Source organism: Barbus barbus (assembly GCF_936440315.1).
Source record: "Barbus barbus genome assembly, chromosome: 12".
NCBI classification, from domain to species: Eukaryota; Metazoa; Chordata; class Actinopteri; order Cypriniformes; family Cyprinidae; genus Barbus; species Barbus barbus.
The window spans coordinates 14,502,046-14,646,224 of NC_136740.1; the positions used below are offsets into that span (position 1 = coordinate 14,502,046).

The window sequence follows — 144,179 nt, forward strand, 5'->3', positions numbered from 1 at the left end:
CTGCGGCGTGGCTCCCAGTGCAAGCAGAAGACGAGGGCCATCCGTGTCATTGTAGCCCTGGTACTGGCCTTCTTCATCCATTGGACACCCTATAACATCACCCTTATCGTTGAAATCACACAAATCAATGAGACCATCAATCCCAGTAGCCAAACTTTCTGTGAAAGTGCCACAGCATTAGATGTAGCTCTCACAGTTACATCCACATTGGCCTACTTACACTGCTGTGTCAACCCAGTGCTTTATGTTGGCCTGGTGTCACGGAAGAGCTTTCTGCGGTCAGAGTCAGTGGACACCTCACACACGTCTGCTTTCTGAAACATCATATACAGTGGCATGCGAAAGTTTGGGAACCTCTTGCCGAATTTTTGAAAGTGTTAAAGGTGCCATAGAATGCATTGATACAGTATTTTAAATTGTTCTCTGATATCTACACAGAAGGTATGTGGCTTAGGTAAGGGCAAAAAATCTCCAGAAACGATTTTACATGTCCATTTACAACCCTAGGATTTCTCCCTAGAATGAAATGGTCTGTTATTGGCTTATTTGGCAGGGTCATGAATAATAATGAGCTCTGCTCTGATTGGCTGTTTCACAGTGCTGCTCAATGTTGAGCTCTGCTCTGATTGGCTGTTTCACAGTACGGCTCATCAGCAAGAAGGAAGCACAGGGAGGAAAATATATATTTAAATACTTTCTCTCGCAGTTATATCGTCGGGTAATTATGCTGTACATAAAACGCGGGCATCAGGGAGCCGTTATTAATATGCGAGGCATTGAAACTGCTTTTGAACGATCCATCGATCGCGTTATATTTTCACTTTCAAGAGACGCGATCACACAAACTATGTTTATATTATGGAGCAACAGTACTTACCACACATTTCACAAGATCAGATGCTTGTCAGTGGTGCTCAGGATCTGTAAGTCATTCGCCATCATCCTCATCTCTCCTTACTGAGAGTGAAATCTTATGTACTGTAACAGGCTACTGCTAGCAAGGAGCTAACCATGTCCCTTTAGTGGCTCGCATTATTTGCTTTCTGTGCCTTTCTGAATACAGACACCAACCTATCCCTGCACTTCACACCCCCTGCACGGCCTGGAACATAACATGTATTTTGTTATTTTCGCTGTTGTCCGCGTTTGTTTATTTACAATACCTGCAGAGCTTCTGATGGTTCGGCCGGCTTAGAAGAAGGGCGGGTTTATGCAAATGTTGGGGGCGTAGTGATCCCGACTGTTGCGTCACAGTCGGTGTTATGTTCTGATTCGCCTGTTTTTCAGTGGTCTTTTTTAATCACGAGATTTACATATGAAGGAGGAAACTATGGTGTTTGAGGCTCACTGTATGTCATTTCCATGTACAGAACTGTTATTATTTAAATTAAGTTTTTCATTCTATGGCACCTTTAATAATTTTAACAAAATAAGAGAGATCATACAAAATGCATGTTATTTTTTATTTAGTAATGTCCTGAGTAAGATATTTTACATAAAAGATGTTTAGTCCACAAGACAAAAAACAAAAAAAAATTGCTGAAATTATTAAAATAACCCCATTCAAAAGTTTGGACCCTTGTTTCTTAATACTGTGTGTGGTTACCTGGATGATCTGCGACTGCTTTTTTGTTTTGTGATGTTTGTTCACGAGTCCCTTGTTTCTTCTGAACCGTTAAACTGAGCACTGTTAAAGGGATAGTTCACCCAAAAATGAAAATTAGCCAAAGATTTACTCACCCTCAGGGCACCCTAGGCATGTCTGACATTCCCGTTTCAGACGAACACATTCGGAGTTATATTCCACATTGTCCTGTCTGTTCCAATCTGTATAATTACAGTGAATGGTGTCCCCGTTTCTGAATCCGAAAAAAAGTACATTTTGTACTTTATGTACTTTTTTGTACAAAAAAGTACATAAAGTACAAAAAGGTTCAAAATACTCTATATCCTGCAGATTCTTCAGTTTTCCAGCATCTTTTGCATATTTGAACCGGGTGTGTCTCACTCGTCCTTAAAACTGAAGCTGCGGGCTCATTGATCGCCCCCTGGTTGCTGGCTGCAGTACAGGTCATAAACCCCGCCCTCTACATGTAAACGAATGGGACTTCAGTGAAAATAAAAAAATAAATTACACTTCCAATACAATTTTCCGAAATATGGTTTTGGTCATTTAAGGTAGCTGTTATCACGCTGATATATGTTTAATTGTTCATTTTTGTGATAAGTTTGATTCTAGCTAGTAAATTGATGCTATAAAAATGGGGCGTGTCGTTATGGTTGATTGGGTCTGAGGGAGTTTGATTCTGCGGCTCCACCCCACGACCTTACTGCGCAGACTCTGGCTCCAAATGACGTCATTTACTCAAGATGGCAGCGGCCATACTGAGATGTATTCGCTTCACTTTTCTATAGTGGAAGGAAGCGGAGATGCGTCGTCCATCTTTTTTTACAGTCTTTGATTTGAACTCTTGACTTTTTGGGTGAAAACTTTTTGAATTTGAAGATCAAAGTAAATTGTACTTAATTTGTCTTCCGGGAAACAGGCAAATATCTTCTGTTGCTTCCGAAGGGCAGTACTAAATGAAAAAAAATATATGAAAATAATATCTATAATAGTATGAATTGTTTTAATAAGTTATGACATTTGTTTGTTATGTTATGTTTATTGTTCGGTCAGTTAAGCAAGAACGCAGTACATCTCAATTCTCACAAGGGTGCGTTCTGTGTTCTCGTGTCCTTCTGAGTTCTTTCTTCAAAGGAGGAAGCCTTGCAAGACTGGTCTCCAGGAGAAGTCTGTTCTCTGCGTTCTTCAAACTAAGAAACATGCTGCGTCCCAATTCGCTTACTATCTGTCCTAAATAGTATTCGAAATACAATTAGTATGTCTCAAATCATAGTATGTTTAAAAAAGTATGCCAAAGATTCCCAGATGGTCTACTATTTCCAGTTAGAATTCGAAGTGCAGATCGATGCACAATAACGGCTACAATGGCTGTACTGGATGTGCATTCGAACGTCCGTGAAAGCCTAGGTTGGGTGTGCGTGCAGCATGGGGTCAGAAAAATGGCGCGGCTAATAGACCGGCATATTGTGTCAAGGTCTTTGACACCACAGGGCTGGGAACAGTACCATTCTAAACTTGTTTTAGCTAATGGCGATTGTCTGCCTGATCCCGAGCTCCTAACAGAATGGGTAGACAACGTTAGCAAGTGGCCAGATATTCACTGGCCCGCCATATATTGCTATCTGGTGGACAAGCCAAATGTTTACACACATGAAAAACTAAGAGCCTACAAATCGCTAGATGCCTGTAATTACGTAGTCTGTGGGCATGTCCATACGGTTTTATATAGTGATATAGGCAATGACTTTTGTTTGTCAAAAGTGGAGGTTTTACCGAGCCAGCGCCAAGGGAAAAACACCTCTATGTACCAAGCCTGGGTTGTGATCAACAAGCGGGAAGGCTACATCCATACTGCAAATTGCACCTGCATGGCAGGGTAAGTATTTATCATTGGAGACGGATGCACTGTAGACTGATTTCCTTGACTTGATGGGTTTATTTCCCTAGAAAACCCTGTTGCACTAATACATTCCATATACACATCAGTGCGTGATGAGGTCAAAGAAAAAAAAGAAAAAAAAATACTCGAACATGTCATTAAGACACATAACACACGGTTAGAACAGGCATGCGTAGCAACACGTACATAGTAGACTACTTTTAATTTTTGGTATGAAGTGAGCACTACAAACACGAGCCTCTTTGATCGTAGCATTGTCCTAGCTTGCAGCCACAGATGTCGTCTATTTTTTTTTTTAAACAGATGAGATCCTGCAGGAATCCTGAAAAACTTGACTCCAGAACTGGTGCGATTTTCACAGTCCACGATGCAACGAGTAGGCATTTTTTTCTTGACGAGAAATTACCTGGTTAACACACAATTCAATGGGATGGAATGAACATTCTCACCCCGACATGCGCACTGTGAAGGGGTCTATAGAGTGGGGGAACTATGACGTCACTTTGTAGGCGGAACGGCTGTTAGCATGAAACTGGTTCCCTCGACAAAAAGCCAATAGGATTTTCACAAAATAATATAACTTTGACGAATTTTGAAGCCTAAATAAAAGCGCCAGAATTTAAAAGCTAAACGAACCAGAGCCGTTGAGAAACAGAGTTGCGACACTCCCATAGGCTTCCATAGGAATTTAGGAATGCGGAAGTAAAACGTGTCATGGAGCAGCCAATAGTTCCAAACAACCAACAACCATTCATTTCAGTGCTTCTCAAGCACACTCGCCATAAAGTTGAGGAAATTACAATTTGTTTTTGCCATTTTAACGCGTTAGTTTACCTCTCGGAAATCTGACCAGTAGTTGTATTTTATGAAACGCGTTATAGTTAATGTTTATTTTTAGACAATAGGCAGTATATGCCATATTTGCAGTTAACGTGAGAAACACCTTAATAGCGATCATAACCAGATGCTAGTTGTTTTCCTTCAGGGAGAGAAAGATTACATAAAGATGTAAGTTGAATTAACCCCATTAATTTCAGTATCTTTGGAGCATCACTGGTAAGTTGATGAAATAACTGCTTTTTAAAATATTTTAACGCCTTAGCTGACCTATTCTTGAATGGTAATTAATAGTGGTATTTTCATGCCATCAGGTTTAATAATGTTTATCGTTAGATAATAGCTAGTTGTCACGGTGCACACAGCAGGGAGGACCAAGGAACACGCATACTTTTGCTGTGATTGAGGGTAAAAGAGTGACCGCTAAAGATGTAGCCAACACTTAACATGTTGGCAATGCTTATTCAACAAGCAACTGTTTCTTCTAAATGATTAGCTTGAATAAGTGTAAGAATTTCTTCTAAATGATTAGCTTGATAAGTGTAATTGTTTTATAGTTTTATTTTATTTATTTTTTATGATTTAATATATTTGTTTCTTTATTTTTATACTTATATTATTATTTATTTTTATTATATTTATTTTTTTATTTTTAATTATTTGCTTTTACTTTGGGCTCTTAAATCTTTACTCCAAAGCTGAATTTTAAGCGTAGTCTTTGTTATTCTCTGAACTTAAATCTGAACACCTTATTCCCGGTTGAGCTGTTGTTGTGGTTGTTGCTCTTTTCGGAGGATAGTGATTCGACTCTTTTGGTTCACTCAAACTTTGTTCTTTTCTTTTCTTGTTTCTTTTCTATATTGTACGTGGTTCATGTCATTGTTTTAAATATCCTTTAATGCCAGGGGCCTCAGGGATAGTGTCAAACGAAAAGCTCTTTTTTTGTTTGCTAAAAAACACAAATCAGACTTCTGTTTTCTTCAGGAATGTCATTCGCCTATTGACGATTATAATGGTGGAAATCTCAGTGGGGTAATGATATTTGGAGTTCACATGGCACCGAACACTCAGCTGGTGTAATCATTTTGAGAAACAAATTTGGTGGGGATATATTAGGGTCAGAATCGAATAGTTTACGTCATTTTCATTTATTAGTAATTTCACTTAACCAACAAACTGTAATTATGGGTACAATAATTCTTTGGATAATGGATTTTTTTTTTTACAAATTAGATGAGAAGCTTACATATTGGTCTAATAAATTTCCTAATGCATTTTTCATTCTAGGAGGAGACTTTAATGTGTCATTTAATAATTTTTTGGACAGATATCCACCAAAAAGGACCGCTTGTTCTTGTCCTGCACTATTAGACCTAATAGATAAATTTGAATTGGTGGACATTTGGAGAGAGAGATTCCCTAACAATTTAGAGTTTACTTGGGCCAATAAAAGTGGTTCAAGACAATCTCGTATTGATTATTGGCTCATATCAAAATGTATGTCAAATTTTGATCTGAATGTCGACATTCAATGTACCCCATTGACCGACCACAAAACTATCTTTATTAATAGATTATGTAACAGGCCAATGCAGAGATTCTTTGTGGAAACTTAACAGTTCACTGTTAGAATTACCAGATGTAAAGGATAAAATTAAATAATTAATTGCTAGCTATTGGAAAACAGCCATTCTTTTGGTACCAATTGGGAGCTTTTTAAGTTTGAGACGGGTGTTTATTTAAGAAAAGTTGGTTCATCATTCAAAATTAGCTTGGTCCCTCAATTTTAAACACAATTTTACACCTCACTCGTATCTAATCTGGAATAACATGAATCTACTGTATAAACATAAATCTCTTTTTTAAAAAATTGGTTTGAAAATGGTATTATTTTTGTCTCAACTTTTCAATCAAAATGGTTCAATCTGTAATTACTCTGAGTTTTTAGCTAAGCATGGAATTCCTCTTAGTCCGAAAGAGTTTGCAATTGTTGCTGATGCAGTGCCACATGAGTTCTCATGCTTTTTAGAGGTCTTTCTTTTCCAATCTCATGTCACTCTGTGGATCTTTGTAAAACATTTGTTGGAAAACAGTGCCTTTCAACATTTTGTGGAAAAACAAATTATTCAAAGCTCTGGTTTTATGTAAAAACTGGAAGGAGTCTTTAATACACATATTTTAGAAGTTGTAATTCTGTATGAGTAAGTATATCTATATTTTTTAATTTAGCCAACAAGACTAGTGCTGGCTAGGTGTCACCATGATTGTGACCCAGTGTCGGCTCAGTTTCAGTAACCAGTGTCAGACCAGTGTTTCACTTCTCGTCAGCGTGTTTTATTTCTCGTCGGTGTGATTGTGGCCCAATGCCAGTGGTCTCGACTCAGTTTTAGTACCCAGACTCAGGCCAGTACTGGCTAAGTGTTTCATTTCTCGTCAGTGTGATTGTGGCCCAATGCCGGTGGTGTCGGCCCAGTTTTAGTACCCAGACTCGGGCCAGTACTGGCTAAGTGTTTCAATTCTTGCCAGCGTGATTGTGTCCCAATGCCGGCAGTTTTGGCAGCCGGACTCGGGCCAGTGTATTTGGGCCGATTCTGGGGCATCATTCATCTCATGTCCATGCCGAGTCTGGCAACCGCAGCCGGGCCGAGTTATTTCTTCCAGCTTGCCGGATCTGGGCCATTATCGGGCCACACCATTTTGGCTACTTGGGAGATGAATTGTTGTCATTATTTTTGTTTTCTTTGCGTACAAAAAGTATTCTAGTCGCTTCATAAAATTCAGATTGAACCACTGAAAGCAGATGGACTATTTCAAAGATGTCTTTCAGACTTATCTGGGCTTTGACAGTGTTATTTACTTGGCAGTCAATGGGACAGTCACAAGCCTCCTGGTTTTCATCCAAAATATCTCTGAAAATTGTGTTCTGAAGACGAACAAAGCTTTTATGGGTTTGGAATGACATGGGGGTAAGTGATTAATGACAAACTTTTCATTTTGGGGTGGAGTAACCCTTTGAGCTTCCTTTGTTGTTGCTTTTACTTGTTTTGCTATGGACTGAGTTAAATTGCAATTATTTTCTGCTAGCTTATTTAACAGAAGCAGGGCTGCAGTTTCCAAAATCATCGTAAGCCTAAGTACATAATAGACCCATTGCCACCAATGTAGCTACGATCAACTTAGGCTTACAATGCTTTTGGGAAACTCAGCCCAGTTCTATTCTGTGATCCCTGTGATCTGACTAAGCAAACTTTAGTGTTAAACGCCAGTAGTGTGATTTATTTTAAAACATTTACATTTTATTTGGTCAGAACAAAAGTGGTAGATATGTTACTTACTTGTTAAGATGACATTCTGTCGGATATATGCCTGGGTAGGACATATGGGGATGTATAATGACAGATCCGCTCTTATGTGGTGATCATAGATTCATCAGAATCTGAACAAATCAGTCAGTTTTAATGAATCGGTTGAATGAATGATTATATAATTCACTTATTAAAGGGGTCATCGTATGCCCATTTTTCTCAAGTTGAAATGATTCTTTAGGGTCTTAATGAAAAGCCTATAACATACTTTGGTTAAAATATCTCAATGGTTGTGTCAGGGCTGGCCCAGGCTCTGTAGGTGCCCTAGGTGAGATTTTAGATTTCCGCCCCCCACCCCCCACTAAAAAAATTCAGAAAATGCAGATTTTTCTAAACTTTACTATAATATAATATACTGATAAGTATTAGCATAAATAAGTAGTAAATAAATTGTGATAATAAATAAATACGCCTTGTTGGTATTTTATGAGTGAATTTGTTAAAACATTGAAGAGACCAGACATGAGTTATAGCCTGCTCCCAAACAGAGAAATGCAACCCACAGCTATGTCTACAGTGAAAAGTAGCCTACTTATTACAACAAAGAAAAATATGAGCAATATGAAATGCCTAAAATAGTCTAACAGACAACAAAGGCAACAAAATAAAGACTACATTTTGTAATTTATTTGTATATGTTAGCTAGATAGCTAGCTAGTTAGTCTAATCCTACATCAGTACTTCTGCAGCGATGTTGGAGGAGCAAATGAGATGGGAGTTTTTCGACATACCCTGTCATTAACTGGAAAAAACAGAGTTCACGCAGAGCTAGACAAGAGGAGCATTTGAGGTTAAAAAGTACAGAAATTGTTATTTTTTTTAGAAAATAGCCAATCGTTATTCTAGAAAAGACCCTTCTTCCTCAGCTGGGATCTTTTAGAGCCCTTTGAAGCTGCATTTAAACTGCATTTTGGAAGTTCAAACTCGGGGGCACCATAGAAGTCCATTATATGGAGAGAAATCTCAAAATGTTTTCCTCAAAAAAATAATTTCTTTACGACTGAAGAAAGACATTGTTCTAAATTTTTGTTCTAGAAGTGAACTCTTTTAAGAGCACATAAATGGCAAAACTATTTTAACTGTGTGCGCCATGCCTAATTAATGCATTAAGATGATGTATTATAATTACGTCATGACACATAAAGTATTTAAATTATTCCAACATGACATGCCAAATTTTATGATTTTTCATTGATGTCAATTTTATTTTATTCTAGCATTATTTTAATCAGTTCGATCATAGATCAGTACTAAAATTATATTAACCGTCAGAAATTATTTTGCTTAATATATGGGTGTAGGAGCGCACGATGGTCACAAGAGGGCGTACTTCCGACCAAAAAAAAAACATGTGGCGCCCCACAGTCATTTTGCGCTTTTTTGCATTTAGGTTGATCGGGGGGCGTCTTCACCTTTAAAAACAAAGGTAATCCTCTGCATCTTCAGCGGCTCAGATGTCGGGAGTAAATGACGACTGCTATGTTCATGATTACATCCAACAACAAAGCTTAAAAACATTCTTGTCTACACATGCTCTAGGGTCGAAACAATGGCGAACTGATGACAGCTCACTCAGAGCGGGTTTATGCTGAAACGCTAGTGTCAATTAACAATCATGGGAGTGGCCTGGGTACGTGTGATGTCACACAGCCATGAATCTGCTTGATTAGAGAAAGGGGTTTGGATTTTTCAGGATTTAAAAAAAGAAACCACTGGGTGGATTTTTATTATTATAGGGTGGTTGTGTACACACACACTGCCAAGACACATTTCAGTTCAAACAAGTAAAAGTTAATTTCAAAAGGGAATGACCCCTTCAAGGGGATTGGATACCGCTGTATAGTGTTAGTGTAATTAAAAGCTGTTCAACATTATGCATCTTTACATTTTTTTTAACGAATAATTTCGAGAGGGGTGCCCTTTTTCACTTGAGCACCTGTCTCCTAAAATGTCTGTGCATGGCGATTCAGTAGTAGCCATTCAATTTGTTACCTCTTTTGTAGCCACGATTTAACTAAATTAAAATTAAGAAATAAATTTGTAGTCTACAACGTCCCCAAAATTTACCTTAAACTAGTGAACCAATTAGTAAAAAGAAGCCACGATGCTCCTCCATACTTGATACTTTGGACCCTCTTCAGTTTGCCTATCGCCCAAATAGATCCACTGATGATGCCATCTCTCACATCCTCCACTCTTCCCTCACACACTTGGACAGAAACAATGGGAATTATGTAAGGCTTCTATTCATTGACTATAGCTCAACTTTCAACACTATAGTCCCCATCAAGCTGGCATCTAAACTCACAGACCTCGGCCTAAACTCCTCACTCTGTGACTGGATTCAAGACTTCCTCACCGGCAGACCTCAAGTGGTGAAAGTTGGCCAGTTCACCTCAAACTTCATCACCCTGAACGTAGGAGCCCCACAGGGATGTGTCCTGAGTCCCCTGCTCTACTCTCTCTACACGCATGACTGCGTGTCCTCTCACAGCTCCACATCTATTATCAAATTCGCTGATGATACTGTGGTTCTGGGCCTCATCTCCAACAACGATGAGACCGAATACTTGGACGAGGTAGAGAGACTCACAGCATGGTGCCAGGACAACTGTCTCTCTCTGAACGTGAGCAAAACTAAAGAGCTGATCATGGACTTTAGGAAGAGACAGCAGCGGCCCTACACTCCTCTTATGATCAGTGGGACCCCTGTGGAGAGGGTGAGTAGCTTCAAGTACCTCGGTGTAAACATCTCCGAGAACCTGACTTGGACTACACACATCCAAACACAGGTTAAGAAAGCCAGGCAAAGACTGTACCATCTGCGACAGCTGAGGAAATTCAGGGTCTCACCAGCAATCCTGAAAACTTTCTATTCAGGGACCATAGAAAGTGTATTGACTCAGTGCATCTCAGTGTGGTATGGAAACAGCTCCAATCAGGACTGCAAAGCACTACAGAGAGTTGTGCGCTTAGCTGAGCGCATCTCAGGGTCTGCTCTCCCCTCTCTGCAGGACATCTATACCTCAAACGCTGCAAAAGTAGAGCTGTTAAAATCATCAAGGACTCAAATCACCCTGGTCATCACTTTGCTTCCATCTGATAAGTGCTTCCGTAGCCTGATGGCAAAAACTGAGAGACTTAGGAGGAGCTTCTTCCCCCAGGCCATCAGGCTCCTAAACTCTAAGTCTTATATCATCATAACATCATAACATCACTTGACTCCATGTTAATATCAATATATCAATAAGCTATTCATAATTTTTTCTACCTCATATTGCTGCTATTTAAATACCCTGCACAACTTTTTTTCACATTCTTTTGCACATTCCTCTTATTACTATTTATGTCAACAACATACTGACCTGCACATTTATATTTATAAATTTTTTTTATCTCTTATTTTATTCTTTTTTTTTTTCTCTACTTTTCTTTTTCTTAATATTTGTATTCTATACAATTGCACTGTCCTTGGAGCGGACCTGAATTACATTTCACTGCTGGTTATACTCTGTATAATTGTGTATGTGACGAATAAAAATCTTGAATCTTGAAATCAAACCTGAGGCTCAGGCTCACAATGGGACGATGAAATGACTGCTGTTTATATATTTGAATTTATTAAGGGAAAGCCCCTTGAGATGTTTCATCTCATTTTCAAGGGGGATCCAAAATATTCTGGTAATGATGATTGACAGGACTGAATGTTTAGGCTCCTCCCAAACCAACTTGACCCAGTTCTCAAAAGCTGACAAACCAGTCTCATGTCAAAGACATGTCAAAACAAGTTTGTGTAGACACATATTGTAAGAATTAAACGAGTTATTCTAGTGCTCTCAACCATCATCTACTAGGGGTACTACAGCACACACGTATGTTTGATACTTTTTTGATACTTGACCAGCTAAAAAAAGAAGAACTACAAAAACACATTTCAAATCACTGGATGCAAATCATGAGTAAAGAGCACTGACTAGAAAAAAAATAGAAAAGAAATGCCTATGACATTTGTGACCCTAGACCACAAAACCAGTCATAAGTGTAATTTTCTATACAACATCTGAAAGCTGAATAAATAAGCTTTCCAGTGAGGTATGGTTTGTTATGATAGGACAATATTTATCCGAGATACACTGCTCCGGGTGTGTGTTCACGGTGTGTGTGTTCACTGCTGTGTGTGTGCACGTTGGATGGGTTAAATGCAGAGCACGAATTCCGAGTATGGGTCACCATACTTGGCAGTGTCACTTCACTTCGCTTCACTTCACAACTATTTGAAAATATGGAATCTGAGTGTGCAAAAAAATCTAAATACTGAGAAAATCTCCTTTAAAGTTGTCAAAATTAAGTTCTTAGAAATGCATATTACTAATCAAAAATGACGTTTTGATATATGTATGGTAGGAAATCAACAAAATATCTTAATGGAACATGATCTTTACTTAATATCCTAATGATTTTTGCCATAAAAGAAAAATCGATCATTTTGACCCATACAATGTATTTTTGGCTATTGCTACAAATATACCCCAATGACTTAAGACTGGCTTTGTGGTCCAGTGTCACATTTCACAAAAAAGCTGTCATTCGCAGTAACACAAACACACAACAGGACAGGAAATGAACAAAAATGCAATTTCCTCATACTGAAACTAGTGTTAATATATAGCTGAAATTCTGACAATCCAACTACATCTACTCTCATTTTGTTTATTTTCCTTACTATAATAATGACTCATGGAAATGACTGATGGAATATTGATGATATTATTGTCGCATGACAATGCAATCCTGCTGTCCTTTTCACATTAATGCTCACCACATGTTCGGTTTCAGAAGAGGAACCGAGGCGTCACATGTGGTTATTTTTGTGTGCGTGGCATCAGAACGCATTACAATACAAAGAACTTTCTAAGAAACCTATCTGTTCAAAATGGACTGTCATCGAAAATGGATCACGAGTATTAAAATGTGTAAAGATATGTAAAAAAACTACTTAACGATCAGTTTCTCTCACTACTACACAACTACACACAGGCCCTTCTGTTGTTCAGGATGATGACGTCCTGAAAGTATTTCAGTACAGTACAAAGACTAGAGCATATACAATGGCCCCATTTTTTCTCTCTGTACACCATGTGTTGTCTTCCGTCCATGGGGATACTCCACTAATGACATTACCAAAAAATGTATGTCTGAAAATCCCAACAGCGGTCTTTCCCAATTACCAATTAACCCTGTACAGGAAGAAAGTACTTCCTCCAAAAGGGTTCAGAAGAATACTTGGTTATGCAACATGGGAAAAGAATCTTTTATGACCCCATCTCACAGAAAACTACACAAAATTATGTCAAATCATTATTTTCTCAGCATTATTTGATGAGCAATGAAGTCCTTTTCAATATATTTTCTCTTTAATAATCATTAATATTTATTGATTCATCAACATTAAAATAGCACTGTGTTCCTTTATAAACTTCTTACCACTTATTTAAGTAACAGTATACACCCTTCCAGAGACCACTGACTTGAAGAGATCTCAAAAAAACAAAAAACATGTAAGAAACGGCTAAGCAAGTGACACGACTTCCTGTCATTGGAGCCGAAATTCTAAAATAAAATCGTATTCATCAGCAGATTTGCTGATGCTACTGATTAAATTTTGGCACAAATTTTAAAACTATTTCTCCCACCTACAACAGATTTAGTAGATATGAATAAATTTATGGTACAAACATAAATGTGACAGACAATGTTTAAATGATTGTAAAATGTGACATTTCATATTTCATTTGTCAAATTTAAATGGCACAATTAAAAATATACATACTGTAATTATATATATGCACACATGTACAAAAGTTTTGAATGATGAAATTAAGATTTCATACAATAGTTATTCAAATTTGACCAAAAAAATAAAGAAAAGAGAAAAAAAAATAGAAGAAAATGTTAATTATCCATTGACAATGATTTTGTAATTGAGTGGGAATGAAGACATCTGTTGATCAATCAAGCAAGTTGTCACAGTGTACACACGAGGGAGGAACAAGGTACACGCATAGGAGGAGGTAAACTCAAATCACAAACTTTACTGATGAAGGCAGGACAGGGCCAGGCAGCCATCAAACACCAGGGAGTAACGAGTAGACCAGACGAAATGGCACTACACAGACAGGACTTAAATACAAGGCTAATTAACTCAAACACACCTGGAACAGAATAAACTACTAATCACATAACAAGGACAGGAAACAAACCAAATAAGGGCACAAGAGGCCGGAACACATGACACACACGACAGAGGACTGACACAAGTAGGCACAGAACCGGCAAATGGCCAAATATTGGCTGATAATTTCAGTTCATTACTAAGAGCATTGTTCTAGCACATGATTCCAAAACCATTTACACAGCACAACAAAAATAAATAAATATAACATTTGACCAAATAAAATTAAATAATTCCAAATATGATGAAAATAAACAGATTTAAAGTGCAAATGAGTTGGCTAGCATTTCATGTCCTTCTTTCATTTAATGTCCATCTTTTTCATTTCATCCTTTATCATCCATTATGAGAGTTTTCCAGAATACATGTACAGAAATCACCCATCATTGGGTTATTCCATACTTAGAGATATCTATTAAATGCTCACATGCTAAATGAAGAATGCATAACATACATTTTAGGAATTATGATACACAGAACATCCATCAGTGAATGTGTTATGATCCATGCTTTCATATATCATGATCTTGGGTTTTTGTTGTTTGTTTAATGTCATTCATAGGCTGAAGTGAATCTTGTTCCTCCTGGACAGAAGTATTACCATTTACTCCACTAGAGTCCCAAAGCGAAACCTCATTATTCTCCATTTTACAAGCACTGAGCTTTATCACAGTCAGTACGCGAGACCGGAACTCTTTGGAGAGACAGAGATAAATAGCAGGATTAGTAACGCAATGGAGAAGCCCAAAAACTGCTGTTATTTTGCTAGCTGTCCACTGCCTCCCTTCGCAGTCTTCTTCCACTGCTGGAGAGTCGCCATCCATTGACAGAAAAGTGTTCACAATGAAGGTAATGCTGTAGGGTATCCAGCAGATAAAGAAAACCAGTATGAGGGCTGCAATGATAGCTGTGCTTTGGCCCTTCTTCTTTTGCTGGCACTTTGAGTTGTGCCGTAACTTCAGCAGGACGATGGAACAGCAGAACAGCAGCACAAGTACCAGTAAAACAAAAAGATGTGGAAGACGAGAGGCAAGACGCTGGGAATCAGGCGAGTAATAGTGAATACATTCCTGTTTGCTTACACTTAGAAAGATCCAATCAGGGATGGACAGGAACAGGCAGAGGACACAGATGATCAAGCAGCAACAGTAAACCACCACAGGCTTTTTACAAGAAAACAGCTGTACTCCACGGACGATGGACAGATAGCAGTCAACACTGAGGCAGGCCAACGTGAAGATACCACAGTAGAAATTAATCTGAAGAGATAATGAAAAGGAATTAGTTATTATTACAATGCTACTATAATAGACTGTTAATGACAAATTAGAATGTGCAAAAATAGTTTTTTAAAGGTAGTTTAAAAAACATGTCATGTCCTGTAAATGTATCTATGTTGGCTTCATATGGCTTTAAAATCTTTATTTCTTATAATAATAATAATAATAATAAAACATTGACTCAAAAAATGTAATGTGCAGCATCCATAAAATATAAAGTAATAACCTATTTCTTAATTTATTTAAAAATCTAATATATATAAAAGGTAAAATACGTTTTGCCAATATTTTGAATATCTTATAATATTAAATATCTTACAGTATAAGATTTTTTAAAGAAAAATTCAAATAATTTATTTCTAAGTATCATTAATGTATACATTTTTAGGGGAGTCACACACCACATTACATTTTAAAACATGAACTAACCTTGTCTTTTAATATAAAGGTCAAATTATCTGATATTTTAGTCTTATTGTCCTTGATACACAGGCATGAGGGTCTGCAGTGGTCCTCACTATGACATCATTTCTTGACAATTTTGTTTTCTGCATGTTAGTTGCACCAAGTGACTTGGATTCAACAGACAACATTTAATAAATAGTGATAATAATAATAAAATAATTTTGTACATTGTGAAAAAAATACTTTGAAATATTAAGGGTTTTTTCTTCACTATGATATTAGGACAGCTGTATCACCATGATATTTACTTTGTGTCCCCCCAAAATATATTAAAATGAATTTCAATTCAAACAAGCTCATCATAGGAGATGTGTATTCAAGTCATTCATTTTTATTTATATATACTTTGGATTAAATACATTGATCTGGACAAAAAAAAGTCTCATGTCATTTGTCTAGGTGTGGATGTCCAAAATATGACCATATAATAGAAACCCGTTTCTTTAATGGATGCCACCAGAAGATCCAAAATAAGTCATTCCACATTTTGCCAGTTTGATTTCAGAGTGTATTTAACTTTTAGCCATACCTGATGGTTGAAAACGTGTGTACAATCAAAATGCCATTGACATCTATGAACTTATCAAACCGATACATTAACAAGCCAACAATAACTCACCTCGAACAGAGCTCCAGACAGTTTGCAGAGCTCTGTGCCCATGATCCATCCTTTAACCGCATCTACAGCCCAGAGAGGCAGTGTGAGCAGCAGCAGGCTGTCTGTTACACTCAGAAGAAGGATGAAGATGTCCATCACTCTCAGGTTCAGCGTCTTGAGCCACAGTATTGCCAGCACCAGTCCGTTTCCCAGCAGCCCACATAAGAAGCCCACAGAGTAAAGCAGGGGCATGAAGACCGCCAAAGTGCCGGAGACTGTGCTGGACGGACACAGCTCCTTGTACTCGTAATCATCATAGTCGAAGGTATTGTTATCCTCAAACAGTCCGTGCAGGTCCACCTGCATGTTTGACTAAAATAAAAACAATCCAAGGGTCAATGAGAAACTGTAGATTAATATCTGACTGCTCCTCGTGAACTGACTTGTCAACAGCGGCGAGCGTTTTTTATGTGCAAAGAGTCACATGCTGGGTTTTCACATGATGTCGCAACAATATAAATGGAAAGTAAAACTATGGGTGGGACAGCTGACTACTGTAGATAAAACCGAGGAGGTGAATACGCGCGCGCAATAGGCTACAATACAAAACTAAACTGCTTTAACACTTCACTACTGCTTGAGTTTGCTAATGTACACAGATATGTGGGTTTGTTTTCAAGTTTGCAAACCCTTTTAGCTGCTCTTGAACTGTTCATTTCGAAAGCTATGAATTTCAAAAACTGGGTTTGTTTGGTTAGTGAGTAGATCCAGTTCAATATATCTGTACAACAAAGGTACCTTGACAGCACGACAGAATAAGTTAGATGAAACCGACTATAATCATGAAACTTTAAATATGTGCATCTGTAAGGCTAAGAAAACACTTACAGGTGTTGTCATGTTCCTGGTCTTCTTTGTTTCTTTGTCTTCTTTTAAGCAGTCCGCATTTTCTGTAGTTTACGTAACCCGTCTATTGGGACTTGAGAGTATGTTTGTTCACTGCAATACATTTGGTTACCGTGCACGCGCAGAGTGAAAGACAAGGAGTAGGTAACGATGATCCTGCCCTTGTTAAATGTCTTCGTCCTTACCCATTACTTCATCCGGGTAGCTCTCTAGTTCCTCCCTACCTACCACCCCGTGCACTCTTGCCCCAGCTGGTTATATCTATAAATACCTTACACACCAACAAACTTGGTAACGTAACCTGCTCATCCGCGATGATTTCAACAGATGTACTGCGCTCTCTAGTGCTTGATAGTCTAAAATGCAGCTGAATTTAAAATTCTCCACAACACACACACACACACACACGTTAGCGTCTCTCTGCTAGCGTAATGGTTTTTATACTGTACAAACAAACTGTACTTTCTATCGCCCTACACCTAAACCTACCCCTCACAGGAAACTGCATTTTTAGATTTTCCAAAAACTTCATTCTGTATGATTTACAAGCTTGTTTCCTCATGGGGATCTAAAAAATGTTCCCACAAGGTCAAAATTTACTGGTATTACTATATTTGTGGGGACATTTGTCTCTCACACGCACACACACATGTTGGTTTTTGTGGTTTATGGGGACTCTCCATAGGCGTAATGGTTTTTATACTGAACAAACTGTGTGTGCTATTGCCCTACACCAACCCTACACCTAAACTTAGCCCTCACAGGAGACTTTGTGCATTTTTAGATTTCCAAAAAAACACCATTTAGTATGTTTTTTTTAAGCCTTTTGAATTACGGGGACATAGGCAGTGTCCTCATAAACCACCTTCATATTGTAAGACCTCTGTCATACCCATGTCATTAAACAAATGTGTGTCCTCATAAACCACATAAACATGCACACACACACACACACACACACACACACACACAGACAGAGGGAGAGAATTGTTTTATTGGGGTGGTTGAGGTGCTATATAGCACCGCTACCGTATGAAGAACCTGTTAAGCCCAGTACGGTTCTTCAGCGGTTGTTTGGGGTGGTTAAGGTGCTGTAGCACTACTGCCGTACAAGATCCCTTTAAGCCTCTGAATAACTTTAGCCATTGTAGTAAATTCATGTGAGAGCGAAGTAACATGTCTAAAATCTAAAGAGGAGACTAGGGCTCCTCTTATATAGTTCTACATAGCACCATTTGACAAAGGTGCTGAATAGCCAATTAACCACTTTTAGTGCAATTTAGCACCATTTGTTTTTGTTTAGAGTGTAGTTGCTTAGTTGCAAAAATGTGACTAGTATTGCTGAGTTTTTTTTGTTTGTTTGTTTGTTTTCCCCCAGTTGTAGGCTACATTAGGAACACTTGATAATTATTGTTGGATCAGGGTCTAAATAAATAAATAAAATATAAAATAATAATAAAAAAAGACAAATAAATAAAAGTCTAAATGAATTTAAGCATTCTAAGCAATTTTTTTAAGCATGACATCTCTCACAGCAGTTCTTTCCTAACACTTCAGCCATCTACTGGCCATTATTGTCATTATATCATTTCGACCTAACAAGAAGTCATGGTATTTTTATTTTTTTCCACTAGATGGCAGCGATCTTACACAAATAGCTACATATATTCTCATATTTTCTTTGTTTCATCTTAAGTTTAGATTTATTTACTGTCGTAAAGATGCATAGACCTTCTCTGAGTCGACTGAGGTGATTTCATGATAGTTATTGCTCTTTAAAATTTCTGTAAGTAATGATTTGCTTCATAAAATCTTGTTAGAGTAGCTATATTAGCTATATTATTATTTTTGGTGGTTCATAAAAAAAATCTCTTTACCAGCTGTGAAATCTACATATTCAGAGGTCAGGCTCAGCAGATGTTAGGTGTGGTGCTTATGCGGGTCATAAAAGTTTCAGTCTGACTCACATTTCCTGACCCCCAGACTAAAATGCTTTCAGCTAAAAGAGCATGCTGTGAAGTTGCAAGTACACTTTTTATATTATTAATGTTACCAACTCTAATGTCAAAATTTCACTGCAGAAAAGATCGGAATTAAAAAAAATGTATGTATTTATTTTTTTTGAAAACTGTAGCATTAATAAATATGAACACTTCCAAAATGCTTTCTGAAAGAAAACTGTTTATTTCTTACAAAAGTATTTTTAGAGAGGTATTTTTTATAGAGATGAACAAAGGTGATTATACCGTTGGGTTTCCTTTGTGGCTGTCACTCTCAAAATAAAATAGATCTTCATGTAATTTTAATACAGAGGAAAATAGAAATGAAACAAGAAATTGAAAAAAGTAATTTCAGTAGAAACAAAAAAAAAGCGATTACACCTTTTGCTCTGGGTTTCCTTTGTGGCTGTCAAGTGTCACATCCTCCATAGTCTAAGGAAAAAGTGACTCACACAAATCTATACTGCAAGTTTAATGGAATCTACACTTTTATCAGAGGTGGCAACACAGAACTAACAAAAATAACAATAGAAACGTTTTACAAAAATTACATTAGGAGGAAGCATCCTGTCATGTTCACATCTATTATGTACTCTATTTGATGTGTTATACATTATATTATGTCATCTACTTAAAATATCAAACAACAGATTAATAAAATGATAAAGAAAACTCAATTTGATGTTACAGCGTTATTTATGAAGAGTATTTATTTAAAAAAAGAAAAGTAAAGGAAGTGGATGTGGAGTCGGTTTTCAGTTCCTGTTTGTGACACCAGACCAGATTCAACAGAATCCATTGTCACGATTACAGCTGCCACAAAGGGAGAATTGTTGATGGGAAAAAAAATTCTATAGCATTTTTCTGAAATCTTTTTTTTTTTTTTTTTTTTTTTGTCTCAGCATGTATTGTTTGGAGAATATAAACGATATAAAAAAATATGAATATCTAGCTATATAGAGCCTATAGCAAAAATTCAGCAAATTCTCATTTGTCTAAAGATTTCCAAATTTTTGAATATTCTCATTCATATATAAAAACATGCAGGTAGATCTTTAATAATAACAACAGAAAATTGATGACAAAGTCTCCTCCTCCAACAGAACAGATGTTAAAACTATATCAGAAAATGCCTTATTTCAAAAAAGTTAACATGAAAAAGGTTTTAATATCTCTCAGACAACACAAGCTGAAATTGTGATTTCTTCCCAATTCCAGATAAAAACAACCGTCACTTCTATTCTTGCACTCTTGTTCATGTCATTTGCACTCTTTTCAGGCCATGACAGAGAAGTACGAGGTATTCTCACTCTCCACCGAGCTGAATGATCCAGTAGGTCTGCGGGTTGATCTCCGACCGTTTGCCCATCCTGCTAATGCGAGGCACCCCTGGGGTCCTAAAGCAGCCTTGCACATCTGGGTGAGCTCACGACGGAACTTTACCCCCACAAGGCCGTAGAGTAGTGGATTTAAAGCGCAATGCGCCAACCCCAGGCTTTCTGTCACGAAAGTGCCAAGATCTAGCACCTTGTTGAGCGTGCAGGTTTTGACAATGACCCCAAGCATCTGCAAGCTGTCGGTCATCCGCAAGGCATTATAAGGTGCCCAACTGACTACAAACACAATGACCAATGAGATGATGAGCCTCAGCGAGCGCCGTTTCTGCCTACGCGTGGCGTGGCAGAGTGCTTTGAAAATGCGAAGGTAGCAGTACAGCATGACCAGTAGGGGAAGTATGAATCCAAGAATCATGCTAACCAGCTGCATGCCGATCTGCCATTGCTGGCTGTTCTCTTCGGAAAAATCTATATGGCACATCAACCGATTTATGCCATATACATTCACCACTTTGCGGTAGTACACGTCCACCATTGCCATTCCCAGGCAGACACCCCAGATGATGGCACAGGCCAGCTGAGCGTGGCAGGTCTTGCGTCTCCAGCTGATATTGATGGCATGTACAATAGCCAGGTACCGGTCAAAGCTGATGCAGGCCAGGAACAGCACCCCACAATAGACATTCAGCGAGAACAACGCTCCAGCTATTTTACACATGAATACACCGAAAACCCACTCGTGGATCCACTCGACGGCAAAAAATGGCAAAGTTATAGCCAGTAGGAGGTCAGAGATGGCCAAATGGAGCAGGAAAGTGTCTGTCAGTGAGAAGGAGCAGGGGCTGTGTCGAGACTGCCGATAGCGGCGGATCACGCACAGAACCAGGATATTACCAACTAGTGCCAAGATAAAGACTAGGATGTAAGCCACGGGGGCAAAGCGACCAAGAATGTCCCATGTTTCCCTCAGACTGCAGGGGGCAGCAGCAGTGTCATCCTGATGTCCATTGTTATCATAGTAAGGAGTGTTTGAGTAGTCATAATCTGCGTACTGGAACAGAGCAAAAGACAATATTCTATTAAATCAGATTGTTAACCTTTTTGTTTGTTTTTCTCAGTACTGTCTTCTTAACACTCACCTCTGAGACATCTATAGCTGCTGTGGTGTGCTTCATGATGAGCTTCAGAGATGTGAGACATACAAGTAAATCTGTGGGCAAGAGATGCACTCGTCTCTCACGTTGTCTTGTCTATATGTCTCTCCTCTCTTACAGAAAAATAGAGGGAAAGAGAGCGAGAAGTCAGACCACAGAAACTGAATCCTACTTGTACAACCACTGCAAAGAGGAACTGGAGACTTCGTCCAGGGAAATAAAACTTGATAAATTTAGACAAAAACATGTTTTTGAAATCCCAATTTTCTGAGAGCAGACATATTCAAAAAGTTTCTCGAAAACACCTTTGCAACACCAAGCATAGTTGGTTGTCACAGATCTGAAAGTGTGTGAAATTAGATCTTATACTTTTTGTGTCATTTATAAAGGGTTCTTGGGACAAAAGTGGAAATAGTAAAGTACAACTAGAGGGAAGTGAAAGTGCTAGGAATTAGCATTGCATAAGTTTGGCATATACAATCAAACATATAATAATAATAATAATAATAATAATAAATAGTTTCACCATTATCTGCCATTTCCATATATTTTAACTATTTTAATGGATGTGGTGCTGTTGCTAGTAAAATCATTGAGAGAAGACAATGAATATTATTACTTGCAGTAACTTTAAATTGAATGTAAAATAGAGAGAATATTCACATTTGTTGTAATTAATTTCAAAACCAATATATTTTCACACTGCAGGGAAACTATTTAAAGTCTAGTTAATTATAATTACACATATTTCAAATATTTTAAAAAAAAGTCTATAGTCTAAAGAATCTATTTTTTAAGGAAGTATCACTGTTGTATAAAGGACTAACATTAAATATTAGAGTACAGTAGAAGCAAACATCAAAGTATTGTACCTGATCTCTGTGCTGTCTCTGCAGGGGTTGACTGGCCTAGAAGAGATGATGGTTTGATTATAACTTTGTTCAGGAAACACGTTTATCTTAGTGCTTCCTGACTTTTTTTTCTCTCTTCCCTTTTTGCTCTCTCCACAAAACATACTCTTACTGGAAATATTTTCAACATCATATTTTTTTCAACATTTTTTTAAAAGGTGCTTGTAAAACTGAAGAGAAGCAAATTGATCAAAATATCTTCTTTTTTACTGCTCAAGTCTGTTTGATCTCATTTTTAATCTAATGATATTCTGATTCATCTTCCCTGTTGATAGACAGGAAGCCGATAACCTCAGTCTGTTCTAAATAATTTAGCGATACATGATGATCTGTTGTTTAGACTATTTACTTTTATGCAGATGATTTCTGACCAAAATATGCAAGTAAGACCATTATATTTGTGAGGGTTATCTCAACAAAAGGTTGACACATAAGTCTAGTCTAGCACTTGGGTGTAATTTGGTTAATTTATTTACATTTGCAGTATTTTTGATTTGGTTTTAAAGTAACAACAATAATAATCTGGTTTCAGAAGATTTTAATTTACATCAAACCACTGGAGCCATTGTCTTGTGGCAACATTCAGACATTTAATGCAGCTGTCACTTTGAGTCCCAGCTCAATGTGCTGTTCTCGCTCACTCTCCTCCCTGTTTTTTCATGTCTCATCTATCCTGTTCTATGCAATATAAGGCCAAAAATATAACTTGGAAAAAATATATATAAATAAAAAAAAACCTGTAAAAGGTACTGTGACGTACATAATGCTTTGGCCCTATAAAATATGACAGCCTTTTTTTTTTCTAAAGCATTCTGGTTAATCTGTTTTATAACATGCTAAAAATCCTCTGCAGGTTTTTCACACCCAGAAATCACATTCAAATGGTTGAATATGGATTTTGATGAGGCCATTGTCACATTACAATTATTGTTCATCCATTTGACTTTCTAGGTTGAGCATGAATGCACTGTAACATAATATTGTATAAGAAAATGACACCTCATAACTAAACGGTTGTGTTTACTTGTTTACTGAGTGCATATACACTTCTTTAATTTTCAAAGAACAGCTCTGATGTGTGTTGACACATTCTCAGAAGTGTAACCACATCCTATCTGGCCTCACTAATTAAATTCAAAAGAATCGCACAGCCAGATTTGACTAGATTTAAAAGTGTCATGAACTGTCTGTTTTTTAAATTTTGTTCTGTTCTCTGAGGTCCACTTATAATGTTAAGATTTTTTTTACATCAAAAATCATAATTTAGAAGTAATATATTTTCTGTCCTGTTTTTAACCCCCCTCATCGGAAAGATGATTGTATACTCAGAAGTAAATGCCTACTGCTATGATTGGTTAACACTTGTGTTTGACAGCTACATTCCTCATAGATGAACCCTATACTGTGGTTTAGGCTAAAACTGCATACAGCGGGTAAAATAAGTATTGAACACATCACCATTTTTCTCAGTAAATATATTTCTAAAGGTGCTATTGACATGAAATTTTCACCAGATGTCGATAACAACCTAAGTAATCCATACATACAAAGAAAACAAAACACATAAGTTCAGAAATTAAGTTATGTGTAATAAAATGGAATGACAGGGAAAAAGTATTGAACACATGAAGAAAGGGAGGTGTAAAAAGGCATTCTTATCTGTGGAAGAAAGGGCCAAAATCACACCTGAGCAATGTATGCGACTAGTTTCTCCACAGGAGGCGTCTTGAAGCTGTTATTACCAACAAAGGCTTTTGTACCGTCACAGATCGACCAGGCTCCCACGCCAGTCAATTTGAGCCTCATCACCCAGCACTATAAAGCCACACACCTCACTGCACTCAAATGTCCGGTCTCGTTCTTACGAAGTGGACTCCTATGCTATCTCAGCGACTTACCTGCTACTTACCTTGTTGTCATCCTACCTCCTGTGTTCTCTCCAGAGTCGTGTTCCTCTGTCTCCTGGATCCGGATTCTTCCAAAGATCTCCTGCCAGCCTATCCAAGTCTCACAGTGAGGTGTGTGGTTCACCCAGCGTCCACGAGTTCCTGTCAAGACAATTCAGTCCAGTTATCGACTCTCCAACAAACTGATATCTGCACGTAATACTTACCATCTCATCATCTGCGTTTACTCTGCTGTCAATAAATCCCATTGCATTGAACTAATCCTGTGTGAAGTCTGCTTCCTTAACATGCACAAAGTATTAAATAAATTTCAGTAGTTCAATACTTTTCCCTGTGTCATTCCATATTATTACACATAACTTAATTTCTGAAATTATTTATTTTGTTTTCTTTGTATGTATGGATTACTTGGGTTGTTACCGACATCTGGTGAAAATTAGTCAACAGCACCTTAAGAAATATATTTACTGAGAAAATGGTGACGTGTTCAATACTTACTTTACCCGCTGTAAATATCAAACGATCTGTTTAACAGACAAATAGTGACCACGTAATAAAATCAGTTATATAGCTGTTTTTAGACTAACGAGAATGTTTGAGTTCTGCAATTTACAGGATGTTTAGTACAAAGACCTCGTATATGTGACCCTGGACCACAAAACCAGTCATAAGTGACAATTTTTTAAAATTGAGATTTATACATCATCTGAAAGCTGAATAAATAAGCTATCCATTGATGAATGGGTTTTTAGGATAGGACAATATTCGGCTGAGATACAATTATTTGAAAATCTGGAATCGGAGGGCGCAAAAAATAAATAAATAAATAAAATAAAATATTGAAAAAAAATCGCCTTTAAAGTTGTCCAAATGAAGTTCTTAGCAATGCATAATACTGATCAAAAATTAAGTTTTGATATTTTATGGAAGAACATTTACAAAATATCTTCATGGAACATGATCTTTAGGCCTACTTGATGATTTTTGGCATAAAAGAAAAATCAGTAATTTTGTCCCATACAATGTATCGTTGGCTATCGCTACAAATATACCCCAGCTACTTAAGACTGGATTTGTGGTCCAGGGTCATATATGTGAAAAGATCAAGGGAATTTTGTTTTCTCAGTTCATGAAACATTTATAAATATAGTATTTTAACTCCAAAGTGAGAATTATTTATTGAGCAATGACTGTATGGTACAACAATATTCTCTATAGTGCTTGATTCTTATTCATGTTCAGTTTGATTTTTTGCAAATTGTGGTTTAGATTCAGTTACAAGTTCCCAACAACTGTATATAGATCAACGTGTAAAACCAGAGCAGTGTTTTTGTGTCTCAAAATATATACAGACATTAATTTGAGCAAGTCCACTTGTAGATATTTATTCACAAATCTATTCATAACAATGTGTCTCCTGGATTGTGGTAATGACATGTAGCTTGTCTCTTTAGACAGATGACTAACTTCTTATATACAGTTTATTAATAGACAGTTTTAAGTTGATAACTTTGGCTTGCTTAATATTATTCATTAGCTTTATTGATGACTGATAAACCACCACAGGACAGCAGTATTCTCTTTTTGTATGTTTTAACTGTATGTACAACTGTATGTTCTAGTACAGCTGTAACCTGAAGAAGATTAACATTATTTATCACCGCAAGGAGTAGATGGACATTTGCTCTATATTTCAACTTACCCATGAAAATATGTCAATTTATTTAGTCAAGTGACCCTCTTTTTACATATAGTCCAATTTAAATCCTTTATCCTTTATTATTGAATTTTTTATTTTGTTAATGTCATTATTTCTGCATCACAGATTAAATAAAGTTAAAATACAGAAATGTCCACACAGCTCTACATTTCAACAGTTGTTCATGCAACTGCACTCAGAGCTTCTTGTTTCTAATGCTAACGAAACAAGGGTTTCAGATACGTTACTTGAACCATATCCACGTTTGAAACTGTGGAGTGCGATTTTGACAATACAGTTCTGCAACATATTATCTTCAGGCATTGTGAAATGTGGCCTGCACACGTCTGTGTGTGGCTACAGGGACCAGAATAAGGAACTGACTGTAGAACTTACACAATAGACTTGAAAAATTCATTTAAAAATATGTTACGTAAAACAAAATCACACAGCTCAGTATGCATGTTTAATATTTTTCTTTTCACATATAGGACTAAATATGGTGCTTTGAATACAAAAATACAGCCGAGTATCTATTTTTATTTAAAATGATAGACCTTAATAAGTACTTTTAAAGACGAAAATGTCTTCTTTTCACATTTCATAGTATTTTATAACTGTCGAGATTTCATATTCTAATGTGACTTTGGGTGTTTTAAAGAGATAATTTACTCAAGGGGCTGGACGCTGGTTACTGTATGTGTACAAACTGACCTCACAAACGCACATAAAATGGTGAAGAATGATTAAGTGTTACAGCAGTGCAAAACATCGGATAAGAAAACCAGAGACATGCCCTGATGTGTAAACAATGAAGTCAAACAGCTCAACAGATTCGCTGCACTATTATGAAACCGTAAGCCATCTTTAAACCTCAGCTGCTTTTAGATGTCTGAAGATGTGGCAAATCTGTTTTAATAACGTTAAAACTTTAATTATCAGCATACTATTCATGCAGATTCTAACTGATTTAAGAAATTTTAAAGAAAATACACCAAGACTTAGCCAACGAAAACACTTTCACACTTTGATTTTGGTTTACCATTCTCAGATTTCAACCAGAACATGGTCAGACATGTGGCTTTGACTGTAGGGACCAGTGTTAAGTGTTCTTTCCTAGAAACCTGTCTACAAATCGTGCAAACAATAGTCACATTTCAGTATCTCTGAGCTTCCCTTTTCTGTTACTCTATTTATTTTTAATATGATTCTTGTGGCCAGTTGCATTTAAAGTGTTGCTTTCGAAAGGCCTGCGAATCAAAGTCTGAAAGTTACAGCCTTTTTTTTTCGATTTCTGATGTTTTGCTCAAAAACGGGTTAACAGGGTGGTATTTTTGGTGCAGTTCAGGGGTTAACAGTGACTTTTTCAACCAGGTATGCTGAAACATCCTACTCTCTACATCAAGACTCAATGCATTATAGCTTAGGACTCAAAGACAGACTAAAATCAGAGAAAAATAGAAACACCATGTCAGGTGTAAAATACATTTTCATATATTATTTGTAAATGAAATTCATTCTCAGAAACAAAATTGTTTTTCTGCTCGGATGAGCAAATCAAGTAATTTTCTTGTGCGTAAAATCGGTCATATATACCAACAAACTAATCAAAACATAGCACAATAACAACAATTCATAGCAACAGAGTGTAGACACCAAAGCAATTGTGGCAATCTGCATGCCAGAATCATATTGCAGACAACTACTATTTAGCAACTGAATAATTTGCAGAGATTTCAATTATGAGACAAGTCGAAATTACCAAATAAAAATAATAATTATAACAGTAATAATTATGAGATAAAAAGCAAAGTTTGTCATAATTATGATTTTGACTTAATTATGACTTTTTAACTAATAATTCGGTTCTCTGTTTCATATTGTTTTGCATGTGTTGTAATTATGATTTACCAAAGCATGATTATTTTTCTTATGTTGAAGAAATGGGCTTCTATATATTTCTAACATCACTGCTGCATCTGTTAAAAAGGCAAGTGCTCATGTAGGTAACACAAAGTAATTTTCTAAATGTTTTAAAAGTTGTAGATAATGGAAGGGTCATAATGGAAGGGTGTGGAGACCTAAAATAGAGCAAAACTCCTCGCCCCCAAAGCAAACATTTCAACCTTTAGTTTACAGGTCACATAAACTACTCACCACTAGTAAAGTTTCCACTCCCCTTCGTCAAGCTTGAGGTGAATTCCAACTTCACTGAGACCTATCAGATATTGAACATCATTCCCGAGGACGTGAGACATAACAGGAAACCTCTCCAAAGAAACAGGTGAGAGAGAGAAGATCTCATTTTAACCATTCTTTCTAGAGCAGAAATTACATTTATGTTTTGTCCTAATTAATACTTATTTAACCATTTAAAATATCTCTCTTTAATATAACAGCCATCAAATGAAAAATTTGTTTTTATATTCAAAGCAAGACAATGTTACTGTATATTTAGCAACAATCTATAAGAGTAAGGTAATTGTAAATCATTGTATAATTTGCTATATGTCTCTTGTCAGTGATGTCATATCAAACAGAAGCAATGACTTCCCAGCCTCAAATGACTGTAACCAGCTACACTGTCTCTCACTGGAGCTCTGATGTCTGCGACTGTTGTGACAACTGTGGAATCTGTGAGTGTGTGTGTGTGTGTGTGTGTGAGTAAAGCAGGGAGCTAATGTAACAGTAATATATTATAAATTGAGTACATTGTTAAAGGGATAGTTCACCATACAGATTTGGAATGATAAGGGTGAGTAAATTCTAATGAACTATCCCTTTAATCGATTCGTTGAACCTTACAAGCCTTACATTGTAAAATAGTGTGAATTCTGACACTGGTTTACTCCTCAGGTCTGTGTGGGGCATTTATTCCTTGCATTTTGGGATGTAAGGTGGCACAGGATAATGGTGACAGCTGCTGTTTGCCCTTCCTACCCGGTGCTATGATTGCATTGAGAACCAGCATCCGTGACAGATATCGTATTAATGTAGGCCATGCAATAAAAATCCTTTTCAGTTTTAATTATTGCTTATTTTTGCTCTTGTAATTTCTGCTGAAATACACTATTTCATTACTTCGATGTCAAAGACTAGCACTGCCTGATTGGCTTGTGTCTTCTTTAGGGCTCTGTCTGTGACGACTGGGTGATTATGACCTGCTGTCCTTTCTGTGGACTCTGTCAGATGGCCCGAGAACAGAAGGCAAGAAGCTAACTTAAAAAGAAAATGAAGAGGAGAGAATGGCTGGCTAATTTAGATGACTGAGATTGTTATCTTTTTCTTCTGTATGTTTTTAGAATATTCCAAAATATCAATGATTCATGTGATCCTTTAAATATATGTGACCATGGACCACAAAACCAGTTATACGGGTCAACAAATAAGCTTTCCATTGATGTTTGGTTTGTTAGGATAGGACAATATTTGGCCGAGATACAACTATTTGAAAATCTGGAATCTGAGGGTGCAAAAAAATCTAAATAATGAGAAAATCGCCTTTAAAGTTCTAAATGATGTTCATAGCAATGCATATTACAAATCAAAAATTAAGTATTGATATATTTACAGTAGGACATTTATAAAATATCTTCATGGAACAAGATCTTTACTTAATTACAAATGATGTTTGGCATAAAAGAAAAATCAATAATTTTGACCCGTACAATGTATTTTTGGCTATAGCTATAAATACCCCAGCAACTTAAGACTGGTTTTGTGGTCCATGGTCACATATATGTATGTAATGCTGCATGAAATCAAAGACATAACGTTAGTTATGTATTACATTTTTACACCTTACATTAAATCATAATAGATTTTATATTATGAATCAACTCCTAATTTTTTGCTTTTGTTTCATGACTTGTCTTTTCACACGTAAGCCCGTACAAGTTGATTGAACTTAAAAAATGTATGGAAACTCGTTGCCCTAAAAAAGTTGATTTTGTCTTGTTGAACAAACAAGACATTTCAAATTTTTTACATGGGAAAGTGTTAGTTCATTGAACTAACTATCTATTACAATAACTAAAATTTACCAGTTAAGGTAACTTAAAACATTAAATTGCACTAAAGTTAACTTTTAGTAGACCAAATTGCATTTTTAATATAACTATTTATCTGTTTTAATTTGACTGATTTCTTATTTCTGATTTCTTGACCGATTTATTATTCTTTAAGTTACAGCTGCACAATAAACAAGGACAAAAATACAAACAACAAGGATTTTGTTTTAGAATTCAGTTTATTTTAATTCATTTTACAAAATCCATTTAACAAATTTCAGGTAACTTTAGATATGTTGAGATTTTGTCTAATTAAACAAAGAGAAAATGTATGTGTTTAATGTATTGCTCATTAATCAAGATGCAAGGCATAAGTCAGTCCAAAAACAAGAATGGCCTGAGGGAGGTTCTCTAAACCGTCCTTCCCAAGATTACCCTCTGAGACGATTCCTTACAGGGGCTAGATGGAGGAGAGAGACAGGAGATGTTGTGCAACATCTTCGCTTTTGCGGATTCCAACTGGAATGTTTTGGTGTGAGACTCCTCATCATCAGAAGCCTGGACATGAAGGAAATTAATAAAACTAATTTTTAGCTAAAAACTATGTTATGACCCCTTTAGTTTACATCATTTAGAACAGAAAGAAAAATCAACAATACTTACAAAGCATGCTTTGAAGAACTTCATGAAGTTCTTCAAAGAAGGGTGATCAGGTATTACAGGAATCCCTCTTATTGCCACACTTCATGTCAGTCTTAACCTCTCTCCACTCTGTCTTAACCTCTCTCCACTCTAAGCACATCACCCCACACTTCCACTTTGCACATTTTCATTACATCTGCACTAATTTGTAGAAGGTCACGTAAGGATAAATGAGTGGGACTTACATACCATTTGTCTTTAGTATTCCTTTTACTCACTTATACACTTTACTGCACTGCACAGCACACAGACACTTTATCACTGACATACACTTTACTTTTACAGAATCTATATAGAATCATATTCTATTTTATTCTTCATATCTATTTTTATTCTCATATCTATTTGTTATTTTATTTTATTGCTAGTTTATTTCTATATATATGTTTACTGTACTTTTTCTATTTGTATTTTTGTAAACTTGAGGTTTTTTCTTAATTTTGTTGGACAGTCGTACAATACATTTCACTACATGTCGTACTATGTATGTATATGTATGTGACAAATACAATTTGAATTTGAATTTGAATTTGAGGTCAGAGGCCTGCAGGTGGCAGAGACAACACTGTATCAGTGAAAAATGAAAATCACATTTCCATCAATTAATGCTTTTTTCTGTATTACAGGAAAAGTTCACCCAAAATGAAAATTTGCTGTTAATTTACTCACCCTCGAGCCATTTAAAATATAGGTGACTGAATCCATGGTCCTTGGTGATTCATAAAATGGAAGTGAAGGGGTTCCATCACTTTGAGAGTAAAATAAAGCAGATACAGAAAACACAGAATTAATAATAATAATTCATTACATTTATATAGCGCTTTTCTGCTTTTCTAAGCACTCAAAGCGCTCTACATTGTGAGGGGTAGTGTCTCCTCGTCCACCACCAGTGTGCAGCATCCACCTGGATGATGCGACGGCAGCCATAGTGCGCCAGAACGCCCACCACACACCAGCTTACTGGTGGAGAGGAGACAGTGATGAAGCCAATCAGTGTAAGGGGATGATTAGGAGGCCATGATGGTCAGAGACCAATGGGGAAATTTGGCCAGGATGCCGAGGTCACACCTCTACTCTTTTCGAAAGACATCCTGGGATTTTTAATGACCACAGAGAGCCAGGACCTCGGTCTAACGTCTCATCCGAAAGACGGTGCTTTTTGACAGTATAGTGTCCCCGTCACTATACCCGGGGCGTTAGGACCCACACAGACCGCAGGGTGAGCACCCCCTGCTGGCCTCACTAACACCTCTTCCAACAGCAACCTAGTTTTCCCCAGAGGTCTCCCATCCAGGTACTGACCAGGCTCAACCCTGCTTAGCTTCAGTGGGCAACCGGTCTTGGGCTGCAGGGTGATATGGCTGTGTGACTGCCAAAAGTAAATTGACCGCACTTACATTTGCAGATCATCTTTTTTTTTTTTTTTTTTTTTAGCTCAGCACTGCACTTCTTGGAATCTGTGGAGTGACAACAATGCACAATAGACTTTTTTTAACAAGCTGATAGAGCAAAGTGTCATTAGGATGTGACCTGTTGTAAGGTCCACACATTTGGCCCAAAGAAGGTATCCAATGGTGGATGAAGGTTCCCTGCGTGTTCGGTCTTTCCGGTGTGCAAAGTTCTTCAATTTAAATTAAACTCTAATCTGACTCCATTTTATTATTTAATCTGACTCCATTTTATTATGACCTCGTATTTAGGTTGAAATGTAAATTGATTGCTTGTCTGTTTCTAATTAGTATTCTTCTGATATTTGATTATTCTAGTTAACTCTTGACTTTATATTTACTCGTTCATTTGGTTGCTCATGTTGCTAACAATGATACAGCGTAATTTACTAGAGTCAATAATTACAGAGTAAAACAGAATAAGGTCAAATGTACCAATTTATTATCAGTCAGGTAAATACTGTATGTGTTATGTCAATTACATAGCCAATTCAAAGAGATCAAATCATATCAATACAAAACATCGAATTCTCAAAGATAAATCTATGAGTAAAGGATGCATACCTGACTTTATAGAAATACATAGTGTGAAGTATAGAGACACACCACACACTAAGGGCTTCTGGCTACAGAATCGCCCCGATCCTTTTGCAACATTTCCTTAAGTACTCAGACCAAGACCAACACCCCCCGAGATGGAGACAGGAACTAACAATTGTAATTTGCGAGTTAACACCTTTTGTGACAAAAGGTAATTTGGATGAAAACCACTGGGAACTGACCCACCCTCTACAGTGTCCAAAATATCTCTGAACTGATCTGTATTACCTTTTAGTTTACTTCTTATAAGAATGAGACCATTGTACCAGTCGCCCTGAGACAGTTCAAATGATACCAAACATGACTGTAAATAACACTTGCCTTAATGTAGAACATTACATTCTACTATCGACCATTCTGAGTGAGTTGAGTGAAGGGAAGTATGGGTGAGGGGAAGAGGGGATGAAAAGGAACTGATGCATATTTGAGAGAGGCGTTTTCCCGCATTTTCTCTCAGTGGGATGTGGAGACAGATGTCTGTATGTTTATACACTGTGTGTGTGTGTTGTCCATCTCAGAAGTTCAAAGTGTCTGAGGTTCTGTAATTCTTACACCTGTTGAGTTATCCATAAACTGCTTCTAAACATTGCAGTAAAGTTATCCAGCATTACATGATAGAAAATACTTGGTATTAAATTAAATGTAGCTAAATAATTAACTAACAATATGTGGACGAGAGATTGCATTTCTTTATCTAATTTCCGGCACATGCACAAAGTTTTTCAATATAAGCTTGTTTGTGTAAAACATTACTTGCAAAAGTAAAGTAAAAAAAAAAAAAAGCCGATCCGTAAAAGACCGTGGCGAAAGGTTTGCAATCGACATTCATGCAGTCTTAAATTATATATCTTTTAAATTAGCTAACTGTTATACCTTTCAATTATTAATAATGGTTTCAGAGCAAAAGGTAAAGAAAGAGTTTCAACTCATCAGCAAACACTGACAGAAATGCGCGCCCCCGAGGAGTCAGCTCAGACCAATCAGCTTCTTCTGTCACGTTCCTCATTTCCTTGCCATTGGCAACAGACTCCAATAAGCTTGAGTTGATTCAACGTGAAACATTCAATAGAGCGAGGAAACTCATGCAAATCGTACACCTAACTCAAAAAATTCAGTACTACATAAAAATTTTTAATTTTTATGTTCAGTGTACTTAATTAATTCGGGTTAAAACAATTTCAGGGATAACAGAATTCTCCAACTTAAGGCTATATAAATAATGATGGTGATGATGATATACTGATGATTATTAAACATTTATTTGTTTAAAGAAAGTATTCAAGATTTCTCTGAATAATGAAACAATTGGATCAGGCTATGTGATCCGTTGTCAGCTCTTATTTGCTCTGGCAAACCTTTTTGGTTCCTCTTTCTATTCCTGTGAAGGGAATATGTTTATAAGAGAGAGGACGCCTGTGATAGTCTTGCAAAATAATCAGGGACGATTTCATGAAGGTAAGCTACTAAATTACATTAAATCTAGTTTAGTTTAAAATCTACAGACTGTTTTAAGCAAAAGAGTCAATGTAATAATATGAATTAATGAAAGATATGAGATTTAGGCTATATAGTGAATCTGAGATTTTTCTCTGTATTTATCCTGTTAATACTAGAGAGAATAATGTCACATATATAGCTCACAGTTTACTTTGTTCAGCGGGAAAGGTTTTTTACCTTTTTATGTACTTGAATGTCAGTATTGTGAACAACCGGAGAATGTGAAAAAAAAAGAGAAACTTGTCAAGAAGAGCTTGTCATGCATTTCCATGTAACCCTTCTTTAAGATTTCTTTAAGTATTTACCATGATTTTATCGTTTCAATCCACTATTGTATAATTCTTCACATTTTTAAGGATGTAAATAAAACAAAAGGAAAAAAGGGTCTGAGAAATGGGAAACTGGCACTTGAGACAGGTTATGCTAGAGTGCATTACAGAAGTTGTTTCTGAGTAATGTAAGGATGTTTTTGCATATGTTTCCCTGCATGGATTCAAATAAACTGGATACTTCCATCATCTTTGAAGTGATTTTATAATAAATAAATAAAGAACAAAGAAAAAAATTGAAGTTTGACTAACAGCATTACATATGGATTAATATATAATAAGTTTATTGCCGATTCAAACTGATTATAAACTTGCCCTCTTTTTTTTCTAGCCGCTGGCTGTATTAAGTGTTAGGTGTTGCTCATACTGAGTGAAGAACCTCATAGTGTTGGACTTTCATGAATGCAGTCAATGGGAGTTACATTAAAAAGTGGAATTGAAAAATATGGCAGATTCTGCATGTCGTGAACTGATCATAAAGGCAATATTCATCTGCCTCCTTAACCTTGCCTTCAGCTACAGTTTCAGGAGTTGCATAGAGATCCCTGATTCTAATCAATTCTTCAGATGTATTAAATGTCATGAAACAGACATAACTACAATTGTGAGTGACATATTTCCTACTGCAACAAACCTTACAGTTTCTCAGAATAACATTACACACATTTGATGATCTTACCAACCTGAAAACGCTCAACCTGCGCAACAACCAAATAGCTGTGATTTTCAACTATGCCTTTCAAAATCTGTCAAATCTAATTATTTTAGATTTAGGAGGGAACAAGATCACGCATATGAGGCCACATGCATTTTATGGACTGGAAAACTTGACCAATCTGTATTTAGACAGAAATCGTCTAAAAGAGATAGACAGCACGCTCTTTGGAAAACTTCATGCCACCCTGCAGGTGCTGGATTTACAGGCTAACCACATCCTGTATTTTACAGAACACACATAATCGCCATTTATAAATATGTCGAAGCTTCTTGATCTGAAACTTGATGCACAGGAACCAAATGGCATAAACTTGTTGCCACGTGCATTTTTCCGTGGTCTAACTTCTCTGAAAAGTCTTTACCTCACTAACAACCACATCATTGGATTTGGTGCTGACACATTTGATGACCTGAAAAGCTTGGATTTCTTAACTCTGGACAACTCATGTGTTGGGATTGCCCAGCTCAAACCTGGTATTTTCAAAAACCTTAGAAAATTAAAGATATTATCTGTTGAGAACATGGGCATTAAATCATTTTCTAAAGAGGTCTTTGGAAATCTCACAGGACTGAAGCAACTACATCTCAATCGCAATGCCTTGATGTCTTTGAGCATAAGTTTACTGGACAATCTGACATACGTTGACATGCGCAGCTGTCCTCTCAGTTGTGGCTGCCGTAATAGTGAATTACAGAACTGGACCATAAGCAGTAAGAGACTCCAGTTTTCTTATCTTTTCAATACTACATGCCAAGACCACCCAGGCTCATTTTTTCAAAACTTCGACACTAATGTGTGTTATGTAGACATAGCACTCTACCTGTTTTCCTCAACGTTTACATTCACAATCTTACTGGTCTTGATACCACTTCTCTATGTCAGACTTTACTGGAAATTTAAGTATGGGTACTATGTGTTTCGATCATGGTTTGGAGAACAGTGGCATCGCTTAAGGGACCAGGAGGAGAAATACAAGTACGATGCCTTTGTTTCCTACAACTCAGCAGATGAAGACTGGGTAATGGAACAGCTGTTGCTGAACCTCGAGGGTTCATCATTTCGGCTCTGCCTGCACCACAGAGATTTCGAGCTGGGCCGAGATATTGTTGACAACATTGTGGCTGTCAAGTATGGCAGTCGCAAAACGATATGTGTGGTCAGTCAGAGCTTCCTTCGCAGCGAATGGTGCTAACTGGAGAGCCAGCTGGCCAGCTATCGTCTCTTTCAAGAAATGCAGGATGTGCTTTTGCTGGTCTTTCTGGAGCCTATCCCTGAGCGGCAACTGTCCACTTATCACCGTATGAGGAAAGTCATGCTCAAAAAGACTTATTTGCAGTGGCCTGGGCCAAACTGTTCTGATCCAAACAGTTCAAAAGAACTGTTCTGCAATCAGTTAAAGAGAGCACTAAGAAGCAGCAACACTGGAAGCCAAGAGGAGCAGAAGATGAAGGAGCAGAATGATCAGAGGAGGCAAGACAAAGAGGACCAGGAGGAAAGAGAATATTTTATGAATCAGACACCAACAGATGATGAAGTATATTACCTGATGCCCTGATTACACTGACACATAATTTAATCTGTACAATATAAAAACAAATGTAACGAATTTCAATAAATGTAAATTAAAAGGCTGTAAATTGCAGGCTTGCAAACATAGAAAAATGGAAAATAATAATGGAAAAGATACAAACTCGCCGGAAGCTATTTAGAATTTTTATTAGGAGTTTATGGTAAAAATGTAATAAAAATTAAATAAATAAATAAATATATACCATCAGTCCTCTGTCGTGTGTGTCATGTGTTCCCGCCTCTTGTGTCCATATTTGGTTTGTTTCTTGTCCTCGTTTTATGTGATTATTAGTTAATTCTGTTCCAGCTGTGTTTTAGTCATTAACCTGTGTATTTAAATTCCTGCCTGTTCAGTTTCATGTCGTCTGGTCTACTCGTTACTCCCTGGTGTTCCTGTCTGCCTTGCCTTGCCCTGTCTTGCCCTGCCCTGTCTTGCCCTGCCTTGTCTTGCCCTGCCTTGATGTCTTCAGTAAAGACTGTTATTTTGAGTTTACTCCTCGTCTGCGTGTTCCTCGTTCCTCCCTTCTGTGTGCACCGTGACTCATACGTTTGTAGAAATTCAACAGGTAAAATAGCTGTGATCGGTTGACCTTCACGAGAGTATTACACAGTTGAATTCTTACATTTAAGTTTGCTACAAGATATTTTACCAAATGCAAATTGTGAAATCAGTTTGATGTAAAAATGGTTTTAATTTTGTACTGCTTTATTAAAGAATCACAATCATTTTTTTTCTTACAGGATGCTGAACTTAATGATAAAAGTCCAGTCAAGATATACAGAAGAAATCTGATTAAATAATAATACAAAAAACTAATAAGTAAATAAACAACCAGCATCCTTGTGAACATTCTCCCTATTAATTCAGGAGAATAAAAGAAAACTAATGTGTGGTGCTTTTATTATTTGTGCAGCACAAAGAGTGATTTGTTTTTAAGAAGTTTCATTCACTCTTAATACCTGTTACCAGTATATACAAACACACCAGAGAAATCATGACTGTACATAATTTTTGCACACTGAACCCTCAAATTGAAATCTCACAGAAAGGTGATGGTCTTTCAAAAAAGAAAAAAGGAATGTGTGTTCATCCTCATACACTCGTACAAAGATAATCTTGGCTAAGAGCCTCAATTGTGGCAAACAGCTTTGCTAAAGGTAAAGGGGAGGGTAAAATACCCTATTAGGTGTGTTTGTCCTGGGACAGTGAGTCATACCAAGACAGTCTGACCTGACCAGGGTGTTTGATGGATGTGGACAGCGAAAAAAAGGCTTGTATTGAAAGCCCTCTGAGAGATTGGATGCTGAGAATGAGAAGGGAGCCCATCTTTCTCTTTCATCCTGAACTTGCTGCTGATGGGACCATCCTCCAAAAGATGCTTGTGGTTTTTGTTTTCTGCTCTCATATATGTGATACGAATTCAAATCAAGATCTTTGTCTTCCCTCCACTGTTGAGAAATTCTAGAGAGGTCTAAATCTATGTTTTTCAAACTTTCCCCTCTGCTCAGTGACTGCTGCTGGGAATAGGAGTCCACAGGATGATCAACCCAGGTGGGGCTTTTGACTATAGGGACGGCATGCTGGGTAAAGTTCTGTTCCTGGTTAAAGAGCTGTCTGCTGCGATGACACTGAGCTCTGATGCAATTCTGAGACAAACTAGCTGCCCTCCACTGGTCAAACTGCAAAGATTAACCAATCAAATTCACATGCAAAATTAATTTTAACCTCTGTTATAGTCTAGTTTACAACTATTTTGGTATTATTTGGATTTGATTCTTTACTTTGTTACTCACCATGTCAGTGTGTGACTGTTGTGGTTCTTCAAGGGAGAAGAGATTTGACGAGGCCTTCCACTCTTGTATCCTACGTTTCTTAGTGAAAGCTCCTCTGTCCAAGTCCTGCTTAACATCCTGTGTTAAATAATCTTGTTGCATGGCACTGTCTAGGACGCAGAAAGGTAATTTAAAACATCAATCGTAAATTATATCCATCATGTAATAAGCATATTTTCTAAATTACAATTCATATTTTTTGAGTGCATTACATCAAAAATAGGTGATACAATTGTCCTGTAATAATAATAATAAAACCCTACAGAGAAGTTTGCCATAATCTGTTGGGGTTTTTTTTAAAGTGTGAGGACAATGTATGTTATTATTCTTTACTTGATGGTTACAACATTACTTTTTTAAAGACATTTCATTTTAAATTATTAATTTTCATTTATGAATTTGGCAAACGTTTTTTATCCAGAGTGACTTACATTGTATTAAAAGTATACATTTTTTTGCATTCAATGGGAATTGAGCCAATGACCATGCCACTGTTTTCATGCTCTACTGATTTCTAAAATATATTTTTTTTCTATTTGTCTTCTTGTTGTTTTTTTAACAAATGTAAAAATTTGACACACCTTTCCATATCTCTATGTTCCTGCTGAAGCACCTATCCTCATTCTCCACTGCATGGCTAGAAGGTGAGCAATTTTCACCTCTCTGTCCTGAGCTGAGCTGAGAAGCAGTTTGATTCCTATTCAAGAATGAATGTAGCCTGTGGAGGTTGTGCTCTAACTGGAAACTGTGTCTTTTTTGTAAAGTCTGTAGCAGTGCCTCTCTACACTCGGCCAGCAGGGGATGCCGACGGCTTGGCACATGGAGCTCTGAACTCTGGCACAAACATGTCAGGAGCCTTTTCACTGCTTCCCTACATGACAGTGACATTTGCTCTCCTTGCTCAACATTGTCTCCTACTTGACCAGCCCCAGAGTCCAGATCACATAGAGAGGTTAATGTCTGCAGGTTTTGCGTAACTTTCATGTTTGGGAATCCCACCGTTGTAGAGTTTTTCTCAAATCTCTGAATATTCATAAAACCATTTTCTTGGATTTCTTCATCATGAAATTTGTGACTGCCTGTTTGTGAAACATCAGAGTTATTCATATTAGTTTCAACTGGAGTAGAGCATAACTGATGAACTGGTTCATTTTCTGAGGATGACAAAACCACATATTCAGTTTCTCTTGGGGGGCTACTCGGACTATCTTGTCTTAACTTGCTATAAGTATCTTCCTTTCTGCTGTTGGCATTTCTGTCATGCTTCCCATCTTCTCTAGATGGTCCCATAGATACAACGACCCTTCTATTATTCTGAAAACCACTTGCGTTTATTTCTCTAGGCTCTTTTCTTGAACTTTTCTTCCTCTTCACTTGTGGTGGCGTATTATTTTCTGGTTTCGGTACTTCATCAAGAGTGCAGTCTGGGTCTGAATCAGGTACAGAGGGAGGCAGCGGTGATGTAATGTGCATCATAGACTGTTTTCTTTGCTCTTTTCTCTGCTCGTCTCTCTTTATCTGCTCGCTCACCAGCCTCTCAATATCTATGGACCTAATTTCATGGCTGAAAAGGCCTCGGTTGGAAGTAAGGCGTCCTTCAGTTATGATGCTTGGCTTCTGGGGCATGAATGGTTTAGCGAATGCCCTCTCTTTTCTAGAGCAAGCCAGTGGATGATGTGCTTTCTCACCACCTTCTCTTCTGCTGTGCTGAGAAACTGGGTGATACCTCTCTCTCTCCAGACCTCGATTCTGATTCCTCTCCTTCCTGGTTTTAAGTCGCCTCACTTTATGAGACGAGTTGCAAAGCACATCTGTTCTCATGCTGCTAGAGCACCCTGGTTTGCTGGTATGGGCAGCATTGGCTGTATGACATGAAGACTTGGCTGTGCTACTGTGGCGGTCACTGGATGTCTTCAGTAAGTTATGTTTATGTAGAAAACTTCTGTTGGATTGGTGGCTCATCTTCATGTTAAGACTATTAAACACAAGTTATTAAAATGCAACAAATTAGTCTGAAATGCATTTATAATTCATTTAACTGTCAGAGTTAACAGTCTCATGCCTTTTACACTTTTAGGCTCATCCTATGGCAACATTTAGAAACATACCTCAAATGAACAGCATTCTTTGTGTTCAAAGTGAAATAATTTCTTCATTGTCAAATATACATATATATTAAATCATCTAATAACATCGGCATGTAGTTAAAGTCCAAAAGCCGTTACGTTTTACCTTTCCGTTGCTTGGCAACGTGCTTCAAAGATGGACCTCAAACGCAGATTTCGGCGAAGACAAAAAAAAGATTGGTTTTAAGTAATGTTTGAATGTTTTACGTACATTTGAACCACTGAAACATAAAAACCAAGGAGATTTAATGACCTTTTCGCTTTTATAAAGTATAATGTTATTTTATAGGCCGACCGTGCTCGGTGATCTGCCAGTAATGCCTGGTTCGATATTCCAGCTTCCGGGGTTTGGCAGCAGAGACCGCTGGCTGACTGATTGAGCACTGAACTCTGCTGTGGTAACGATATTTCCCCTGTCTTTAGTTAATATGAATCGACATTAGTGTTAACGTGTATTATATATACTTATATAGCAAAAGTAGGATGTTACACATTTGCGTCTTGTTCCTCTAAATGGAAGGTATCCACATGCTAAGTGCTACATTAGCCATGTGAGCTGGTTAGCTGGAAGCATAGTAAGCTGTACTGATGAGAACGTTAACTTTTGTATACATTAAAACTTCCAGTTATTATTTATAAGATGCTAATTTTGCACCAGCTTGTTTGTGAGGTGAACTACTGCAGTGCCTAAAATTGCACCAAACTAGTTCAGCTGTGAATTTTTTTCCCTGCTTTTTATCTTCTGCATTTGTGGTTGTCTTGTCATAGGATGTGTACAAAGTACATAAACTAACCACAGTACAACTTGTCAAAAAGTCATTATGAATTTTAATATCTTGTATGCTTAAAACACAACGTTGTACTCAAAATTTAAAATTAAATGTTTGGTCTAATATGAGGATCCATATGTAAGGCTATTGGAGAAAATGTAGCGTGTCATGTCTCTCAATGTCTGTCCTCAGGAAGTGATGAGTGAAGAGGCTAACCCTGCAGCCACACCCACCCCCTGTCAGGACATACAGGGAGATGGTCGATGGATGTCATTGGTGCTTCTTTTATATAATAATATATTTTACAACCTTAGCATTCCTATTAGGCTGTTAATATATCACTTTGTTATAAACACTTAGCCTATACCTTCTCTAATATACAAATGGAGCCTTAGTAGCATTTTTGTGTGTTCTCATCTCGCAGCACAATCGATTTGTAACAGACAGTAAAGGAAAAGAGCCTGATGTTCTGTTTGTTGGAGATTCACTTGTCCAGCTTCTGCATGAGTTTGAGGTATAGCAAAGTATCTGCATCTCCCTCTTCATACTGTGACATAATATCTGTCATTCATATGAGTGACTGCGCACACATTTATGTGTTTTTGTGTAAAATTAGTTTTTATGTTTGTTGGCAGGTTTGGCGAAAACTGTTTTCTCCTCTCCATGCTCTGAATTTTGGGGTTGGTGGGGATGCTACACAGCATGTATTGTGGAGACTCATGAATGGAGAACTGGACCACATCAGCCCAAAGGTATGTGATTTAAGAATTTTACCGTTCAATAAATAATGATTACTCTTTAAAATACTCTTAGAGTTTGTTTTTCTCCAACTGATCAGTTTTTTTTTTTTTTTTTTTTAAATGAAACCAACATTTATCTTGAGGCTGTTTTTTAACCAAGCTTTTCAAAATATTAGGGTGGAGTATGTTCACCCTATCCACCTTATTTTTCCCATAAGAGCGGTCACGGCCATTTGTAAATTTAATGTGTCTGGCTTCCGGTCTCATCTGCGTCCAGCTATTTTTAGCTGTGCAAAACAGCTCTTTTTGCTCTTTGATATTGCAAATTGGTATGTCTTACCATATTATTTTAATGTATTATCATAATTATGAACACACTGGCTTGTAGTGCAAACGGTTGTATGGTTTACTGCACTGTTATTCTTCTCGTTATCTCTCTAAGGCAGCTAATGAACCAGAAATCTCGCACATTTACAGAAAGCGGCTTACTTCCGCGTTTAAGAATAAGGTGGATGGTCCAGATAAACTATGTATGTGTAAACAGTAAATCTATGCATTTGTATTTGTGTATGAATCCCTTATTTGTGTTGGGACATGAAAGAAAATGACACTATTTAGGCATCTTAAAGAGGAAATAAAGCAAATGCAGCAGACCCTCTTGTATCAAAATAGAGTAAGTGGAAATGTGGTCTTTTGTGTGTTTTTCTACAGGTGGTGGTGTTGTGGGTAGGCACTAATAATCATGGTCACACCCCAGAACAGATCTGTGGAGGCATCATGGCCATCATCAATGTGATCCATCAGAAACTGCCCAATGCTCACACTCTAGTATTGGTTAGTTATCTTAGCTCCTACCTCTCTGTCACAGCATTTAATTCTTTACAATAATTTTTTTTTTTTTTTAATTCATCATACCAGTTTTATCAAAATCGTAGTTCCATTGTGACATGATCAGCAGAGAATTAGGCAACGGAATACCTTTTAAAAAAACTGAAGTAATATACCTGTCCAACAAAATGTAAACACTATAATTTCATCATATAAATGGAAGTATTAATCACATTAACTATAGTGTACACTACTGTTGGGGTTGGTAAGATTTTCTTTTTAAGAAATCAATGCTTTTATTCAGCAAGGATGTATTAAATAGCTTAAAAGTGACAGAATTGCTTTGTAGTATTATAAAAGGCTGTTGCAAAAAAATTGCTGTTCTTTTGAAATTTCTATTCATCAAAAAATCATCATAAAAATTAAGTTTCAACAAAAATATTTAACTGCACCGCTGTTGTCAACATAGATAATGATAAGAAAAGTTCCTTGAACACCACATGGGCATATTACAGTGATTTCTGAAAGATCACGTAACACTTCAGCTTTGCCATCTCAGAAATAAATTTATTTTAGAATAATTGAAGTTAGGATAACATTTTACAGTATTACAGTTTTACTCTGTTTTTGATCAAATAAATGGTGGTGAAAGAGACTTATTTCAAAAACATTATTTCTCAAAAAAAAAATCTTACTGACTCCTATCGTTTGAATTATCCATTTTCATCAGCATTATAGATATTAGTATCCCATTAATGCAGTGTTTGGTGTAAAAGACCCAAACTTATCATCTGTAGAATGTAATGCTCTCTTTCCTCTCCACTAGGGGTTACTGCCGAGAGGCAAAAGTCCAAACCCTCTTCGTGAGCGTAATGTGAGTGTGAATGCTCTAATTCAGGCTGAGGTAGCGCCTCTGTCTCATGTCTCCTTTCTGGACATGGACCCTGGGTTCATTCACTCAGACGGTTCCATCGCACACCAGGACATGTATGATTATCTTCACCTCACGCCGCAGGCCTACCAGAGGGTGTGCCAGCCCTTACATGAACGCATCAAATCCCTGTTAGATAAACATGCTCCCTGAACACATAACAAAATACAGCATAAACACCCTTTCCTGTGCATTAACTGATCCTTTATGCTCTACAAATAGAACATTACTGAGATATGAACACCCTCAGGAAAACTCATGACTGTTTAATGTACATAAACACATATACTGTATGTCACATGCTTTCCATCAATATACATTATTGCTTCCTTGTTACTACAAAAACAGATTTTATTGTTCTTTGGGAACTAGCTTGAAGGGATAGTTCATCCAAAAATATGTTATATGTTGTTTCAATCACTGTATAATTCAACTAGTTTTGTCCCTAAATGCATTTTCTTCTGTGTTCCAAGGAATACATAGTCATACAGGTTTAAAATGACATGAGGGTAAGTAAAAACAGAATTGTTTTTTGGTTGAACTATTGCTTCAAATTCTGTCAGATTTATTCTCTTTACGCAAAATGATAGTACATTCCAAAGTGTGTACATATATTTACAAGACACAAAAACTGGTATGATGTTATTCTCTCGACCTCTGATGAGTAATGGTTTTGAAGTGTACATAAGGGCTATGTGCTGCTGTCATGGTTTGATTGCGGAAGAATTTCTTGTGATCCTTGTGTAGGAAACAGCAGCTTTCCTGAAAGCATGCAGTATAGCCCTTCAGATGTTGACAACTGCTCGTTTATTTGTTGAAAGGAAAAATAAGGGTTCATTTGGTTTCGTTCTCCATTACTGAATGTCCACAGTACATGCCCATAGGTTCTTTTCTGAGAAAAGGGCAGGTGCTTCACACAAAGTTATGTACCTTTTAAAATGATTCCCTTAGATTAGACACTTTGTGATAAACAATGAATTAGTGTTTCAATTATTTTGTACAGTATTTTTGTTGTTTTTGTTATTTTCTCCCACGTATGCCTACTTTATATTTGTATTGTTCCTTTAGTGTTTTGTTCCAGTGTGAGATAAGATGTCGAATCACAAGACAGCAGGTGAATTATGTGAAGTTTATGCACCGGGGTATCTGAAAGATTCATACTGTGGATGAAAATCTAAAATTGCATAACTAAAGACAAGGTTAAGTTTTCTTTTAAGTTGAGAATTGAAATCATAAGGAGCCAATCACTGGTTTTATTTTTATTGTATTACAACCAACAAACCATCACTTTCAAATGGTGAAGAATATGGTTTAATGTTGCGGTGTGTGATTCTTCTGCTGCTTTGTCCTGGTGTTTGTCTTCGTACTGCTTTGTCTGAAGGGTTTTTGTGAACGTTGTCATTTTCCTAGTCTTGGGTTATTCCAGGGAATGTATCTCCTCATGAATTCTTGAGATTCTATTCCCAGGAGTTAGATGTCATGCCTTGCACTGCAATAAACAATTATCATGGAAAACCTGTCAGATGTGTTGTTTTGGATTTCCTTGTAGTTATTTGAAATGTTATGTTTTGTTTATGAATCATGACAGAAACATTATAATTAGTAATAAAAGGAAAATTTCATTTTACAACATTTGCCAAGATCTTAGAAAGCTCTTTTTGGTGTTCCAAAAATATTTTAAATATTAACCAAAAATTTGCAGTTAGTATGATTTTTTTAAAAATATTTTAAAAAGACACATCTAAGGTAACCAAGGCTGCTTTTATTTGATCAAAAAATGTTGTTGTAATATCTTCAGTGTCACATGATTCTTCAGAAATAATTCTGATGTTGCTCAATAAACATCTCTATCAATGTTGAAAACAGTTGTGCTGCTATTATGCTTGACATTTCAGGATTCTTTGTTGAGAAAATTTTAAATAATGATTGCAAAAAGAATATTTGAAATAGAAATTGTGGCATTATGTCTTTACTGTGACTTTTTAATCAATTTAGTGTTTAAAAAAACTATTCATATATAATTTTGTGGGGGGTGTGACATTTTACAGCCTGAACTAGCCATGAAAAATATCAAGATGAATTAAATTTAGATATTAAATATGTGCTTAAATTATTTTAATTGTGTGATTAAAGTAACAACAGTTTCTTTCAGAAAACATTCTTCAGTGGCTGTCAGTCTGACACCGACAGAACGCCTTGAGCTGTATGAACTGAAGTCAGTTGATACTGTGTCACTACACAAGTACTGTTAAATGTACCTCTTGGCACCTACAATCTGATAAGCATTGCAAAACACTCGGCTGGGACATGTTATGGTGTACCCAAAAAAGTGTTAGGTGACGGATGGAATTACAGTTCCAGGATCTCTGTAAATCAGTGAGTGTCAAGACGACTCATCTGTACTTTAGTTCTTTTTAGAAGTTTTATTAACTCAAATGTCAAGCACAGCATGTCTAATATGTCAGCATGCGACAGGTAGATTTACCGGTAGAATCTGATTTCTCTTCATTGTATATCTGAAAGCCCACTTCAAGACACTTACATTTCGCTGAACTTTGAGCTGATATTTGCAGTCTGCTTAACACACAATAAGGTTTCATATCAAAACCGCCACGTTTTTCTACAAATGTGAATCATACCTGCACAGCAATTTTGTACCATTCTTAATAAAACTGTTTTATTTCAGGAATTATTCTTAGTAATGCCAATGCATCTCAGTTGGGTTGAGGTTAGAACTCTTGACCATGACAAGATGTTTTTTTCATTTTCGTTCAGCAGTTATACAATGGCCTATACTTTTAGTGAGACCACCATGTCTTTTCAGTTGAATGAATCTGAGTGAATACAAGACTGATTATCGTGTGCATGCTTGATATCATTTAGCTGTTAAGGAATTTTTTATGATCCTGAGTTGTGAATCAAGTTTGACCCATCAATCATGTTTTTAACATGACATATTACTTTTGTTGCATCAGTATAGTATGTTATTAGACTAGAGAAAGAACCATTTATTTCTTCTTAGGTTAAGTGAATCCTGAACTACGGATTCCCATAAAACACTCAAATGCAGAACATTTGGCACTGAACCAAATAGGTCTCCTTTGAACTGAACTAAACTGAGTTATAAATGTGATATGGTAAGAATAATAATAATAATAAAAAAAAAATCTGTGAGGGGTCATATCAAAGTTTGAATTACAAAGGAGGCAAAATAATGGCTTTCTTTTCCCAAATTGCATGCAGCCCTCATCGCAAATCTTAGCTGTTCCCAGTAAACAAGATATGCTGTCAACTTTTCATTCACACTTAATTTCTAAAATTCTATCCAACAAGTTGGCTTTTGAGCCCCAGAAATCAGAGCTTAGTCGTATAAATACTGTGTAACCCTAGATTTGAACACAGAGTTCTTTTGAAAAGCAGGAGTCTTGAAGACTTAAAAGCATTCTTTTAGACAACATTTCTCATTTTCTGACTAAGCGCTGGTGATAACAATGAACTTCCAGGTGCTTCTGCTGGTCTTTGCTGTGGTGATTGCCACTAACATCCACTGTCAAGGTAAAAAAAACATTTATGAATACATATATGCCATGCTATATGTCATTTTCTGTTGTAATGTTGTTTTGTGTTATTTTTCTATAGCGTTAGTTTGCTGTCATGTTTCAAAACAACATTTGACCTGTTATATTACTGTTAAATCCTGTAATATAATGCATTTGAATAATTTTTGTTTTAAAGAAGTAAAATTCTGTGTATAATTTATATGAAGTTTTGAGGTTTCTATATACTTCTTTATTGCAGCACAACCTCAGCTTGGAGATTCAAATAAATCTCCAGTGGTCAAAGGTCATGTCAGATCCAGGCAACAAGGCAAGACATGCAATTGCATTGGTAAGCGATGATAGTACTCTTTCTCTATGCAAAATGTAACCCAGGTTACCAGTGGACAGAGACAAAATGCACTCCAAATTAAACAGAGTTAAAGTATAAAAGATCATACTTTCAGATCAAATATAAGACTGCAAACAAAATAATTAATTATATAGAAATGGAGAAATATAAATATTGAATGTTATAAATATGTCCAATAGCGTTATCTCCCTTTACATAAGCCTCCAATGAGATCGCATTTTGAGTGACGTCATGGAAAATTCCGCTATCGCGGCACTTTTAGAGAGCAGCGCCTTCTAGAACTGTCTTTTCTCTGTGAACCTCTGACGCGAGCAGATGCTTGTGCTGCTCCGGGAGATTTGAAGCTCCGATTGAGTCAAGAAATTGATGTAAGAGTTGTATAAATGCCTCTAAATCATTTATATGATGACGATGTAGAAATAAGTTAGCAGTAAAATGAGTGAAGTGATATGATTGTTCACGTTATGTGTTGACCGCATGTCAATGACGCAATATTAGCGCGAGTTTAAAAGCTAATACAGTGTGTGTGTATATATATCTCTAACGAAGGATTCAGAGAGAAGCAGTTTATGCCCGAGAATGACATTTTGAGAACGTGTATCATCTGGAACTTCCCTGGTTCTTCTGATGTACATGTAAACGAGTTCCTTGGTGAGTTAATATAGTTTCAATAATTTCAGTATTGTTCAATAAGGTTCATTTAGGATCATATTAAGTGTGTTACATCAAATTATTGTTTATTTGGTGCAGTATTAATGGCAAATACAGCCAAGTGTAAAATGAAAGATGTAGTTGGGCATTTATGTGAAATCAATGCCATGGAATGCAATGTATGTGTGTTAAATAAGATGCTTACCAGAAAGTATGCTAAATTAATTTATTGCACAGACAATTTATTGCATAAAGACAATTTATTGTACAGAGTCTTATAAATGGACATTATTTGCTGTGTTTTATTAGAAGTTGTGTATAATCTGAATTGATTCGTGTATATAGTGTCAAATGCTAATTGTTTTTTTTGGGCCTTGTGTCTTCAAGGCCAGGTTTTTTTTTGTGTTCTTCTGCTTTTGTTTCCATGTGAGTGCTGTGATGTCCAATTGATGAGTGTGATCCGTCCTGCATGTGAAATCGAACGAAGTGTGAATCATTCCTGAAGTGTGGACCGTCTCAGCTCTTCCTGTGTGTGTAACGGTGGGGTTGGACTGGCGAGCCGCCCGTTTAACGAATCCTTTGAATTCCCTGTTGAAACTGAACTTTCTCGTCTTTGAACGGTAGGATTAGAACCACACATCAATTTATTCTGTTCCATCCAGGGCAGAATAGGACGACTGAATTAAGTGCCTCACGAACTTTTGGACTAAGTTTACAAACTGATCTGTTCATTGAGAAACATCAAACTTTTGGACTTTCAAATTTTGTTTTGTTTTGTTTGTTTCATTTTCTATTGTTTTCCTTACGCCTGTGTGAGGTTATATGGACCATGTTCAACTAATTGATCAATCATTTATTCTAACAACAAGGTAAAAGAAAAGAACATTCAGTAAATTCAAACTTGTTCTTACCTCATCCTTTTGTTTTGAGTATTCATTGCTGCTGTATCATCTCTCTCTCCCTGGACGAACCTAATCTTTTGAGCCCACTGGTCCATTCGTAAAGTTGACACAAATTTATCACGTGTAACGGGTTACAAGTAAAAGTGGCGAGCCAGCCAGCCAGGAGGAGAGAGATTGGCCTGCAGCAATAGTGACAATATAAATATATTATTAATTATTTATATACTCAGCAGAATATTGACAACATGGATATTGTAAAAAGAGAGAATGTAGATGTCTCAAATGCCGTAATAGTCAGCGGCTTAACATTAACTGAAACAGATCAGGACTTAGAAGCATGGTTGTTGAGATATGGCAGCATTAGTCGCAACCTTCTCATTGATGACCCAAACTCCGAATTCCATCGACATGCCATTATAGAGTTTACTTATAGCTCCGCTATGAAAACACTAATGCCCCTTCTGCCCGTAACAATGGTCAGTACGTCAAACCCAGATACCACTTTCATAGTGCGTGCCTTAAGCTGTGTCTACCCTCATGTAGATAGTGACAGAGCCACTAAGTTGTATTTGGAAGAACTACAAAATATTGCTAGCGCTAGTGGAAAGTCAATTGAAGAAGTGCTCAAGGAGGAGTTAAAGAGAATGAAAGCTGGCTGTTCTGTTGCTGAGCCCATAGATGCTTCAGGTGATGGAGTTGAGTATCCACATGCTGCAGACTCTCAAACTCGTGATAGCAGCACCACCAGCTCACTGGATGGACCGTCGTCCCCAGCCAAATTACAGAGAGTGACCACAGAACAAGTAGCCCTTTCCTCAATTGAATCTGAGACATCACAAAACCTGTCCAAGGAAAGACCCAGCAGTAGAACTAGCCATCCTGCAGCTAATGTGTTACCCCATCCAGTACTCACAATGGACATGATTGATCCACCCAGCGTGCAAAAAGTTGTAGTTGAACACATCGTCAGAACCAACGACACTGCTACATTACAACCTGCCTCTTTCCGTCTCAGGTCTTTCTCTGGTAAAGTTCCTAGGCCAGTAAACGAGCCAGACTTCGACACATGGCGGGCAAGTGTTCAATTTCTATTAGATGACCCCTCCATTTCGGATTTGTCTCGCACAAGAAGAATACTTGATAGTCTGCTCCCTCCGGCAGCTGATGTCATTAAACATGTGAGTCCCCGGTCCTTACCTCCAGTTTACTTGGAGTTACTAGAGTCAGTTTACGGATCCGTGGAGGATGGAGATGAGCTGTTAGCAAAATTCATGACCATGCTACAGAACCCAGGAGAGAAGCCCTCCAGTTATTTGCACCGGTTGCAAGTTATGCTGAGCACTACTGTAAGGAGAGGAGGCATTGCGGAGAGTGAGCAAAACAGCTGTCTGATCAAGCAATTCTGCCGTGGATGTTGGGATAATGGGTTAATTTCCAGCTTACAGCTAGAGAAGAAAAAGATCAACCCACCTTCTTTTGCAGAGATGGTAGTGGAAATTCGCACGGAAGAAGACCGGCAAGCCTCAAAAGAAGACAGAATGAGAAATCATTTTGGATTGAACAAACAGAGTAATGCCCCCAAAATGAGAACTGCTACTCATCAAATGTCAACATACTCCCATGATGCAGTTGGTGGAGCAGCTGAAGAGGTGGATACTATGAGGGCTCAAATATCTGAAATTAATGCTCAAGTTGCTTCTATGCAAACCTCAACTTACCAGAAGTGCAAGCCTGATTATTCCAAAAATTCTGAATTTATCCTGCTAAAGAAAGAGCTAGTAGAACTACAAGCAGAAGTAGAGGCTATGAGAACATCCATTTCTGGTAAAGTGCCAAAAGAAACCCCAGCAGCTAAGGAAATAGCAGGATTGAAGAAGCAAGTGGCAGAGTTAAAGGCTCAGTTGTCAGCCCCTGAAATCCCACAATATCGGTCCGGGAAGACGGCAAAATTCCAGCATAGGCAAACCGGGAGAGATGAGAACAGTCAACTCAGAAGTAGTTCAGTGACATCCACTCGTCCTCGTCCTGGATACTGTTTTAGATGTGGTGAGGATAGACACCTAGCCATCAATTGCGAAAATGACCCGAACCCTTCTAAGGTAGATGAGAAGAGGCGCCAGTTGAGAGAAAAACAAGCCCAGTGGGACCTAAAGAACCAAGCCACTACTACTCAGTTAAACACCACGCAGTCTCTGTAGCAGGGCATATGGAGACTGGGACGAAGCATCATTGCCCTAAAAGCAAACTGCCAAAAGGACTAATTGGAATGAAATGCACTGCCCAAATCATTGTAGACGCAATTGAAGTGAACTGCCTTTTAGACACTGGTTCCCAGGTGACTACAATTCCCTTGTCATTTTACAAAAATAACTTGTCTCATCACCCCATGAAACCCCTGGAATCTTTGCTGGAAGTGGAGGGAGCCAATGGACAATCAGTGCCTTACCTTGGGTATGTGGAGTTAACTTTAATGTTTCCCAAAGAGTTTCTAGGAACAGATGCTGAGGTTACCACACTAGCACTGGTGGTCCCAGATTTGGTAAATATACCACAAGTCCTCATCGGTACAAATACCTTGGATGCACTTTACTCCAGTTATGTACCAAAAGAGAGCCCCAAATCAGCTTCTAAAGGGTATGCAGCTGTACTGAAGACACTTGATGTGAGGCATCGACAATCATGTGCCAAAACCCTTGGGTGTGTGACATTAAAAGGGGCAGTCCCTGAAACTGTACCAGCAGGGTGCACTGCTGTTCTTGATGGAGCCGTCTGTCTGAATTACCTTCCAGCAGAAACACTGACTGTTATAAGTCCTCCCACCATATCTTCTCTGCCAAGTGGTCTTTTAGTTGCTAGTGCATTGCACGCCTTACCTGTGAAACGTTTCTTCTCCTTGCCTGTGGTAGTCAAGAATGAAACCCAGACTAACATAGTAATCCCTCCCCGGTCTGTGATTGCAGAAATGCATGCTGTCCAGCAGGTGATAAACAAGCCATTAACAAGTGATGTTTCTGAAACACCAGAAAGTCCTCAGATAACTCTCGATTTTGGAGACTCCCCACTGCCTTCCGAATGGAAAGAACGGATATCAGCCTTGTTAAACTCTATGTCTGAAGTTTTTGCTTTGAAGGAAATGGATTATGGACACACTGATAAGGTGAAGCACCGAATTAAACTGAGTGACGAAACTCCTTTCAAGCATAGAGCTCGTCCCATCCACCCACAAGATATTGATGCCGTCAGGAAACATCTACAGGAGTTGTTAGCAGCTGGTATTATACGAGAGTCTGAGTCCCCATTCGCATCCCCCATTGTAGTGGTCCGAAAAAAAGACAACTCAGTGCGGCTATGTATTGACTTTAGGAAGCTAAACTCTCAAACCATACGAGATGCGTACGCACTCCCAAACCTGGAGGAAGTGTTCTCTATGTTAACTGGTTCCAAGTGGTTTTCTGTTCTCGATCTAAAATCCGGGTATTACCAGATTGAGATGGATGAAGCGGACAAGCAGAAGACAGCGTTCGTATGCCCCCTTGGTTTCTGGGAGTTTAACCGTATGCCGCAAGGGATAACCAATGCGCCAAGCACATTCCAGCGGCTCATGGAGCGCTCCATGGGTGACTTAAATAGAAGAGAAGTCTTAGTTTTCATCGATGATCTTATCATCTTCTCCGAAACCCTTGAGGAGCATGAGCGCCGACTGATACAAGTCCTGAATCGTCTAAAAGAATACGGATTGAAGCTCTCACCCGAAAAATGCAAATTCTTCCAAACATCTGTGCGCTACTTGGGCCACATTGTCTCCCAGAATGGTGTAGAAACTGACCCATCAAAAATTGAGGCCATTAAAACCTGGCCAAGGCCCCAGAACCTTCGGGAACTAAAATCCTTCTTAGGATTTACAGGATATTACCGCAGATTTGTTAAAGATTTCTCCAAGATTGCAAAGCCGCTCAACAATCTTACAGCTGGCTATCCTCCGGTTCGAAAGGAAAAAAAGAAAGATAAAGATCATACTTACTTTAATCCAAAAGAGTCTCTGGGTGACAGATGGACTACCGAGTGTCAACAGGCATTTGAAAGCCTCGTGGAAAGGTTAACCTCTGCTCCTGTCTTGGGGTACGCAAATCCTTGTCTGCCTTACCTATTGCATACAGATGCTTGTGCTACAGGACTAGGAGCAGCCTTGTATCAAGAACAGCAGGGACACATGAGAGTCATAGCATTTGCCAGCCGTGGATTAACAAAGTGTGAAGCCAAGTATCCTGCCCACAAATTGGAATTTCTGGCTCTCAAATGGGCAATCACCACAAAATTCCATGACTATCTGTATGGGGCAGACTTCACAGCGGTCACTGATAGCAATCCCCTCACCTATGTCCTTACGTCTGCCAAACTAGATGCTACTAGTTATAGATGGTTATCCAGTCTCTCAACCTACAATTTTAAGATCCAATACAGAGCTGGAGCACAAAATCAAGATGCGGATGGATTGTCTCGTCGTCCCAATGGTGAACCATCAGATGATTGGGAATCTAAAAAAGAGCAAGAACGAATCAGACAGTTCACTCTATATCATCTTGGAGATCTTGAAGGCAACACCAAGACAATCTTACCTGAAGTAGTGGAGGCCATCTGTGAAAAGCATCACGTCAATCAATCCCATGATTCTCAGTCTTTCCCGTTGACCTTGGTAGAGTCTCTGAGCATGAACGCAAAGGTATTACCTCCAGAAATCCAGGAAGAAGATGGCCATGGTCTCCCAGAAGTTCCTTGTCTGTCTGAAGAGGATCTGATCAGGAAGCAGCGAGCTGACCCTGAAATTAAAGAGGTAATTGAGTACTTGGAGTCTAACAACAAACCTTCAAACTTGAAATTCCACTTACCTGCAGTAACCTTGTGGATGAGACAATGGAACAAACTTGAGCTGAAGAATGGGTTGTTATATCGGAAGAGGATGGATGGAGACAAAGTGTTGAACCAACTGGCTTTACCTGAAGATCTTCGAGGAATTGTACTTACCAGTCTTCATGATGACATGGGGCATCTGGGTCTGGAGCGAACTCTCGATCTTCTCCGTTCCAGATTTTATTGGCCGAAGATGGCAGCCGATGTGGACATAAAAATCAAAAAGTGCGAGCGCTGTGTTCGTAGGAAGACTCATTCACAGAAAGCAGCTCCCTTGGTGAATATTCAGACCCATAGGCCTTTAGAACTAGTTTGTATGGATTTTCTGTCGCTGGAACCAGACAGCAGTAACACCAAGGATATTTTGGTCATCACAGACCATTTTACCAAGTACTCTGTTGCTATTCCTACCCGTAACCAAAAAGCACAAACAGTTGCTAGATGCCTATGGGATAATTTCTTTGTCCATTACGGTTTTCCAGAAAAGCTGCTCAGCGACCAGGGGCCAGATTTTGAATCTCGTACCATCCAAGAGCTATGTAGAATTGCTGGCATCCGCAAAGTGAGGACCACCCCCTATCATCCTAGAGGGAACCCGGTGGAACGCTTTAATCGGACTCTCTTACAGATGCTAGGCACCCTGGAGAACAAAAGCAAAGCTCATTGGAAAGATCACGTCAAACCATTGGTGCATGCTTATAACTGCACCAGGAGCGATGTAACTGGATACTCACCATATGAGCTAATGTTTGGGAGGCAGCCTCGACTGCCGATCGACCTTGCTTTCGGACTTCATACCAACTTCCCATTACAGTCCCATTCGCACTATGTGAAATCCCTAAAGAGTAGATTGGAGGAAAGCTACAGAGTTGCTTCTCAAAATGCATCCAAAATAGCTGACCGGAACAAAAGACGTTTTGACAGAAATGTAGTTGCTTCTACACTTGAACCGGGTGATCGAGTCCTTGTGCGAAATGTCAGATTGAGAGGGAAACACAAGTTGTCAGATAAATGGGCCTCTGAGATCTATGTGGTAGTCCGGAAAGCAGGTGACATGCCAGTATATACAGTCTGCCCAGAAGGGAAAGATGGACCAGTCCGCACATTACACCGCGACCTTCTACTGCCTTGTGGGTTTCTACCCCTGAATGAAATTGAAGGAACAGACCCTCTGAAAATTCGCCATAAGCCTAGAACCAGATCACACTCGGCACATGAAGCGGTTCCTCAAGAACATCTGAGTAGTCAGTCTGAATCAGAGGATGACTCTTATATTGGAAATTCAGGACGCCAATTGGAGTTTAGTACGAAAATTATTTCACCTCCAGAACATCCTATGCCCGTAGAGAACTTACCTGAAACAGAGTTTCTCAATTCCCCTGCTGCTGTGGTAGAACCTGTGAACGAAACCTTACCCGACACTGGAACCCTTCCGGCTGCCGTAGACCTTGTAAAAGAAACCTTACCTGACATCAGACTAGAAGAGGACTCCACAGATAATCAATCAGAAAATGAAGAAGAAAATAGTATACCTGTTCAAGATGGAGATACTGTTGAAGTGGAGAACTGCAAAAGCAACGGCATTGAAAGTACTGAGCCCCCAGAGTTGTTAGCACCTATGAATGGAAGTGTGCTGGAGTTTTCAGGTCTGTCGGACACTGTGACGGAGGAAACACAGTCCAATGACACAATCTCACCTGCCCAGGATGTTACAAGTAACCAGCCCGTTACAGATGATAACCTTGGAGCTATTGACACTAGACGTTCCAAAAGGCAGCGTGGGCCTCCTAACAAATTCCAGTATCATAAACTAGGAAATCCCCTAACACTAGTCATTCAGTCCTTACTGCAAGGGTTGAGCTCTGCACTTACCACTTCCTTGGAAGAATCCACATCCATCAGTGATCAGTCCTTGAATATGTCTGGTGCTTTTCCTATAGTGGTGACAAGTCAACCCCAAGCATGCCCGAGGACGTGCCTGAATTCAGAGGGGGAAAGTGTAACCCAGGTTACCAGTGGACAGAGACAAAATGCACTCCAAATTAAACAGAGTTAAAGTATAAAAGATCATACTTTCAGATCAAATATAAGACTGCAAACAAAATAATTAATTATATAGAAATGGAGAAATATAAATATTGAATGTTATAAATATGTCCAATAGCGTTATCTCCCTTTACATAAGCCTCCAATGAGATCGCATTTTGAGTGACGTCATGGAAAATTCCGCTATCGCGGCACTTTTAGAGAGCAGCGCCTTCTAGAACTGTCTTTTCTCTGTGAACCTCTGACGCGAGCAGATGCTTGTGCTGCTCCGGGAGATTTGAAGCTCCGATTGAGTCAAGAAATTGATGTAAGAGTTGTATAAATGCCTCTAAATCATTTATATGATGACGATGTAGAAATAAGTTAGCAGTAAAATGAGTGAAGTGATATGATTGTTCACGTTATGTGTTGACCGCATGTCAATGACGCAATATTAGCGCGAGTTTAAAAGCTAATACAGTGTGTGTGTATATATATCTCTAACGAAGGATTCAGAGAGAAGCAGTTTATGCCCGAGAATGACATTTTGAGAACGTGTATCATCTGGAACTTCCCTGGTTCTTCTGATGTACATGTAAACGAGTTCCTTGGTGAGTTAATATAGTTTCAATAATTTCAGTATTGTTCAATAAGGTTCATTTAGGATCATATTAAGTGTGTTACATCAAATTATTGTTTATTTGGTGCAGTATTAATGGCAAATACAGCCAAGTGTAAAATGAAAGATGTAGTTGGGCATTTATGTGAAATCAATGCCATGGAATGCAATGTATGTGTGTTAAATAAGATGCTTACCAGAAAGTATGCTAAATTAATTTATTGCACAGACAATTTATTGCATAAAGACAATTTATTGTACAGAGTCTTATAAATGGACATTATTTGCTGTGTTTTATTAGAAGTTGTGTATAATCTGAATTGATTCGTGTATATAGTGTCAAATGCTAATTGTTTTTTTTGGGCCTTGTGTCTTCAAGGCCAGGTTTTTTTTTGTGTTCTTCTGCTTTTGTTTCCATGTGAGTGCTGTGATGTCCAATTGATGAGTGTGATCCGTCCTGCATGTGAAATCGAACGAAGTGTGAATCATTCCTGAAGTGTGGACCGTCTCAGCTCTTCCTGTGTGTGTAACGGTGGGGTTGGACTGGCGAGCCGCCCGTTTAACGAATCCTTTGAATTCCCTGTTGAAACTGAACTTTCTCGTCTTTGAACGGTAGGATTAGAACCACACATCAATTTATTCTGTTCCATCCAGGGCAGAATAGGACGACTGAATTAAGTGCCTCACGAACTTTTGGACTAAGTTTACAAACTGATCTGTTCATTGAGAAACATCAAACTTTTGGACTTTCAAATTTTGTTTTGTTTTGTTTGTTTCATTTTCTATTGTTTTCCTTACGCCTGTGTGAGGTTATATGGACCATGTTCAACTAATTGATCAATCATTTATTCTAACAACAAGGTAAAAGAAAAGAACATTCAGTAAATTCAAACTTGTTCTTACCTCATCCTTTTGTTTTGAGTATTCATTGCTGCTGTATCATCTCTCTCTCCCTGGACGAACCTAATCTTTTGAGCCCACTGGTCCATTCGTAAAGTTGACACAAATTTATCACGTGTAACGGGTTACAAAAAGGTTACAGAAAGTTGCATTTTTTGAAACCTACATAAGAGAAGTCACCATGGAGGATTTAAAAATCACATTTCAATGACTCACAACATACTAGGAGCCCAAAATCCCTTATATTTTCTCATACCTTAATAAACATTTACTGCGATTCTGTAGAAAACACTTTATTTTATGTGCTGTAGTAATAAAATGTCTCTTGTTGTGCTTCTTAAAGTGTGGCGATGTAGGTATTGGTACAGTATATGCTAAATGTAGCCTAAATGCAGTGCTTTGACTTGTAGTGTTTTAAAAAGTATTTATTGTATAAAATGAACGAGTCCTAGTCATTTTGATTGATGTGTAGTTTTCCATAGGAAGAAGAAATGCACTGGCGCAGAACTACTGTCACTGTGAGCTGCAACGTCAATATAGTGAGTCATGCAACCTGTATTTACCCAGATCCTTTTGTTTATGTTAAACAGCATGAAACACTGAGTCAAAAGAAAGCTTTTGAAACGTTTTTCTGGAAGTTATAATACATACATACATCTCTTTTGTTTTATTTTCAGGAGTAATCAGTAAAGAGCAGACACCTTTGTGCCTAAAGAAGGGAATTTCGAGATTTAAAAAATGCCAACAATTGACTGGAGGAAATAGGAAGGAGAAAAAAGGCATCAGTATGCCCATTTAACTCACAGTCACTATACTCACAAACTATACACCCCATAATTTTAAACATGTACTTATCACACCATATACTAAGTTGTGTATACTGAACTATTTTTGTGTCTCTTATATTCGATAACATTTATTCTAGTCAGTGTTCTACATCCAGTCAGTGTTCTACATCCAGGTTTTACAATTGGGAGGAAAAAAGTGCATACTGGAAAAAGACATGCAAGTGCATAAAGCATGTTGATAAAGAGAGGAAATCATTTGAATAATTTACTTTTATTTGGTCTATAAATAAAGTATATAACATTACACATGTTTTGATGTCTTAAATAATTGTAAAATGCATTTATAATTGGGAAATAATCACACAGAAGGCATATAATATTTTTTATAAGAAAAGATCTTACGATTGTGAGATATGTTTGGGAAGCAAACAGAAAGGTAATTTGGATAACTGGTCATTCGGATATGTAATTTGCCTATATTTGCCTGAATTTGGTGCATGTTAGCTATTCAATAGAGACTTAAAACCAGAGCTACAAATCAGAAAATAATCCAGCCTTCATTAATTTCAGCAGATTTAATTACAGTATAGCATTCATGTCTAAAATTACTGTCCAATTAATGATAGTAATAAATGTACCAAAGATGTAGTTTTTAGAAAATAAATATATAGGCAAATAATGTAGTATGATTAATTCAAATGTATGACAGTTAAAATGTAATTTTTATTTTTTTTAACTTTGTACTTGCCAAAAGAGTGTTCGGTTAATAAATGCTCATAGCTGTCTTTACATGATGTTTAAATATGTTTTAAAATTAAGAAGCAGTTCAACTAATCTGGGCTGAATGATCTTGCCAGTGCGATTTTTTGTTGTTGTTGCTTGATAAATTTTTTTGTTAAGTGATAAATGAACACACAAGCTTCATTCAGTCCACAGACAGGCCTCAAAGACAGATGGTATGTTTACAGTAATATCAGTATTAGAGCCATTCATCCAGCACAGGGATCAGCAGAACGAGCAGCGCCGTCAACATCGCACTCGACTGGACACTGACAGCAGCGTTGGGGTCTGGGGTAAAGACAGAGGAAATGATGATCTGTTATTAGGTTACTTCAAAAAACGTGGCATGAAAATGTCAATTATCAATTAACTTTTATTTTGCATGTTAGCTGTTGTGTGTGAATTTGGGCTAATACTCACTATTGACGACTTGGCTGGTGTAGACTGTCACATTGGTCAAAGGGTTTTTGGCCACACAGGTGTAATTGCTGCCCAAGATAGAGCTTATGGGAAGTACTATGGAAGAATCATTTCCTACTACTGTGTTGTTTTCGAGGATCCAGTGATACACAGCTGGTGGCTGAGACACTGCCAGACATGTCAGGACGGGGGGAATCCCAGGGCGTACAATGATCTGCACACTCTGTGGTCCAACTGCCCAATAAACACACAGAGCTTTAGTTCATGCAAAATCTCAAAAGTCTTTTGAAGTCAGATTTATATCAAAGTAATTTAAAGATGTTTTATATTACTCACAGATGACCGCAAGATCATATGGTTGACTGACATGCTGTTTCACTGCGTTCGAAGCGACGCACTGGTATCTTCCGTCATCAGCAGTCTGCAAGGCTTTGAAGGTCACGGTGGTGTTATCTGTTGAAAATGTAACACTGTCTGATGGATGGAAATTCTGGTTGTTTCGAAGCCAGCGGAGATTGTTGTAGTGTCCCTTCACATGACAGGTGAGCGTCAGGCTTTGGGAAGCCAGAGGAATAGGATGATCGGCGGTCACGTCCACTGTCACGATGGCTTCTGTGGAGTGTACAGAATATTAGACTAGTTCCTAACCTTGTGGTAGTAGCGAGATTATATATCAAGTATGATTGCATTTTTCCAATTAAAGGTTAGTTTATCCAAATATGAAAGTTTGTCATAATTTATTCGCCCTCGTGTTGTTCCAAACACGTATGAGTTTCTTTCTTATGTCAAGAATTATGTCAAGAATTTTGAAGAATGCTGGTAATCAAACAGTTGATGGTACCATTGACTTTCGTAGTATTTCTTTCCCTATTATGGAAGTCAGTGAGGACCAACAACTGTTTGATTCTTCAAAATATCTTCTATGGTGTTCAACATAAGAAAGAGCCTTATACAGGTTTGGAACAACGTGAGGGTGAGTAAATGAGGACACAATTTTCCTTTTTGGGTGAACCTTTAAGAGCAACCTATCTGAATGATTATTAGTTTGCAGTCTGTGCCCACTGTGAAGCCATACAATACCATGCAATTTCTACTGAACTGTTCTCTTGGGTGAACACCCCCTCCCCCCCAAAAAAACCCCCATGCAACAGTATATGTTTGAATCAAAAACATATAGTCCGATCAACGTAGCCAGATTCCCAGAAAGAATGACTCTCTTTTTTTTAAATGACTCAAAAACATACAGTGAGACAAGTGTTGCATGATTCCCAGGAAAATTACTCTTATGAGATGGTTCTTTTTAAATTTACATTTAGTCAATTAGCAGATGCTTTTATCCAAAGCAACTTATAAATAAGGACAATGGAAGCAATCAAAATCAACAAAAGAGCTATGCAATATAAGATGCAAAAGAGATATGCAAGTGCTATGACAAGTCTCAGTTAGCCTAATGCAGTGCACACAGAAAGTTCTTTTTTAAATTATACAATAAATAAAAAGAAAACAAATAGATAGAATACAAAAAGAATAGAGAAGCTAGCGTTTTCTTTTTATTTGTTTTTTTCTTCAAAAACATACAGCACCACCAGTGTTTTAGGAGTCTTCAAATAAATGACTCTTATAAGACGGTTCTTTGAACCAATCTTTTAAAAAGATGCCCTGTATAATTTACCACATTTGTAGAGAGAGAATTTCGTAATTACTTACACAAAATGTAAATAACTTTTTCAAATGATTCCTTTCAATATGTTTATGAAAAGGACAATATGATCCTCAAAGAACACGAAAAGACTCACTGTAAAATCACTTTAAGGAATTATGTCTTACCAATTACAGTTAACTGGAGTGATCCGTTGCTGCTGCTGCCTGTTATGTTATTGAAGGCCATGCAGGTGTAGTGTCCACTATTGGTTAGCGAGAGATCTGCTTGTACATACACTGGGCCATCTCCCACCTTTGAATTGTTATAGAACCAGCTATATTGACTTTGAGGAAGAGAGATTGCAGAACAGTTGAAAGTCACGTTGGACCCCGTCTCTGCAATGCTTGGGCCAACAACTGTCGTGTTCCATGGACCATCTGAAAGATGCCATATACATTAAAAATTACTCCCATGAACGTCCCATGATTCAATGGATGTGTTACAAATATATGTGTTACTCACAGTTGACCATCAGGCCATAGGCAGGGCTAGTCATGTGGCTGACAGTGTTACTTGCGTTACATTGATAATGTCCGTCATCACTGAGATTTAGACTTTGGAAGCTCAAGGTCGAGTTGTCATTGGAGAAAGCGATTCCATTGTGAGAATGAAGAACCATCCCGTTCTTCATCCACTTGATGTGTTCAACATCTCCAGTGGCAATGCAGGTCAATGTAAATAACTGATTGATTACTGGTTGCTGATTGCCCGCATTTACAATCACATGGCTGATTGGATCTGAAATTTAGACAGAACAAAACAAATCAGACAGATTACTTCAATTAAAGGGGTAGTTCACGTACAAATTAAAATTCAGTCATCATTTACTCCCTCTTATGTCATTACAAACATGTTCAGTATGCATTTCTTTATTCTGTATAAACCACAAAAGATATTTAGAAAAAAATTGGACCTTTCCACATCACTCTAAGAACTCAACAGATGTGCTGGCCTGCCTGTTGAATAACCAAACTTATAAACTATTCATACAGTATAGTAAATGCATTATTTGAAGGCATAACAACTCACATCTTAAAGTTAACTCCAGTGATACATTGCTGCTGCTGCCTGTGATTTCATTGGAGGCCATGCAGGTGTAGCGTCCACCACTATCTGGTGAGAGAGCTTTAGTTAAAACTGGACCCTCTCCCACCTTTGTGCTGTTTAAAAACCAACTGTATCGACTTAGTGGGTGAGAGTCAGCAGAACAGCTGAAGGTCACATTATGTCCTACAGCTCCTACAAGTGGACCAGAGACGGTTGTGTTCCATGGACCATCTGAAAAGGCACAGACACAGATAAGGCACAAGTCGCTTTCTGCTTAAAGTTACTTTCGAAAGTGCTGCTTACAAGATGAAAACCCAGCAGCTAGGTCAAAGTAGGGTGTTTTACTCACAGAAGACCTGGAGGTCATGGGCCTCACTGGTCATGTTGTTAACAGCAGTAGTAGCTAGACATTGATACAGCCCATTATCGCTTAGAGTGAGTGGGTTGAAGTTCAAAACTGAGTGGTTATCGGTGAAATTGATTCTATTGTCGCTATACAGGTTGTTCCCGTTCTTCAGCCACTGAATGTGTTGAACATCTCCATTGGAAATGCAGGTTAGTTTGAATGACTGATTGAAGATTGGTTGCTGATTGTTCCTATTCACCGTAACATTGCTGACAGGAACTAAATTTCATACAAAAAAAAAAATATGAATCAAATTCACAGCAATTTTAGATTTTAAAAACCAGGATATTAAACATTTTCACACTTTAGAACAAATGCATTTGCTGGTTTCAGTTAAGCAAAGTACTGAATTGAATGACTCACCATACACAGCTAATGTCACTGAGTCACTGCTGCTTCTGCCTGTAATGTTATTGAAGGCCATGCAGGTGTACTCTCCACTATCGGTTTTTGATAGAGGTGCAGTCACATACACTGAACCATTTTTCACATTTAAGTCACTGAAATACCAGCTGTATTGACTTTGAGGACGAGAGACAGAGGAGCAGCTGAAGGTCACGCTGGATCCCACTTCTGCTATATGTGGACCAGAGATTGTTGTGTTGTTTGGGCCATCTAGCAAATACATGAACTGTTTTAATATTTTATCTTTACATTACAAGACAACTGACAATGAAATGCAAACAGATTTAACCAATATTTTGGACTCATATATAAGGTGAAATGGTGGAAGATGCATTTACAGGATATAATTCAATATATTATTAGAGACAACAAATGAAAACATTTGCTTTGATTAGTTGTCTAGCACAAAACAAAAAACATGAAAGATCAGTATCTTGCTGCACTACTGGGGCAAGAAGACTCCCAAAGTATATATTTTTTAAAGTGTCATTAATGTAAAATACTAAATCAAATATTTTATGTGCATGTACATGTTTTAGTTCAATAACTGACTAACCGAAAAGACAAAATCAAATAACAGTGTCCCATTTAGAGTATGAATTATAAAATAATAAAATGATTCAACTGAATTAGTTTATACGTTATGATGAATAATGTTATAGATTGATACAGTAGAAATACATGTTAGAAATGCACATCTAACAAAATACATTATTTATAAATAATAATTATAGATAAATTTAACATAACATAAAATTCACAATCACTATTATCTAATGCCAAAAAAGAAAATGTAACATTAAAAAATTATGTTCAGATCACAAGCAGAGATTAATAAAGCATAACCATTCAATAAATGTGTTAAGATGACTTTTCATGACCATTTAGTCGAGAGTCAAAATTAAAGATAGGAGGACATCAGGAAACAGGAAATATGGATGTTCTGGAAATATCATACTCACAGTTGACCATAAGATTGTAGGCCTGGCTGGTCATGTTGCTGACAGCATTACTAGCAGCACACTGGTACAGTCCATCATCACTAAGATCGGGCTGATAAAAGCTCAAGACTGAGTTGTTATTGAAGAAAGTGATCGTATCATCGGCGTCCAGGTATTTGCCATTTTTCATCCAATGAATGGAGTCCACTGGCCCCACAACATTACAGCTTAGATTAAAAGCCGTGCCTTCTACTGGATAACCTGCTGGATGTACTGTCACTGCTGATATTGGATCTGAATAAAGAGAAAAAATGTATTGGAGATAAAACAAATTATCACAAGTATAATCTTGAGAAATTCAGAAAAAAACAAAACATATTTCATGTGTGTTCTCACCAATTATTTGAATCTTTTTTGTCACTGCAGCATATCTGAGCGTGACTGGATTTTGACCAACACAGGTGTACTCTCCCCTCATGTTCTGAGTTGTGTTTTTAAGGTTATAACTTGGACCATTGACATTCAGACTATTGCCATTGTACATCCAGTAGAAAGAAGCTGTCGGTTTGGAGTCAGCAGTGCAAGACAGAATAATATCCGAACCAGAAACGTATGCCATTTTCTCTGGCAAGGCTGTCATTGCTAGGTCAGGCCCATCTAAACACATAAAACCAATTCAGTTTACCTTTTGAAACATTAATTAGGTGCTCATTTATTGTCAGGTGCCCATCCCTCATGTGCCATTTGAAGGGATCCTGTTTTAGTGTTGTAGTGAAATCATCATTGTGTGCTGCCTGTCGTACTCACAGCTTATGTTTAGATTCATTTGATTAGTCTCTGCTTTGCTGATGTTGTTTTCCACAAGACACTTGAAAGGTCCTTCGTCGTAGCGCGTCACACCATTGATGAAGAGCTCTCGTCCACCATTCCTGAGCTCAAATCTTCCTCCTGCTGTGACTATAGAGCTTCCGTTGTGCCATGAAAACCACAGTGGCGTTCCGCTGGCGGAGCATGTGAACATCACGGTGTTGTTAAACTCCATCAGGTTTGTCATGCTTACAAAAGCAGTTACATTACTGACAGGTTCTACAAGTTAACAGAAAAATGTTTAGTGTGAAAGTTTAAAGTATGTGTTTAATCAGTTTTTCAAACCCATTAGCATCCCCTCAACCAAAGTTCACTGTGTAAGTATTTGGACTTGTTTACTGCAGAGTAGGCCTACATGAAATCCATTGACGTCTGCATACATAACGCTGCTGTCTAAGCTAACAGGTTAATGTTAGCACAGTAGCCTATATCATTTTTTATAAACAAAGTTTTTCCATTCAAAGAACATTAAGCAATCATTAGGTAAATATAGGCGTTATAATATATGTTATAACTAATAATAAAATAAATCAAATAATATTACATTTACAGGGAGTGTAAGGGTTTGCTGTTTGAAACTGAGTTACGTTGCGTAAGCAAAAGTTAATTGCATTGTGTGCTCAAATGTTAGTTTGGAAATCACCCTCATTTAAAATGTTAAAATAGCCAAAGATTATAGGTTTTTTTTTTTCTGTCTGTCTTTTGTTTTGGTTTACAGTGGTCCTATCATTAAGAGCTAAAAATTTGTAAAATTTTATTGTCAAATTTACGGTTTTGCTGATTCTTGTAAAGCTGCTACCTTGATTTATTTTATAATATTTTTAATATTAAATGATTCAGTGGTCACATATATTGAGGGAGCAGTCTACAAAATCATCGGACATGTATGCAATAGATTATCAGGCCTCAAGAAAATACTTTGAACATAGTACATGAGTACACAAGTTGTAACAATTTTACCTAGAACTTTAAGAAACATTTAATACCACTCAAGACATCTTATTTGTTAAGATATAAAAATATAAAAAAGTGTTTCACATGATAACATCCAAATGTGAACAGTAAACCTAAAAACAAAGTTCTATGGCTCATTTTTATCAATCTTTACAAACAATGACATTTTAAGACAAGTAACTTCACAAATTCTGGGAATACATTTTCTTAGGTAGATTGAAGTTTTTAAAGTTCTGTGAATATTTAATTTTTAGTGTGTAATATAAGAGGATGTTTTTTTTTTCAACTTACCCTGAACATCTAATGTAATCTCTGCTCGTGTTTTGATCGGTGACAATGATTCTAATGCATACAGACCAGAATTCTTCAGAGTTACTGATGACAAGGTGAGCTGATATGTAGAACTGTTAAATTCTGTTCCAATTTGGTGGCTAGTTCCCTGAATAAGGTCCCCTGGGTACCACATGTACAATGTACTAGGTCCAAATAACCAGAGCCCAACTGTAATGATCCCAGTGTCATTCACTCTTATAGTGACATTGCTCCCAACAGCAACAGGGTTTTTTGATGGAACCAGCAATAAAGCATAAAGACCTAGGAGAGACAGGAGAAGGCAGTCAGTATATTTTGAATATATAAAGACAACTTTTAACTCTTCATTTTAATTGCATAACTTGGATGGAACCAAGTCTACTGATTTACATTTGGCCTTTGCATATTTGTTGCTTGTTTCCATATAGTACTAGAAAATAGTTTTCATGCTTAGCATGCTCTTGCTTGTAAAAGGACACAGAGTCACAGCAAAATGATCAAGTGAGTATTGAGTACAACCAATGAACAACATGTATTTAATGTCATTATTATGTCAATTACCCTATAAGCATTTTTATCGTGAATGTAATTTATTTTCTGTTTGTAATCTTCTGTGTTATGTAATCTGAGCAATTTATTCAGAAAATCTGGTGTTAAGGTCATTGTATCCACAAATGTACGTCTTCAAATATACATGTACAAATATTAATTTCGTGTCGACATCTAATACTCAGAGGAATCTGAGTAAAGTCAAATATTCAAATATAATATATAAAATGCTTTTGATCATAATTTAAAAAGCTATTTGTTGCTCAGTATTTCTGATAATTTCCTAAATTTGGCATAAACCTACTTTTTAGGCAGAATTACAAGTAAAATCTGAAAAAATTCTGAATTAAAAAAAAAAAAGATTTGAAAGTTAACTGTTGTGTCAAACAATTGCTGACTGGTAAATTTACATTCACAAACAATCTCCTTTCTGTATTGTTGTTTATGAAAAATACGAAATTAGAATTGAATAGAAAAATATTACAGGAAAATACAGTTGAATAATTACCTGGTGTACAGATTAAGCTGAAGAATATGGCGAGTACTTTATGCCCCATTTTGGAAATCCTAACTTGAAAATTCTTCACTTCTTCCACAGACTTCAGACAAGTCTGCAACGAAATGGTATAATCATCGCTATGCTTTCATTCTGCTAATATTTACCTTGTTATGCAAATGGATAGGTTCAACAATGAATAAGCATGTGACAGAAAGGTACACACACCTTTTGTCATCATCACAAACATTCACATTGAGTGGAGGGTGTGTTTGTTGTGGTCGACTGCAATCTGGAACCGGACTGCTGGTACCCAGATGACGTGCTAGTCACAAATTGAATGTCATGCCATACATATTAAAATAGCTCCTGGTGTTGTAGGAAAAGATTTGTGGTTAGTAAAAAGTGTGGACTATCAATACTAAGAGTTGATATTAACATAGAGTGACTCATGATGACAATTCATGTTTGATGTTTTCTTTCAAACCAGCTTTCAGCGTCACTCCTGGTTTCGAGTTCTGAGTATATAGCTACAGTATGTTTCAAGTATACTGAACTGTTTTATCTCAAGTGCAGGATGTAAACCAAACATGTTATTGAAAAGCCATGTTTAACATGACTTCATTTTGTTTGCATTCTAAAAGATTACTTCAGATTGACAGGAATTTTTATGCAGTAAAAATAGTGAAGGATCATGAATCACTGTATATTTTGAGATTATTTAAATGTGATAGCGCCCTTTTGACTTTCATATTCAGAGCTGATGCACCCAAGAACCATTCCCACATGCTTGACCCTTTATAAATGAAATTTAGTCACATATTGATCAGGGATTAATAATAATCGGACATAATCACAAATAAATTGGAAAAACAAATCAAGTACTGGTATACGATATCAATCCTTTGATTCCCTTGCCCTATCGAGAGGTGGCAGGGATGCTGGATCCTATCAGAGCATTTTGGGCAAAAGACAGGGCAACCCTCTTGACAGATGGACAGTCCATCACAGATGACACACACTGAGTCTGGGCAATTTACAGTTTTCAGTTCAGCTAACCTGCTTGTCTTTGAAAGTGGGGAAGTACATCAGCAAGCTCCACACAGAATGTCTTCTTGCTCAGTCAGGACTCGAACCAGTGACCTTTGGTGACAATGCTACCCTATTAGTGTGATCCTCTTAATCATAAATTTGGAAATGCCAATAGTAGACAACTAAATCAAATAGTATTGTATTTATATGTAAATATATCCCAGGGTGACATACCACATAGTTTATTGGCACCTTATTTATTCTGTTGACCATATTGCACAAAATCTCATTTCAACACAGCCTGTGCTATTTTTTATTTTGTCATGTCACGTGAATATCAACATTGTGAGTTTTAATCAGTCAAAACAGCTTTGAAGTTAATTAATCAAATTCTGTGTCTCAGGAAAATAGTGATCCATGACATTGTATTGTGTTGAATATTTTTTTTTTTGTCCATTTATTAATTAGGGATTTGTGGAATAAAAGTATAGTTTGTATTTTGAAATGAAAAGATAAAAAAAGACTGGTAAGAGGACCTCCAATAATTTGCACAGAATAGTGGTAGACTGTTGATATTTTTTAAATTAAATTTGATATAGCTATTTCATAATTTAAAGAATTAGATGAACATTTAAGAAATAATTGAGGGAAATCATGCGATTTGAAGTCATAGTATGAAATTAAAATGTAAATATTCATATGTCTCTATATAAGTCATAGAGCAAACCAATTATTCTGCTTTGTCTGTCATCGGTTATTCAATTCTGAATTGTCAAAACAGTTTTGAACAGAATAGCTGGTTTAGTTTTATACATCAACAACATTTATAAACTATATATAAATATTAATAAGAAAGCAATTTATGCATTCTTTATGCATTCCGTCTTTCGGATGAGACATTAAACCGAGGTCCTGACTCTCTGTGGTCATTAAAAATCCCAGGATGTCTTTCGAGAAGAGTAGAGGTGTGACCTCGGCATCCTGGCCAAATTTCCCCATTGGTCTCTGACCATCATGGCCTCCTAATCATCCCCTTACACTGATCGGCTTCATCACTCTGTCTCCTCTCCACCAGTAAGCTGGTGTGTGGTGGGCGTTCTGGCGCACTATGGCTGCCGTCGCATCATCCAGGTGGATGCTGCACATTGGTGGTGGACGAGGAGACACCACCCCTCACAATGTAGAGCACTTTGAGTGCTTAGGAAAGCAGAAAAGTGCTATATAAATGTAATGAATAGTATGGAGTGTATTTCATATGTTCCATACTATGTATTTTTCTGAAGTCAGGTATACATTTTTTCTCTTAGATTCATCTTTAAACAACTGATGCTATGTATTTTTTTAATTGGCTTCTTATTGTTTAATTACATAATTGGCATGACATGTTTTTTACCTGACTAATAATAAATTGTTATATTTGATCTATTCTGATCTCTTCTGAAATCATTTTTCAAGTAGATTTATGTGTAGTGGTATTTCCGCAAATCTGCGTTCAGCACAGATCACACCAAAGCACCCATGGATGAACCGTGAGGGACACCATGAAGGAGACTTTTGATTTCTGACTCTCACTGGCTTAACACGGTGTAGCTCTCCTGGTTATAGGAAAAAATACACTTTTTGTTATGAGTATGCAGGCGCAGCTCACTTAAAGGTATTATAACCGCTCTGCACCCTCTGAGTAAGTTCAGAACTGATGAGTTTGTGTCCGTGGATTCACTATCGGCCGAAGTATAATTCCTATGTGATACCTGGTCCCTAATGAACGAAGAATTGAAAGTATGGGATTTCTAGAATAATCAAATATCTAAATTAATATACAATCGATGTCTGTGATAAATTTTTAATTATAAATATTGTTTAAAATTAACGATCACTTGAAATTGGAGTCAGATCAAGCATGGAGCTAGACTAAAATTTAAACTAAATCCAGATAAATTCAGAGGCACAAGTCAAAGACCGAACATGCATTAAACCTTCGACCAGGCCGCTGGACTCCGTCTTTTGGACTGGCAGGTGGATCCTCACAATAACACATTGATTGATGCATCATCCTCATTCACCTGGTAAATCTATATCTAAATGTTACAATTTAAAAGTAAAAGCACATTTTTCTTAAGGGTGTCATCTTGCATCTTCAGATGTTAGGAGCACAATCTTGGAAAATTTCTGCCTTAAACCTTATCGCTGAGGCAGTGCTCTTCAAAGAAACACTGATGTACTCTTAAAGGCTGCATATTAATATCAGGAGAATTAAATATTTCTGTTGGTGGTTGTAAAACTATAACATTTTCTAATGTTTATATGCTTATGCTGCAATCAAATGCAACAAAGTATAATTAAACTATAGTCTATCTGATGTACTGTAGTAGTCTAGACAGAACATTGCTGTAAAAAATATGGTAGCAACATTTTAGGTTATACAGATTATACTTAAATTTGCAGTAAACATTTGTATTTACTGATATAATATCAATATACCAACCATTTCGTAGTTTTATAATACGCTGACAGCAACCAGTGATGTGAAAAAAGCTTGACGAATCAAAGCTCACCAAGCAGCTTTTCTGCAAGCTGAGGAAGTACATAATTATAGAAGTGCGCAGTGTCATTCACACAAGCACTCAAAAGTACCATGGTAACACATATGAATAAATATTAAATAAACAATATAAGCTTTAATATAAAACCATAATGTACATAACTTTTTATTTTAAAAAAGTGCCGCACAGGGACTTCTGGGAATGTCAGTTTACAAGATATTTAACTTGTTATTTTTCACTTTCAAAATCTTAAATATAACAGTATATATTTTAGTGTAAAATTACATTACTGTTAACCAATTAACAGGTTTTTACAGGTCTTTTACCATTAAAATAACTTTTTTCTTCTTCTTTTTGTTTTTTTTTTACAGTGTTTCAGAATAAAACCCGGTTCTTAAAAGTAGATTACTACTGCTACCATTTTGATTGTAAAATGGTGTGTCAGTGCTATTGTTCAAAAGGCTCTATTTGTCTGTTACCTCTCCTGCTACGCACCATGAGCAAACAGATCTGATGTTCTGTAGTATGCAGCTACTCTTTGATGTTCTTGTGTTTTCTCTTATGTAGGCCAACTCTTTTCAACTAAACCACTGTTAAAATTAGAATCAGACATTCAGTAACTTTGTGGTTTGTAAATGGTGTCATGAATAAGCAGTTAAACTATTGGCATCAGTGATTGACATATTTGCTCCATAATAAACATAGATTAGACTTTTCACTGTCACCATTGTAAATGCATCGCTGGGCCAGTTTTTTTTTTTTTTTACTTTAATTTTACTTGTCATCAAAGGTATAGTTTACATTAAAATGAAAATTATGCCATCATTTACTCACCGTTATGCCATTCCAAACCTGTATGACTTTCCTTCTTATGTGGAACATTAAAAAAAAAAGAAAAGTCATACAGGTTTGCAGTGACATGAGGGTGAGTAAATGGTAACAGAATTTTAATTTTTAGGTCATTAAATGCCTGTTCACAGACCATTCACAGATGTCTAGTGAGAAAAATAGTGTGTCTGCTGCACCCTGATTGTGTGGGAACCACAGTCAGTAAACAAAGTCAGTAAAATGATATCCAGGAAAAATTATATCTCAGAGAACAAATAATACCAGCCTGGGTTTATTGGCTGGGGAGGTCCAGCCTCACCCTTTATGTTACAATGCATAGTATTGTCTGGATATATTTGTCTACTTATGTTTGCGTTATATCGCAAGACTTCTCTAGAGACAAAGGCATCTGTTGATTTTATTTATCTTCGGGAGACAGGCACACAGTCATAGCATGTCAGATGTAATACTCTCGGTGTAGAGTTTAAAAGGTTGGTTCTGTAATGCAAACACAAGCAACAAAGCAAACGGACTCGGTGCTGCATGAGAGTATTGTGCTTCTGGAATGCTCCATTTTGACTGGACCGCCCATCAGGCTACCGAAACAGTCGGCGCTTTCAAGTCTGTCAGGAGCAGCGCTTTCTTGTTTACCGGCGCCATCTTGCGCCTAACTTCTTGTAGTGAAAATCAGAGTAGGCTACTTAAGTGTTTTTTATACTGTAATATTGTTGCAGTGCTCGTCTTTTTGTTTTGTCGATTTTCCTTCTAATTTTTGTAATGGACATTTTTGTTTAGCGGACGTAAATAAAAAAGGTAAATAAAAAAATAGGCCTATTCCAAATAAATTTGCTTTCCCATTGTTTTATTTGCAAAGTAGCTGGGCAAACAAAAATAGGCCTATTTTATAACAATGTTTTGTAAACGTTTCTGGAAGATCTCTGAACAGTCAAAACGTTCAATTTTGAAAATGTTTGTTGTTGTTTGTTTATGCGAAAGTTAAAGGACTATTCTATTTTATATTTTTCAAACATGATTGGATTTTTGCTGAACTGATTTGGGGGAAAAAATCTTTTTCAGGATTGCTAGAAAGTTACAGGTGAGTTTGATCAAGGTTGTAATAAGTGTACCTTGAGGCTCAGATTTGAGAATCTCTGGTTTATAACTTTACAAGAATCTTGCAAGAATATTATCCAAAGTTCTGAGAATGTTCCCTGTTAGCCAGGATAAAGTGTATTGTTTGTGGCAAAATAACCCCCCTTTTAGGCTGCTATTCCTTACTTAAAAGATTCCTTCCTTTATTCATTTTAATAAAATTTCTTATTTTTCAAAATGAGTGCTTCTGAAAAGAAAAATCAGTATCAAGGACAGTATCAGTCCTCCAGAAGTGTCATTATTTAATAGTGCCCTGAAAGCACACATTGGCTATGCAACTATTAATTGGCACATTAAATCTGTCTGGAATTCGGCACTATGTCCAATAGGGTAACATTAGGTAAACTTTAACAGACAATTGCATACAGTACAGTTGTATACAGTAAATACACAGCTAGTGGAATCTATTATTGACAAATTCAGTGGTATTTCTCTCCATAAACAAAAGGTGGCAGCAGTGCTCAATCTGATAGTGTTAAAGATAAATAAAGTTAAATAGAGGGGTCCAACGTATCGAAGCTTGTATTGTTTTCAGAAAATTACATGATCAATGGCAAAAGAAGCCTCACTATGTGCTCAATGTTTTGGCAGAGTCTGGTTGGTTGGATTGTGAGGAGTGTAGTGTATGTTTAATTTCTCAGAAAAGTTTTGACTTGTTTTAGGAGAATAACAGCTTATCTTTGTCAGTCATACAACACTGACAGCAATTACATGATGTCAATGTTATAATTTGATTGATTATCATGGCACAGTTGATTCAAGCTTATCGTTATGCCTTCTAGTCTCGCGTAGCATATACTGAAGGTCTAGAAGCACACTTCCATTTTTGAGCTCAGATTATAAAAAGAAAAAAATATTTATTATCCTACTTGATGTCTTAACCAATTGATATGTTTGTTACTATATACCTCCTGTAATTTCAAGTCAATCAGATCATTGCACGCTGAGATATGTTTGTCCATGGCTGTGTTCGAAATGGCACACTTGCTTACTGCTTACTGCCCAGTACACAGTGCATACTGCCTACTATTTTTTAAAGAATAGTGTGTGAAACAGTATACAATAAGCAAAAAATATTTCAGAGTAGTATGCTTAATTGTCACATGACAAACACAAACATTAATTCAGCACAGCTGTCAAGGTTGTTACCTTACAAACAAATGTGCTAACTAGTCTTTTTACAAAGGCATGTTAAAAAGGCTTCATACTAGTAGACAATGCTATATTGCCCAATTGAACTCATTTCATAATTGAAGAACTTTACTTAGGCTATTGGACTAAACTGAATGAGCTGTTTTTAAATGAACTATGATATTTTTGGCAGTTACACTAATTGGAAAGAGTGATATATTCTAGTTACACTAAGTGCAAATAATGATAAATTCTGTTTACACTAAAATAGCAGCATTTTCTTTAGCAACAGGTGTGTAAATAGTAGTTGTGTGGCAGATATTTAGCCTATACTTCAGTACTGTAGTACATTATAAAACAGTATGCAATAACATATTGAGTGCAAATTATCATAAATTTTATTTGATGAACGCCACTTTATTAGGACAAAAACCTACCTACAGCTAAGCACACTGTATTATTAATGAGGCGTTTAATCTCCACTTTTCAAATATTTACTTATTTTTTTATTGAAAATAAATGCCTTTCTGATCTGGTATGTGATGGGAAAAGGAGTTGCACGAGTTTGACAAAAGTCAGGATCGAACTCAAGTCACTCACATCAACAGCACACACCTCACTTCTTTTACTCACTGCACCACTGACTCTACAGAAATACATGTATCTTTTGCAGTGCTGTTTATCGCAGCCAGGCATTGGTGGGCGGAGTTAATGTAAATAGCCTCTGCCAACAAATGGTCTATTTGTCCTTAGAGTAAATACATTCCATTTCTTTTTAGAGCTGCTTGACAGTGGAATTTAATTATGTTTGCTTAATTTAAATATTACATTTATTTAAACATTTTATTTATGTATTATATTACTGCAATATTAATATTATTATGTAATATGGTTGTATGCCATTCGGAACACAGCTTCTGTCCTGATTTCAGTATACTTGAGTTATATTTAGCAGATTCTGGCTAATGAGTATAGTAGGTCATCCGGCTATTTCATGCATACAGAAAATTTGCATACTATGCGCAGCATACATACTGGATACTGCAGAAATAGAAAGAGTAGAATGATAGTATGGCATTTCGAACACAGCCCATGTGTTCACACTGTCTGGCGGCCATTTTGAAAGCTCTCTGAAAACTTTCACCAAAAGAGGAGCCCCTTAAATGTGTTTTTTAGATGTTTAAGCCATTATTTTGGGTAAGTTTCACTACGTATTGTAAAATTAAGAGATTAATGTTCAGACTTTTGCATATTATAACCTGGAACTTGGATGTAGGAAATAATTACATTAGATCCAAAAGATAGTTTTAGCAACATAGCACAGATGCTACAGAACACAGTTAGCTGACTAGCTGTATAAGATTGTGTGCTATGCTAATATATTACTTCACAGGCTTTACTAGCTTGTACTTTTACATCCATAATATTATAAATTGACAGTTTATTGCTGGTCTGTGGTTTTACAGTGCTGTAATTTTTAAAGATTTAATATTATTTTAAGGTGATCTTAAAGGGTGCTATGAAAATCACACCGCTTCAGTGTGACATCAATAAGAAAAAGTATAATTTTATAGATATTGTTAATAATAGTTGTTCATATTAAAATATGTATGAACTTAATACATGACCTATTTATTTAGCAAAAATCCTGTAATTTTAATAAATATTACATGAAATTTTTAAAAAGAAATTGTTGCTGCACCAATTAAGCTCAGTGCTCTTTAAACTCTTCTACATTGAACGTCTATGTAAATACTTCATAAACAGACTTTACATATAAACTGATGGTTGTCACTTTAACTTAAGTTAATCGATTTTCTATGGATTCTGTCGACTCAAATCTTTGGTAACGAGCATCAACTTCTCCAGACTGTAAATCTGTGGAAAATCGGGACAAAAATCATGTAGTGTTCTCCAGCCATAAGAGACTATAGCTAAGTTTACATCCATGTAATAAGAGGCTTCATAATGAGGCTAGTTTCTGTGTTCATCCCCATGAATGTTTTATTGGTTCGTTTTATTTGATTTTTGAATGTGTTACTTAGCTGAACGTGGACTAGTCTAGATGTTCAATGTGCTTTAATGACACTTCACTATGAATATATAACTGATCGACTTGAATGCCTTGTTGCTTGATTTTACATTGCAAAGATGAATTTTGTTGATCCTGATTTCATTTGTTTGGTAACAGCCCAAATGTCTTATTATACTAATTGTCTGATTAAACTGAAGTCTAATAAAAAAAAAAAAAATTAAGTTTGAAAATTCATATATAAAGAAGTAAATATTAGCATTTTATTTTTAAGTTTAAAATAAAATGATTGTATTTGTAATTAATACTCCCTTTTTATTTTAAAATACAACAGTATTATCACACTTTATAATTTTTTTCATTATTTTATTTAAAACGAAAAATCTAACTAAAACTAAATGTGTTAAATAATTATATTTATAACTCAATTAAAAATAAATAAAACATCTCTCTCCGGGCAAGTAACTTTTATGCTTGGACAAGTAAACGACAAATTTATATATATATAATTAATATATATAATAATATAATTAATATATATAATATATATATAATTACAGTCATGGCCAAAAATATTGGCACCCATGGTAAATATGATCAAAGAAGGCTGAGAAAATTAATCTGCATTGTTAACCCTTTTGATCTTTTATTTTAAAAATTCACAAAAATCTAACCTTTCATTGGGTAATAAGAATTTAAAATGGGGGGAAATATCATTATGAAATAAATGTTTTCTCTAATACACATTGGCACAATTATTGGCACCCTTTTATTCAATATGAAACCTCCATTTGTCAGTTTAACAGCTCTAAATTTTCTCCTGTAATGCCTGATGAGGTTAGAGAACACCTGACAAGAGATCAGAGACAATTCCTTCATCCAGAATCACTCCAGATCCTTCAGATTCCCAGCTCCATGTTGGTGTTTCTCCTCTTCAGTTCACCTCACTCATTTTCTACAGGGTTCAGGTCAGAGGACTGGAATGGCCAGCAGAAGCTTGGTTTTGTGCTCAATGACCCATTTTTGTGTTGTTTTTGAGGTTTGTGTTTGGATTATTGTACGGTTGGAAGATCCAAACATGGCCCATTATAAGATTTCTAACAGAGTCAGTCACTTATTGATTTTTTTATCTGTTGGTATTTGATAGAATCCATGATACCATGTGTCTAAACAAGATGTCCAGGATATTGGTGCAAAAATGCCCCTGTAGCCTATGTGTTTTTGTGTCATATTTATATCATACATAAGTGATATCGATTTCACAGGAGAGGCGAGAGCGTATCATCACAAGTTTAAATGTGATTTTATACAACAGTAAATAAGAAGCTGATATTGTGTTCTATTTTAAACCCCATATTATGTGTTTTTGCTCAATGTTGCAGAGAACATTACCTTTAAAGACATAGCAGAATTGTTGTGCCTCTCCTAGAAACACAGCGGTGTTTAGTTTCGGAATGAATCCGCTTTTTGAACGAATCATGTGAATCGATTATTAAAATGCCCATTCATAAAGTGAGCCGTTTACTTCATTCCTGAATGAATCGTTTGAATTAATCGACTGAAGGCATTTGCCGCCACCTGCTAGCAGATTTAATTTCTTATTTAGAGTATAATTTAATTAATAATTATAATGATAATAATAATAATAAAAACACTGAAAGGAATAGTTCACCCAAAAAAAATAATAAAATAAATTTAATTCTGTCATCATTTACTGACCCTCATGTCATTTCAAACCTGTGGATCATAAAGAAGGTATTTTGAAGACTGTTGGTAACAAAGCTGGTTTGGTTACCAATGACTTTCATTGTATGAACAAACAATACTGAGATGTTTCTCAAATTATGTGCTTTTATGTTCCATAGTTAGGCCGCTGTAGCCTAAATATTTATGTGTAATATTTTTTTTTGTTGAATCAAATAAAATATTTCTAAAGCTACAATTTGTAATGTGTACTTGATACTTTCTCATTTAACACAAACATTTCTCGAAATAATCTTTTGTGGGCATTTTCACAGTCAAATGTGTGGTTAATTGAGATTATTTAGATTAATTAATCGAAACATCATGTAATTAATTAGATTTAAAATTTTAATTGACTGACAACCCTAATATATATATATATATATATATATATATTTATCTAGTGACCTATATATAGTGATATATATATATATATATATATATAAGTATAAATAAAATTTTCTCATATGTCACAATAATTAATAGTAAAAATGCTTTCATTGGAACTGTACACATTTACTTTTAGGCTTTTAGTTAGGCTAATCATTGTTTCAGAACTTTTTATTATTAAGAGTATTATTATGTTATGTTATGTTATTAAGTTTTTATTTAACAGTTAGGGGAGTTTTGTACTAATTTACCACTTGCTTGTACCAAACTATTAATGACCCCATATGCAAATATATTTAAACCCATCAATACTTGTTAAAATTATATAAGTAAATATAAAAGATAGACAAGCATTTGAAAAATATTTAAAAACAGAAACAAATAGCCTATAAACATACAATTTTTGTATACATGTTGTTTTAATGAAAGTGAAGTGCATATATGAACATATCACCTTATATAATATGTAATATATATGGCAATATCACTCTTTATATAGTGCAATATATGTCAAACTGTATATTCCAAATGGAAATTTAAAACACACAACATTTAATTGATAGAAAGAGGCTCACCAAAACACGACAATATCCACAGGGTCCCATATAAGCCATGAGAAACCATCATGATCAAGCTCACAGCATTCATGAGCTGCAGCTCAGCTCATCTGAACTAGTATCTACATATAGTTTTGGTTAATGATAAACGGCAGTTCTAGACAGCAGAGAGCTCACTGTGCCACCTAGTGCTGGATTATACGAGCTTTACATAATTAAGAGACTATTTTTAAATCAAAGAAATTATTTCAAAATATTAAAAGGGACACTCAAAATATTTGTTCTGTACCATATAGTCTGTCATTTCAGTCTCTGCTGGTAAGTATGACAATAAAATTATTATTATTTAATTATTTTTATTTTTTTGGTTGCCTGAATTAAATGCTGAAATCATTCTCAGACAAACACATTTGTTTTGCTTAACCTATAATGTGCGGTTTTCTATCAGAGCAAATTGTACTACTATAGAATTGTTTGTGACTGGAGGAAACGAGGAGGAGCAATTGTTGTTGTTCAAGTTTAAGTGTATGTTGTCAAATTCATTTTTAAAGTACTTTATAATTTTAACATATACAATTGTCATATAATATGCAATGAAAAGTACAGACTTTAATAAGCCACATATTTGTTTTATAAACAGCAACTGATTAATTGTAGACTTATGTTGTGAACAGTACATTCCAGGGCCCATAGGGCAGCCGTGGAACGTGACAACGATCACAGTGAAATAAACCCACTTTCATCACATGTGACTTCAGAGAGAACAGAAGAATATATGAAACACCAGACTCAGGTGAGCTGAATTTTCCACTCTACCTCTGAATATATCTTCGTCAGCTTGTGTAAAGAAATCAACTCCATGTTTGATAGATAAGTCTCACAGAATGAGCACTGCATGTGACAGCAATGCAGAGAGCAGAATATGTAATAGTAAATGTCTGCAACAGCACAAGATATCCAGATTTTCTGTACAATCTACCTTGTTTCAACCCCAGAATACTGCATCTAAAACATCTCCACATCAAGATCCTGCTTCACACAGTCCATTCAGGTGCGCAACATTTCTCTCAAAGCCAAGTCACGCATATGTTAGACTATGCTAAATTCTTAAAACGTAGAGAGCTACAGGATTTACCAAATTTGACGATAATCCAGAAAACTTTAGATCTTGGGAGTCTTCATTTGTTAATTCCATGCAAGATTTACAGCGCTCAGCTAGTGAAGCGTTAGATTTATTAGTTAAATGGCTGGGGAAGGAATCATCAGATAATGTAAGGATGATTGTAGTGGTGTGTGTTACTAATCTAGCTGATCTCCAATTGTCTTGGATGATACTTAAAGAATGTTATGCCACTCTGGAAGTGATAGAAAGTACCTTATTTAAGTGCCTGGATAGCTTTCAACGTCTTTCTCTGAAAGACAACACTGTAAAACTGTGATGTAAAAAAGGCCAAATTATAACAATAGCATACTGGTATCCATTAAAACAGTAATATACCACAGACAACAATGCATTCTGGGTAATATTTGTTGTTTTTGATAACGTAGACTGCTGCATCTGTGAATTATCAGTGTTCAGAGTCGACACTTAGAGGTCCAAATCACACCCTACACCCTCAGTTAGCATTCTCTACATTAGTTTACTAATATAGTCCACCTGAAGGAGAGAATCCAGACACTGATGAACACCTGCTGCTAACAAGCAGAATCACTGAAGAAAAAGTCTCTTAAGATCTCAGCAGCATTACTAGCTTCACTTATTACTAATATGTTTGACTTTTTGTCATATGTCTAAAGAAGCTCTCATTGAGAATTATCACAGGTTTAGATGTTTTATTGAAAATAATGGATTTATTTGAAGTCACCATTATCAAACAGTGTTTGCTTTTGTTGGGCTCTTGACCCTTGATGTTTCAACATCACTTTGTCTTTGGCTGATTGTGTGATGAGAAAATGCTATCAGGTGATGTTGGTTATATGTTGACAATAACATAAACAGCATTGAGTGACCAGACCCACTAATTTAATTCAGAATTTAGTCTTGTTCAGTTAGTTTTTTTATAGACATGGTTTTATAGCATGAGATCCAGCAATATTGTGGTAATCAGCTATTATGAAGAATTGTAAAAGCACATAGCACACATCATGTTTTGAACTATTCTGTCATTCAGATACACACAGACATCAAGAATCAGCATATGAATCTCAACAGTGGTGACATTTAAAGTTTCATGTTGCAATGCATGCTGAGTATCAGCACAGAAAAAATCTCACCCATGTCTCTGTGTGTTTGGCTGACACCTTATTTATTTATATTTTTTTTTAATAAAAAGTGTGTCAGTGGTATCACTGTTGTACTAAAGTTAAAGTGCATCAACAACATAACTCTCTCAATAGATTAAACACCATCAATGAGTATCAATCAATAAGTAACCCATACCACAATGACACTTTTTTTTTGTTTGTTTTTTTGCTATAGCAAACATGTCTTTTAAACATGTCTTTTTAACATACAGCAGCCCAAAAACAAAAACTGATTCTAAGAAATCAAAGGTCAGTAGCCCAACCAAAGTAAATACGGTTCACCATAATGGTAAACATTTTCAATAAAACATCAACATCTAAATCTCTGATATTTCTCACTAAGAGCTTCTGTAGACGTCTGATAGAAGTTTCCCAGAGACAACTGTATGGTCACAAATTCTGTTGTTGCCAATGGAGTTCAGTGGAAGTGCGGGAGAAATGGCTGTTCGCTCGCTTACATTTCAAGAAAGAGAAGATCAGTTTTCACCCATTCTCGTTCTACACTCATGTCATTTGAAGCTAAAGCGAGGAATGATTCTAGTTTAAAGCTTTCACAGAGTAGTCATTCAGCCATCCGAAATGAAAGACCCCTCTATAAACATGGTGCTTGCAGAGTTCCTGTTGGTGCATAAGACAGATTAGTCTGATTCAGCAAACTTTAAGAAGTACTGTCCTATTCACAACAAATCGCATCCCCTGTTGAAATGTAGTCTTAAGAGGTGTTTCAGGTGTTGCTCTCAGAATCTTGATTAGGCCATAGTTCAATTAGGATGTTTAAGTAATTTTTATAAACGCACTTTATAACATTACTGGTGTGCATCTTGAGGCACTGATATATTTTAAGATCAGTAAGAGCAAGTTTCTTTCAGTTGAAACGGGTCAGACTTACATTTTAGTCTAGGATTAGGCTTAAGCCTTGTCTGTGAAACCGGGGGTTAGTGATTTATAAACAAGTAATAATACTTTAAAATCAATCCTAAATGAAGCTGGAAGCCAGTGTAAGGACCTGATGACTGGTGTGACATACTCTGAATTTCTAGTTCTAGTCAGACTCCTGGTAGAAGCGGCTCTATATGAGCTGCAGCTGTCTAATGGTCTTTTTGGGAAGGCCGGTGAGGAGTCCATTTCAATAGTCCACACTGCTGGTGATAAAGGCATGAACAAGTTTCTCCAAGTCTTTTGGAAACAAAACATCTAATCCTTACAATGTTTCTGAGATGATAATATTTTGATTTAGTCATTGCTTTGACATGACTACTGAAACTAAGGTCCGACTCCAGAATCACACCAAGATTCTTGACTTGATTTTTTTGTTGACTCCTAGAGTCAAGATATGGATTTACCTTGAGAATTTCACCTTTGTTTCCAAATGCAATGATTTCAGTTTTTTCTTTGACAATAAGGCTAGGTAATTCTGGGTGTCATCTGCATAGCTGTGATAGGCAATTTGGTTCTTTCTCATTTTTTGACTCAGTGGGGTATATACAGGTTGAACAAGAGTGGCGCAGGAATTGAGCCTTGAGGGACTCCGTATGTCATGGACATCCACTTAAACTTATGGTCTCCTAACCTCTCCCTTCTGAGTATGACCTAATCCATTTTGAAAATTGAAACCAGACTGAAAATTGTCCAGGTATCCATTTGAGTTTAAGAAGTTGTTCAGCTGATTGAAAACAACATTTTTCAATGATCTTACCTATAAAAGGAAGATTTGACATTGATCTATTGTTGCTCAGAATGGTGTCATCCAGATTTTTTTCAGGAGGAGGTACCTAACAACTGTAGGGAGTCTGACTCTGGGGTTTGTTAGTCTCTCAACAATAGGAAAAAAGAGCATGCCTGTTGATGCTGTTTATAAGGTTTGAGAACAAGGTTTGTCTAGCTTTGCCTAGTTCCACATTAAAAGCATGAGGGTTGTATTTATAGATGTTCGTCAATTTCAAGTTTCATGTTTTGCCACATCTGCTCAGCTTTTCTGCATTGTCTTTTCATACTCTGTACTGCTGTTGAGTTCTCCAAGCTGCTTTTTGTCCGTCGTCTTTCTGACCTTCACAGGAGCAATTTCATCAATAACATTCTTAACTTTTGAGTTAAAGGAATCAAGGAGAAGATCAACAGTCTGAAGATATGCTTGCTGTTCAGGTCCATCCTTTGGGCAGTGCAACTGGTGTGGTTGCACTTTGAGGGGGCCCTGCGGTGAACGGACCGAGGGGGACCCACCAACCCCCTCCCCCCTGGAACACGATCGCGACCGAGGGGGCCCCGCTACCAACTTCACACAGGGCCCAGCGTCAGCTAAGGACCTACCACATAGTGTATGTGGCCTTACAGATTTACAAAAAAGCTGAAAACCAGAACCAGAAGGTGGAATGATCAAGAAATTGACTTTTTATTTGGAGCAAATGAGATTCATCTGCCCAATTTCACTGGAGTTTACATAAATTATAAACAAGATAACACTGGTATGTTACATTCCTTGGAAAATATCATTATACAATTAGGTAATTAGTTCAAATAATTTCCATATACCCAAAGTAACGGCCATACAAATTTGTTCCAAAAATTAGTTTTGTTCGTTTTTTCATAACTCACTATCAGTTTTATCTTCTTTTATTTGCCCAAATAGAGCAAACAGCACCTCTCTCCTTGCTCATTCACAGCCCCCTTCGCTTTGCTATAAGTTAATTAAGAATATGTATTTACCACATATCATGTATCTGTTGTTTTCCCCCTTCATGTTTGGTATCATTCTAAAGGTGTCTGTGCGATTGGTAAATTGGTCTCAATTTTACTGTAGTCACTTATATTATGATAAAGATTGAAAAGTTGTAAAATTCTGTTCTGCTGCTGAGGGTTGTGTCTGCCTCAGGGTCTGTGAGAATGTTTATCTATCTCCCAGCCAGGGTCACGAGAACCTGAATAACCAAAAGGTATTTTATGTTTTTAACAACTGATTTGAAGATTTCTTTGCTTTCTGGTCTGAGTATATGAGGGAAGTGACAAAACACTACAGGGGGATTCTGTATTCAGAAAACCCCTATGCAGTGTGTGAGAGTTTCTGGAGCTTTGCACCAGAACTCTCGCTGCTGTGTGTCTCTCTGCTGTCAGGTATGCATTTTGTTTTTATTCAAAAGTGTAATTGTGTTAAACACATTGTGCCCATAGAACACACTGTATAGTTGTTGGTGCTACTACGCATGCACATAGGCTAGTTAAGTATATTCTTCAAAACACGATTGCTTTGCTGTAATTGTTCTTTGAAATACTTGGGTAAAAGGTTGTAGATGCTATGCATTTAGACCATGTCTTGTGTTAAATTAGGATAACTGTTACATGTGTGACTGTTAAATTTGTTTGTCTCCTGCATGGAACACTTGGCTATTCCCCACATAGCTACAGTGTCTATGTACAGGAGCAGGGTTGCCACGCGGTTACAATGATTCACAATTACATTATCCTTTCTAAATTGTCTTCTAATTGTTTCATTATGCAATTGGCATGATACAATTTTACCTGACTAATAATAAAATGTTATATTTGATTTATTCTGAACTCTCCTGAAATCATTACGGCTAGTAAACTGTGAGGAGGCTTTTGTTACCGCAAATCTATGTCCAGGATAGGTCAAACTGAAGGCTCATGAATGATAGGAGCAGTGGGCACGTCATCGGAAACCTTCTGATTTCTGTCTATCACTGGTGCTAGCAAGTTGTACGGGAAAGGACTAAGTGAACTACACTTTTTGTCATAAGCAAGTGTGACGACCACAAAAGTGTCATCTTTGTGTTATGTAAAATATTCAGAATTATTGTTTTTATTTGAACACAAGTTGTTGTATTTCTTTTTGAAAAAAAAAGTATTCCAAGGATTTTTATTTTTAATGTGATTTTCCATCTTCAAAAAGTGAATGGTGTAATGTTTGCTCCGGGCCAGCAGGGGCGAAGTCGAGTGACGGGTTTAGCTGTGTGAGTTGTGGGTTTTTCATTACTGCAGAGAGCTTGAACCTGACACACTGTCTCCTCGTTTCTCTCCTGTGTTACAGGTTGGTAAATGTACAAAAACATCTCAGAACTAGAATTTAGCCATGCTAAAATGTGTTTGATATATGGGTTAACTGCTTCAGTGAAGTAATTTTCATTAGGCTCTGTTTATGATTTTGTTTGTAACGAGTTTGAAACGAGAGGGCAAAGTCCGGCAGATTAACGGCCTACTGGCAACGCACACATTACGTTAGGGAGCAAGTCAGCTCAACACACACACACACACTTTTCCATATACATAAATGCTCACGAAGGTATTTTATGAGCTTGCAATGTCAACGAGTATTGGTTCGCTCACTGTATGTTAGTTTCCCACCATCAGGTGAAAATTTTCTCAATGAGTTTAGACAAAAATGGTTACAGTTTAAAATGAGGTTTGCAGCTACATCTGGAGCACTTTAGTAGTTTTAAGCATGATTTGCAGTACTGTATTAACGTGATACTGATAAAATACTGGAAATAGAAGTTACTAAGCATCCTAAACACAGCTGGTGAATATTACCATTGTCTTTACATTTCAGTTTGATAAATAGTGTAGAATACAAGCACAAAGAGTAAGTGAACATGTATTTGTTACTCAGAGGTGTATTTTATTATGGATTTTGTATTGACATGGACACTGAAATTCATTGTAATGTTAAAAAGAACACTGAATATGTAATATGTGAAACAAAATGACTCTTAATAATAGAGATGGGTTTGCTGAAGAAAACTTTTGAATAAATTACTGCAGAGAGCTTGAACCTGACACACTGTCTCCTCGTTTCTCTCCTGTGTTGCAGGAGTCAATCTGTTCACCACGGTGCCGTTGCCACGGTACCCGTTACACAAGCAGTAGGCGGCAGGCAAAACAGGTGTTAGTCTACCTACAGCGTGGGTGAGCGTGAGACAGGCGCCTTCGGCCGACGCTAGGCTCAGAAGAGACATTAGGTCCCCAGGGAAAGGATAATTGAAAGTATAGCAATTTCCAGAATAATCAAATATCTAAATTAATATCCAATCGATATCTGGGATTAGTTTTTAATTAAAAATATTGCCTAAATTTAATGATCACTTGAAACTGGAGTCAGATTTAACACGGAGCTAGACTAAAATTGAAACTAAATCCTGATAAATTCAGAGGCGCAAGTAAAAGACCGAACACGCATTAAACCTTTGACCAGGCCGCTGGCGGGTGGATTCTTACACATTCATCTTTTATATCTCAGTGTATATAGTAATGGCTTTGACTCCCACTCTTTTAATGTTACAGAAATATACTTCTGTATTTGTGACTTTGTAAGGAACTATTAAAGGAAAAATACTTTTGTCCATTGTGAAACACAAATTTATAATTAAAAGGTATTAGTGTAGCACAGAGAACAAACAATTGATGCAGCAGTTTATAATATTTCAGTAATATGCCATACACTTTTTTTTTTTTTTTTTATAAAAAAAAAAAACTGAAAAAAGAGAAAATTTATACAGCTTGATAGATCATCTTGCAGTAGATGTGTTTCAGTGTTTTCAATTCCTAACCTGCGCACAGGAGGAGGGTTTGATACCTGAATGGAGAAGTTACACAAGCATGTATTAAACAAAAACAACCAAATTACTTCCTTATTGTTTTACTGTAAAGCTACAGAACAGGATAAATAGCACTTATTTTATGATGCAGCCAAAGCACACATATGATGATCTAGAATGGATTAACTGGAGTTAAATATGATGAAACTGCTCACCTGAGGAGGAGGAGGAGCCCTTGGCCTTCTTGAAACTTCAGGTTTTACATTTTCATACACATCATTCTCATACACATTTTCATGCTTGACGTTCTCGTATGTATGTTCACTCATGTTTCCTGGAATCGTTCCATCTCCTCTAGCCTTCTGCAAATCAATCATTTATTTACAGCTTGCATCCAACATTTTTTTCCCTTGAATTATAATCAAAACTTCAGACACGATGTTGTCACTTAAGGTGAAATGCAATGTAAAATACAATAAAATCGTCATGTTGCTGATAAACAACTGATGAAACAGAATGCACACTATAAACGTGATAATGGCTTTCATGATTGAATGTTTGTCAATATCCATAATTTAAATGTGATCATCAGCATGTCTTTGTGCAGTAAAATGAGAAAGATTAAAGTCCATTTGAGCTTACTGTAAAAATGAACTCATCCCTCCTGCTATAAAAGCCATAAACTCTTTGATTACGTCTATGAGTTAAAAGATCAAGAGTCAAAAGAGACTCAAGAGGTTACTCACCATCTCCTCTCTGCTTTGTGCTGCTGTTTAAGAAAAGGAAGACTCAATGTATTTGATACTGAAATAAATACTGAATCATCTGTAGTAAGAATACTTAATCAGAAATCTATTATGTGATGTAATTATCAAGGTCAATCTAGATATAATTGTTGATGTAAGTTTTGTTGTTCAATCAAATCATACTAATGCTGGCATTATGAATGAATAACAAACATACCTCCACTTGATTTTCCTTTTTGTTGTTGGTTTAACTTTGGGCTGTAGTGTAAAGACAAAGACATTTTGTCACAACTATTTGTCTTTACCACATTTCTGTCTCACAAAAAAAACACACTTTAGCATTTAACAGTTACAGTTACCGTGGTCATTTTATGTATGAAATATCACTATTCAAATGTTAAGAAAATTCACTGAAGTTCAGAAACTCTGAGTTGATATACAGGTGCATCTCAATAAATTAGAATGTCGTGGAAAAAGTTAATTTTTTCTTGTAAGTTATTTAAAAAAGTGAAACTTTCATATATTTTAGATTCATTGCATGTAAATTAAAACATTTCAAAAGTTTTTTTGTTTTAATTTTGATGATTAGAGCTTAGAGCACATGAAAGTCAAAAATCAGTATCTCAAAATATTAGAATATTTACATTTGAGTTTCAATTAATGATCATCCCTACAGTATAAATTCTGCATATCTCTTGTTCTTTGAAACCACAATAATGGGGAAGACTGCTGACTTGGCAATGATCCAGAAGATGATCATTGACGCCCTCCACAAAGAGGGTAAGTCACAGAGGGTCATTACTGAAAGGTGTGGCTGTTTACAGAGTGCTGTATCAAAGCATATTAAATGCAAAGTTGACTGGAAGGAAGAATTTGGGTAGGAAAAGGTGCACAAGCAACAGGGATGACCGCAAGCTTGAGAATACTGTCAAGCAAAGCTGATTCAAACACTTGGGAGAGCTTCACAAGGAGTGGACTGAAGCTGGAGTCAGTGCATCAAGAGTCACCATGCTCAGACGTCTTCAGGAAAAGAGCTACCAAGCCACTTCTGAACCAGAGACAACGTCAGAAGCATCTTACCTGGACTGTGGAGAAAAAGAACTGGACTGTTGCTCAGTGGTCCAAAGTCCTCTTTTCAGATGAAAGTAAATTTTGCATTTCATTTGGAAATCAAGGTCCCAGAGTCTGGAGGAAGAGTGTAGAGGCACAGAATCCATGTTGCTTGAAGTCCAGTGTGAAGTTTCCACAGTCAGTGATGATTTGGGCTGCCATGTCATCTGCTGGTGTTGGCCCACTGTGTTTTCTGAAGTCCACAGTCAACGCAGCCATCTACCAGGAAATTTTAGAGCACTTCATGCTTCCTTCTGCTGACAAGTTTTATGGAGATGCTGATTTCATTTTCCAGTAGGACTTGGCACCTGCCCACACTGCCAAAGGTACCAAAAGCTGGTTCAATGACCATGGTGTTGCTGTGCTTGATTGGCCAGCAAACTCGCCTGACCTGAACCCCATAGAGAATCTATGGTGTATTGCCAAGAGGAAGATGAGAGACACCAGACCCAACAATGCAGATGACCTGAAGGCCTCTATCAAAGCAACCTGGGCTTCCATTATACCTGAGCAGTGCCACAAACTGATCAACTCCATGCCACGCCGAATTGAGGCAGTAATTAAAGCAAAAGGAGGCCCAACCAAGTATTGAGTACATATACAGTAAATGAACATACTTTCCAGAAGGCCAACAATTAACTAAAAATGTTTTTTTTTATTGGTTTTATGAAGTATTCTAATTTGTTGAGATTATGGGTTTTGGTGAATTGGTGGGTTTTTGTTAAATGTACGCCTAAATCATCACAATTAAAAGAACCAAAGACTTAAACTACTTCAGTCTGTGTGTACTGAATTTATTTAATACACGAGTTTCACAATTTGAGTTGAATTACTTAAATGAACTTTTCCACGACATTCTAATTTATTGAGATGCACCTGTAAAATAGTATCACATAAGAATGATATTTTCATAACTGAGAACTTTAAAGTTCATATGGAGAACTTGATTTACAAAGGCCTGCTGGAAGCTGATAGAAGTTGTGATTTGTATACGAATGTATTGATACATATAATATGTTAAATAAATCTGTGCTTACAAAATACACCATAATCTGCCAGATTACTCACATTTTATATGTTTTTGTTAAATAGACAATCAGACCACAAATGCCTGCAACTGCCACTAAAACCCCAATGACAATCCCAGCTATCGCCCCTGATGTCAGTCCTCCTCCTCCTCCTCCTCCTCCTCCTTCTATGGAAAAGATACAAGAATCAAGAGACCAAAGCAATTTACTATACATAATAGTAACTGTAATACACTTTAACATGTATAAAAACTTAAAAAAAAAAAAAATACTAAAACAACACAAGGCAATTACATGAAGCTGAGATGTACAAACAGGAGATTTTTTTTAAGTATACCTTTTTAGAAACAAAGTTCCTTTGAACAAGTGGTAAAAATAAGGTCAAAATTTTGGTTATCAAAACTTAATGAGTTGGTTATCACGACTCATTTAAAGTTGGTTTGAATTTTTCTTACCTTTAACTAGTAAAGCATGTTTTTGTGAGTCGCTTCTCTTTGTGACACTATTCCATGCTGTGCATTCATAATCTCCACTGTGTGTGAAGTCAGTCTGATCTATGGTGAATGTGTCTGCGGTCACATTAGTGTCTGTTCCATTAATCTTCCAGCTGAAGGAGGCAGAAGGCTCAGAATTTGCAGAACAAGAGAGCGACACACGAACCCCTAAATCCACCACATCCTGACCCTTAATAGAAACATCTTCTGGTCCATCTAGAACACAGACAAGAGACTCACTGTTAGAGAATGTATTTATTTCATCAGGTTTGAGCTCAAATCATCTTGTTGTTTGAATGTTTAAGACTCACAGTTGATGATCAGGCTGAGTTTTGCCGTCCCAGAGCTGACAGGGTTTCTATACGTACATTGATATTCTCCACTGTCTGATCTCTGCACTGGACTGATGGACACTGATCTGTTATCAGATGAGAAGATGATGCTGTTGCTAGGAGACAGAGGACTGTCATCTTTCATCCACTGCACAGAGCTGATGCTCCCAGTTCCCTCAGAGATGATGTTAGCAGATGATTCTCCCTCTATTAAGGATTCTTCTGGACCAATAAGCCTGACATTAGATATTATTTCTGTGTGAACGAGAGAAAAACAAAGACACTGAATCTAAAAATGAAACTTTCACATTTGGTAAGTACTGAATTTAATTCTGTTTATTAAAATAACAAGTTACATTAAAAATAACCATTATGATACTTATCAACTTAGCAGCTAAGTTTATAAAAACACAGCAGCTTCAAAATTCACATTTGAGGTCTGACTACACAGTCCAGAGAGGCAGGTGGTACAGAAGGCCCATCAACAATGAAACTTTTTCAGATTTATTTTTCAATATGTACACATCATAGAAATATGTTTAACGAGTTTGTTTGCCCATATAATCATAAGAAAATAGAGTAAACGTATTTAGCTTGCTGTCCACTGATGAAGGGCTCGATGAACCAGCTTCAGCTCGAGCTCTGATATACCCCCAGGGACTTGATATAGGATGATTACAAAGGGCAAGGTACCTAAGATGAAGGTGGAGATTGGGGAGGTGGAGGGATGCTGGAACAGCTGAGACTGGAGAGAGGTAAGCAGCTGCTTATATACTCTGGCTGTTGATTGAAAGATTAGATGGGCTCGCTCCTCCCTAACTTACGTTTAGGAACTTCATTTATTTCACTGTCTATTTAAATGGTCATCATTTATAACATGCATAATTTATTTGATTTGATTTTGATAGTTGATGGAAGACTGAAAATCCAGGTCTGAGACAAGAGTAAAAAAACAACAAAAAAATCTATAGACTAAAAGACATTTTAAAGTAAATTAAAAGTTTCCAAGACAGTTTTAATGTTATTTCAGTAACACTTTACAATACAGGTGCACAAATGTGCATTAAATACTGCTTCACTTTGCACAGATAATCACGAATTAATGTATAACTCATGATTAACTAAAACATTTATCAATGATTACTGCATCAGCAATGAACATAATGAACATTCTTCTATATGATTCATATAAGTTATCAATAAATTGTTATTAGTTAAATGTGTCATAATATATTAATTCTCTAATTTTCCCTAATTTACCTGATACCCATGAAAATCATTAGCTAATGATTAATTAAAGCAGACAACTGGAAGTTGAAATGCATGCTTCAACCCATTGTGGTAATTAACATATGACTGTACATTATTAGTTAATATAATATGTCATTAAGGAATTAATACTTTATGACACATTTACCTAATAACAATTTATTGATTACTTAATCTATGAATCATATACATTTGTTCATTTGTTTCCCATGCAATAATTATTAATAAATAAAGTGCTAACGTTATTTATATGTCACAACATTTAAAAAAAGTTTATCTATCTATAGTTTTGATAAAAATCAACCCCTGGGACATGGAAGTGCCCATCTGTGCAAAGCTAGAAAAAAATCACAGATCACTGAGAATAACAGCAGACGTGTCTATCCTGACCTAAATAATCATTATTTATATTATTATACATATAGAAATCTCATTAGTACTCATTTGTACTCATTTTTTTCCAATTCACAAATGTTTTTTAATTCAATCATCTATTAGGCCCATAGTCTATGATAAATATACTAAAACATTTTTTTATTTTTTTTTGCAACACACTCACCGAACACTTGAAGTGAAGTTTCTCCTGTAAGTGTCTCTCCAGCACTAGTTAATACAGTCAGACTGTATTTTCCAGAATCATCCAGTCTCAGGTTCCGGAGCTCCAGAGCGAGAGTGTTTCTGTCATAACCGACTCTGTCTCTGTATGCTGAGACTTTTGTAGCTGAATTAGACTGTACCGACAATGACAATATAGGAGTTGTTCCAAAATGCCACTGAATTAAATCAATTGATGTGGAGGACGGGTTATCAGGAGCAAACACCACACTTCCTCCTACTGCTCCATTAGCCGGCTCAGAAAACTGCAGATCTTCACTTAAAAACTGACCTATGTTAAAGAAAGTAAGAAAGAAAGGAATCAATCAGTTTCACTAAAAGTCATGCTTACACTGTTTTTAATATTTAACTTACTGTAGATTTTTTACTGTTTTTTAGATGGAGTTACAAGAATGAAAATTCGCCATAAAAGACTCACAACTAAACACACAACCCTTTTGAATTTCTAAAAAGACTCACCAAAACACGACAACATGCACAGTGTCCAGTACAAGCCATGAGAAACCATGATCGAGCTCTCAGCTGTCAGGAGCTGCTGCTCAAATCATCTGAACTATTTACTTCAGTTTTCAGTCAATGATAAACGCCTGGTATAGGATGCAGAGTGCTCACTGTACCACCTAGCGCTGGATATTAACATCGAAACCGGATAGTATTGGAGGATTTATTCGAGTTAAAGAAATACTAAACTAATACTTACTCGATGAAAAATAAATAACATTATACTTCTTTTGTTTGAGCAGCCCCCCCCCCCCCCCCCCCCTCTCTCTCTTCTTCATTTATAAAGCACATTTTAAAACAACCAAAAGGTTGACCAAAGTGCTGTACAGAAAGTTGAAAACACAACAGCAATCAAAATATAAACAATATACAAAAACCACAGCACAATAAAAAATGTTTTTTAACCCATCATAAATTTTTCAAATAAATAAGATTTAAGCATAGATTTAAAAGTATATAAAGACGGTGTTGTTCGGATAGCTACAGGGAGATTGTTCCAGAGAGTCGGCCCGGCAACAGCAAAAGCTCAATCACCACTATGTTTCAGTCTGGACCTAGGAACGGATAGCATTTTTTGATGCTCCGACCTCAGTGGTCTCATACCGCGGTCAAGTCAGCCGCAGTTCAGAAAAACATGGTCAAGTCAGCCGCGATTGAAATTATAATGCGCGCGTATTACTATGCTTACGGTAATTACAGAGGGACCGCGCATTAAAAGCGCTTTTAATTCTAGACGCCCAGAATTGAGATGTAATGACGTTTCGTTATTTTTTCTGTTTGTTTTATGTACATCTGCGTAGTATTCGTGTTATTTATTGCTGTCTTTGTATCTGTATTAGGCCTACTATATTCTTCTACCTGCATTTCATTGCACGATTCGTAGAAAAGGAGATATGGGACATTAATCAATTTAGAGGGGTATTACGACCCCGTTTCTAATAAGTACAAGAAATGAATGGTCAGTTCTTAAACAGGACGTCCTACACTATATGCACACCTCATATGAAACCATTTTACTGCAGAATTTTTGAGATATGAGACATTATTACATTTTGAGGACTATGTACACCTCATAAGAAACAATTTTACTACAGCATTTTTGAGATATGGGACATTATTCGATTTAGAGGCGTATACAGACACCATTTCTTATACAACCCCAAATCAGAAAAAGCTGGGACAATATGAAAAATGCAAATAAAAAAGAAAGTAGTGATTTCTAAATTTACTTTGACTTGTATTTCATTGCAGACAATATGAACACAAAATATTTCATGTTTTGTCTGGTCAACTTCATTTCATTTGTAAATATACATCCTTTCCTGTCATTCAGACCTGCAACACATTCCAAAAAAGGTTGGGACAGGAGCAATTTAGGGCTAGTAATCAGGTAAATTGGTTAAATAATGATGTGATTTGAAACAGGTGATGTCAACAGGTGATTGTAATTATGATTTGGTACAAAAGCAGCATCCAAGCAAGGTCTAGTCCTTTAGGAGCAACGATGGGCCGAGGATCGCCAGTTTGCCAACAAATACGTGAGATAATTATTGAAGTGTTTAAAAACAATGTTCCTCAAAGAAAGATAGGAAGAGATTTAGATATTTCACCTTCAACAGTGCATAACATAATTAAAAGATTCAAGGAACTGGAGGAATTTCAGTGCGTAAAGGACAAGGGCGCAAGCCTAAGCTGAACAACCGTGATCTCCGATCCCTCAGGTGACACTGCATCAAGAATTGTCATTCATCTAGAGGCGATATCACCACATGGGCTCAGGACTACTTTGGCAAACCTTGGTCAAGTACCACAATACGTAGTTAGATCCACAAAAGCCAGTTAAAACTGTACTGTGCCAAAAGGAAGCCCTATGTTAACGGTGTCCAGAAGCGCTGTCGACTTCTCTGGGCTCGCAGGCATCTGGGATGGACCATCACACAGTGGAAACGTGTACTGTGGTCAGATGAATCAGTATTTCAGTTATTTTTTGGGAGAAATGGACGCCGTGTGATCCGGACCAAAGAAGAAAAGGATCATCCAGACGGTTACCAGCAACAAGTCCAAAAGCCAGGGTCTGTCATGGTATGGGGTTGTGTCAGTGCCCTTGGCAAAGGTAACCTTCACTTCTGTGATGGCACCATTAATGCTGAAAAGTACATAGAGGTTTTGGAGCACAATATCCTCCTGAGACCCCCCCCCCCCCCCCCCCCCCCCCCAAAAAAAAAAGCTTTGTGAATTTAGCATTTTTTTCATGTCATTACATTGTTTAGAGCATTAGAAAAAAATGGAAAATTCACATTTTTGAAAAAATAGATTTTATTAATTTTTTTTCCTAAAAATAAAATGGCATGAATGGACATCAAAAAGGCTAAAACGATGTGGGTTTTTTTTTTTTTTTTAAATCACCAAAACATTTTTAGGTTTGAGGATTATTTTCTTCTAAACTTTAAGGATGATTCTCAACTTTGTTATAAAATATAACAAAATGATTTGATATACCATTTTGTTTTATGCAGGATGTGTAAAAATTTCCATAAACTGGTTTTCCCATTAAACACAGTGTATCTATACTGTATCTAATTTGCATATTAATGTGTTGCTGTTGGGACGGCATGTTGTAAAAAGAATTGTCATAATGGGAGTAATAATTGGCCAGATGTTCATAATATATAATATTGATATAATATAATTTATTTTCCTATTCAATTATGTCTCCCAAAATGCACAATAAACATACTTTTAGTCCTGGTGTCCTCCACAGTGGACATGTATGAAATTATATCCTGTTTCATAACAGGAAGTCATATTTGAATTTGAAAACCCATAACATTTTCCTGAGATGTTGCTTTATGACAAACAATTAGAAAATTATTCAGATTTAAATGACAATTACAAAATGTAATATTTCCATAAGGATGTAAAATGTTTATCTTTAAAGACCGAGGAGAGGGTGTGGTCATGGTGAAACTTCCAATCATTTAGTATCTCTATAAAGCCCTGAAATGTGCTCTGTACAGGACATCCAGACTTACAACTGTGACATGTGAGGTCTCAGAGAAATTCACTAAAATAGAATGTCCACTACAGAGGCAAAAACTCCATAGCTGGGTCTCAGGAGGATATGCTGCCTTCAAGACGGCATCTTTTCCAGGGACGCCCATGCATATTTCAACAAGACAATGCAAAACCACATTCTGCACACATTACAAAGTCCTGGCTGCAGAGGAAGAGGGTACGGGTACTTGACTGGCCTGCCTGCAGTCCCGACCTGTCTCCGATAATGTGTGGCGCTGTAGTACGTACTGTTGCCCACCTTAAGACTTGTTTGCAGGAAGAATGGGACAAAATTACTCCTGAAACACTTCATCACTTGGTGTCTTCAGTCCCTAAACGTCTTTTAAGTGTTGTGAAAAGGAATGGCAACATTACAAAATGGTAAGTGCTTTACTGTTCCAACTTTTTTTTTAAATGTGTTGCAAGAACCCAAATTGGAATACGTGTTTATTTTGAAAAAAACAATAAAATTCATGAGGAACACCTTAAATAATGTGCTGTTGTATTGTTTTCAATGTAATACAGGTCAAAGATAATTTAACAAAGTACTGTTTTCAGTTTGATTTTAATTTTACATGCCGTCCCAACTTTTTCTGATTTGGGGTTGTAAGTAGAAAAAAGCAATAGTCAAGTCTTTTACGAGACGTCCCATACTATATGCACACCCCCATATTAATCATTTTTACTACACCGTTTTGAAGAAATGTTGCATTATTTAATTTCAGAGGGCATCTAATAAGTTGAAGAAAAAAATGATCAGTTCATATACAAGACGTCTCATGCTATCTACATACCTCTTATGAAACCTTTTTACTGCAGCATTTTACTGCAGAGTAATGTGCTTTCTCATTTCAGTGTCCCGAAAACACCCCATTTCTAATAAAAGAAATGGACAATCAGTTATTTTATGGGACGTCCCATATTTTATGCACACCTCATATGAGAACAGCTGCTGCTGAATTTTAGAGATATGTAATATTACAACACTTTAGAGGGCTGCAAAGATCTCATTTTTGGCTAAGTAGAAGTCATGAGTGGTCAGTTATATGAAGCTATTTTGCTGCGACACTTTAGAGAAAAGTAACACTTTAGAATAGGGAACACTTGTTCACTGTTAACATATGACTTTTCCCTCAAAGTCCTAATTTGCTGCTTATTAATAGTTAGTAAGGTAGTTGTTAAATTGAGGTATTTGGTAGGATTAGGAATGTAGAATAAATTATTGTAGAATAAGGCATTAATATGTGCTTAATAATAATAAATGGCTAATATTCTAATAATATGCATGCTATTAAGCAGCAACTTAAGAGACCCTAAAATAAAGAGTTACCTAGAGAAATGTACCATTATACTTTACTTCAAAGCCTTATAGAGAGGTCTAATCTACATGTAATCTAAGTACAAAAACTGTTGATTCTTATAAGTCACTTCCCATCTTCTATACATACATCAGAGGAAAACATTTTACTCTATAATTTTTAAAGTGCATGCTATTATTTCAATTATAGAATTATAAAACTGTACATGTATGCTTTCTAATAAGTACAAAAAAATCAACAACCAAATCTTATAATGGACCTCAAAGTAGTGGAGTTCAAAGTCAAGAAAATTCTCAGACATTGCACAATTTTTCCAGTATTGAAAACTAGAAATATTATTTCAAATAAGTAAAAAAAAAAAGGCTATTTCTTCAAAAGTACCTCCTACTTTTTCAGCACACCAAATGAGAAGTCTGTGTGCTGTGGCAGTTTGAAGTTGCATACATCCAAATTCAACAAAGTTCTTAAAGACAATGCATTATTTCTCCAATTTTGAGGCTTATAGAAACATCAATATAAATATGTAGATAAAAAGAATGGCCTTTGCATGCAAGGTACCTCCTATTCTATCAGCACAGCTAAAATGAAGTCACACACTGTCAGAACTGTCACACTATACCTCACACAGTTTCAGAACACTTAATATGGAGTCTTTGCTCTGTAGCAGTTTGGAACATGGATGGGTCATAGCGTATGCCCAGTCTTGCTTCTGGAGATCTCACTAAAGGTTCAGCTCCAAACCTAATCTAATTACGAGTCAGGAACAATAGATAGTTACAGGCAGGATTGTTGGAGCAGGACTGACACTGAACTCTATAGGAAGGTAGATCTCCTGAAAAAGGATTGGGTACCCCTCATGTATTATGTGCCTTTTAAAAAATAGACAGTGGTTCTACTTCTTTGGTTAAATAGCATTTTGTTGTATTTGTTGTATTCAGATGTATGCTATGTCTAGTACACATAGCCCTCTAAATCGAATGATGTGCCATACCTTGAAAACGCTGCAGTAAAATGGTTTCATATGAGGTATACATTTAGAATGGGACATCCTCTATAAGAACTGACAATTCATTTATTCTACTTATTAGAAATGGTGTCTTTATACCCCTCTAAATTGAATAATGTCCATATCTTGAAAACGCTGCAGTAAAATGGTTTCATATGAGGTGTGCATATAGTACGGGATGTCCTATAAGAACTTACCATTTATTTATTGTACTTATTAGAAATGAGGTCTTTATAGTTCTCTAAAGTGTATTAATGTCCCATATCTAAAATATTCTGCAGTAAAATGGTTTCATATGAGGCGTGCATATAGTGTAGGGCGTCCTGTTTAAGAACTGACCATTCATTTCATCTACTTATTAGAAACGGGTCGTAATACCCCTCTAAATCGATTAATATCCCATATCTCCTTTTCTACGAATCGTGGGATGAAATGCAGGTAGAAGAATATAGTAGGCCTAATACAGATACAAAGACAGCAATAAATAACACGAATACTACGCAGATGTACATAAAACAAACAGAAAAAATAACGAAACGTCATTACATCTCAATTCTGGGCGTCTAGAATGAAAAGCGCTTTTAATGCGCGGGCCCTCTGTAATTACCGTAAGCATAGTAATACGCGCGCACTACAATTTCAACCGCGGTGGATTTAAACGCACGCACGCACACTCTAAAATCAAATCTGAGCGTACGCACGCTTTATAAATGAGGCCCACTAAAACAAACCCTAATCCTAACCATATAGTAAGTACATGTGGTTAATTAATATTAATTAGTACTTAAATGTATAGTTATACTGTAATAAGGACACCTTAAAATAGTGTAACCGTTTTTTTTTTTTTTTATCTTTTTCACAAAACGTTTTCTTTTTCTATACTGTTTAATTGTGAATCTTTGTAATGGTCAGGAATTGATGAGGCACAGTTGTTAATGAGTTCATATGAACTGTGGGTACATCAGGTTTAATAATGTTGACATGACATTTTATTGCAATTGTATTATCAATGTTTAAACAATGTAGAATTAAGAATGCACTGCAGTATAGCATTGACAAGTGACATTACTATATCTTTTTTGTTGAAATCTGAGCTTTGTTTCAACATTAAATGAGGGTGCCAACAAAATACCGAACCAATATCACATTGTATCACTGATTCAACAACAGTCTTCTAGAATCAACATGTAACATTGTAGTATTGATTGTAGCAATGGCATAACATTGATTGAATGACTTAACAAGCTATTTTATTTTCTGTTGAAATTTCACCATTAAATGAGGGTGCAAAAGTGGCACTGAAACAACATGGTCTTGAGACATTAATTCCATTCCATTTTTTTTAGCATTATTTCAATGGTTACTTGCTATCAGGGATATCTTCCTCCTCCTCCACCAACTATGGTAAACATACAAGAACAGTAACAGACAATTAAAGAAACACAACATTTCTAAAACAAAATAAGAGCAGAAGCTACAACAGAACAGTATAGTTTTTTATGTATTGATTAATTTATTGTATATTTTTGAAAATAGAGTTGTAGATGTAAGTTAAAGCCCTAGTTATCAAAACTTAACTCAATACAGGTTAGTTTGAACTAAAGTTCTTACCTTTAACTAGTAAAGTGTGTTTTTGTGCGGCATTTCTCTTTGTGACATTATTCCATGCTGTGCATTCATAATCTCCACTGTGTGTGAAGTCAGTCTGATCTATGGTGAATGTGTCTGCGGTCACATTAGTGTCTGTTCCATTAATCTTCCAGCTGAAGGAGGCAGAAGGGTCAGAATTTGCAGAACAAGAGAGCGACACACGAACCCCTAAATCCACCACATCCTGACCCTTAATAGAAACATCTTCTGGTCCATCTAGAACACAGACAAGAGACTCACTGTTAGAGAATGTATTTATTTCATCAGGTTTGAGCTCAAATCATCTTGTTGTTTGAATGTTTAAGACTCACAGTTGATGATCAGGCTGAGTTTTGCCGTCCCAGAGCTGACAGGGTTTCTATACGTACATTGATATTCTCCACTGTCTGATCTCTGCACTGGACTGATGGACACTGATCTGTTATCAGATGAGAAGATGATGCTGTTGCTAGGAGACAGAGGACTGTCATCTTTCATCCACTGCACAGAGCTGATGCTCCCAGTTCCCTCAGAGATGATGTTAGCAGATGATTCTCCCTCTATTAAGGATTCTTCTGGACCAATAAGCCTAACATTAGTTATAATTTCTGTGTAAGTGAGACAAAGAACAAAATTAGTCTTTCACATTTAGCAAACACTGAATTTAGTTAGGACCACTGATCTATACATAATAAATAATCTCTATTATAGATCAGTGATTGGGACCCAATTCCCAGTTGTGAGAAGGGGGGGGGGGGGCAGATCTTGAGCTTCTGCTTGTAAAAAAAAATAGATAAGTAAGATTTTAAAATCACACGAGGTATGTGTGTCAGGAATATATTATGGACTTGCCCACTGGGACCAGAGACTATTTGGGGCCCAGAGGGCAACATAATCATTAATCATTTAGGCTCATCAACAATGAAAGAAATGTTTATTTACAATTAACACAATAACAATTGTAAGGAGTGAAATGATTTCCTTATGAAATTATTTCCTCATGAAACCAAAACATCAGGAACTATCACAAACAGATGCCATGCAACAAAACATTAAATCTAATCTGGAGAAGCGATCTCCAAAGAGAGTAAACAACACCACCCTGACCAAACGTATCTCCTTGTTCATTTACGACTCCCTCTCCTCTCCCCTCTCACTCTCTCCCCCAAAAGGAAGAATATGCATATACCACGTGTGTTATATCTTGTGAATGTTGTTTTTCCCCTTCATGTTTGGTATCATTTTAAAGGTCTCAGTGCGACTGGTAAAATGGTTTCAGTTTCTCAACAGTCCCTTATTATATGAGAGACTGAAAACTTAAATGAATTCAGTACTTCTGTGGTAGGCGGTCTCCTTTCAATATCTGATAAACACTGCTCTACACCAGGTGTGATCATCTGGGTGCGAGAACAACTTCTACAGAGGCTTCTAATCCCCCATACACAGATGTAATCTTTTGGGGGCAGAGAATAAATGTTTATCACCCTTTTGTTCTGGTAGTATTTAAGGGAAAGTTGCAAATCCGTCATTGGGATTCTGTAGCCAGAAAACCCCCATGCAGTGCTTTGCACCAGAACTCTCGCTGCTGTGTGTCTCTCTGCTGTCAGGTATGCATTTTGTTTTTATTTAAAAGTGTAATTGTGTTAAACACATTGTGCCCATAGAACACACTGTATAGTTGTTGGCGCTACTACACATGCACATAGTTAAGTATATTCTTCAAAACACGATTGCTTTGCTGTAATTGTTCTTTGAAATACTTGGGTAAAAGGTTGTAGATGCTATGCATTTAGACCATGTCTTGTGTTAAATTAGGATAACTGTTACATGTGTGACTGTTAAATTTGTTTGTCTCCTGCATGGAACACTTGGCTATTCCCCACATAGCTACAGTGTCTATGTACAGGAGCAGGGTTGCCACGCGGTTACAATGATTCACAATTACATTATCCTTTCTAAATTGTCTTCTAATTGTTTCATTATGCAATTGGCATGATACAATTTTACCTGACTAATAATAAAATGTTATATTTGATTTATTCTGAACTCTCCTGAAATCATTACGGCTAGTAAACTGTGAGGAGGCTTTTGTTACCGCAAATCTATGTCCAGGATAGGTCAAACTGAAGGCTCATGAATGATAGGAGCAGTGGGCACGTCATCGGAAACCTTCTGATTTCTGTCTATCACTGGTGCTAGCAAGTTGTACGGGAAAGGACTAAGTAAACTACACTTTTTGTCATAAGCAAGCAGTAGGCGGCAGGCAAAACAGGTATTAGTCTACCTACACCCTCTGACTAACATCAGGCGGGTGAGTTTGTGATCGTGAGACTTCGGCCGACGCTAGGCTCAGAATAGACATTAGGTGAATGGATAATTTAATATATGGAAGATCTAGAATAGTCAAATATCTAAATTGATACATAATCGATCATTTATTGATCAGCTTTTGATTATAAATACAGTCTAAATTTACTGATCACTTGAAAATTGGAGTCAGACAAAACACGGAGCTAGACTAAAATTGAAACTAAATCCTGATCAATTCAGAGGCGCAAGTAAAAGACCGAACATGCATTAAACCTTCAACCAGGCCGCTGGATTCCGCTATTTGGGTCGGCGGGTGGGACCTTACACAATTATATATTTATTTCAGTCTCCATTTAAATCTTCAGTTTTAAGATGTAATAATTTTTTCATTGATTTTCATAGTTGATAGAAGCTTGAAATTGTGGGACAAGGGCAAAACAATAAAAAAGTGATATCCTACACTAACAGGCATTTGTTTTTTTAATATCTATTATAATGTATTTTTTCACACATCCATGATTATATACTATAAAGGTATGTTGCTTTTTAAATATTTTTTTTTAACATACTTATTAAATTCCCATTTTATGTCACCTATTAGGCCTGTATAGTCTGTGGTCAATATACTGAACCAATTTTTAGCAACACACTCACCGAACACTTGTAGTGAAGTTTCTCCTGTAAGTGTCTCTCCAGCACTAGTTAATACAGTCAGACTGTATTTTCCAGAATCATCCAGTCTCAGGTTCCGGAGCTCCAGAGCGAGAGTGTTTCTGTCATAACCGACTCTGTCTCTGTATGCTGAGGCTATTATAGCTGAATCAGACTGTGCTGTCAATATAGGAGTTGTTCCAAAATGCCATTGAATTATATCAATTGATGTGGAGGACGGGTTATCAGGAGCAAACACCACACTTCCTCCTACTGCTCCATTAGCCGGCTCAGAAAACTGCAGATCTTCACCTAAACATTTTCAAAAAAGATATATAAATTTCTACCCTTACAAAATAAAATCTGACACTTATTTTTCTGCAGTTTAAATTAAAAAATTATAATAATAAATTCATTGATTCATTCATTTATTAATCTATTAACTATAAATATAGTGTAGTTATTTTATACATAAAGTCAAAACACAAGATTTGCTTCATTGTTAAAAAGGCTAAAAGTCTCAAAACAACAAGACAACACTCACAGTGTCCAGTACAAATGACCATAAACCATCATGATCAAACTCTCATCTGTTATGAGCTTAAAGCATTTGAACTATGCAATAATCACTTCAATCATGTAACAACACGTAAATGAACAGGTTTAATTCAGCTCAAAGAAAAAAATTACATTCACTGGTTCAGTTCTATTACATTTAGTTGGGTTTGATTAATTTATTGAGAGAAAATAAAACAATTGTGACACAATTAGTAAACTGACTAATACACGGCTTTTATTGGCTGAAGCCAAGAGGTCTACGCTGTGGAGAGGCTTACTAGCTATACGAAAATAATATTTCTTTAATAATTAATTATTTTACAACCGCAATCTACAACCAAACTCACAGCCCTAAATTTTCAGGACTTACAACATCATTTTTTGCAGTGGATACAGTGCAAGAGAGACACTTTGCTGATCACAGGTTTGGTAACTTATAAAGGCATGGAAATAATGTGCGTGTCATCTGAAACTTTTAGATTCAGTCACTGACTTCAACCAGAGCTGTTTCTGTGAGTTTTGTAGTCTGCATGTGACTCATACTCCTAAGGTGAACCATTTATTCATGCATTTTAGATAATAACCTCAGAGAGTGAACCTTAATGTAAAGTGAACACTCCTGTGAATATGTGAGTTATTAGTCATTTATGAACACCGTTATAACCTTTAAATAAAACCTTAATTGGGATCCATGGCATATCCATTAAGTCTGGTGGTGATGCAGACCTATAAACATAGCCTCAGGATCAGACAGCTGTAAAGTTATTTGTGTTTACAAAGAAACTCCACTTATTCCAACATAATATTTATTTGTGTTTTGCCATCTAATCAACTGGAGAGAAAAAAAAAAGGTTTTTGTTGATTTGTTTTTTCACTGTAGCCTACACAATTTATATTAAACCTTATAATAATGGGTGTTAACATTATTTTGACCCACCAGTGTGTTTACTAAATACCCATTTTATGTCATCATCTATTAAGTCTATTATACAGCCTATAGTAAATATGCTAAAGCACACTCACCGAACACTTGAAGTGAAGTTTCTCCATTAAGCTGATGTCCAGCACTAGTTACTACAGTCAGTCTGTATTTTCCAGAATCATCCAATCTCAGGTTCCGGAGCTCCAGAGCGAGAGTGTTTCTGTCAAAACTGACTCTGTCTCTGTATGCTGAGGCTATTATAGCTGAATCAGGGTGTCCTGTCAATATAATAGTTGTTCCAAAATGCCATTGAATTATATCAATTGATGTGGAGGGCAGGTTATCAGGAGCAAACACCACACTTCCTCCTACTGCTCCATTAGCCGGCTCAGAAAACTGCAGATCTTCACCTAAATATTGTGCTGTCAATAAATAAATTAATCAATCAATAAGTGAAGAAAACGAATCGACCAAAAACTTGTTTTTTGTTTTTTTTTCTTCCCTGCAGTTACTCCAATTACAAACAACAATTGAAGTAAAAGCCAGACATATCGCTTCTGCACTTAACTGAACAGATAACAATTAACAACAACCTTTGTAGTTATTTTATATATAAACAGCACACAAGATTATTTTCTATTTTCTAAAGGCTCACCAAAACACGACAACATCCACAGCATCCAGTACAAACGATTATAAACCATCATGATCTAGCTCTCATCTGTGAGGAGCTGCAGCTCAAATCACCTGAACTGAATACAGTTTCAGGAAATGATAAACAGCAGTTATAGACAGCAGAGATCTCAATGCGCCAACTAGTGCTGGATGTTAACACTAGTCATAACTTGCATTTGATTACATCAATAATAAATACTTAACTAGTTAAATACAGACATGATTTTGTTGATTTATTAGCATTTTCACATAGTGAGGACACATAAAATAAAATATTGGTTGATATTTCACTAATTTGTATGTTTATGTTTTCTATTCATAATGTAAATACATCCTGAATATGTATACGGTATACAGTCTTTCTTTCTTCTTTCTTCAGTTTTAGAAATTGAAGATAAGATTTTATTTACAAACAAATATTTAAAATGTCTGTTAAAAAATCTCCTGAAAATCAGAAGCGAGTTTTTGCAATTACTTGGCAATGCCACACCACAATACACAAAACAACCGGTAACTTCGTCTGTCACTGGGGTTTACATAATCTTTAAGAAAATAACGTGTAGCTGTATCACATTCATTGGAAAAGAAAATGAACAATATAGTTAAGTATTCAGATCACGTAATTTCCATAGAAATATCAGTCATATAAATTTGTTGACCAAAAGTCAGTTTTATGATCGGAACAAAATATCACTTCCTCATTTCTTTTCCCTGAGTGACAAGGTGTTCAGGTCTAAAGGTGATTTTAGTCATGAATATGGCCTTTGTATTGCCCATTATCACAGTTTTATCTTCTTTTATTTGCCCAATTCAGGAAAGAAAGAATGAGGATGTGTCTGATGATTTCTGAGAGACTGCATGTGATCAATAGTAGCTAAACATAAGCCTATAAATATAAAAACAAAACACATTCTTTGGCTGAAACACATTTTCAATAAAGAACAAAATGAAAAGTTACAGTAAAAATATTGAAAACATTAGATGAAAGTGCATGGACTGCTCAGATATTACAGATCCTATTTTATACATCAGCAGGCCCAGCTGGAATCTGTGGATGTTTGTCAAAGTTTTTGTAATGATTTCAGGAGAAAATCTGCAGAATGTATTAAATAATGGTCCAAGTGTATTAAACAGATCTAAGTGTAACTGACAGCATAATTAAGCCAAAATATTGAATAAATTAACATGTACAGGGTGTTAAATCTGCTTTCTACTGACTCTGTGTGCAGTGATCCCATTGGACCTGCACATAAATATGTTATTACCAGGTCTGCAGATATGTAAATAAAGCAAAGAAATATCACAAAGTATGTGTGAAAAGTGCATATATGCAGGAATATGCAGATTTCACAGTCTTCACTTTGTCATCTGCGCACAGGAGGAGGGTTTGATACCTAAATGGAAACATTACACAAAGATGTAATAATGTTTTTTTACCGGAAAACTACAAAACAGAATAAATAGCACTTATTTTGTGATGCAACCAAAACACACAAGATGCTCTACAATGGGAAGAACTGGACTTAATATTATGAAACTGCTCACCTGGGGAGGAGTAGGAACCCTTGGCCTGTTTGAAAATCCATGTTTTCCATTTTCATTGAGATTCACATACAGACTAGATTCACTCATATTCCCTGAAATCGATCCCTCTCCATTTGTCTTCTGGAAATCATTTATTTCTTCATATTCCTACATTTGTTTTTTTGTTAAATTACAAAGTCAGACACAATGATGCTCACTTGAGTTGAAAGTGATATTTAAATGGTAAAACAAAAAATTATTTATTTGTGGCAATGGCTCTAAATATCTTATGATTATCTGTCAATATCTATAGCTCATTCAATTTTTACTTCAAAGCATATCTTAGTGCAGTAACATGTGAAAGATTAAAGTCCATTTAAGCTGACTTTAAAAATAAACTCATGTCTCCTGCTATAAAAGACAAACTCTTTAATTACCTCTGAGATACAGCAGGTCAAATAAGTATTTAACTCGTCACCATTTTTCTCAGTAAATATATTTCTAAAGGTGCTGTTGACTGTTTCCACCAGATGTCAGTAACAACCCAAGTAATCCATACATACAAAGAAAACAAAACACATAAGTTCAAAATGAAGTTATGTGTAATAAAGTGGAATGACAGGGAAAAAGAACACATGAAGAAAGGGAGGTGCAGAAAGGCATGGAAAGCCAAGACTCCAGCTGAAATCTATCAGTAATTAGAAAGAAATCCTGCCCCTTGACAGTGGAAATTAATATTAGCTGGTTCAGTCCCAACACCTACAGTACCAGGATGATGAAGATGAAACAAGGGTGGACATTTTAGCAAGATAATGATCCAAAACACACAGCCAAGGAAACTCTTGATTGGTTTTAGAGAAAGAAAATAAAGCTGCTAGACTAGCCAATCACCTGACTTGATTCCAATAGAAAATAAGAACTAAAGATCAGAGTTCATAGAAGAGGCCCATAGAACCTTTAAGATTTGAAGACTGTGTGGAAGAATGGGCCAAAATCACACCCGAGCAATGCATGCGACTAGTTTCTCCATTCAGGAGGCGTCTTGAAGCTGTCATTACCAACAAAGGCTTTGTACAAAGTATTAAATAAATTTCAGTAGTTCAATACTTTTCCCTGTGTCATTCCATTTTATTATACATAACTTAATTTCTGAAATTATTTGTTTTGTTTTCTTTGTATGTATGGATTACTTGGGTTGTTACCGACATCTGGTGAAAATTTGTCAACAGCACCTTAAGAAATATATTTACAGAGAAAAATGGTGACGTTTTCAATACTTATTTTACCCACTGTAAAAGATCAAGAGTCCGAAGAGGCTGAAACAATTCATCTCAGTTAAAATTAACAAAACACACCTTTACTGTTAAAAGTGTCATTTGACATCAGATTTAGAGTTTTAGATCAGTTATTTAGAGAAATAAAAGGTAACAAAAACTGAAAGTCACTCACAGGCTCCTGTCTTGTTTGTGCTTCTGTTGAAAGAAAGAAACACTCAGTCAGTTTTCAAATCTTTTATGGGATGGTCACGATCATGATCGTTCTTGTTTTAACTGGTGATGTCAGTTGTGTTGTTCAATCAGATCATATTCATGTCATTATGAATAAATAGTAAACATACCTCCACTTACTGGTCTCATTTGTCGTAGGTTTAGTTCTGGGCTGTAGTGTAAAGATAGATGTTGTGTTAAAACTAAATGTCACAAATAGGCAGTCATAGTTTCCACTGAGATTACAGTAATTTTGTAATAAATGTACATATGCAATATCACAAAAATATTTTACACATTTTAAGGGAAAGTCACCATAACCTGACACAATTCAGAAACTTTGGTTTGCAGTAGTCTTATGTAAAGATTTTCATGATTCAGGACTACAAAGGTCACAAGGATCTTGATTTACAAAGACCTGTTGGAACCTGATAAAAGCTGTGACTCTTTTACTCTCACTTATTGATGGGTATTGATGTTAAATTGTTAGGTTCAGATTACTCACATCTTAGTTTTGGTTAGACAATCAGCCCACAGATGCTTGCAACTGCCACTAAAACCCCGATGACAATCCCAGCTATCGCCCCTGATGTCACCCTCCTCCTCCTCCTTCTCCTCCTCCACCCACTACAAAGACACAGGAAACAACAGTATATTACAGTACATTGTTATACTAAATTAAGGTGAAAGCATTAAGTATCAAAAGTTGAGAACTCATTTTAGGTTAATTTGAACTATTCTTACCTTAGTAAAGTGTGTTTTTGTGCGGCATTTCTCTTTGTGACACTATTCCAGGCTGTGCAGGTTTGAGCTCAAATCATCTTGTTGTTTGAATGTTTAAGACTCACAGTTGATGATCAGGCTGAGTTTTGCCGTCCCAGAGCTGACAGGGTTTCTATACGTACATTGATATTCTCCACTGTCTGATCTCTGCACTGGACTGATGGACACTGATCTGTTATCAGATGAGAAGATGATGCTGTTGCTAGGAGACAGAGGACTGTCATCTTTCATCCACTGCACAGAGCTGATGCTCCCAGTTCCCTCAGAGATGATGTTAGCAGATGATTCTCCCTCTATTAATGATTCTTCTGGACCAATAAGCCTGACATTAGATATTATTTCTGTGTGAGTGAGAGACAAAACAAAGACACTGAATCTGAAAATGAATCTTTCAAATTTAGTAAATACTGAATTTAATTCCACTTGTAAAAACAGTAAGAATTTGTTATGTCACATTAAAAAATAACCATTATAATACTTATTTCGCCACTTAGCAACTAAGTTTCAGAATTCACATTTGAGGTCTGACTACACAATCAGGAGAGGAAGGTGGTACAGAAGGCCCATCAACTATGATATACATTTTTATTTATGTTTGAATATGTGCACTTCATAGAAATGTTTATTTCAGTTTCTATTAAAATTTTCATCATTTGTAACATATATTATTTATTTTAATGGATTTAATAGTTGATAGAAGACTGAAAATCTCGATCCAAGTCAAAAGTAAAATAATAGTAATAATAATAATAATAATAATAACTATAGTAATATATTAATAAAAATAGTAAAACTTTTTTAAAGTAAATTATAAAGGTAGAAAGTTTCCAAGACAGTTTTAATGTCATTTCCATGTAACAACATGTTTTTACATGGAAATGACAGCGTTTTTACAGCGAATACATGCCTCACAGACATGATAAATATATCTATAGAAAGCTTTAAATTACTACTTAACGAAATAAATAAAAACGAAAACAAAAACTCTTTAATATAATCCTCATCCGTGAAGATGCACGTCTCTCTAAAGGCGCGTCTAATGAGAAGATGGCGTATCCTTACTCTTTCCCCCGGACACATTCATGGTAATTACTTTTGCTGGGGCTTTTGCTTCATTGCATGTATTTGAACGAAGAACTCTTCAGCTGTGCTGACGGCTCGCTGCTGCTGCGGGACACTAAACACCGTCGAGACACTCTTGAAAGTCGCACCAACACGGACTCATGTTGTTTCCACCAGCGTGGCAATTCTTTTCATATTTATATTTTAGACATACATCAATTATTGATAAGGAGAAGCCTAAAACAGGCCCGAGGACCGGCCCGCGTCTGAACTATGACGTGAATATTGGCCCAAAGCCCGGCCCTAGGGACGTAAAAAAGTTGGAGCCCGACATTTTTTAAAAATTTAATTTTGGGCCAAAAGTATGTAACGCAAGTGTTACCGAACATGTACCGAGTAAAATATTACTGAAAATTGATTAGTAATGCCTTACACTACTTTACAGTTAAAAGTTACAGCAAAAAGTAATCCGTTACTGTAATGCATTACTTTTGTAACGCGTTACTCCCAACACTGACCAACACACACAAATTACTGGTATTATTATGCGACACTTGGTCCTCATAATGTAGAGAATACTTGGTACACACACACAAACACACACTCTCTTTCACGAGTTCGCCTGCCCTCAGTCTCAACTCAGTCCTGCTAGAAAGGCCTAATGGTAAACGAACTGGGCTTGCTGTCCTCAAAGGAGCAATACATGTTATACATACAGTAGAGCAGACATACAGTAGGTTGACTACAATATTGCTGATGACACAACAGTGGTAGGTCTCATCAGCAGCAACGATGAAACGCACTACAGAGAGGAAGTGGCACAGCTGGCTGAATGGTGTGGCACTAACAATCTGTCCCTCAATGTGGGGAAGACAAAGGAGGTTGTGATGGACTTCAGGAGGAACTCCTTTGACCACCCCCCACTGACCATCCACAGCTCGACTGTGGAGAGAGTCAGCAGCACTAAATTCCTGGGGGTGCACATCACAGAGGATCGCACCTGGACCACCAACACCATGTCACTCTCCAAAAAGGCACAACAGCGCCTACACTTTCTCCGCCGGCTGAAAAGAGCAAGTCTCCCTCCACCCATCCTCACCACATTCTACAGGGGCACCATTGAGAGTGTGCTGACCAGCTGCATCACTGTCTGGTACGGGGACTGCAAATACCGCGTGTTGATCTTATGAAAATCTTAAAATGTCAAACCAATCAAATCAAATTTCTACTGTATAGATAAAGATCCTTTTAGATGTAATGTAATTTTTGAATGTTAAAGCACAACAATAAAACCATTTTTGTGGAATCAATAAATTGTAGTTTAATCTTTTTCTCTTGTTGATTAGAGTCATTAAATGTGAATTATTAGAAATGGAAACTGATTATCACAAGTGACTCAAAACCAGAAACATAATGCAGCACCATTTTTCAGCATCAATGCAGCTTAGGGAACCTAATTCTCAGCATTTCTGCTTTTTCTTCCTCTGTTTTAAAACAACTTCATCTACAAGTTGTCAGGGCTGTAGGCAGCTGTTTTAACTTCCCTGTTTGTGAATGGGACTTTATGTGATTTATGTGATTTTTTTAAGCTTATGATGGACTTACATAATGTGTTTATTCTTCGACTGCTGTCTTGCACCTCTGTGTTTACAGGTTAGTGAATTTTTACAGTTTTTTCATATTTTTAGTCTTGACTGCAAATAAAGGTAATAGCTATACGATCAAAACCCTTTGTGCAATGATTATACTGCTAAATCTAGTTCAACAGAACATAGCTGTCATAACTGGGGTATTTATTTATATTACATCTAACATTTACAGACTGTCTTTACAACGTTTGCTGTTTAAGATGGTGAAAATATGTTATTGATTTCAATCCTTTTTTCCTTTTCATTTATTATTTCTTCTGAATATCACTCCTCACATTGATCTGAATTAATTTACTTTTTTTTTATTTGCCAAGAACAAGACCGTTGAATAAACATAAAATTATAATTATATATTACATTATATGTAATTAAATATATAAAGCTGATTCTGCTAAACTCTTTCTGTGCCTTACTTTATTTTATCAAGCACGTCCTGTCATGCTGTCTTTCCAGACTAAACTAATAAATCAAGCTTGCTTGATATTAGCAAACATATATTGTAATTAGATCCTTTTACAATCTTGGAATATTTTATATGATTAAAAAGGCTTGCCAGCTATGAAATGGTTGCTTAAATATACATATATATCTTTCTCTTTTTTCCAGTACTGGATGGACAGAAAGTTGTCACTGATCTTAAGGTTACTGGGTACCGAGGTCATGATGTCACACTGTTGTGTCAATATATCCGTGGAAAGACAGAAGACAAAATACTACAATTGCAGTGGAAGTGGCAGAATGAGTCCAGTAAATATGAAATCATGGTCTTTCACATGGAGCATGGCCTTTCTATGCTTGAGACACCCCTGAAGGACAGAGTCAGCTTCAGTAAGACCTCTCCTCAGATCGATGAGGCCTCCATCATCATCAAAGATGTGAAGATGAGTGATCAGGGAGTTTACAGCTGTGACTTCATAACCTTCCCTAGCGGCAGTCATACAGGAAAAACCAATCTTACAGTGTTAGATGGTACATAAATACAGCTCATTTCATTTGACCAAAGCATCTAAAGAAACTGTTTTTGTTATTATAAGTAGAAGGCCTAGTAATACATTAGCCTGATAGTATATAGTATTAAGCATTATAGGCTACTGTTGTTTATATATATATTTATATATATGTATATGTGTGTGTGTGTGTGTGTGTTATATGACTTTTATAAATTATATAGGCTATATGTTTTATGAATTGTTGTAATCCTGATTATAAGCAAGTATAAGCAAATTTGACTCCATGCCATGCTGTAATTACTTTAATTATGAGATTCCAAAAACTGTTTATCTGTCTCACAAATACAACCTGAAAACTGACTACTGCAGATTCACCAGAACAAACCCCTGAGTTAGGATAGGCTAGCAATCAAACTGGAAAGTAAGTGCTACTAATAAAGCGAAGATTTCTTACTGAGAGCTGAAAAAACAATCTTTTTTTTTTTAGAAAATAACCTTTAAATATAGACCTATATACTGTAATGGACATCTCCAGATGCAAATAGATAGTAAAGTGCTATAAAATAAACAACTGAATGTGTATTCTTGTTTCCTTTCCACTAGTCTGAAACAACACTTCACAGAAGCCAAACAGAATCAAAAAGCTTCAAATTGACGAGCACATAAAAAAGTTTCTGCCTGTAGTGTCTTGCCTTAATTAGCCTACGTAATGAAACATTAAGTTTAGTTATTTGGCTATTGTATAAACAATGAAACAATTATAACCTTTTAACTACATTTTTAAGTTTTCTGAATAATAAAAATATTTGTTACTTGTCCCTGCTATAATGGTTCCTAATGGTTCCTTAAAATAAGTCTGATTACTGTGACGCATAATAGTGCACCTCTCCTTGACAAGCAGCACAGTTTAGGTATCATTCTTATTAGTATTACAGATGATTTGGTATGACTTGCCAAATTTTGACACTTTGAGGCAGTGGTGAAAGTGAATAGAAAGTGTGCATTACAGTCATGATTGCTGTTTCACCTCTAGATTTCCTAAACTGCTGGTTTATTATGAGCTCCTCTTGCTGTCTGCAGGCCGTCCTCCTGTTCTGTCCACCTCTGAGGCTGTAGGGATTGTGACTGCTTTAGTGATCATCACTCTGATTATAGCTGTTGTGGGGTATTTATCCCTGCTAAACAGACGGTATGTGACTACAAAACATTTAGCAAACGCATCGAAATATGACAAATTCATGCCAACAGAGCAAAAAAAAAAAACTCCTCAAATCCATTTCAAAGTTTCTCAAAGCTTTTCATAAAATTGATTTAAAATTGATTTCATATTATTAACCCAGCACTGTAGCTGTACATATATTAGAGGTAAACCAAGATAATGTGCCAGCATTAGACATTATATTTATATAAGAAACACAACATACTCCATCATTATCTTTATCTTTTCCAAACATGGAACTAATAAAAAGGACATGATATTAAATACAGAATCAGTAAAACAAAAGTAAAGTGGCTGAGCTGTAACTAATAAATAATCACGAGATTTAAAAAAAACACCTTTAACATTTCTCTTTTTATGTTTTGCTACACATGGCAGACGGGCTGGCAGCACTTTCACTTATTGTGAGTATAAATGTCATGCATGGGCTGTTTAAAATCTCTCTTTTTAAAGGAAGTAGTGTGAAACTGAACTTATTGCTAATGCTTGCATGATAAATTACTTTTATGTTTCTCATTTGTATATTGCTGTAGATAAAAGGTCTCCTAAAAGTCTAAATGTAAATAGGAACAGATTTAAAAATCAATTAATTAATCTTCACAAATCTGAGGGTGCAGTTTATGATCTATAAGTACAAATTTCAAAATTGAGAGCGTGGCTTCAAAAAATTGGTGAGTACAGATTGTGGGGAAAGACTTTTGACACGGGGTCGTATAGTGGCGCTTTTTACTTTCCTCCTTGCTCTTGCTCTTTTATTGTCACACCGTTAGACTTTTAATTCCATTCCTCTTCTGTGAAACCACGCATCATGCTGCTATTTGACCTGTGTTTTACCTCTTTACTAGACACAATTCAGAGCCCCAGTGACCTACAACAGGTGAGACTTCCTGCTGCTGAGAACAACATCTTAACTGTGTAGAAAAAGTTATTTAGTGAAAGATGCAATCAATCATGAATCTCATAATTCATATATTTCAGAAGTGTCAAACCATGAACTTCAGTAAATGACTCAACTTCTCTTTACCTGTATTAGGATGTCACATATTCTGATGACACAATACTGAGACCAGGCAAAGCTAACAGAAGCACCTCATCATCAGGGGACATTGAATACGCTGCGGTTTCCTTCAGTGGTCGATCAGGATCAGCATCACTGCGAGCCTCAACCAATCAGATGGCTTTGGGTTTCCACACAGCAGAGCAGGACACTGTGTATGCACAGGTGAAAAAAGACTGATTTTGAGTACAAATGTCACAGCTAACTACAGGTTTCTATTAATGAATGAGGTGTTGTACAGTGGAGAAGTGAATAGCTTGAGCATTTATAGCAGCAGACAATAAAATTCTTATAATAAACTCCAGCTTATAATAGCCGCCTTTTCCGATCCCACCCCCTTTCTCTCTCCCACTGTGCTTCCTGTCAAAACTTACTGTCCTATCAAAATAAAAAAGCAAAAATGCTTGAAAAAGTTTTGCTTGTTTTCTTTTTAGAGGTCGACTTGAGTCTGTATGCACTATGCAAAAAGTTTTAGTACTTCTTAAAATGAAAGAAATGGGCTGATTTTAAAAAAGTGTCCCTTTATTTTCATCTGTTTGTGGGCTTTGATTAGATTTAGAATAATAAAATTGTCTGCAGAAAAACACAATCTAGTCTGTACACATCATAAGGGTTGACAATTAAAAAAAGGAAAGTAAAATAAAAAATTGAAAAATGCATGTAGATAATTTTTTATTCCAAAGGATTTTCTTTGTCTATAGTTTTAACATAACATGATCACCTTGTTGGAAAAGCTCCTCAACCCCTAAAACTGACCCGCTGATACATTCATTTAAAATACCCTCTGCACCTTAAGATGTAATGTATTATTCATGTAAATAATAACCATAATTTTTTATGCAATAAACATTTGTATAGAAATATATTTAAAAAAAAAAACTAACAAAGAGGTTCAGTTTCGAGCATCTGTTACTCTTCTATGTCCTCTATTTCCTTCTATTACTCATTTTCAGTGCACTGATGTGTGTGAAATATCTTTAAGCAGAACCACAACATCAGATGTCTGACTTTCTGTTTCTAAAAACTCTGATCAGTGGTGAATGCAGACAAGCACGCATGTGCAAATTTGGGTTGAGGTATGTGGTGTGATTTCCAGCACTGTTTATGGACTCACAAGTTCTTGCAGACAAATCAAAGTCCACATTTTAATGAACACAGCTCCTCATTTCCAATAACATACATACAGACTTGATCTCCTCGGTATCAATAAAGTATCTCTATTTTTAATTTCCAATTCAGACAACACAACCCCAGAATTAAATTACACAGACAGTGAATTTAAAAATAAGTATAGTACAGAAAAGTAAGAATATCTGTTTAGAATATCTTTTTAATTAACAAGTTTGTGTTTCGTAGCGTCATTGTCCTCCATTAACATGTGTGCTGTCATTCTGTCACTGTCTGGCTCTGATCTGTATGTTATCATTGAGAGAATGACGTCCAGAAGAGAGCATCTCTGTGCTACTTCCTCTGTGTGACCTCTATCGTAATATAGAGAGCGAGTTCAGTCAGAGAAGGAAAGGTGAGTCTGTATCACCGTCTGCCTCTGATTGCAAGCAGACGTCTGTGTGCTGCCTGAAGACCAGAATCACGGGGAAGTTTAATATCTCTGTGCTGCTCATCGTGTAGCATTTCTAAATCCTCAGACTGACAGTCTCACTTTACTACCACATTTTTAAGGTTGCTTCAGACACAGTCAATGTTACAGAACATAGTTCAATTGTACAAAAGAATCATTGATGTGGCACACGGCTATCCAAAAGAAGTGGATAATTCTCTCGTACCAAATAAAAGATGGAAAGCGCATTTGTCTGTGATTTTGAACAAGAGGGTGAAAATTGCAAAAATGTCACACTTCTGTCTCCCCCTTTCGTCAGTCCCTCTGTTCTCATTTCTGCTCTCCCATTAGGTCTGTGTTGTTGCTAGACTGAGGTGGCGGTAAAGTGCAGCCTTTTGCCGGTGGGGAGTGGCCGATCCTGCAAGGGCTCGGTCCGCCACCACCTTCGCTGTCCGTATTGGAGGATGAGTGTGGAGGGGGCGGGGCCAGGCGAGGCAGAGGGGCCGAGGAGGGAGGGACACGTGTGCAGGAGGTTGTGCGGAGACTCTGGATACGCCGGCACTCCTGGCAAATGCGCACGTGAGTGCAGCCCCGCGGCAGAGGCACTGTCACTGCGGGGGGGCCCAGGGCCACTGTGGGGGTGCTGTTGGCACCTAACGGGTCCTCCAGGAGTCGCTGGGGGCCGGGGCCCATGTCTGAGGGGCCTCCTCCTGGCCCTGAACTTCCTGTCAGGGGTCCAGTACCGCTGTAGAGCTTTCCGTTGCTAAGGCGCATCTCTCGGACAAGGCGCAGGGGCCGCGGGGCCCCTAAAGTGATGCGGGTGGGGTGTCGAAGGGCCAGAGAGCTGGACAGGGGACGGCGGCGGCGCAGACGAGAACTTTTCTTGCAGGAAACGGCGTTACGGAACTCTGTCAACATCTCCTGACATACAGACACCTGAACATTTACAAAAATATATTAAATGCTTGAACGAAGGAAGATTAGAATATATCACAGAAGTATATATCACAGCTATACACACATATCACAATATATCTGTATACATAATATATCATTAAGATATATCTTAAAGGGGACAAATGAAAATCTTAAAGGGGACAAATGAAAGTCACCGGTGCATCTATCAACCTAGAAAATGTGAAAAAGGACAACCCAGTAACTTTGTTTTGGTAAGCCTTTCTCTGCATGTAAAAAAAAACCAGCCGCTCAGATGTTGGACAGGGATCTTATTATAATATTACCACTCCTTAATCTGCATGTTTCCACCCACGGCACCGCCATGTTATTATCTTTGCTAGAGCAGCTAGTGATATGTGTCAGCTACGTAAACATTATAGCTGTTTTGTTGTTGGCTGTAATAACATATTTTCCATAAACTCCTGGCCTCTGAGCTACTGAGGACGTGGATTGATTTTATTCATGACGGGAATGTGTCCAAGAAATAGCTAAATTCGTATATGTTTATGCAAATTATCACGAGACTGCTTTGGAAACAAGGGTCATTAAAGCATCGCCTTTCTGAATGTGTTTGTTAGCATGCTGTATGGCTAATGTGGTAAAGTTATTTAGTATTCACAGAGACCTGAAATATGTTGTTATTTATTTTTAAGAAGCAATAAATGTGCGTTTATGAATTACACAGATGGTGAGAGTTTTCAGGTTAAAAATAAAAATAACAACATAGCTCTGGTCTCTGTGAATACAGTAACATGCTAACAAGCACTTTCAGAAAGGTGAGGTGCATGTCCTGAATATGAAGTTGGATCACAAACAGTTTGTAATGATCTATCTTTGAACATTTCTGTGGGACATTCTACATTTTTGTTACTGGAGTATCTGAAGCTAAAGGCACTGCCCTCTTCTGGAAGGGGGGTGGGGAGCAGCAGCTCATTTGCATTTAAAGAGACACACACGAAAACAGGATCTTTCTGCTCGCACCCAAAAAGGGTAATTTTGTGTTTGAGTGGGTACTTTGAGCTGAAACTTCACAGACATATTCTGGGGACACCTGAGACTTAAATTACATCTTGTAAAAAGGGGCATAATGGGTCCCTGTTAATTATAATAAATTAATAATTCCAAACCTTTGTATATATCACAGAAGTACATATTACAGATATATACACAAGTAGACATGCACACTATAACACAACCACTGAACTGGACTTCACTACGACACACACACTAAGGCGAAGAGTCGGCGGGTTGCTTTGTAACCTACTGTAGAGTGACTGTGATATTGGCGGTCGCAGGAGAGAGGCCGTACCTCGTCTGTTTCAGCTGATCGGCGTGTGGACCACACAAACTCCATCACAGCCACAAACACAGCAATAATCAGGCCACAGATTAACACCATAAATATACCGCCAATGTTCTCCATCCCAAGACCTGCAACAGTGAATTAAACACTTTTAAACAATCTGTATCTATGAGGATCTTTCATCACAGACATAGAATGTAATAAATATACTTTCCTAAAGTTGGCATGTAGTGGAAATGTCAAAATGTCATAATTGATCTTCCAGAAATGACAGACTTCTCTCTGGCTATGCATGCCAGACTTTTCCAATCATTTAGTCCACCTAAACCCATGCCCTTTCTTACAATTGACTCAAGCTCACATTCAGATCTGCCTCCATACATTCAACTGATAGTTAGAACCAAGTACCCACTCTACAGTGGGTGTGTGAAATCCCTTCTGTGTTTTGGAACACAGTAGCTGGTTTCTAGCTGGTTATGAGTTGGTACATGCCAGAAACAAAGCAGCTACCAGCTGGTTTTTGGAACCCCCAGCTGTGTTTTGGAACATTGTAGCTGGTTGAACAACTAACATGTTCTTTACAGCTACCGGTTCCAATTGAATTTTCCAGCAGGGATGAGAATGCGAGGAGAATATTGCGTTGAAGTGCAGGAGAAGTTCATGCCTTTGGCGCGGTGGTCTTCCTCTTTAGGACACTGCCCTCCCTCCCACCATCTTCTCTTCAGGATCTCCAACCTGTTATTCTCCTGCAGCTGCAGAACTGCCAGACTTATCTCATCTCTGAAAGGAGAACCTGTGCGGCAGAATTATACAGATGTCAGTGTTTGGTGGTTAAGCATGAGGAAGTGTCAATGAATTGTGAACATCATTGCACGTTCACTTCTGTAAAAAACAAGCCTGTCTGATAATAGTCAGATGAGCTCACAATTTGCTTATTTTATTGGTGATTTTTTAGATTTTATAGATTTATGTATGCAAAGTGAAAGTGATAAGGTTTGTTTTCTGGCAAAGATGTAATTTTTAAATGTTATTATGGTTTAAAAACCTTGTGATTCACAGTGATTTACAAAATAAAGGATGAGTTGAGAACATTATGCTGTGGTAATTATGTCCATCTCTCTCACCGAGAGGCATGCCGATTCCGTAACCCTTGGTGTCCAGCAGGCCTCCGATCTGGGTGAGGTTGCAGTTGAGACTGCGGTAGTACTCGTTCATGGTGCTCTCAAGCAGGAAGGCGTATTTAGAGTTCACGACTCGTGCAATGCCCTCCTCTGTGCTCTTCACAAAGACACTGGGCTGCTTAGAATACATGTAGTTCCACATCCGTTGATACGTCTGATAACGAGAGTTCTGAAAGAGGGAAGAAGAGGATGTATCATCAGTGCATACATCATAAATAAACATTTAAACACTATTTGACATGCAAAATAATAAAGAGAAAAGAAACAGTGACACGCACACAGATGGTAAAATCACTTGAGCAAACAAAACACTGAGAAGGAAATACATAGTCTGTAAGCCAAGGGTACTCTACAAGCAAGAAAATAAACAAGAGATACAAAACCCATCCAAATGCATATGCAAATATATGCCTGCTGGCGCTTTCCATGAATATGGTACAAAATTGGGCCTGAAAATCTTTAAACATTTTTAATTTTTCAACAGATGTTCAGTGAAAGAAGGTGCTTAAAGCATTAGAGGCATTGGAGTGTTTTTTTGTTTTGTTTTGACACTTCTTAGATAAGTTATATAAACATAAACACTACAAAAACCCACAAAAAAAAAAAAAATACTGAAATTATAATTTAGTTTATTGTAGTTAAAACATATACACACACAATTGACACATATCATTTGGACCCTTTTTAAAAAAAAGTATTACATTTTCTAATTTTCACAAATATTGTACTCTTGAATGTCTTCACCACGTTTGCCTGTTATGCAAGTAATTGTACTTTAATCTATAGCTATAAACTAGCATTTGGTCCCAAATTGATGATGACTTAATTTAGGCTAAATTTGCAAGCTTATGGTGTAATACATACTTATTCTCTAACATTATAAATTTTGTCAATTTTTTTATAAATTACATGAAATTAAAATTCACCCAATCTATTTTCTACATGGTTGTCATTGATTCTGTTGTGTGTGATTTATCTATATGCATTCATCTTTTAAGTTTGTTTTGACCTTGTAATTTAATTTAAATGTCATAAAAATGTCTTAACACGATCTTTGGTTGAAACAGCTCTCTCTGGTCATTTAGGCTGCTTAAACCCTCACCCTTCAGTCAACTGACAAGCTCGTGTGAAGGAAATTTTTAATTTAATCATTTTCAAATTAATCTTAAAATCAGTTGATCATAAATGATGACTGACACATATAGACAAAGACGAGACGGCTAAACATCTGTCTGAAAATATTAATAACCATATGATTTTGTGATTTGGGGAACAAGATGAAGTAATCAGTAACAGAGGCGGGTTGCTGATTTGACATATAAATGAACCAATCATATTAAAGGAGAATGATGTGACAATGTTACTTTTGCTATGCACCTTTGCTATATAACTCTTGTATTCTTTTGGTTGGGGGACTGTCTGTGATTGGAATGAGATTCTCCCAGCCATGATTAAAGCATATTCAAAGGCATTGTCTGGAGTCTCTCTGGTTATTGCTGCACAGCAGGTCTCAGTCGAACACTAGAGATCTTATTCCCAAGTGATAGTGTTCATAAGGTGCGAGACATCGTCCGACTCAGAGTGGGACTTTCTTAGGCATTGGGTAGCTGTAATTCTTAGCTGAATTGTCTTAGGTCTGGTTCTCCAGTGCGGTCAGAGCTATCATGGCTGGCGGTCAGAGAAGTCACCTGAGTATAATTTCAATGTCAGGAGACACGACTCAACTTAAGTCAGGTGCGTAGGGGAATTTCTACGACACTCGCATTCAGATCTGTGACCATCCGATCAACAATCGATGGATAGACCAAGCGTCTGTCCTACATTTTTTCCTTTAAGTCCGCTTCACTTGCATATACATTACAATATGAATAAAAATATCTGTCGCTACATCTCTTCCATCACATTTGCAAACATGTGCTTAGTGTTGGTAACAGGCTTGCAAAAACAGAAAAATTATAAAAAAATTTGAGTAAAGTATAGAGTATTTATGGAAAGTCCGTACTATTTATTATGCCCCTTTATTGTGCTCAAAACCCACAGCTGCCAATTCACTGACCCTTCCAGGCAGATGCTTCTTAAGTGAACAATGACGTGCAAGACAGCATGTGTTCACTTTTGTGTGCATATATTTGTGTATATAAACGTAATATCATATATGTACCATAAAAAAGGTCATGGTGCTTCCTCCATGAATGGTGCCATACTGGATATTAGTTTGATCAGCCAGGTCATCGGGTGATTCGATTGGCACTTCCATTCTCTGCACTGTGAGAAACGCAGCCAGATTCGCTGTGTATGAGGAGATTATTATGAGAGTGAATGCCCACCTAAAAAAAACGAGAGACAGAGAGAGTGAGGACATAAACGATGGAAGCAGAGAGAAAAGAGCCCATAGCTGTGCTGTGTAATGTGTCCATTGACTCTGTTAAAATGACCATCAACACATATGGAGCTCCAGCACACGCTCACACTCACCAGACCCCACTGACGCAGCGTGTGGAGAGGGCCCGGGGCATGATCTCTGACCCCTGCTGCATGAAGCCCCCCACAGGAAACCACAGGCTGTTTCCTAGTGTGTACTGATTTTCCAGCAGGTCTTTACGCTCACGCAGACACGGGTGAGGGTTATACCATTCATACGGACTCAACCTGACAAATACACAGAGACAGATTTAAAGAAAAATCTTGCATTAAATATGTATTTCCTCACTATACTATACGACTAAATCATTACATATTGCTTAAAAAACTAATTGCCAATAGGGTAAGAAAACTAAACTTAACTGAAGATTTCATTTGCATCTCTGAAATAAAGTATTAATATCTTTTACAGTTTTACCACTCAGATAAATTATTATTATTTTACAGAGCAAAACAACCAAACACATTGATTAAGACAATGATTTTTAGCCGTGTTTGAGTATATGTGTGTGTAGGTGTGTGTTTGTGTGTACCTTGCAGAAAGAAAAAGCACACAGCTGACAGCGAGGTAAGCCAGCAGCATGAAGAGCCAAACAGCCGGCGAGAAAGGATCCAGGAATGAGAAATAACCTGGCTTCCTGCCCTGAGAGACGGTGGAAGAGAAAGAGAGGTAAATGAATGCAGCTGAAGGAAGGAAGGTGGTAGAAATAAAAGCCAAAAGGAATTAGGTACACAATGAATATTCAATCTGATAATTACATAAATGTAGCAATAGGAAATGCAGAACTATATATAATACATATTAAGGCATTTAGACAGATTTTATTGTACAGTATTGTCTGTCTATCTGTCTGTCTGTCTATCTATCTGTTTATTACCATTAGTTTAACAGATTTTACACTGGCTATTATTCAGGACAGGACAGGACAAGGTATTTGCTACAATGTAAACCATGTTATACTTATAAACAAATCTTTCTGTTGCACTGTGGAGCTTCTGTCACTACAACAAATTCCTTGTATGTGTAAACATACTTGGCCAATAAAGCTCATTCTGATTCTGATTCTGATGTTATATTTCAGGCACAAGAGGGCGCTATTGATACAAACAGCACAGCAGAGTCACCAAAGATGGATTTTAGTACTCTTCTGTGGAAAGCAGATCTTGCTGTTTAGTGTTTACCAAGTTAAAGGTATAGGCAATATTACACTGACCAGTTTTCGTTTTCAGTAAATGTGGGTCAGGTTTTGCTTATAAAACACAGTTAATTACTTTATAAGGCCATTCATTATTCAAATTAATCACAGTTAATCACATCAATATTTGATGACTAAAGCACAGAAATTAAGATAAATTTCAAAGATGTTGTAAATGAATGAAGCATTGCATAGGCTTTACAAAAAAAAGCAAATTTAAAGGGATAGTTCGCCCAAAAATGAAAATTACGTTGAATTCATTATTTTTGTTTTCTTTGCGTACAAAAATTATTCTCATAGCTTCATAAAATTACAGCTGAACAACTGATATCACATGGACTATTTTAACTATGTTCTTATGTTTCTGGTAGTTCTGCTGCTGTCTATGGAGGGTCAGAAAGCTCCTGGATTTCATCAAAAATATCTAAATTTGTGATCTGAAGATGAGTGAAGTTCATACGGGTTTGGAACGACACAAGGGTCGTAATTAATGACAGAATCTTCATTTTTGCGTGAGCTATCCTTTTAAACCTCAGTATATCGTGTTGTGGTTTTTAACAAAATATCATTGAACAAAAGCCTATCACAACAGCAATACATTTTCCTATCAAGTTTGTCCGAGGTAAACTCAGGGGTCATTTCCACAGGACAAGTTTTTATATTCCGTCGGCGTTATTTTTAGTTGTTGATCTATGTAAATATCCAGATTGACGCTGTTGTGTTGATTCTGCGTGTCTGACTTACTATATGGACTCTGTAGAGAATACTGATGCCCAGCGTCATAAAGGGTTTTGAGAAGTCAATGACCTTCTCTCTCTCAGATGTGATGGTAAAACCTGCAACAGCCAAATCAGCTTTCTGCTCCAAACAATGAAGGAGAATAAAAGAGAGAACAACAAAACATTAAAGAAGGACAACATAAATTCTTGTAAAAGTCATCTAGACACAATAAAAAAAGACACAGAACTGAACTGAACGCAACCATGTGTTTTTCAAAATGAATTCAGCAGGGAATGTGTTGATGAGTATGACCACATACCCTGTTGATCAGCTCTCCCACCATGCCCGTCCATGAGCCGTTGGGTTCAGGTGCTCCATACAGGGCATCGTCCACCAATTTAATGTGGTAGGTGAACTTGAGGATATCAGCCAGCTCTCTCAACATGTCCACACAAAAACCCTCATACTGCTCATTCCCCTCAAACTCCTGGTAATTCACCTTTCTCATCACGTACGGGTTCTCCTGCACACACAAATGTGGGTCATTCATTTTATACAGTAATTTCAGGTCCATATCACATTTGTCTTACTTTAGATAAAATATTAAACTCTATTAAACTACGTTTAGAAAACAGCAGTGAATTTTTAATAATTTCACTACTTTGGTTTGAGCAGATGTTGCTTTATCATGTCTCCAGGTGACACACATGAAAAACTTTCTAACATGAAAAACATTTCATGTTAACATTCCAGGTGTTTTTCCCTTTCTCTAATCTCATCTCTACTCACTTTAAAACACAAACTTGTTACATAAAATTCCATCATGATAGACATTCTGTTAAATATATGTCCATTGTGTAAGTTAAAATGAATTGTTTAAGTGGACATTATAGAGTTCAAATGTACTGCATAACAGGAATTACCAAAGCAGATGTGGTAAATATTGTGTGAACATAAATGGGCTATATGGGCCTGCTGTAGTGCAGTTGGTCCTCACCAGTATAGTGGTGATGATGAGGCTCTTGTTTGCCAGAGTCTCAGACACGTTGATATCCAGACTGGTGGAGTTCATCAGCAGGGTGTTATTAGAGAACCAGATCCCAATCTAACACAGAGAAGGATGACAAATGGAACAATCAAGATGTTAGCACTATTCAAAGTGTGTGTGTGAACCTACTTAACAAATCTGCACGCAGAAGTGAGCTAAATCTGACAAAACCTTGTTTTAGTGATATCCTTTTTTTAAAATGCAAAATTTTCTCTTAGGGTTAGGATTAGATTATATTATTTAAACTAACCTATATAAAAGCATTAGATGTCTTTGGATATTCCCATTTAGATAAGTAAATGTGTATGTGTTTTTGTGTATCTTTAACCTCTTTGTGGCCTCCCCTGTGCTTCTCCAGGATGTGGAGGGTGTAATTGGTTCTCTGGCCTTTACTGTTGAACTCAACTCGACCTGTCAAACCATCATACTCCACCTAATCAAAACATGGGAACAGAGAGAGAAAGAGAATAGAAACAGTTATGTTACCTTAAATAACAGTGGATGCTCTATAATGCAGATAACAATGCTGGATGACTTTCAAGTGGTTGAATATATATTTACACATGCACAAACACACACAGACTGACCATACGCAGGTAGTTCATGAGGCTGGTTCCATGTTGCCAGATCTGAGGGGAGGTGCAGCTGAGAGGTTTGACGCCAATCTCCTGACTCCGGTTGAGTTCCTGCACTGCACTCACCACCACATGGACCGCATCAAACAGCAGGGCCGAAGACAGCTGAACGCACACATACACAGTTTAGTGTGAGCAGTCTGTGTGTGATACATTGACAGGCTTCTGTATTGTGTTTTGTGTCTATGTGAATCTCACCGCTGGTCCGGGGTACGGGTTAATGTCACAGCCCTCTCTCCAGGACAGGTTAAGGCTCCTGATAAACTCCAGGTAAAATGGGTGGGTGGTGTTAAACATTGAGAAGCCCACAATGTTTGACTTCTCATCCACTATATCATCCAACCATAGCAGCGGGAAGTCCTGCACACACACAGTAATGACATTATATAGCAGAAAACAGAGAACATCAGTCTGTGTGTAAGAAATAGAAATTTTAAAGAATATAGAGCTCAAAACAGAATAGTGACTATAGTCCTGTGAAATACTACTGGTATTAAGTGGTATTTGAGTAGTTAAGTATGGTTTGTGTGTAGACTGAATGAATGTTGAATGGTGCAGTTGAGTAGTGTGCATAAGACAAGCGATGTGTTAAACTGGACTAGTTATTAAATGTGTGTGTGAATGCATGCAAGGTTTGAGTAGCATGTAACTTGTTAGGGTAGGCGAGTGATAAGATGGTTTTATAATAGATAAGGCTGGTGTAAACTGGTTAGACTAGGGCCTAGAGTAGTGTTTGTAAGGTGAAAGTAACACTTTAGATTAGATTAGGAACTTGAGGTTTTAGTAAAGTATGTAAAGAGCAGTGATCTGTTAGGTTAGACTAGTGACTTATAGATGTGTTCAAGGATTCCATAAAATGTTAAACTAGACCAGTCAAAAGTTTTAGTAATGCATGCAGTGTCTGAGTAGCGTAACTTGCTATAGTAGACTAGTAATAAGGTAGTTCAATAGTGGGTGAGGTCTGTGTAAAGTGGTTAGATTAATGATTAGAAGTTTTTCAATAGTGTCCATAAATGGTTTAAGTATGTTACTGTAGGTAAGACTAGTGACCACAGTAGTGTTCAGTATAGTAACTATGGGCTTCAGTGGTCTGCATCAGGTCGGAGTTAAAACAGACTGTACAGTTCCTTAGTTGGTAATGTTTGAGTTAACTGATTAGATAAAATGGTTAAATCAATGCATACGGATTTTGGTATTGTGTACATTATGTGGTAACATGTTAGGTTAGACTAGTGACTGGAGTTACCAGTAGTGTATGCAATGTAGAGTTAGTTTAAAGTATGGATTAGTAATATGTGAATAATCGGTTATATTTACCAAAGGTTTCAGTAGTGTGCATTAGGTTTGAGTAATAAGTTAAATTAGAGACTAGAGTAGTGGACAGTATGTGGGATGAAAGTAAGATGTTAGGTTAGACTAGTAGAGTGTCTCAGAGTTCTGTAATGTGTTACAATAGACCAGTCACTAAATGTTTCAGTAATGCATGCAAGGTTTGAGTAACATGTAACTTGTTGGGTTAAACTAGTAATAATATGGTTCGATAGTGGGGGGACTACTGGTGCATGTAAATTATGAATAAGCTGTTATATTTACTAGAGGTTTCAGTAGTGTGCATCATGGCACATCAAGCCAACAGTCGGTCGTCGTTAAGCGTCTGTCAGCCTAGTTTTTGCAGTGTGTTCTACACAGTTGGCAGTTGACAGATTTCACAGAAAATCATGTGAAGTATTATGGGCACAGACTCTGATTTTTTAGATTCAGAATCGTTCCATCCAGTCAGAAGAGATCAAACATATTTGATATTTTGAGCTGATTTTAGAACACATTGTATTAATCTGTCATGCATCTCCTAGTAGCAAGGCACATGTTTCTGCGCAAGTTTGTTGCGTTCAGAATGATTTGAATGTCTGGTAGTGTTTTTTCGGCAAGTGTGTTTTAAACAGTACGTTAGACTAATAACTGGAGTTTTTAATAGTGTGTGTTGTTGTATTTGTAGCTTACACAGTAGTATGTATTTAATGCAGTTCAAGCTGTGAAGGGAGTTGGCTTGAGAAGTGTGAGTGGGTTTGCGTAATAAAGATGAATTGTTAATACAGAAGATGGGGCTTCAGGCATGAATATATCTGCAGGAATATAGGCCAAGAGCTCCTCCTCTATCTTACCATAGTTGTGAGGATGTACTTGTAAAACGCTGATGTCATTCCCAACTCTGACGCCTAAAAAGAAAGACAAGAGGAACGAGACAATGAACACATTTCAATGTGTGCGAATGAGAGAGCTGCATGGAAAAGAAGAACATTGTATAATACAGTATTTCAGCAGCATTATGATATTTAAAGCATCTATACATTAAAATGCAGGTATATTGAACAAAGCTGAATTACGGGGTGACGAGAGAACGAGAGATTGAAGTGGGCGAGAAAAGGAAAATGAATGAATGTGAAATTAGCAACAGCATTTAGATAATGTGACTGAATGCTTACCTTTTTCAGTATAAGGTAAGATATAGATGCATTAGCATCAATAATTATTGTAGCTATTTTGTCATCACGAATTTCCTTCAGTAAAGGCGTGGGGTCAAGGTTGTCATCCAGCATCCTGATTGACAGCGTCTCTCGAGAGATCAGAAACCGCCTTATCAGCTCCTCCAGTCTCAGCAGACCTGCGGGGAACAAAGCGAGTTGTTGGCCGAAAGCATATGGACACTCAAACACCCGACTGGAATTGAAAGGGGCCAAACCGGGCTTCATGTAGTGTACCTGAGATGGTTTGTGTCTGAGGTTGTTTGTAACCAACATGCATCTGTCCGTTTGCAATGCTGCTGTGAAGAAAGTGAGTCGGTGGCAACACAAAGCCCAGTGAAAATCTAAATAACTAGCTGCGCTCTCAAGGGAGCCTGCACGCACAGAAAGAGCCAGTAAAGCCAGTGCCAAACTTTAATTAGCTTGAGGGAGGAGAGAAATCAATGCTCTCCACACTCTCATTCTCTCTCTCTTTCTCTCGCTCTCAATACCTCCCCTTTTTCTGTCTTTCTTTCACTGATTTCTCTCGTTCATTCTGATTTTTAGTCTCTCTGTTCGCTTCATTCCACTGAATTTGTCTCTTTCTCAATATTTCACTTTCTTATTCCCACAGCTGCGTTATAAAGTGAACTCAGATCTTCTGTTTTCCACCAGAGACCAGCGCTGTGACACACTGAAACAAACATTATCAGACCCAGACCAGCCTTGTGCTTAATGACTCATGTGTGACAGTGACTAGAGCTCTGTTCCAAAACCTAGCGAGCAGCCAGCATTGTAGGACATCATAGGCACGTTCCAGACACAAAACCCATTTCAAAAGGTAGGCTTTTTATTTATGAAATGCCTAAATTATAGCAGCAAGAAGGTAATCCCATAAAGCACTGCACCAAGTTCAAAGAAGAAATGCATGCAGAATTGAGGTTTCAGTGTTTTAGTGAATAAATAAATCCAAGATGGTAGACTAGGCAAGATACTTTTGTTTTATTAAACACTGACTATTTGAATGCAATATTTGTGTGTACTATACCATAATTTTATGTTTACTGAGGTGTGGTCACATAGTTTGTTAAACGTCTACAGTGGTGAACAAAAACTAACCCAATTATATATATTTGCTCAAAGAGGAAAAGAAAAATCCACAAAAGTGTTTCCATGACATGAAATGAAAGAAGAAATTGATTACATTGGTCAGAAGAGAGAAAGATCTTAAATTTGCCATCAATCCGCTCATGCAACAGTGTTAACTATATTTAATGACAAGGTAATATAACAAAAGGTATACTGTTACAAATGTCTAATAATAATTTTAAAAATAATAAATAAAATTGTAACTTTTTACTTAAAGCCTTTATGTACAATGCATTATAAAAGTAGTTTTAATTTATTAATTATTCCTTGTAATGCACCTTATAATGCATTGTACAATCTCATGAATAATTGTAACCACAGTTAATACATTATAACACTTATCAATTCATTGTTACACTATGCATTTTAAATTAAGTTATAATTATTTACAACAAGATATAATGTAATGCAATGCATATTATGAATTATAATGCATTATACCCTTTAAAGAAGGCTTTAAGTAAAGTGTTATCAATAAAATCTTACACAGTTGAAAGTTGGTCAACACAGAGAATTTGCATGAGTAACTTCAGCCCAGTGCAAATCTGTGTGGAAATCTTTGGTCCTCACACAAAACTCCAAATTCATATGGATTCCAATTAAAATAACTGGATTTCACCCACAAAAATTCACCAAACACCTGTAAATGTGACCACACAGCAACATGCTAATGTCAAACTCTATTGAAATCAATTGTGTGGTGCACTATTTGAGTTACTTTACTTACTTTTACTTTTGTCATTTAGCAGACGCTTTTGTCCAAAGCGACTTACAAATAAGAAAAAGTAACTAAAACTAAAAAGTTACAACTCTATAAATACTATATACCCACATATTTAAGAAAATAAAGAAATTAAATAAAATTGACACATGCATATAACAACATTTCAATAATAAACATATAAATGAAAAAATTAAATAAAAAGCGATACTACTATCCCTTGCCGGTGTCCCTGCCCGGTGGAGTCGCACGGTAGAGTCGATGGTCTTTACACTCTTTGGTCTTCACACTAAGAGGGCTTCACACGACGAGTTTGAGTTGCTGCTGATAATTCTCCAATTCAGTCACTCACTGCTTTTGGTAACACTTTAATATAGGGATCAATTCTCACTGTTAACTAGTTTCTTAATAGCATGCCTTAACATATTGGCTGTTTATTAGTACTTATAAAGCACATATTCTGCATGATCATATTCTACACCTCTAATCCTACCCAATACCTATACCTATGACAACTACTTTACTAACTGTGAATAAGCAGCAAATTAAGAGTTTATTGAGGCAAAAGTTGTAATTAATGGCTTGTTAATAGCGAGAACTGGACCTTAAAATAAAGTGTGACCCTGCTTTTCTGTTGTTTATCCATGTAAACATGCTAGATGGTCATGGTCATGTTTGACTATTGCGCCAAAATCCCCTTTAAAGTAGTTAAACTTTTAAAAAATTCATGTCCATACCTTGCAGGGTTTTTTTTTTTTTTTCATTTCACTGCCCTGTGTTTCGTGTTTTTAAATCTGTATGAATCACTTCTTCGTATTCTACATATGCAAAGTATAGACAACAAGGCAGCTGGCTTAGTTTTGGAACATATGTCTGCAGTAGATAAAAATCATGGTTAAATTCTGTTTAAAGATAAGCTTTGCAAAAAAGAATGACTTAGAATATGTTTACGCAGTTGTTTCGAAGTTCCCTTCAGTCTGACAGACAAGAGGTCACCAGAGAAAAAAAACAGTTGAAGCTTACACAAAGTGTGGGGCATCAGATGACAGTTTCATAAATTAAAGGCAATGAGGTTTACCACAGAATCACTGCACACAACACACATGAAAACATTCATGTCAAAACAGGCTTGCGAAATTGCTTTCTATCTGTTTAACGAGAAGATGTAGCGCAGCGGCGGGCCTCTCTCCATCTCTTGCCACCATTTTAAATGAGCTTGATGAGTGGCAAGTTGCACCTACTCTGCTGCCATAGCAACCATAGTGCAGCCAACTGGGTCAGAGCTGAGCGTTATGTAGCGATGCCCTCTCTAACACACATGAAATTCCAAAAGCACAAACACATGCACAGCTACACACTCTGCATTCGTGCTGGTGTCTCACACATTAACACGCGCAGCATGGGGGAGATTTATTCTCAGATTACGTGAACGTTATGTTGTCCAGTGACATGCTGTTTAATTGCCCAGCAGTATGTTTTATTGGCACAGCTACCTATTACGACAAAGTAATTGTTAGCACTTGCAGTAAGAAAGTACCGCAGTGTCATTATCAGAGCCTGTTCTCCAGAACTTCTGTAATTTCATCTCTCTCATCAGCCTTGAATACATATTGTAATTTGAGTGTTTGCTGAGAGAAAATGATTGATTGGGCGGATGGAGCTGAAGAAATCTATTTAAAAAAAAATGTTTGGAACAGTGGAATTATTGTGCATCTTTAGAAAGACGCACCTTCTTCTGAAGACTTCAACACTAACTTATAATTAAAAGTATCCTATGCTAAAAAAAGTGTGTGTTACTCTCCCTGTAGAATCATTTTACATATTCAAGCTTGAAGGAAGACCAGACCAGCTGATGAGCAGAGCAGAGGTCTCGGACTCACATTCGGCCTTAGCGCAGACCAGACTAGCCGATGGGTAGCTGAAGGAGCGTAGGATGGCTCCGATGGCAAGGCTCAGATCCTCATTGCTAGGATACAGAGTCACAGATGCAAAGCGCAGGTAAGGAAGCCGTGGAGTCTCTTCCGGACCAATTTTGACATGCGGAATCTGAGGAGAGCGGTTTGAAGAACAAAAGGAAAGAGATTATGGTTAGCAAATATACACAAAATAAGTAAACGTGGTATATTTAAATGAAGCTCACCTCCTTTTCCCCACAGATGTGACTGACTATGGAGCCAGAGGCAGGGCTGGAGGCGGGGCCAATCACAGAGACCACGCCCTTCGGTAGGATCTGGCACACTAAAAAGTAAGACATAAAAGTAGAGCATTTCATTCCTCATAACCACTCTGTTTGCCTTTCTGAGTCACTATATGCTGTACTGCTTGACTTAAAAGTTTTTTTAACTAAAAGTGTTGAGGGATGTGTGTGTGTGCGTGTGTGTGTGTGTGTGTGTGTGTGTGTGCACATTTTAATGTATGACTCACTAGTATCTGTAGTCTCATACTGAGAGTCTTTCTGGAGTTCAAATATGTCGACCTCCACGCGAGCGCGAGCCGGGCCCTCCATCACACTGTTGATGTTCTCGCGTGCTAACGCTAAAGCTAACCGCTCCCCACGCCCACAGACAGAGCTGTCATCCAAAATTGCCGCTAACAGAGAATGAGAATGAGAGAGAGAGACAGACAGATAATGTAGAGAGAAATATGGGTACAAGTAATATAAATGTAATTTATAAAACGGTTAGTTCCAGTCCTCGATTGTGATTGGTCAGCAGCTGTGTTTTATTCACGATAAAGCACAGCTATGACCGCTTCACCCAACAGTTCTGGGTATCACCAAAGTCCAATTAAGGTAAGTCATGTCACTTGGCAGCCATCTTTGAAACGCCTCTCGGGCATGCAAGTGCAGCTCCTATCACTTTGAATGGGGAAACATCAAATTCTCCCAAAGTGTTCACTAAGCTTACGATTAAATTTCATGTTTGAAATCACCAATGAAATTTGACAACAACTGTCTCATAAATGTTGTTTATTTTGCTCAAATAGCGTTAAAAAAAAGCTTATTTATCAGGCTAGACCCACCAGTGCGCATGCGCAGTTCTGAACCATATAAAGTGTTGCATTTTTCCCCATTCAAAACTACACGAGTGACACATCTTGGGTATTCTATAGTCTTTGGTATCACTCAAATCAATGATACCACTGCACAACACCATTAGCAACCACACTTAGCAACATAAACTATAAATAATATAGCATCAAAACTGTTCCATGTATTATGTATTTCAGCAAAATAAACTTTGTTATTTATTTAGTGAAGTATGAAAGACCCCTACTGGTGTTATGTTGCATCATTCATCTTTAATTTTGAGACCTTGCCCTTCCTCCATCAAAAAACCTCTTCTCCTGTGGGAGAAACATTGACGTGTTTCCGAAGTGAGGAGGGAATATTACTGTATTTATTAGTGTTCTGTTTCAGATATGATTCTGTATGTCCATTAATTTACATTGTAATGATGATTACAAACTCACGCTGGTCTGGGAATCAGTCAGTTGTAAACTAAAAGACGGAAAACAGACGTTTTCTCATGCTGATAGATAATCAGATGTATGTGTGTGTGAGAAAATATCATTCATGGTGTTAACTGAAATAAATGGCACAACAGATGAGAAGAGTTCCTATTCTCTGTTTTTATTTGAGCTCCAAAGGATGAGGCATGTTACACCGGACCATTCTCTTGCAATTTACTGTTGCTGCCAGGAGCTATTGTTTAGCGGAATGACAGAATTAAACAAACTATCAATACACATCAATACATACATTTTTGGTTTTAATTTTTTTTATTTTGTGGTAACCGTTTTATAAAAGCAATAATGTACTCGAGGTGTGCTGTACTGTGAATAAGTCACAGCTGAAGGGGTTGAAGGCACTCCCCGTGACTTATTCACAATACAGCACGGCCTCTCGTACCTTATTGCTTACAATATTACAACCCTTTAATATTTGAAATTACTTTTTTAAAAGAACAGTCTACCATGTCCAATAATAATAAAGTCAGTAATAAAGTAAATAATAAAGATAATTTCTAATGATTCTGAATTTCCATAGCGTATCTAATAGGATCTTCTGTAATAAAGTAGTTATTATCAGGGGGGGATCTCAAATGGTGAGCCAAAACCCCAAAATTGTGTTGCAGATTTGTTCTGATAGATTTAGAGGTCAGCTGGAAAAAAAATATTCTAAATGCAAATAATAAAATTCAACTAACAATATACATTACTGTTCAAAAATTCAGAATAATTCTTTGAGTTGTTCTTGAATGTTGATTTGTAAGTTATCTAGTTTCTCCTTGTTGTGCGTGGTTTCAATTTCTCACATTCCAGGATCAAAGTTTTTATAGATGATGATTCCTTAGAAGCATGTTCAATAATCAACAGCATCAAGTCAACAGTGATTTAATATTTTATATAAGTGAAGAGGAATTACATGAATTTACAGCATTTCTAAATAGGTTTAATTTTATTACATTTTCAGTTGAAAAAGATTTGTCATCTATTCGATATCTTAAATTAATAAAGTCATATCCACTTCCCTTTAAGCCAGTTATATAGACTAAGACAAATCTGTGATACAAAAGAGGAATTTGATAAACAGTCTGAAATTCTTCGTCATCGTTTTGTTTCAAGAGGATATCCACTAAATCCATTTGGATTCAGGAAGCATTTGACAAAGTAAATAACTCAAGGAGAATTCAGTTATTAAAAAATGACCAAAGGAAAAAACCAATCACCTTCAGTTAATTACATTCTCACTTATACAAAGAATAGTCTTCAAATCAAATCTATTGAGAATAAATACTGGTTTATTTTAACTTCAGATCCCTTATTAAAAGAGGTTTTCAAATGGTTTTCCGATGTTCGCTAATAAAATGTCTCATAATTTGGCGAATACGTTAGTTACAGATGAGACGTGCTACGAGATGACAAAAAAAGCATACATATAAGGTTGTTTTCCATGTCGAAATTGTGCATCATGTTCTTCAGTGTTGCAATGTATGAACTACATGTCTTTCCACACAAAAAAATCATATCAGAATAAATCTTGCATAACATGTTCTACTAAAAATGTTATTTATTTACTTCAGTGCTCTTGTCCATTGATGTATGTTGAAAAGACATCAAGTTCACTAAGAGTAAGAGTAACTGAACATAAATCAGCTATTCAAAGACCTGTTTTATTGATTGCAACCATGATATAGAACAACTTAAATGTATAGACATTGAAGAAGTGAAAGTTTCTCACCTTGGTGGAGATATTGACAAAAAACTTTTACAAAGAGAAGCATTCTGGATGTTTTATTTAAAGACAATGCCACCTTCAGGTTTGAATGAGGATTTTGACCTTTCATGTTTTTTTGTGTTTTATGTTTTTTTTGTAATATTGTTCCCATTCTTTCATTCTTGATGTTTAAGTGGAGTCTGTGGATTGATTAATTATAATCACCTGATTTATGTCTTCTGTTATATGATCACTGAGAAAAATAACTGTCACTCTGACAAAGGCAGATAGCCGAAACATTTGTCTATTTTATCTCCTGCTTTGATTCTAATAAAATACTTTATACTTTAACACTACAAACTTTGTAATGCTTGTCAACCACATGACAAAAGTCCATATGTGTGCGACTTACCCATCCGTACGGATGACAGAATGGGGGTCTGGCTCAGGGAAGAAGGCGGCATGGTAACCACGGTGACTAACAGGAAGCGGAAGTAAATCGACAGCAGGAGCGCTGGCAGTTCCGGCATCTTCTACCGCTCCTCATGGAGATGCCTTCTGCTGCCTATAGCACCCCCTAGATGAACACAGAAATGAGATGAACTCTGTTATAAATGAGCCCTTACAGATTTCCATCAGTTTTTGTCTAGACTACAAAAACATCTATTGTACATTTTCACCAAAGATACAGTCCACTGCACACACATTGACCGTTTGTGACAACTTGCCCCGGTAGTACACAAAACAATTCATCAAGCAACCAAAATATAAAAGGTAACATAAAATATCAAACCATTATTTTGGGCATGGTTTTGTTTCGACCTGACTTTTTATTAAATGTTTCCTTGTCCTGAGAACACAGTTCAACCTTTGTCTGAATATATATGCCAGCCAGTGTGGTTTTATTGTGTTCAGTTGATTAATACAACAGATATTACAAAACGATAATGAAACTGACATTTTAGTTTGAAGAATAAAATTCACAAATTACTTTTATTTAAGACAGTTTTGAACTAGATGTTGGAAACCAACATACAAAATTACTGCTAGGCAAAAAAAAATTACATTTTTAACAGAACTTCTGACTCCAACACCTATATACTTACTAAGACAAAAACTTGTGACAACTTGCCCCGCTCTGCCCTATTTCATCATGTCTTTGGAAGATATAAACTAATGTTCAAAAGTTTGGGGCCAGTATGTTTTTTTTTGTTGTTGTTGTTGTTGAAAAATTATTAATATTTTTAGATATCAGGTAGAACGTAGAACTGTGATTAATTTTTTCAATATTATTGGATGAATATCAAGTTCAAAAGGACAGCATTTATTTGACACAAATCTTTTGTAACACAAATATCTTGAATGTGTGAAATGCTATCACTTTTTAATTAAACATTCAATTTAATGCATTCTTGCTAAACAAAAGTATTAATTTCCAAAAAAATAAATAAAAATAAAATCTTACTGACCCCAGTCTTTTGAACGGCAGTGTACTGTATGATGCTGTAACCCTGTGACACGGTACTTTAAAGTTTACTGAAAAACACACTATACCGCTCAATTAGTTTTACTGCAACATTACACAAAGTTCGGTGTTATAATGGAGTGGACAGCGATGTGCGAAGCATTGTCACGAATTAGGGAATCATGACAATTTGCTGACGTATGTCACAACCGTGTCACGCACGTCCCTAACAGCAGCACAGGGAAATCACACAGACATACAAACACCTGATGTGCAGTATTTGATTCATACACACTCTCCCACACACACAACTCACAGCAATCTCTGTGAACTCTGACCTTTACAGACCTAACAGGATTTATTTGACCACAGGGAAAAAAATTATGGATGTACTTCTCCTCCCGGTTTCATTGTTCATCTCTCCTCCCCTCTTTCTTTCTTTCTTTCTTTCTCTCAGTCACTTTGGATGTGTCAGCAGGGCGCGAAAAGTGAGAAAGAGAGGAAATGAAAAGACAGCGTGTGTATACAGAATTGAGCAAGCCATTATTGTTCCACTGTAATTATTGCAGGCAAACACTAATGACCAGTGTCGCAAATATAAATCTAAAGTTCACACCCGCTGTTTTGCATATGCACACGCCTGAATGAAGCGATACTTGGCAGCCGGCAAGTAAACTGTAAAATCTAAATTATTTAGGGGAGAGGGTGGGAGCACAAAAGAAAGAGGCGACCAGAAATGTGGAGAGGGGGACTGAAATAAAAAGCAGGGTAACGAAAGGAGAACTGAGAAATAAAAAAGAGAATGAAAGACAGAGAGAAAAGGAGACATTGAGAGAGAATATGCTTGAAGAGGGAGCCCTCGGCGAAAGGGAGGAGTAGATAGCAGCCGCTTCATTTGTTTCTTCTTCATCTTTGTAAATAAGAAGTGAATCTGACAGTTGTAATAATAGCAGAGTGATTCATTCTCCTTAATTGATTTGGATTGAGAAATGAGAGTGCTGGATGCAAGCATTGCCAGTACCGGTTGATACAGACACATTAAGATGTCACCAGGCTTCTGTGAGACGAAGAGGAAGCATCGAGGAAGCCTTTTCCCTTCTTATCTTCGCCTTTTCCACTTGTGGAAAGATTCCAGAGCGGAGGCAGGAAAAGACACCCGTCATGTGTCCCTCCTGGCACTCCATGGGCCGAGACTACAAGAGCTTAATAAAACCATCAAAAGCCCTCTTCATCAGGGGTCTGAAATCATCAGCGAATGCAAACACACACTGGCGTGCTGAGGGGCAATTCACTAAGAATGAATTGCACTCAATGACAGCGCTTTTTATTTGCACACGCTATCTGCGTGATTCACTGAAGTAAATACATAAATCTATTCAAGCTACAAATGCTCATACAGGCTTCTTGCGGGTCGGTTCAGAGTGCTCGGATGTGGAGGATGTAGCAAACTACTTCAATCTGTCACACTTTACTGAAACTGTAAAACAGCCCTCTCTACAACAACACTATTACTGTCAAAAAACTATTTATGTTAACTGAAATAAAAAGAAAGCTATATTCTCAGAAAACAAAACAGCTGTAACTGAAGCAATACCAAAATATCTAACAATTAGGTGCATGTCCACTTTAGTAAATGTAGCTTTATGGTACTAACAGGCACATTTTAGATGTAAATAAAAGGTGTTCTTCTGAAATTGTGCTGCTGCAGTGAGAGCTACTATACCAATTTTTTTTTCCCCTAAAAGTGTAGCATAACAAAATTGAAACTATACTAATATACATGTTCATGATTCCAGAGTTAAAACTAAAAATGGCTACAAATTAATTTTAGGTTTTTTTAATATATATATATATATATATATATATATATATATATATATATACATAAAGTTTGAAATCTTCACAACTAGCCTGCTTTAAACATAAAACACTATGACTAGTCAGAAATAAAACTATAATGTACTGAGAAATTTAACATCAGTTATTAGCCAAAATTATTAGAACACTAGTATTTTCACCAGCTAGAAATGGTTTTAGGTCAGTTATTTCTATCGTTTGCTGTAGTGTGTCAGTAGGAAATATCAGTTTACATTTTCAAACATTCATTTTGCCATTCATTGTAATAATCCAGTGAGATTTACAACAGCCAGTGCTCCACACAGATCTGATCTGATCATCATCCAGTCTGTCTGGAATGACATGAAGAAACAGAACAAGCTGAGACAGACTAAATCCAGAAGAACTGTGGCAGCGTCATTAAGATGCTTCAAGAAACCTACCTGCAAAGCTACAGTACTGTTAAAGGTTTAGGCACTTGTGTAAAAATGCTGTAAAATGAGGATGCTGTCAAAAATAATGTCATAAATAGATTTTCTTTATCAATTAATTTCTATTAACTAAATTAAATCAACATTTGGTGTGAGAATCCTTTATGTTTAAAGTAGCTTTTGCCCTTATGGGAGGAAAACACTTTACGCGTAATGAAACGTGTTACCTTCTTATTCTGGACTCATCTGCTTGTCTATACATCGTATGCTTTATTAATAATGTGTTTATTGAGTTTGGTCTTTTAAAAACACTGTTTTAATGCATTAAGCCACATTAAGCATTTTCAAATGTCCCGCCGGAATTGTCGCTGCTTCCTTTTACACTGAAATGCCTTCCGTTTACATGAAAAGTTCACGCACATCCACATGAAATCACTTGCATATACATATATACACGTGTATGCACGCATCGAGTTTATATGTATGTGTGAGTGTTTATAGGTGTGTATGCGCGCATAAAGTTTATATGTATGTGCGAGTGTTTATAGGTGTATATGCATGCGGCGAGTTTATATGTATGTGCGAGTGTTTATAGGTGTATATGCACGCATCGAATTTATATGTATGTGTGAGTGTTTATAGGTGTATATGCATGCAGCGAATTTATATGTATGTGCGAGTGTTTATAGGTGTGTATGCGCGCATAAAGTTTATATGTATGTGCGAGTGTTTATAGGTGTATATGCACGCATCGAATTTATATGTATGTGTGAGTGTTTATAGGTGTATATGCATGCAGCGAATTTATATGTATGTGCGAGTGTTTATAGGTGTGTATGCGCGCATAAAGTTTATATGTATGTGCGAGTGTTTATAGGTGTATATGCATGCGGCGAGTTTATATGTATGTGCGAGTGTTTATAGGTGTATATGCACGCAGCGAGTTTATATGTATGTGCGAGTGTTTATAGGTGTATATGCACGCAGCGAGTTTATATGTATGTGCGAGTGTTTATAGGTGTATATGCATGCAGCGAATTTATATGTATGTGCGAGTGTTTATAGGTGTATATGCATGCAGCGAGTTTATATGTATGTGCGAGTGTTTATAGGTGTATATGCATGCAGCGAGTTTATATGTATGTGCGAGTGTTTATAGGTGTATATGCATGCAGCGAATTTATATGTATGTGCGAGTGTTGTTGTGGGTGTGTATGCATGGATCGTTTTTGTATGTATTAGCGAGTGTTTATAGGTGTATGCATGCGTCAAGTTTATATGTATATGCAAAGTTATTCACAAGTGTATATGCATTCATTACTAACATAATATGTATTGGTATGGATTTCATATTAGTGTGCATATGTATTTCATATATATATATTGAACATCCAATAGTATATATGTATATGTGAGTAATTTATAGGTGTATATGCACGTATTTTATGTATGTATTGATAAGCGAAGTTTGATTTAAATCCTACGTGGCGCCTCATACATATGGATTTGTTTTACACGTCTCAGATTTCCTTAACAATGTCTCTAATTTGTGATAATCAAAGTCTTATGGGTTTGGAACAGTATATGAGGGTGACAGATGATGACTTTTGGGGGGGGGGGCTTGTAGTTGATAATCATGACAGCACAACTGGGGAGATTTCAAATCTTGTGTTTCAGAAGGCTGGAAAACCAAAAATAAACTGGAGAGGTTAGCACTGAGGTATCATCCTGAGGCAGAATGTTTGTACCGCAAAGTGACTTCTTATATGTGTAATTATCAAAGACATTTACATTTACGCCCATTTAATGTAAATATGGTGCAGTGCAATAAGCACATTTAGAGCTCGGTTAAACTACACTGGCAGATGGTTAGGAAATAAGATCTGGGGTTTTGAGCTGAAATACCACATTCAGGCTTCTTGAGTCTTCTCTCAATAGGCAAATCAGTCAGAAACAGCTTGTCTCCCTAATTCTCTCCGTCTCTTCTTCTGTCAGCTGATTCAGTGTACTTCTGCTCTCCTCTGACAATCTTTCAGCGGCACGGCGCTTTGAGCCACTTAATTTGTCCTAAACCTACCCTGTAACATACACACATGCGCTCTCTCACTTATACAAAGAGAAAATCCACCAACTTGACAGTCGATCCTTCCTTTTTCTTGCCTCCTTCTGATCCTACATGTCTCTTTGCATTTCCACCAACCTCTCTCACAGTTTCACACACATTTTCATGCTTTTGAAACAGGGGGATGTTTCCACTAGCTGTCCTCTTTTGACAACATGGGTCACTGATGCTGTTCACATGTAACACACAAACACCAGTTCATGTGTGTTTTGACAGATCTGCTCTTCGACATTGACAAGGCCTGCCCTGAGGTACAGCACAAACATCTGTGTCAAATCCAGATTCGTCACAGACAAACGCGCGCACACGGATGAACGGATGGATGAGTGATCAGTGCAGGCCTTGGACTTTATTCACAGGATCCTGACTTACCTCACAGCAGAAAGCAATTCGTCTCTCTGCCCACTCACAGATAAACACCATGCAATTAAGACCCTAACAGTAGTGATCGAGCCAGTAACAGACCAGTGTTTTGACAGGATTTGAAAGATGCAGGTGTGGTCGGTCGCTGCTGAATATTTGATGGCGTTTTAACACTTTTGGGCTGGTACATTGTAATTACGTGATAAGATATGAAGATGAAAGGCTTATACAGATGTGAAATCTTGTTCTTTGTGTCAGATGAATGATTTAACCGACCCTGCTGTGCCAACAGATTTAAATGAGCGCATTTCAGCTGTACGGCTCTTCAGCATTCCCTTTAGCAGAGTAAACAAACATGACGATTCCTCATGCATGACGGCTGCAGACGCTCTCGGGAGCCACGGCACTTTCAAGCTCCTGAGTTTATATGGGCGTGCAAGGTGCGGACCCCTGTAAACACGTGTAAAGCGTAGCATTATGATAAAGGACACAGGCGCAAACACAACTGTGCTTTCAAGCCTGCAGATAACAAAACAATGTTAGCTGGTGATGAATATGCACACTTCATTACAAAACAAACACATACTGTAGGATCTAAAGAGCACATATCCATTCAAACCAAGTGGATGCTTGCTGTGGTAGAGCCATGTGGATTTCAAATGCAACTTTTAACAAAAAAAAAAAAAAGTATTTTTGTTCTAGGCAAATAAAACAAACAACATAAACATTAAAAAACATTGTCTAAATTACTGTGGCATAAATCATCCATTCACATGTCTAAATGTGGTCACACTTCATTAGCTTCAAACTGAAAGTGCTGTCATCAGCTACCCACACTCTTGTCATATAAAAACTTTCAAACTTTTTATCATGGAATTTAATGATGTGGTTGTGCAATATTCAGACATAAATAGAGAACATACAGAACTGAAATTTAAATTTAAGGAAGTACAATTAAAATGAACTGAATGTGGGATGTGGACAATTTAAATTCCAACTTATTGATTAAAAATTAACCAATTTTTAAATTCACAATTTTGCTGAACCACTGACTGTCAAGCGCAGTTGTATTTTTGTATGTACAAGAACAACTGTTAGGGCTGGATTATAATTTAACTACTTTCTTTGGTTATGTCTTATCTTGCCTTGGGCACCAAGTGAGCCAGAACTGCCACTGGTGCCACCTCAAATACATATAAAAAATATAAAAAAATAGGTGCATGATGTGTCAGGATGTTAGAGCAGTAACTGTCAGTGTGTGGATTACACTCAACCTTTACAATCACCAGTAATATTAATTCGTATGAACTCTTTATTAGACATTAGGCTTTAGAGAAAAAGCCACTTATTGCTTGTTGAAGATGAAGTTAAGTCGCAGCTCAACCAATGGTTTCTATGATACGTTGTGACATTCTTTCTGTCTCTCCTGCTCTCTCTATCACACACACGCTCACACACATATTGACACCAACATTAAATGAGTCAGATGACATTTGCTCTATCCGTCCCTTTCTCTCATAGCCAGATTATGCTGCCGTGGCAACAGGGTGAGATGGGAAGAAAAAGAGAGAGAGAATGCATCTGATATTTCAGGAAGTTAATGTTGGTTTTTCATCTTCTCCTTGTCTCTTGCCTTTGAAGTTCATCAGTATGGAAATGGAACACAGTGAATTCTGATCTTTTCACTTGGCATAAAACCGAATATGATTACAGGGTTCTTTCCCATTGAGATTATTGTTTGTGCTCCTGACTCGCATTGATATATGATGTTGCGGTTGATTCTCCATCTTATTCCATATTACTCTACAGAAAGTCCCTTAAGAGACTATGAATTCAATAAGGCAGCGACTGTGTAAAAGTGTAAAATAAGACAGATGCTATTTATGCTGTTCGTAAAAGAAGATGCAATTTAAAGTGTCATTCACAAAACATTTGTGCCACTATTGTACGTGGTATACCTTTAATATGTTTTACTATTATTCACTAATCACCAGTAATCCAGTTAACCAGCCACAAAATTCAACAAAATAGCACTACGGCTTGTCTATTTAAATCAAATCGTTCTTTCAGAACAAACACGGCGCCTTTCTGCGCAAATTAGGCTTATTATACATTGCGCCCACAAATTGCCTGCTGCAATTAACGTCATGCTATTACTGCCCGAGTGATGTTTGTGTACATTTTCTATTGATCACAGAAGCAGTTATTCATGAAATGATGATCTAATGATGCAGATGAGCATTATA

At 36.8% G+C, this 144,179-nt stretch overlaps 11 protein-coding genes and 2 pseudogenes across 14 annotated transcripts in view; 6 read left to right on the plus strand and 7 right to left on the minus strand.

Moving 5' to 3' along the window:
- LOC306878535 (C-X-C chemokine receptor type 3-like) overlaps window positions 1-318 on the plus strand; it is a 3,368-nt pseudogene extending 3,050 nt beyond the window's left edge. Inside the window, exon 4 of the transcript in view lies at window positions 1-318. This exon is cut by the window's left edge and continues 295 nt beyond it. The product of the transcript in view is annotated as a C-X-C chemokine receptor type 3-like (transcript).
- Window positions 319-13,139: 12,821 nt separating this feature from the next.
- cxcr3.3 (chemokine (C-X-C motif) receptor 3, tandem duplicate 3) lies at window positions 13,140-17,553 on the minus strand. Its single transcript, XM_079430150.1, has 3 exons — window positions 17,193-17,553; window positions 16,326-16,676; window positions 13,140-15,220 (listed from the first exon to the last, which is right to left on the minus strand). Exons 1-3 carry the CDS (start codon window positions 17,202-17,204, stop codon window positions 14,474-14,476), a joined length of 1,110 nt encoding a protein of 369 aa, XP_079286276.1. The 5' UTR covers window positions 17,205-17,553; the 3' UTR covers window positions 13,140-14,473.
- Window positions 17,554-19,378: 1,825 nt separating this feature from the next.
- LOC306877864 (C-X-C chemokine receptor type 3-2-like) lies at window positions 19,379-22,662 on the minus strand. The gene is made up of 3 exons (XM_079429870.1): window positions 22,574-22,662; window positions 21,687-21,814; window positions 19,379-21,598 (listed from the first exon to the last, which is right to left on the minus strand). Exons 2-3 carry the CDS (start codon window positions 21,720-21,722, stop codon window positions 20,486-20,488), a joined length of 1,149 nt encoding a protein of 382 aa, XP_079285996.1. The 5' UTR covers window positions 21,723-21,814; window positions 22,574-22,662; the 3' UTR covers window positions 19,379-20,485.
- Window positions 22,663-28,472: 5,810 nt separating this feature from the next.
- Window positions 28,473-29,437, plus strand: cnfn (cornifelin; the record flags this gene model as incomplete). Its single annotated transcript, XM_079430033.1, has 4 exons — window positions 28,473-28,502; window positions 28,741-28,854; window positions 29,075-29,211; window positions 29,348-29,437. Exons 2-4 carry the CDS (start codon window positions 28,743-28,745, stop codon window positions 29,435-29,437), a joined length of 339 nt encoding a protein of 112 aa, XP_079286159.1. The 5' UTR covers window positions 28,473-28,502; window positions 28,741-28,742.
- A 4,915-nt stretch (window positions 29,438-34,352) lies between these two features.
- LOC306878002 (toll-like receptor 13) lies at window positions 34,353-37,179 on the plus strand. The gene is made up of 2 exons (XM_079430081.1): window positions 34,353-34,433; window positions 35,136-37,179. Exon 2 carries the CDS (start codon window positions 35,779-35,781, stop codon window positions 36,712-36,714), a length of 936 nt encoding a protein of 311 aa, XP_079286207.1. The 5' UTR covers window positions 34,353-34,433; window positions 35,136-35,778; the 3' UTR covers window positions 36,715-37,179.
- Window positions 37,180-37,789: 610 nt separating this feature from the next.
- Window positions 37,790-41,172, minus strand: prr19 (proline rich 19). The gene is made up of 4 exons (XM_079430607.1): window positions 41,033-41,172; window positions 39,506-40,899; window positions 38,886-39,034; window positions 37,790-38,771 (listed from the first exon to the last, which is right to left on the minus strand). Exons 2-4 carry the CDS (start codon window positions 40,890-40,892, stop codon window positions 38,244-38,246), a joined length of 2,064 nt encoding a protein of 687 aa, XP_079286733.1. The 5' UTR covers window positions 40,893-40,899; window positions 41,033-41,172; the 3' UTR covers window positions 37,790-38,243.
- LOC306878331 (platelet-activating factor acetylhydrolase IB subunit alpha1-like) lies at window positions 41,161-46,177 on the plus strand. Of its 2 annotated transcripts, XM_079430609.1 has the most exons (7): window positions 41,161-41,237; window positions 41,340-41,448; window positions 42,013-42,096; window positions 42,245-42,334; window positions 42,456-42,572; window positions 43,272-43,394; window positions 44,215-46,177. In XM_079430609.1, the coding sequence occupies exons 3-7, from the start codon at window positions 42,019-42,021 to the stop codon at window positions 44,470-44,472; spliced, it is 666 nt and encodes a 221-aa protein (XP_079286735.1). In that variant the 5' UTR covers window positions 41,161-41,237; window positions 41,340-41,448; window positions 42,013-42,018; the 3' UTR covers window positions 44,473-46,177. The 2 variants fall into 2 exon arrangements, with proteins under 2 accessions (XP_079286735.1, XP_079286736.1); XM_079430610.1 differs by having other exon boundaries at window positions 41,166-41,448.
- Window positions 46,178-47,717: 1,540 nt separating this feature from the next.
- Window positions 47,718-59,809, plus strand: LOC306878277 (uncharacterized protein). The gene is made up of 4 exons (XM_079430526.1): window positions 47,718-47,874; window positions 48,118-48,207; window positions 58,716-58,772; window positions 58,911-59,809. The coding sequence occupies exons 1-4, from the start codon at window positions 47,811-47,813 to the stop codon at window positions 59,030-59,032; spliced, it is 333 nt and encodes a 110-aa protein (XP_079286652.1). The 5' UTR covers window positions 47,718-47,810; the 3' UTR covers window positions 59,033-59,809.
- On the minus strand, window positions 58,846-68,075 carry LOC306878275 (cell adhesion molecule CEACAM5-like). Its single transcript, XM_079430524.1, has 13 exons — window positions 67,913-68,075; window positions 66,835-67,137; window positions 65,530-65,808; window positions 65,119-65,379; window positions 64,744-65,016; window positions 63,740-63,991; window positions 63,320-63,595; window positions 62,953-63,201; window positions 62,386-62,661; window positions 62,049-62,300; window positions 60,558-60,833; window positions 60,222-60,455; window positions 58,846-60,089 (listed from the first exon to the last, which is right to left on the minus strand). Exons 1-13 carry the CDS (start codon window positions 67,959-67,961, stop codon window positions 60,001-60,003), a joined length of 3,069 nt encoding a protein of 1,022 aa, XP_079286650.1. The 5' UTR covers window positions 67,962-68,075; the 3' UTR covers window positions 58,846-60,000.
- Window positions 68,076-90,078: 22,003 nt separating this feature from the next.
- On the minus strand, window positions 90,079-93,260 carry LOC306878536 (cell adhesion molecule CEACAM8-like; the record flags this gene model as incomplete). The annotated part of the gene is made up of 5 exons (XM_079430973.1): window positions 90,079-90,209; window positions 90,498-90,752; window positions 90,848-91,090; window positions 92,697-93,023; window positions 93,212-93,260. 5 exons carry the CDS (start codon window positions 93,258-93,260, stop codon window positions 90,079-90,081), a joined length of 1,005 nt encoding a protein of 334 aa, XP_079287099.1.
- A 6,742-nt stretch (window positions 93,261-100,002) lies between these two features.
- Window positions 100,003-110,255, minus strand: LOC306878537 (cell adhesion molecule CEACAM20-like; the record flags this gene model as incomplete). The annotated part of the gene is made up of 6 exons (XM_079430974.1): window positions 100,003-100,031; window positions 100,244-100,498; window positions 100,594-100,836; window positions 104,804-105,124; window positions 109,237-109,512; window positions 110,234-110,255. 6 exons carry the CDS (start codon window positions 110,253-110,255, stop codon window positions 100,003-100,005), a joined length of 1,146 nt encoding a protein of 381 aa, XP_079287100.1.
- A 1,480-nt stretch (window positions 110,256-111,735) lies between these two features.
- On the plus strand, window positions 111,736-115,515 carry LOC306878013 (nectin 1a-like). Its single transcript, XM_079430092.1, has 6 exons — window positions 111,736-111,886; window positions 112,489-112,851; window positions 113,913-114,021; window positions 114,430-114,455; window positions 114,897-114,928; window positions 115,085-115,515. The coding sequence occupies exons 1-6, from the start codon at window positions 111,826-111,828 to the stop codon at window positions 115,286-115,288; spliced, it is 795 nt and encodes a 264-aa protein (XP_079286218.1). The 5' UTR covers window positions 111,736-111,825; the 3' UTR covers window positions 115,289-115,515.
- A 1,481-nt stretch (window positions 115,516-116,996) lies between these two features.
- LOC306877854 (glutamate receptor ionotropic, kainate 5-like) lies at window positions 116,997-136,246 on the minus strand (annotated as a pseudogene). The gene is made up of 18 exons: window positions 136,129-136,246; window positions 132,923-133,087; window positions 132,639-132,736; window positions 132,379-132,544; window positions 128,611-128,789; window positions 128,290-128,343; window positions 126,326-126,487; window positions 126,080-126,232; window positions 125,821-125,925; window positions 125,442-125,549; window positions 124,764-124,967; window positions 124,469-124,582; window positions 123,062-123,171; window positions 122,269-122,756; window positions 120,051-120,276; window positions 119,591-119,719; window positions 118,888-119,054; window positions 116,997-117,602 (listed from the first exon to the last, which is right to left on the minus strand). The product of its transcript is annotated as a glutamate receptor ionotropic, kainate 5-like (transcript).
- Between the last annotated feature and the right edge of the window lie 7,933 nt (window positions 136,247-144,179).

Bases quoted from the DNA above. Each gene is read 5' to 3' on its own strand.
- cxcr3.3 (XM_079430150.1), bottom strand. The intron at 15,221-16,325 runs GTGAGTTATTGT...TTATCTCTTCAG, and splicing joins TGTCTGGAGCTCTGTTCGAG to ATTAATTTCTACTGTGGTAT.
- LOC306877864 (XM_079429870.1), bottom strand. From the start codon at position 21,722: ATGAAGCACACCACAGCAGCTATAGATGTCTCAGAG. The intron at 21,599-21,686 runs GTGAGTGTTAAG...GCTCTGTTCCAG, and splicing joins CAGCTATAGATGTCTCAGAG to TACGCAGATTATGACTACTC.
- LOC306878002 (XM_079430081.1), top strand. From the start codon at position 35,779: ATGTCGAAGCTTCTTGATCTGAAACTTGATGCACAGGAACCAAATGGC.
- prr19 (XM_079430607.1), bottom strand. From the start codon at position 40,892: ATGAAGATGAGCCACCAATCCAACAGAAGTTTTCTACATAAACATAAC. The intron at 39,035-39,505 runs GTGTGTCAAATT...TCTGCGTCCTAG, and splicing joins GAACATAGAGATATGGAAAG to ACAGTGCCATGCAACAAGAT. The intron at 38,772-38,885 runs GTGAGTAACAAA...TAATCTTTGCAG, and splicing joins AACAGTCACACACTGACATG to TTTGACCAGTGGAGGGCAGC.
- LOC306878331 (XM_079430609.1), top strand. From the start codon at position 42,019: ATGAGTGAAGAGGCTAACCCTGCAGCCACACCCACCCCCTGTCAGGAC. The intron at 42,573-43,271 runs GTATGTGATTTA...GTTTTTCTACAG, and splicing joins TGGACCACATCAGCCCAAAG to GTGGTGGTGTTGTGGGTAGG. The intron at 43,395-44,214 runs GTTAGTTATCTT...CCTCTCCACTAG, and splicing joins ATGCTCACACTCTAGTATTG to GGGTTACTGCCGAGAGGCAA.
- LOC306878277 (XM_079430526.1), top strand. From the start codon at position 47,811: ATGAACTTCCAGGTGCTTCTGCTGGTCTTTGCTGTGGTGATTGCCACT. The intron at 48,208-58,715 runs GTAAGCGATGAT...AGTTTTCCATAG, and splicing joins CAAGACATGCAATTGCATTG to GAAGAAGAAATGCACTGGCG. The intron at 58,773-58,910 runs GTGAGTCATGCA...TTTTATTTTCAG, and splicing joins TGAGCTGCAACGTCAATATA to GAGTAATCAGTAAAGAGCAG.
- LOC306878275 (XM_079430524.1), bottom strand. From the start codon at position 67,961: ATGGGGCATAAAGTACTCGCCATATTCTTCAGCTTAATCTGTACACCA. The intron at 65,809-66,834 runs GTAAGTTGAAAA...GTTAACTTGTAG, and splicing joins GATTACATTAGATGTTCAGG to AACCTGTCAGTAATGTAACT. The intron at 65,017-65,118 runs GTGAGAACACAC...CTCTTTATTCAG, and splicing joins AAAAAAGATTCAAATAATTG to ATCCAATATCAGCAGTGACA.
- LOC306878013 (XM_079430092.1), top strand. From the start codon at position 111,826: ATGATGGACTTACATAATGTGTTTATTCTTCGACTGCTGTCTTGCACC. The intron at 112,852-113,912 runs GTACATAAATAC...TGCTGTCTGCAG, and splicing joins CAATCTTACAGTGTTAGATG to GCCGTCCTCCTGTTCTGTCC. The intron at 114,929-115,084 runs GTGAGACTTCCT...TACCTGTATTAG, and splicing joins GCCCCAGTGACCTACAACAG to GATGTCACATATTCTGATGA.